The following is a 141,391-nucleotide window of genomic DNA, read 5'->3' as shown; positions in this document are numbered from 1 at the left end:
TTTTTCATATAATGAAATTATGTATACACATTTTCAGTACACAATTGGGTTTACAGATGATATACCAATATGTGATTGAGTGTTATTTTATCTTTAATTCAAAATCATACATTATTTGTATACCCAATTATATCTTCAAAAGTATGGACACATAGTTTTATTATTATATTTATTATCCAAACAAATTTAACTGTTGATTTTGAACTTCTTTGAGCAGCCTTAACACAATTTCAACACTCTACTCGATTCCCTACGGACTTGGTGCCGCAGTAAGGTTTGTTCTAAAGTCCAACTCTTATTATGTTTATAGTTGGATTGGATATGGAGCTACTCGAACTTGAATTTGAGTTCAAATTAGACAGTATAAGTTCAGGTCAAGGAATGAACTAAAATGAGTTCAGTTTGAATTGATTTGAATATTCAAATTTGAACTTATTCAAATTAAATTTAAAGTTAAATTATTTTCAAACCAATTTTGAGCCTCAGAGCATTTATATGAAGTTAGCTCCTTTGGATTTGAACTCCTCAACTTAGATAAAAGTCAAAGTTAAATTATTTTTTAATTAAGTTTGAGCCTTCGTTTGTCGGTCTCAAGCATACTCTTTCAGATATGAGCCAATTTTGAGCTACTTGAACTTGGATCGAATGAGAAATTTTTAAGCCAATGAATAGGCTCGTTTTCATAAAACAAGCCAAATCTGAGTTGTTTCGATCATTTGTTAATCAATTTGTTTGTGCAGTACTAGAGTTTCAAATGAATTGGGAGCTGGGAACCCCAAAAGGCTCGAGTAGCCGCATATGCAGTGCTATTTCTAGCAATCACAGAGGCAATTATAGTGAGTGCAAGTCTGTTCGCAAGTCGGCATGTTTTTGGATACGTTTTCAGCAATGAGAAAGAAGTTGTGGATTATGTCACCACCATGGCTCCTCTGGTTTGCCTATCTGTCATCATGGACTCCTTACAAGGAGTCCTTTCAGGTCAGTAATTAATTTCTTTTCCTTCCTTACAAATAGGTTTAAGTTTTGGTGTTTTGACTATGGTTACGAGTGTTCAAAATTATTTAATAATTGAACTAAATTAATATTCAAATTAAAAACTAAACCAAAAAATAAATTATTTGGAAAACTAGTTCAATAATATACCAAAACTGATTTTTTTCATTCTGTTATTGGTTTGTCTATTTTTGAAAATTGGTTAATCGAATTGAATTAGTTTTTAAATAAATGAATGAAAAAGTAATAATGTACCAAATTGATTTTCAGAAACTTGAAAAAAAAATAATTAATTCAAAACCAGTTGGCCAAAAATTCAGTTTAGTTAACTGATATTTTTTATTTGGTTTGAAATTGATTAATCTCTTGATCTGTTTGATTTTGGTTTATAATTATATTTTTAAATATAAATTTTGGTTCAATTCAAAATAATGTCAAACTGTTTTGAACACCCCTAGTTTTGATTTATATTGATCTTCCCCATATGTAGGGGTGGATCCAATCTAATATCGTTGAAACTGAATTAATGATTCAACTCAAACGAGTCAATTTGGAATCTTAGTTCTTGTTTGGTAGCTCTCCACGAGATTGAAGCATTTGTTCATTTTGTGACAATGTTCATCATCCTAGTAGCCCTCCGATAACATTGTGCACTAACTCGAATGAACTCAAAACTCGAGTTGGACATTATGACTTTGATCCGAGATTGAAATAGCCCCAACTCGGCTTTATTTGGATCGAATCCACCCTTATCTGTATCTAATTTCTGGTTTAATTTTAGGTGTTGCAAGAGGATGTGGGTGGCAGCATATAGGGGCATTTGTAAATCTTGGGGCCTTTTATCTGTGTGGAATTCCAATAGCTGCAACATTGGGTTTCTGGTTGAAATTGAGAGGAGTGGGACTATGGATTGGAGTACAAGCTGGTTCTTTTACTCAAACACTTCTGCTTTTTATCATAACAAGTTACACAAATTGGGAAAAACAGGTCACTTCGTTAACCAAATCTTCATATTCCAAAAGAGCAATATTATATACACTCAGTTTTGAATACTCAATGAGATATTCCGATGAAGTGTTATCATGAGATTAAGTGTCACATCATCTAAATTCCTTTTGGATATTTAAAATTAGTGCACATAATTTTATTGATTCGAAAATGTTTTTTTTGAAGGAGTTTTTTTATATGAAATGCAGGCACATAAAGCAAGGGAGAGAGCACTTGAGGGAAGATCTTTAGCATAAAATGGAGATGGAGCAATCTGAGTGAGCACTATGCTTTGAATATATAACTCTAAATAAGCAATATAGTGATGAAAACAAATTGGAGATATAAAAAAATTTTGAACTTCTGAATTTAATTCCCCGCTCTTTTTCTAGGGCTCTATTCGATCCAAACTGTCAAAACTCGAATTTGTTCTTAAATAGAATGAGCCGAATTCAAATTAATTTAAATATTCGAGTTTGAGTTGATTTAGATCGAATTCAGAATTAATTTATTTCCCAATAGAGTTTGAGTCTCAACTCGCCTTTTTTTTATTTGAGTAATATTTGTGGGCATTAAGGTGTGAACATACATAGTCTAAACAAGTAAAATGATGAGGAAAATAAATTGAAAATGAAAAAATTCAATTTGAAAAATTAATTTTCTGCTTTTTTCTAGGGTTGAATTTCATCTGAACGGTTGGTGTTTGAATTCGAGCTCAAATTGAATGAACTGAGTTCGAATTGATTCAAATATTCAAGTTTGAGTTTGCTTAAATCAAATTCAAAATTAATTTATTTTTAATTTGAGTTTAAACCTCAATTTATTGATCTCGAACCGACTTTTTTGGATGTAAATAATCTTTGTGAATATGTCAAGTTTAAACAAGTAATATGGAAGAAAACAAATTGGAAATAGAAAAAAATTCAGAAAATTCAATTTCTAAATTTAATTTTATGCACTTTTCTGATTCAATTTGAGTTATCGAAACTCAAATTCAAGTTTGGATCGAACAAGCCTAGTTTGAGTTGATTCAAAATATTCTAATTTGAGTTGGTTTAAACTAAATTTAAAGTTACATTATTTTTAAATCGAATTTGAGTTTTAATTTGTCAATTTTGAATTAACTTTTTAAATTTAAGTTGATTTTAAACTTAGTCATATTTGGACACAGCCGAAATCGATTCCATCTCAACACTTTTCTTTCATATACAGGAATTAAATTAGTTTTTATATATATTTTCCGTCATTCATTTTCCTCTTATCCAAACAAGAAAACAAAATAGAAAATAAAGAAAAAGAGAACTTATTTTTATTCAGATTCTCAAGAACGAACAAAACAATGGAAAGCCAAATAACTAAATTGATGATGCAAAATTGAACTGCCCTTATTAGGTAATAAAATTAAGCAGGAAACATGCTTAAAAGAGCTTCCTAATCAAATAGGCTAAATCCCATATCTTCATCACTCTCTTCCTGGGGCTCTTCCTGCAAATTTACCAAAAAATCATAAGCCTTTAATAATATAAAAAAGAAAAATCAATGTTAAAAATTACATAGTTAAGAAACCAAAAAAAAAAATAACCACAATTTCGGGAGCTCTTTTGATAATTAATCTCTCTAAATATTTTCACATATGTTTTTTCATAAGGATTTCCTGTCTCAAATCGAGATGTCGATTTGTTTTCCGTACCTAATGAGATGGGGGATTTGTAACCCACTATTTAGACTTTTGGCTCTAAAATCGTATTCGTTATACCCAAGTTTATCTCGTGTAGTGATTGTGGACTCGTACAACCTCAGTTCACCTATCTTATCTTTTGTAGCATGTATGCCTCCCATTTGTGTGACCACTTTGGGATAGAGTCTGGCCATCAAGCTAGTAAACAAACCTATTGTCGAGGTCTCCCACTTCAATAGACATATTAAAAGATATCATGCAATATATTTCGATGTATATATAATATATCGATGTCATGTTAAAAGAAAAGTAGAAATGCAATTTGGAAAAAAAAAAAAAACCCTGAATGGTGTTTGAATAATTCATTACCTTCTTCTTCTCCTGCGCTGGAGGGGCATTGGCTGCAGCACCAGCACCTGCCGCCGGGGCGGAAACAGCAGCGGCAGCACAAGCACCGCCACCAACAGACCCCATATTCACAATAATATCCTCAATGTTTCGCTTCGCGGCTAGTGAGGCAAACAAGCCAGGCCAATATGATTCGATCTCAACGTTGGCTGCTTTCACCAATTGCACAATCTTCTCTGCCTTTGAAAAATATTAAGAAAACACCCCAAAAAAAAAATTTGAAAACAAAATTTTCAACATATTTTTATTCCTATTTTTAATTGTTTCAATGTACAGTTATTAACATATACGTGATCATAACTAAAAATGTAACCCTAATTACGAATTTGTTTGGCTAAAAAAAGTGTGAGAAAAACTCGGAAAAACAAAATTTTTTCCATATTTTACATTATAATTTTTTTTTGTGATCTTAACAGGTGCCAATTCACGGCATTATTAGAAACTCAAGAAATATAGAACCCTAATGGAAGAAAGAATTTCGAAGCATTAAATCAAAGTGAAATGTAGAGTAAGGATACAGTGATGGGGATGCCATCATCATGGAGGATCAAGCAAGCATAACTGCAAGCAAGATCTGAAACCGACATCGTTTTTGGCAATAGTAAAAGAGTAAACAAGCACCAAAACTATAATCAGTATGATATTAATGAGGAAATGCTAGGGTTTGTGTGATGTGAGGTTTTAAAGAGACTTGAATTGGGCCTGGGCCTGGCCCAATTGGGCTTACAGTTTGTGGCCCAATTTATAATTATTCATATATAATAAAAATTATGAATGAGGAGTTTAAATTTTAAAAATACAAAATAAATTATCTAGTTGTTATTGTTTGATTGTTGCTAGACTTTATCTCCATCAAATTGTTTTTATCATGTCTAAACAGACCTTGTTAATCTATCAGACCATTCAGATGTCAAGTAAGACATAATTAAAATGTTAAGTCGAGTATACTAAATACATTTCTACGATAATGTTGAATAATAAATGTTATGGCCTATGCCTCCCTATATACAATATGGGTTTTGAGTTTGTTCGTCCTCAAATTTAAATAACTGATGTTAATGTTAGTATAATAGTTTGATTAAATTGATTCAATGGTTAAATTATAATTTACTCGATTTAACCTCATTAATTCAATCGAATGGTTAAAATAAGTTTTATTTGTAATATAAATTTGATTAACTACTAGTTTTCAGTCGAACTGATTGGCCTAGATTCGGTTTTAAAACATTGACTTATCAAAAAACAAAAATATGATGATAATAAATAATTTTTCATTTTTTTCCACATATTTTTATTTTTTATCCTCACTCATGCCATATAAGAAAAAAAAAACATTTTTTTATTAATGAAAAACCCTTATTTCAATTTTTCTTATCTTTTTATGTCTAATTGAGAGTTAGCTTTTCACTCTAATTAAACTTGAATCGACTATACCAAGCATGAAAAATTCTTAAATCCAGTAATTAATTCTATAACTATTATACTATGTAAGTTAAGAATTTAATCTTGATATAATTTCAACGAGTTTCAAATTCATACCCTATTTGTTGTTTGGGTAACCCAATTTTGTCATTCAAGTTATCCCTTAGTGTTCTTTAAAGATTGTAAGATTCAATCTAAAGTAGGTTGTGCATGGTTAAAATAGGAAAACTGGACTAAATCGTTTGAATTTCGTAGTTTGTTTTAGTTTGACTTAAAAATAGTACAACTTAGGTTAATTTTTTTTAAATAGTTTGGTTTGGAATTCAATTTAGACGATTTTTTTAAACCAAATATAGACAAGGTGAACATTACATAATAGTGACCTCGTATAATAGATGAGGTCACCGTGTGTAGGTGAGGTCGGGCCTTGACCTAGCCTACCTATTCTTTACATCACATTATCTTCAAATCATCCAAAATCAACCACATCACAACCAATATCAAACATAAACTATATATTTGTTTCCAACTGATATTTATAACAAGGAAGTTTCAAACTTTTCATATACCCAAACCCTAAATCTAACACAAAAATGCATGAATCATCAATCCACAATCCAAAACAGAAAGAAATACTCATTTGGCATGCCATTGCAATCCGAGTGTATTTATTTTTGGTTGGAGACAATCGCATCGACGTTAGCTTTTCTGGGTGCAGCCAAGTGCGTTGACATTAGTGGGTGAAGATGAGTGTCTTGGCGTCGGTGCAACAGTTTAAATCGTCGTCGTTGATGCAACAATTGCCGTCAGCATTGGCTATCTCCTCATAAAATTCGATCAAAGGCTGCTCACGTATGAAGGAAAAGAAAATATCGCCTACCCTGTTCTTTCACACGTGAACAGTTCTAGTTGTACGGATTCAAATCTATGGTCAAATGCAATTGTAATTTAGGAAATTTACAGTTTTGCGGTATAGATATTTTAAGAATAAAAATGTTGGTATATCTGTATAAATGGGGAGTTTAATTTGCCCGCAAGAAAAATGGGACTTTCTCCTTTGAAGCGGGGGACCGCTCGCACTATTGGCAGTATAATAATTAGGATTGTGTGCATTGGTTTGGCGTTTTCCCAATCAATATAATCAATATTTTTTAATATTTAATTAGATATTATTATATAATTAAATAATTTTAAATTAAAAATATAATAATATTTAATAATATAATAATATATTATAAAGGTATGTAAGACCTAATTTGAGAAAATTTTTAAACTAAATTAAAAAAATAGTTTTAAAAATTTTAAAATCAAACTAAATAAATACAGTTTGTTTTAGTTTGAATTACGGTTTAAATTTATTAAAATTATTTATTTTTAAATATATATTATTTAATAAAATTAATTGAATAATATTTTTTTAATATAATATAAACATATAAAATTTATATATACAATATAAAAGATAAAAAAAACTAAAATAAATGTAAAAATAACAAAAATAAGTTATTTATTTAATTATTTATAGAAAGTTTCTATTATATATATATATACAGAGAGTTTATGATTTGATTCAATTTAAAAATCGTTTAAACTATATTTCAAACTGAAAATTGTTTTTAAAAAATATATCAACTTAAACAAAATTATTTTATAAATAAAATTAAATCAAACTATAATTTTTAAATAATTTATTCTAATTTTATAAATTAAATTAAATTTTATATATTATTAATATATCGTATAAATATATAATTAAATACCCAATACCGTATACATAACGTTAACAATTCCTCAATTGGCGTTTTCTCAATAATGAAATCTCGTCTTCTTCAGCGCTTGTAGTGCACTTCTGACACAGACATTTATCGTTTTCCTTGGAACAAATTGCAATTAGTGTGCTGCCACATGCACGGCGGAGCGGGCACCCGGCTCTGCCACCTCACATGCAGTTGCAAAAATTATAAATAATACAGAAATTTACTAAACAGGGTTAGATTTGATCCCATCAAATCTAAATAAAATCCAGTCTAAGATTTGTTAAAAATCGACAAATTAAAGATTGAATTTACCTCGATAATTATTTTATTTTAAATTTAATAAAAATTAACTTAAACTTAAATATTTAAATCTATTAAAACTCATCTTTTTTAATAAAAATAAATTTAACTTTTAATTAAAACTCGATTCATTTGATCCATACCTAAATTTGAATTCGAATAGTTTGGATTAAATCAGACCCTATTAACATATTATTATTAAGAACATTAACATAATAAGAATAATAAAACTGTGTAATGAATATCAATTTAAATATTAATAATAATATATTATTATTAAATAGGTAATTTTAATTTTAAAAAAATAATATTTAACTATAAAATTATATATTATTATTAATAATTAAATAAATATTTATTATAAATGCACGTTTAACGTCACTATAAAAACAAAGCTCGACAATGATGCCTTGAGATTGTATCAACTTATAAAGAAGGAATATTACATCATATCATGTATCAAATCAATTATTAATCATTTGTCATATTAGATATTGTTCAAAACATTTGTCCGAAGAGAAGAAGAGACGTATTCGACTTTGATATATCCCTAATCTCAATATTTTTATGTTTGGCAAACAAATAAAAAAATAAAGGATTATTAAAAAGTGAAATTATTATTTTATTTATGTCATTGTATTTTTTAAAAATATCATATAATATTAAATTAATAACAATTAAAAATAAAATATTTAAATATTTTGATTATATAAGAACTCATTTGTTTCATTTTTCTTTCACTTTTACCTCCTCCTTCTTCTTCCTTTTTCAATTTTAGGCCATCATTGATTTCAGCCACTTCTTTTATGTTCCTTTGATCCTCTTCTTCCTCTCGATCAATTTTTTATTTAGTTCAATCAATGAATCGATCAATCGAAGATTATCATTAACAAAAATTCTCATCACCATAAAAGAGATAGTGGTAGGGGTTGACACTGAAAAGATTATGGTGATAGTGACGATTAAGGTTTCCAAAAGATTTCAAGATTTAAATTTTGAGTTTTAAAATTTTTTTAAGAGTTAAAGAGTTCGTTTAAAACATTAGGGTCTGATATGTAAAAGATTTATTTTTTATTTTTTAAAAAATTAATATATTATAAAATTATAATTTTAACCTTAAACTATTACTAAAGTCGGTACATTGTCTCTTGTCTCTAGCCTGTCATAATGGCCGCTAAATAACATAATGTTTCATAAATTTTCTACCAAAGCTCGTGTAAAGAGAGAAATTTGCACAGAGAAAAAATGGACAAGGGCTTGTTGGATAGAGAGGGAGAAGAAGAAAGAAGAGAAGCAATTTCAAGTCCTGGAAATGGAAGAAATAATATTGGAGTGGGTGAATATGTTGAAGAAGTGAAGAAGCTGAGCTGCATAGCAGGTCCCATGGTGGCTGTGAACTTGTCTCAGTACTTTCTGCAAGTCATCTCGTTGATGATGGTGGGACATCTCGGTGAGCTCTTCCTCTCCAGCACCGCCATAGCCATCTCCTTCTGCGCTGTCACCGGCTTCAGCCTCCTTGTAAGTCTAGTCCCTTTTGATTCATTTTCAGGGAAGAATAGTTGAATGATAGTTTTCAATAAGTAAAAATAGAGAGAGGACTTACATACGTTGAACCCCATCAAAGTTACAATCAACTTTAACTTTAACCTACAATGGCATGTCTACGTATAATTACTATAATTGTGTATTTGATTTCGATAATTTTTTCTTATAAAAAATAAAAAATTACTTTAAAAATATATTATATAAAAAAATTATATATAAATTAAAACTAATTATTATATGTAATAAAAAGTATACTAAAATATTAATTTATTTAAATGTTTCGAAGAATATTGGATGTAATTATATTAAGATTTTCTATTATATTATTTGTTATATTAATTAAATATTTTTGCCTTTAAAAAATAACAAATAAAAATAAAATTTAACAAAATCTAAGTTAATGTTAGTAGTAATAAAAGATAAAAAAATAGATTAGAAATAATAGAGTAAATTAAAGTTTTACTTTTGTAAACCGTTTTGATATTATTTAATTATTTAATTTAATTAAATTATAATTATAATTAATATTATTAGCTTTGATGATGATATTTTATTAACATTAGAGTTGAAAAATGATGGAATTTTTTCATGTGTGGAAACGGGGAACAGTTTGGAATGTCAACTGCAATGGAAACTATATGTGGGCAAGGATTTGGAGCTCAGCAATACAGAAAACTTGGGATCCAAACTCAGACTGCCATGTTTTGCCTGATTCTGGTTTGTTTCCCAGTGACTTTACTGTGGATTAACATGGGGAAACTTCTGGTTTTAATGGGACAGGACCCTCTAATTTCAGCTGAATCTGGTAAATTTACAGTGTGGCTTCTTCCTGCACTTTTTGGCTATGCAGTTCTTCAGCCTCTTGTTAGATACTTTCAAGTGCAAAGCTTGATCTCCCCCTTGTTCATGAGCTCTTGTGCCACCATTTGCTTCCACATTTTTATCTCTTGGGCTCTCATTTTAGAGCTTGAGATGAAGAACATTGGGGCTGCCATCGCGATTGGGATGTCATTTTGGTTTAATGTTTTGTTACTTGGATTGTACATGGTGTACTCTTCAAGCTGTGAGAAAACCAGGGTGCCTGTGTCAGTGGAGATGTTCAGAGGAATAGGAGAGTTCTTTCGCCTTGCCATTCCTTCTGCATTTATGGTCTGGTAAATTCTTGCCTCTTTCCATAGTTACCATTGCAATAAATCATACCCTTCAAATTTTAAGTATCTAATTAAGTATTCAAATAATATATTATTATATGATTAGATAATTTTGAATTAAATATAAAGTATCGATACTCATTGAATGCTCAAAATTAGTTACATATAACATTGCTCTTTGTAGGATAATTTGAAGACAGCAATTTGTAATTTTGATTCTGATGATTGCAGCCTTGAATGGTGGTCTTTTGAGTTTCTCACCTTGCTGTCAGGGCTTTTACCAAATCCAAAGCTTGAAAGTTCAGTCTTATCAGTGTGGTATGTTCTCAATTAGTGTTTCGAGATCAATGAAGCAAATAATTACAAAATAAAGAGAAAGAACACAGGATAATTTATCTTGGTTCACCCAAAATTGATCTATGTTCAACAGAGTCAAATATTATTTTAATATTCTATCTCTATCATTTTATTACTAAGCCAGCCTTTACCGAAATTATTGTTCCTTGAGAAATCTTGAAAACAGCTCTTGATGGGATAAACCCAAACCACTAATTAACAGGTAGCGACTAATCAACACTTAGTGGGTTGCAGGCTTAGGACTCTGCCTCCTGCACCCCGGCCCACTGACTGGACATCGAGACCCCAAAATGTGTCGCTGTAGTGACTGATAGTCGAAGTGGTCAACTCCATGGCCTAATAGTGGTGCAATCCATTGAGTTATCACGAGCCATCAGCTGTTTAAGAGTCTGAGCTTTTATTTTATGTGTATTGACGCTGATTTCATTTTTCTTTTATGGACAGTTTAGAAACAATCACAACACTTTTTACAATACCTGACGGGATCGGTATCGCAGCAAGGTTTGCTTAAACTCACCCTAATATGGATTATACATTACTGAATTACATATATTTGAGATTATAGGAATATTTGATGTGTCAAGCTTTCTGAATCCATAGAGTTCTTGAAATTTGTCTGAATATGGTGATTGGTACAACGTCTTTCAATGGATAAATTATTGCATTTTTGTCTAATTTTGGTTTTAGAGCCAAGATTGGATGATATATTATAGGGGTGTAATCAAGTCAAGTTAAATAATACTTGGACTCGAGTTAAACTCTATGACATTAAGGCAAAACTCGAGCTCTCTAAACTAGTTAAGTTCTTGGTTCAAGCTCGAGCTCAAAATGGTGAATAACTCGTGTTTGGCTAAAAAAATTATGTTTACACCCTATAAATTATATATTTATCTATTACTCCATATTCAAACTCATGTAGTAAGATTTTAGAGTTGCAAATAAAAAATTTAAAACATCTAAGATTTTATTGATATTTCACTTGAATCAAGCCGTGAGCTCGTAAGTTAACTGATAGTAAGTTTGAGTTTAGCTCATGATTTGGACAACTACTTAGTTATTTGACCATATGAAATGTCTAACGTACTCTAAAGCTCATATGATGTCGTCCACATCTAGATCATAAAACCCTTAAAGTGTATTAGATAGTCCTAATTGATCACATCAAACCCATATGTAAATTTTCAATCAGACAATTCATTTACATGGTTTTACAAAACTAAATAATTCTGAAGATGAGCTCATTGTTCCTGTGCAGCACCAGAGTTTCAAATGCATTAGGAGCTGGAAATCCAGAAGCAGCTCGCATTGCTGTGCGCACTGCAGTATTTCTTACAGTCTTAGAGACAGTCTTAGTAAGCTCAGTTCTGTATGCAAGCAAGCATATTGTTGGTTACCTTTTCAGCAATGACAAGGAAGTTGTGGAATATGTCACAACTATGTCTCCTCTGATATGTCTGTGTGTAATGTTAAACGGCTTCCAAGCAGTTCTTTCTGGTCAGTTCTTTCCCTTGATTTGTCTTTTGCTAGGGTTGGATTCAAATCGAACTAATTTAAACTAAAAAAACGTGTTTGATGTCGGGTCTGAAAGTTAAATATTTTTTAGTTTGAGTTTGAACTTGAGTTTTAGAGATGTCTGACTCACCAAACACACGAGTCTAAGAATTTTTTATATAAATTGATTAAAACAATATTGTTTTTACTAATACGAATCAAAACGACGTCATTTTAGTCATTTTTTGCTCGGCTACAGAATTGAGCTGAGTTCAAAGGTTAACTCAAACTCAAACTAAATTTAAGCTCGACTTCTCTCAAGTGAGCCAAACTCGAATAACCTTTTAGCAAGCTTAAGCTTGAGTTTGGGTCTACTCAAATAATCCAGCCCTACCTTCTACTGTCATGACATATATGTTCTTGAATTATATCCGAATTTTTTGGAGATTTGATGCTACGATCATTCCGATATGTAGGCATTGCCCGGGGCTGTGGGTGGCAGGACTTGGGGGCCTATGTCAACCTTATTGCATACTATCTTTGTGGGATCCCAGTTGCTGCAATTTTAGGCTTCTGGTTACAACTGAGAGGGCAAGGACTCTGGATTGGCATTCAAGTTGGAGCTTTTGTGCAGAGTGTTTTACTTGCTATCTTAACAAGCTGTCAAAATTGGAAAAAACAGGTCAGCCTCTCTCATCTTCAATTCACTGTTTTGAAAACCGGATTGGTCTGTTGGATCGGTCCAACCGAATCATGGGGGCAAAGCTATCCTGAGCTTGCCCCAAAACCTACTTTGCCAATTGGATTGGGCGAACCGCGGTCAAATTGTTGGAACCATCCAGTTTCATAGTTTGACCGTTAGGTTACTCGAATCCAACCCATCAGGTGATGTCAGCATGATGTCACACGCACACATAATTGAAGCATTTGGGGGTGCTTACATAGACAAATTGTTTTGCAGGATATATTTAGGGTTATCAATATATGAAGGTGTCGATCTATCATCTTTTATTGTTGAAGGGATCTAAATTTTTTCTTTATTGAAAATTAAACTCTCAATTTTTTTGGAATCGAACTTTCAGTATTTCTTATTCAAAGTATTCAACAAATACAATTAAAATTATTTGCTTTGTTTTATGTCGAAAACATGGTGATTAATTTGATATTTTTAATAAATAAGTGAAAGTTTTGTCTCATCAATAGAAAAAAAGCAAAAACTTGGCCCATTTTATAAGAAAAATAGAAAGTTTAATCTTTCAATAGATAAACAAATTTTATTCTATTGAAGAAAAACGGTGTTTCGATACTAACAAGTGTTGTTATCACATTAGTCGAACCACTGATTAAACGATCTAAAATCAATTGACCAGAATCAACGTTAATGACTGGCTTGAGTTTAAAAACATTGGTTCAATTCCTATCTAATCCTTTGATATTATTCTGACTTTAGAATATTAACTTTTTATGGTATTCTTGGTGCTTGATCATGCAGGCCATTAAAGCAAGAGAGAGGATATTTGAGGGAAGATCTTCTTCTTCAGCTGACAATGAACAATTTTATGTGAATTAGCAGACCATATAAGATATAAAATACCAATATAACCTCTAAAATTTTATATTTTTTAAAGTTTTGAACATATAAAATATCAGTGTAACTTCTAAAATTTTACATTGCCTTCTTAAATTTTATTATTTCTTATTGACCATTTATATTTTACTTTTATTCTACTTAACCTCCTATGTTTTATTTCTAGATCCACGACCTCTTATGTTTTATTTTTGGATCCACGACCACTCATATTGCAGGTGACTATGGAGAGGGAAAGGGTTTTTCATGGAAGATTTTCACCAGAAAATGGTTTAAACTTGACTGATTAAAGAAATTTGACAGACTGAATTGTTGTGCTATGCTTGATAGAGACAGATTACTCAAAACAAATAGCCTAGTATCTCTTTTGGCAACATAACTTCTCTAACCTGCAGAATTTTGTAACATTCACAAACTTAATTTACCAAGCATACGGTTATACACAGTTAGTTTCATCCACTCCAGAAAGATTGTTGAGTCTCAAGTTTGGCTAGATTTGATCCGGGTCAAGTCTGTACACGGCCCAACTCAAGAACAGCTCAAAATTGACAAACTAGGAATGAGAAGATCAACATCAAGAGGAGCTAAAAATTACGAGATCGGAGTTGGGGGGAAGTTGTTGGAAAGAAGATCAGCAGCAAAGAGATAAATCAAACATTGGTCTGTAGCTAAGACTTTTGTGACCTCTCACCTGGTTTTTATACTCGTGGAAAATTTTCACTTTGATCCTAAAACAATTCTATGAATGCTTTAGTAAGTGGCAGGTTCTAATGATGCTTCTACTAATGCAGACACCAGAGATCAAGACAATGAAATTTCCAGTTTGGGCGAATTAGGAAATGACTTATCACCCAAAGAGATGAAAGTAGTTGAACTGGCAATTGGTATTGTGTCTGAGACACTTGTTGTCGTCAAGGAACTAATCCGCATGATCACTGGTTTGCTGAAGCTGGAGAATCCAGACATTAATGGTAAGCTTGTGGATTCCTTGGAAAAATTATTGAAATAATGTCAAGGATTTGGAGTACAGATTGATGAACTTGGAGCTTGTCTTTACCCCCACAAGAGGTTTCAGCTATGAAGACTGTTGGAGAAAATATCTAGCTTTACTGACAAACTTCAGACAGAAGTAGAAAGTTTTAAGAGTTCTTTCTAAGTTTTTGTTCAGGTATGCAATGGTTCAAGGAATTCATTGAAACAAATGGACTCCAAACTAGATTGCTCAAGTACACCTGATTTAGAAGTTAAAATGCAGAATGTGTCTGAGCAAATTAGAGAGAGTGGGAGAGAAACAAGCCAATGGTTTCTATTGTAATTACCAGTTCTGACTCTTCTGAGTTTCGCTATATAGAACAGCTTCATTTTCTATAATATTAGATGCAAAAATTCAATCATGTTCAATAATGCTACAAATTAAATGCAAGATTGATGAGGATGATACCTTCCTTTCCTTCCATGTACTGTTGCATTTATATTACACCCTTCTGGTAATATGGTGGCATCTTGCATCTCAAATGTGCAAGCCACCAAATGTGCCTGCTTTCGCTAACAATACATGAATTCATACAGTCAATTTTCTCAACGTCCTGTAAGCTTAACCATCCATGCACCACCCAAATAAAGACCCAGAAGGGGTGTTGCAAGAAGCATCTGAGTAAGAGGATCTGTTGATGGTGTAAGGACAGCCGCTGCAACAACTGCACCAACAACAACATATCGCCAGATGGACAGCATTTGGTCCCCTGTAACTAACCCAACTTGTCCCAATAGAAGTTGTATGACTGGAACCTGTAGAATTACATCATCGGTTAAAATGGGTTCCTGTTGGCAGTCTGAGGTTGGAAAGAAGTTTGGATCTACTGGCGAAAGTAAATTATGGATAAATGCATCATCAAATTCCGTAGTGACCTAATTTTTATACAATCATCAAGAGTTGATTATTACTATTTTCTTCCTTTTTCCTATGGACCAGGATTTGTTGGTCATTAATTAAAATTATCACTCTAGAAGGATATATCAAGTATGATTGCTAATTAGTTGGCGTAAATGTTTCCTTTTTGAACAAAAGAATACACCTGTGAGGAGACACATTACCTGGAAAGACAATCCTGTGCTGAACATGAGCACAAGTACAAACTCGAAGTATTGATCAATTGACCACAAAGATTCCACAACCCCTTCAGCATAATTTACAAAGAAGTTTAAGGCTGCTGGAGTCAGAACCCAGTAAGAGAAGGCAATACCAGTATAGAAAAGTACTGAGGAACCTAAAACAATTGGCCCCAAGAACCTTCTCTCTGCACTCGTTAGACCTGGAAGAACAAAGGCTATTATCTCATAAAGAATAACAGGGCTTCCCAAAAGAAGGCCACAATATCCAGATACCTGCAACAAAAAACAAGGAAGATATGTTATTTTATGGGCAAATGGCATCAAATAATTTAAGCTCTAGATGCACCCTATGATATAATTCAAGTATTACAAACAAAAAATTATTAGACCCTTATGTCAATGCCCTTTTTATTGACCAATGCAACTGAATATGCCATGCAAGCTGTGGTTTACTACAATGATTCAAATTCCCAAAAGTACCATCTTAACCAAAAATTGATATCATTTCCTTGCAATGCGCTGTTTGTATTACGTTCCACAAAAACAACTTCACACAGTATAGTCGAACAAAAAGGGAAAATATATTGAGAAGGCATAAAGACAGAAAAATGGCTCTTTATTTTGATCAATAATCAAAGATAAAAGAAACTACAGCAATTATAGAAACATATCATTGTCCCACCCAAACCAAAGACATTGATTTTAAAATGTCACATAAAGAGATATGGAAAAAAAGTGGATGCAGGTTCAGTCTTTCATACATAATATAAATTATTTGGAGTGAGGAGATATTTTAGTCACACTAACCTTCAAAGTTGTGAAAAAAAACTCGCCAGGAGCTAGTTGCAAAAATCGTACACCCTGTGATTTAACAGGAGCTTCAAGAAATACTATCAGTTCTTTCGAAAATGCAAAGCATCCCAATATTGCAGCTCCAACTGCCAAAACTGACACAAATATTCTCTGACGCAGCTCTTCTAGGTGATCAAATATACTCATTTCTTTATCATCAGGAAGGAGCTCTTTATCTGGATAAAGAAAATTGTAAAGCGAACTTTCCCTGCCATCCTTGTTCAGATTTGCTACAGTTTCATCTCTTGCAATATCAGACACATCTAAGATGTCAATCATTAAAGTAATGTCAGAAGCTCATCTAAATCCCATAGTGATCTACTTCCACAACTCAGGATAATGAAAACTATATAAGAAAATTCACTTATATGTCGGAGTAGCCGAACTAGAAGTTCCAACTTGTTTCTATTCACACGGGGTACAAACAAAGCACTTATAATTGAGAGAAAATCTCTTGTTCCATTACATTTGCAGATTATTTTGTCAAGACCCTCCTCTGCTAAACTTTATTGTTATAATTTTACAATAAATCTTCATGCACCAACAATAGTTACATAATCATGTAAAATTTTTAAATAGAGATAAAATAATACTCATTCACATCAGCATTTCTACCTTTATCCATTATTAATGGATGTAGTATTACTCTTAATATTAAGACCGCCCACTCAAGCATATGGAAGCAAAACAATTGCATGTAAGGAATTAGTTTACAAAATAATATGATTTTTAAACATTTTTGTTGAATGCTTATAAGTAAAATTATAGCAAGTACATGGGGATAAATTTTCCAAAATTAAGAACATTGTTTTCAATGTGCAACGAAACAAGGACTCGAACTCAGAGCTAAGCTATACTAATAGCGTACCTGGAAGCACTTTTGACAGCATTTCGAACACTCAAATTAAAAAGCTTTAACCTTTACTTTGTAGCATATCTTAGAAGTTTAACATATCTATAAGTTTTGAAGAAACACTTGATAGATGCTTATTTAAAATCATTTTTAGATCAACGAAGCTTTACAAATTAAAAAAATAAAAAACCAAAAGTGTTTTCATATGCATTTGTAATAACACTTCTACTCAAAAGCCCTTTAAATCATACCAGGTCTGTCTTCAAGAGCTGAGCCAACTCCTCCGGTGCCGCTATTACTCGTACCTATCTCCGGCTGTTTCTCTCTCACATCATCACCGTCAAACGCCGCGAAACAATCGAATCTACTGAAATTCTTCCTGCGCCGCCACGCACCGAATCTCAGCCTCGAACTACAACAGTTGACTTTCACAGAACTCCGCACGGTTCTGATTGGCTCGTACCGTCCGGAAACGCAGCCGTAGCTCAGCCGCAAGTGTGCCATGAGTGCCGTGCTCGTGCTTCCCATTTTTTTGTTTCAGATTTTTTTTTTTCAATTTATTTATTTATATTTATTTGCATATATTTTTCAAAACTGACAAGTCTGAAACGGTACATCGGGGAACGGTTGGCTCTTATCGCATTTCATGATTTGGATTGCGATATTTCCATCCTGGCGTATTTTAGTAGGACATTGTGTGAAAATGCTATTGTATGTCGGTGGCGCATGCGGTATGTACGTGACGTCTGGTGCCTTTGTACCTCCCTCTTGTGTTGGAAAACTGACTTTGACACCCCCAATAGTAGAGCTGAATCCGAGCTGTTTGAGCTCGAATCGAATTAACCAAGTTTAAATTAAGAATTTTACTCTTTTCATAAAAGAGTTAAACTTAAGCTGATTCAAATATTTAAATTTGAACTTCACTTGAATCGAGCTTAAAGTTAAATTTATTTGAATGAGTTTGAGTTTTAATTTATCAATCTCTAACTAATTTTTAGTTTAAACCTTTTGAAGTCGTATCAATCTTAAGTTAGGTTTTCTTTAGCTTTGGCCTAAATCAAATTAATATTGTGTAAAACGTCTATTAATTTTCCACCCTCTCAAATTGGAAAATTAACTTTGCCACCCTTGACTAATAGGTTTTGATTCAATTTAAGTTACTTAATATTGAATTTCAGTTTAGATTGAATGAGCTTAATTTAAGCTAAAGATTGTTTGAAATCAACTTAAATCAAATATATGAATTAAAATAAATCTTAAGTTAGATTTTGTTCATGTTTGACTCATATCAAAGCAACTTATATCAAATAAAGATTGTGGAACATATAAAACATATACTAGATGTTCCGCAATTAAAAAAAAATTTAATTGATGATCAATTGATTATCAATTTTGGAAGGTGTTAATTATTTAAAAAAATAAATTTATAAATATAAACAAAATTTAACTGATATAATTATTTATTTTTTATTTTATTTTAAAATCATCAAAATACATATTAATATATTATTTTGTATGAATAAATTAGTAAGATTTATATATATATATATATATATATATATAATATTACACTAATTTGATACAAAATAACTAGCCATTAAACTAAAAAATTCAATAATTTCGCAAAAAGTGCCCATTATCTTGATAAATTTTATTTTATCACTTGGATCCATATCAAATTTATAAAAACATTATTCAACGGTAGAGTTGGAGTCAATCAAATTATTTGAGCCCGAATCGAAATTAAGATTAAATAAATTGAGTTTAAATTAAAGATTGAACTTATTTTTATAAATAAATTAAGTTTAAATTGTTAATAAAAATTAACAAAATTGATAAAATATTAAAATTTTCAAATTTAAATTCCAGTCTCTGTCGTATTTGAGAACTCATAATTTAAATTGCTTATCTTGTATTTGCATCAAATTTAAAGTTGAGCTTTGACATGGCCTGACTCATGGCCAATTTAGGCCCGGCCCAGTCCGCTGCCTCGTCTAAATGAGCTCAACCCGCTCCATTCTTCACTTATTTCCCGCCATATCTCTGTCATCTCAAGTCTCTGCTTCATCGCTCATCACCGAAAGCGCAAACTCGCAGATTCGAAATGGGAAGACAAAATCCAGGACCGCAGAAGGCGTTGAATCTCCTCCGGAGCAGACTCTGCAACTCTAATTTCATCTTCAAACCTTTCTGCGACTCTCCCGACAGCAATTACAGGTCCGATTTTCTCTTAATTTTTTAACTTTCCGTTGTGTTCGCGAGAAAATTCTAGGAAAGTCAATCGATGTACATTTTAATAATATTTAATATAATTTGCAGCAAGCTGAAGTTTTCAGTTTCGAGTTCTATTACCGAGGCTTGCAACAACTCGATTTTGCTGCTTGGCCCTCGCGGTTCTGGAAAAATGGCGGTAATTATTATTATTATTACTTTAATTAATTTTATGATGATTTCGCATTTTGTTATTATTTATTTTTTATTTTTGTCTGTGTTATGTTTTTAGGTGTTGGAGCTTGTTCTTAATGATTTATTGGTAGAATATCCTGATACATTATCTGTGGTATGGATTTTTATTTTTATTTTTGTTTTGAAGTGATGTGTTTGATACTGTCTTATTTTTACCATGATTCTGATTTTGCAGATTACGTTGAATGGGCTTTTGCACAGTGATGACAATTGTGCATTCAAGGTCAGATATATGAAAATGAGTCATTATTTTGATGATGATGATAAGGCTTTGATATATTTTGCTTCCATGAAGTTTGTTTCAAGGCAATGTATTGGCATGATGCAAGGATTTTGTTGTTAGCAATGTAAAAGTCCCCGTATAAAATAAAACAGAGTTTTATGAGAATCTATACCAAGTTGTTATAATGTCTTAATAGAGTAGAATCAAATTTCACTCACTTGAGAGTATAATGGCAAGGATTTATGGACTACAAAACAAATTTGCGCAATGATTGCCAGAAAATGAATTTTGTTAATGGGAAAGTTGTAAATTTCATTGCAATCCATTAGCACGATAAGACACTTATTGCCATACATTTTGGTACATATATGCAAGGGCAAATGTATATGCCTTTGTTTTACTGCTAATTTTGTAGACAATATCATTTTTGCTTTTATAAACAATTTGCTACATCTTGTTTTTTGTTGAGAGGAAAGTTTCAGGTCATATTTCAGAGAGAAATATCTGTCTCTTTTGACTTTTTTTTTTTCAATCTAATACTTGATTTCTCATGGTTGTTGATACTTTCAGGAAATTGCTAGACAGTTATGTATGGAGCATAATCTAATGTTTTCTAAAATGGTAACACACAGTAATTTTGAGGTCACTATGTTGCATCTGTTGCTAAATTATTGAGCTTTCTTGATGTTCTGAGATGACAATTTGTAGGCATCATTTGATGATAACTCTCAGTTCATGGTAGCCATGTTACGGTGGGTGCATTACATGTCCTCGATGTACTCATTTGAGCCTCTTATCAAATGCTTTTAGCATTCTAAAGAACTTTCTGTTTTGTGGCTTTCAGGGAATGCGGATTAGCTCATAAAACCATTATATTTGTACTTAATGAGTTTGACCTCTTTGCTCAGGTGTGAATTGGTAATTTTGTGCCCATACCTCTTTATAGTTACTGAAGCCTGTGGTCTGACATTACAGATTCTCTAGTTGTTGGTTGAAATTTAATTAATAAATAAGTGATGATGAATCATGACAGTGACCCCATTCATCAAGAAGAAATTTCAAGGTGTATAGTATTATTTGGAGTTTTGGAATCTTGGGTCATGACATTACCAGTTTCAAAGATATTGTTCTTTACAGGGGAAGCAACGGATACTCTATAGCCTGCTAGATGCAATGCAATCAGTAACATCTCAAGCTGTTGTTATTGGTGTTAGTTGCCGACTGGTATGGCCATTTAAAGTCTCTCTCTCTCTCTCTCTCCCTCTTTGTACTTTATACCAATCTAAATGCTCTCTTATTATCTTCAAGTTCTTGTAATATGAGACAAGTGGAGATCATGATGCATGGTTATTCTCATACTCAGCTCTGCAACTAGTCAGAAATAAAAATATATATATATATAGGAAATCAGAATCCTAAAATCTACTTGCTTTGAATATATGCAGATTCATACATTAAATAAGGACTAGTTACTTGTGAAGAGATCTTAAATCTGGCTGTATACCATGCAGGATGCTGACCAACTTTTGGAGAAAAGAGTAAGATCTCGTTTCTCACATAGAAAGCTGTTGTTTCTCCCTCCATCTAAGGAAGAACTGCAGAGGTAGTTTTTTGTTGTGTGACTTGGGCACTGTGTCTTTTGTTCAAGAAAGGAAAATTCTAGCTTTTATGAGATTTATTTTTTTCTATGCTATGCAGATTATTAGAGCACATTTTATCTTTGCCAATGGACTCTAGCCTCCCTCATGACTATGCTGTTGAATTTAACGCAAAGATTAAAGTATCCTCCCTTAAGGATGGCAGCATAATATAGCCATTTGAAAGGCATATTTTACATTCATCAGTGCATATGAGAACATAGAGATACAAGATCTCAAAATCATAAAAGCATATGCATACATTTCAATTATATATTTGGTAGAAAATTGTACTTAATCTGCATGTTATCAGAGACCTAATTGATTGAATACTTGTGGTTTATAAAACAAAACTGAAGACAGTAGCATGTTTCTGCACAATTCTGAGGTTCATCCTATTTTTTAACTCATGTAAGTTAATATGCTTTCTACAATAGCAAAGCTGCTAATGGAATGTGGAATTTCTTTCTTTTCTAATGCAAGAAATTTCCCTTAAGCCACCATATTTTCATTACTTTCAACCAGGTAAAAATATGAATAATAGTCTATTAATTGGTAAGGAAAATTCCTTGTGCATCAAATAACTAAGACACAATATCGTTTCTGTTCTTCTCAGTGAATTGGTTGTGCCAAAATTCCTTTACATTTTATAGAATATATTAACAGACGAGAAATTCAAAGAAATCATCAACAATTATTTGAACTCCGATTCCACTGTCAATCATTTTTTAAGGTTTCTGTAAGTTTCTCTCCTCATATCTATAAGTATGTTATATGAATGTACAGAATTAAGATTTTCTTGTGTGGTCTCCTGCTGAACTTATCACTTGTACTAGATTTCGAGCTGTTTCTTACATGGATTTGGAATTCGGCTTCCTATCCCTTGAGAATTTCAGAACTGCACTGCCAAATTTTCAGAGAAAGCCAAAGCTTGAATCTATAATCGGTACTCTTACTATGTTATCTGTGTGAATCTTGTGTCCTTGATGTCAAACTCAAGCTCTGAAAATTGGACAGACTAACCTGCCTACACAATACAAGACGTTCTAAAATATTGCTTCTGGTATCATGTAGTGCTCCAGCAAAATATAATTGATTGAATTTCTAAAATATTGCTTCTTCTTGCAGATTGCTCTATACTAGAACTCTACATTCTGGTATGCATGAAGAGGCTGGAAGTTAAAGAGCAAAACTCCTACAACTTTAATTCTGTTATGAAAGGTAAATACTAAATATCAGATATCTGACTCAATAGATTTCTATCACCTTTATCAAGTTGCTTAATAATCACATTTCTGTCATCTTTTGCAGAGTACAAAAGCATACATGATTCATTCAAGACATCTGATTATTATTCACAAAGTGTATGCTTGCGGGTATAGTACCTCCAAAAATGAATTCTGTATCTGTACGAAGAGATGTATTATATTACAATTTAAAGTGGCATCAGTCCTACCAGTCTGTTCCAGCACACATTTTGACTGTTCTTTGATCTCCAACTTCTGCAGGCCTTTGAGCATCTTCTACAACGCGAATTAATTTGTTTCACTGACAACAGAGGATCTAGTCACTCGATTGAGTTCCGTCCAGTGAAGCTTCTAATATCTTATGTCGAACTACATCAAGGATTGAAATCATATCGTTCTTGTCCTGTAAGTTACTATTATCAGAATTTTTTTTTCTTCAGTTTATGAACTTATTTGATTTTGTGTTTAATCTAGCTTCTTGGAGCTTGCCAGTGTACCATTTCATTCTTGTCACGATGAGTTGGCTTTCAAAACATGAACTTGATTGTTTTTGCAGGCTATTCTTCTTAAGTTAATGGAGCGTTAGAAATCGACATGGCTGAGGAGCTATGTTTTAGCAAATTAGCTGCGTCCTGCATTTGACTGGAGTTCTTGTGGATTCGATATTTGGTTGTTTGTGTTCAGAAACTATTCTAACCTTTTTTGGTTTCTTTTTTTTTTCAGAAAAGAATTTCATTTCAAGTAACTTGTGCTGCCAATTTAATTCGGATCGAAATATAAAATTAAATTTTTTTTAACTAAAGAATAGGCACACACTTGTTTACTTTATGTGCACCTTAATACAATTTATGTGTGCAAACCTTAGTTGACAAGCACCTGACATGTATGCTTGCCTGTCTCTTTGTCAGTTTCTAGTATGAAACCGGGAATAACTAAGCATCAACTCGGTATAGAAGACATCAACATCGATTTAGCAGCAACAAGTGGTAATTATTTTGAGTTTTTTTCCCCATTTGCCCCCTTCCACAGCAAGCATATTCCTTTTACGATGTGATCACTAGCCATATATAATAATTCTTATGTCATGGAGTTAAAAATTCAGATTAGAACGACCGGTTCGACCGAGATCAATGGGTTATCAAATTGGGGTGAACTATAAGTAAACCATTGAAACCATTTTAATTGGTAATTTGATTTTTGAGTTGCTTAGTCAAGCCTTTTCAGGGTTCGTTCAATGTTTTCCTTAGCCAAACCAATTCAGAGTCCATAAATAAATGAGTAACTCATTCTTAATTAATATAATTCAAAATTAACATTTAATTGATTAAATAAGTAAAATTATTTTAAATACTATTTTTAATATCTATGTAATTAACTCGGACCCACCCTTTGGAGTTTTAAAGGCGTTTCTCGTACTCGAATATATAATGAAGCAGATCATGCCTAGATTAAACCTTTGTTCAAAGACAAAAGCAGCCGCTTGTTTTGACTGGAGAATCATTTCCTTGAACTTGTCGTTTTTTTACTTGATACTATTCACAGCTTAACCTGGCAGAGAATTTATGCTCCAAAAACCAAGCTATATACAAATATAATTTTATATAAAAATAATAATATATTATTATATAATTAAACTTTATTTTATTTTTAATTTTTAATTATTTAATAATATAATAATATATTATTATTTATTAGTATCTATTATTTATTAAAAACCTAAACATTCATATATAAGTTATTAAAATGTTTTGTATGTATATATGAATGTTTCATAAATTATATTATTCGGTATTAACGTTGCCTCTGGCCAAAAACTTTCCCGGGAAAAATCAATGGGGAAGCTTCGGAACTTCTCGAGCATGCAAAAAACAGTGAGAAGAGCTAAGATGAAGAATCAACCTAACAAAATCTAATTCACGTAAAAGGAAGACCTTTTTCTTGTCCAATTACTCTCATCTAATTTATAATCAGAGTTCCCTTTGTTTCTTTTGCACCTAGGGGTATGCAAAATTGCCTGATAATAGAACAATCGATAATCTGAATGATTTGATATTTGACCTGAAAAAATGATATTAAAAAAACAAATTCAAATATCGATTTGATAGTATAACAAAAACCAATTTTGTAATATTTCAAAATGGGTTCATCAGATCGAATTAATTTTAAAAAATTGACTTAAAATAATAATAAAGTACGGTGATAATTTGAAATTTAGTTCAAAACTGAATAATTGAATATTCAGTTTATTTAATCAATATTTTTTGTTTGATTTAAAACCAATTAATTTTTAAACGGATTTGATACGAAAATTTGATTTGGTGCGAAATAATATATTTTGAACACCTCTATTTGCTCCCGCAACCCAACTCGTTATATTCTTCATTGTCTTGCTTTCTTCTTTGGCTTGTCTATCAAAACAAGATCCCTCCACCGCAATTTTCTGCTTCAAAACAACACCAACCCTCTAGATTTCATGCAACTTACAATATTTTCTTTGAAAAGACCGTCCGTTTTTCTCCTATTTAAGCCTTTGGCTGCCCATTTCTTAGTTCCAAATTTTCCACATCAACAGATGGCTGCTTTTTGTCCTATAGTTTCTTATCATGTTAACTGTTCTTGTTCTGGATATAAGCAGCAGCTGAGATATGGGGGGAGTCGGAGAATTGGTAAAGTTGATTTGTTGGGCAAAACGGCTAGAGTTGCAGGCACTTCAATGGCTTCTGTTTTTGCAGAAGAAAATTACAAGACAGAAGTTCAAGTTCGGCAGAATATTCCTACAGGGAAGAAGTTTGTGGATCATCATCGTCAAGGACGAATCGTTGATGAAGGAGTTGGATACAGACAAACTATTGTTATTCGATCTTATGAAGTTGGCCCTGATAAAACTGCAACTCTTGAGAGCCTCTTTAATCTTTTCCAGGTAATGAATGATGATAAACTATTTTGCAGTCTTTCATTCCCTCATGCAAACAAGGTTCAGGCTTTGATCAGTCCAACTGGCAATCAAACTAGTGATAGACTAAATAAACATTTACACCTCAAAACAATATTTAATTAAGTAGAATTTTGGTCTAGTGTCAACCAGTGGTTGATCCGAAAACATTAATGTAGACTAGATTAACCATTAGATTTTAGTCAAACTCGTTTTACTAAACAGTTTGGTCTAAGTTTTATAACATTTATTCTAAATTAGAATATTGTGCTTTCACATAAGAAAGACTCTTGACAAAGTGTAATGGATATGTAAATGATGCAAGTATATTCATCTCACCCATACATCAAAGAAAGTGTTAGGTCACTTAGGGTGGATTTGATCCGAACTAAGCCAAACTTAGGGTCAACTCAAGCTTGGATTAAAGTCACGTTCAATTCAAGTTCAAACTTGCTAACATGGATATACAATGTCATCGATAAATTGTTAATTAATTAATAGTATCATCAGATTGATAAATAATGTTATTGACAAAATTAATAGTATCGTTGACAGAATGAATAATGTCATTAGCTCAACTAACGAATCAATTTTGAGCCGTACTAAAACTCCTACTCAAATTTAACTCATTAGATCCTAACTATGAATTCGATCCAAATCTAATCTTAAAGCCGACTATCTAAATTTATGTTGGAAGTTGAGAAAATTTTAACTGAAGAGACTCTTATTTTCAGGATTCTGAGAAGATTTTGTTTATGCAGGAAACAGCATTGAATCATGTATGGATGTCAGGACTTCTAAGCAATGGATTTGGAGCTACACATGGGATGATGAGGAACAATCTCATATGGGTTGTCTCAAGAATGCAAGTTCAAGTTGACCATTATCCAGTTTGGTAAGTACTTTTTATAGAAACAGTTTATGAGCAGCACTACTGCCAAAAGTGCTTTTCCTGGCATCAAAGCACTAACAACATTCATGTCTTCAGGGGAGAGGTAGTAGAGATAGACACATGGGTTGGTGCATCCGGAAAGAATGGAATGCGTCGAGACTGGCTGATCCGAAGTCAAGCCACAGGACACATTTTCGCTCGTGCTACAAGGTATGCAACTTCCACTAAACACACTCCTGAACATCTGAATACCCAACTCATGATGATTTTTTTTTTATGACCAACTCGTCGATGATTTTGCTAACAACTTAAACATTAATTAGTACTTGGGTGATGATGAACGAGGACACAAGGCGCCTCTCGAAAATGCCAGAAGTGGTTCGAGCTGAGATCTCACCTTGGTTTATAGATAAGTGTGCAATCAAAGAAGATGTTCCTGAGAAAATCCTCAAGCTGGATGGTAACGCAAAACATGTAAACTCTGACTTGCAGGTAAAGTTTAGTATCATCACCAGCTAATTCCACAGCTAAATAAATGTACCGATTTACTGATGTCAAATCTTCCTTTGCAGCCTAAGAGAACTGATCTGGACATGAACAATCATGTCAACAATGTCAAGTATGTCCGATGGATGCTCGAGGTAAAACTCTGAAACCTGTTGAGTAATGAATCTACAGGACCGTCAGGGGTTCTTTTTTTGTCCTCAATATTTTAATTTAATTTGTTTCCATGGCAGACCATCCCAGACCAGTTCCAGGAGCTATCTGGTATTATACTAGAATATAGAAGGGAATGTGGAGGTTCAGATAAAGTTCAAGCTCTTTGCCAACCTGATGAAGATGGGGTTCTCAAAGAAGGGGTGAAACAAGACACTGGTATCACTCTACTAAATGGGTTTTCTCTGGCATCTGAAATCATCAACGGCGCTGGACTTATCGGATCCTTTGAAAAGGGGTCATTGACATATACACACCTTCTCCAGACTGAAAATGAAGAGATTGTTAGAGGAAGAACAACCTGGCAAAAGAAGCTGCCACCCATGCTATTTTCTACTTAGCATTTAATGAAAGAAATTACTACAAGGTATAGAGCAAGCACGGTTGTCCATAATGATGTGCCCTGAAATAATTTTATCTCTAAGGGCACAAATTGATTTGCCATCCAGAAATTTTTCAGGGTTCTGCTCCAGGTTCCTGGAAAGCTCAAGAAAGACTGAAATAAAGGTGCCAGAAGACAAGAACAGCCATGGATTGTCGCCAAAACAAGTGGGTCAAATATCTGCGGCGGTGATTGTGAGAAATGACTCTAAATGAGAAGTTCTAGCAGTTACCGTTGCTTCAGTGTCTGCAAGCTTGTATATCACAAAAATTATTTGTCGAAATAAGTCAAGCTCACGCAAAACTCTAAAGAAGTTTCCTACAGCAGTTAGCCTGATGAAATGTCTGTGAACATGAATAAAATGCGAACAAATAGGGACCATATTGGGTTCTTCATCAAGTATTCACAATGCATAACTTCAGAGAACATTATGATATCACAGTGCAACGTTGGCAAATGCACTGAATAAATTGAGATTGCAACAAACTAAGCTGGAATACATGTAAAATTCGAAATGGGAGCTCCATGATGCTAAGACTCGATAAAAATTTGCAATATTGGCAAACTACAACTCAAGAGCATGATGTTAAAAGCATTTCCCACCACCTAAAATGAAAGAATTAATATTCTCTGCTCAAGAAACTACGATCCGCTAACCTAAAGGAATAACCATTTACAACTTATAATGTGATAGGTATTTACAACAACCGATGAATACCCAAAAAGCATGAAGGAATCAAAGAATAATGTACCACATGGACGAAATCATCGTCGCTTTCTCTGTAAATTCTTGTATGACCACAAAATCAAGAATAATCCTAGGGCCACTCCAATGGAAGTCCAGAAGATTATCAACCAGATAGGCATAGACTTAGGATACAGACCTGTTAGAAATTACAATAAACAATTGAAGCATCAGTTCAACAATACCATAAAACTTGGTGAATTAAGATTGACTTGAAATCAAACTTCTCAGATGATAAAGAGGGAAAGCATACCATGTCCAAACTTGATGCAAATTAGAAGTTCAATAATGCATATAGCAAGTGAAAGCCAACAAAATGCTCCAACCTTCTTCACAGGTTTTCTGGAATTTGATAAAATTTCATCAATGTCAAATTAAATTTTATGTAATTCGAGTATCAAAATTGTCCACCAAAAGCATGGACGAGTGAACACAAATAGAGACACAGATACATACCTGTCTTGGAGGTATGTATTGTATTCACGAATTGTCGGTATTGCAATTAGCCACCACAAGATCAATCTATAAATGATCAGCGGGTTTCGAGGAGGAATCCAAAGACAAAACTTTAGGAAAAAGGTGTTAAGCTCAACCGTCAAGAAGACAATGCAAAGACTGAGAACTTGAATAAACCGCCATGGACCAAGCAATGGGTGCCATTCATCTTTGTCCCACTGTGCTGGTGTAAATTGTCCCAAAGTTCGCTTAAACTGATAAACGATCAATATAATCAATTATCTTCAAATAAACCAAGTAGTTAAGATGATATAACAATATGAAAATTGAACATTGAAAGAAGTGCTAGCACAGAAGTTAAAAAAAGGACAAATATGTGATTTAATTTTAAGGGAAAAAAGAGTTCAAGATAAATATAATGGGCACTAGCTTTGAGTTTTACACATAAGCCCCCATATATCAGGCATAGTAAAATGTTATTTCTCAGAACAGGTGCAGCAAAATAATCTTGTCAAATCATTTTGTAAGTGACACAAATGAAAAAAATGGGTTCTTAAATATGCCAAAATGATGTTACATTAGTAAAATACCAGCAATCATTGGGTTTACTTATCAACATTTATAAGCCACGTTTACAGAAAGACAAGGAAACCTGTTTAGTTTACAGTTCTGATTAAGTCCATGGTATTAATGGTACAGCCTGCAATGATGATACCACGTCTAGAAATAGAACTGGGCTCAATTCTCAAATATGCTATCATGGCACCATAATAATCACAGCCAAAATGTTGATGTTTCCCTTATAAGCCACGCATGATTTTAAAACAATAGTAATCCCACAAATAGGAGGTTCAAAGCATACCTTCCCAAAGATATTGGGCTGGCGGCTTATACCAACCCACTCATATGTTTTCCCATCAAAGTACCGAACAGTATGCATTCCGGCCCAGATGCCTGCAAAGTTTACCAAATGGAACTTGTAACTATTCATAGAAACAATGATTCAAAACTTTCCTAGGAATAAGTGGAAGTACATGATAAACCTATATCAAGCGATATAAACAATAAAAAAAGCTGTAGTAAGTAATACCGGCATTGTCAAGCAATCAGTGTATACATTGGCCTTTTACTCCAAATAAACTTTAAATGCATTACAGATAACTAAACCAAGACACAGGTTCTCACCCATCAAAAGATTGATAACTAAAAGCTATAGCACTTATAACAGCATGAAGTATGAACACCAGTGCTGATCACATAACTAAAACACAATTCTTTCCCCCATATGAAAGTTTATCAACATAAAAGTACAGAACATGCACATGCAAAATCAAAAATGACAATAATTTTCAATAGAAAAAGGTCAAAGCAATCTCACCAAACCAATTGCAGATCAAAATGTCTAGAACTATGCTGTCCCACCAGCACTCATTGAAGTTCGGTAACATGTGGCGGAAAGTAAACTGAAAAAAAGCCAACAAGAAAGATATTTTGACAAAATTAGCAACCTTAACTCAATAAATAGTGAACAAGCTTAGAGGGACACACAGAAGCAGAAAATCCATCCCATGTGTACAAGGGAATACCAAAATAAACAGTGAGTTTAGGTCAAGACACTAACCTCCATCAACTCAAATCCAATTGACAGAACCCATAGAAGTGGTTGATTACGGATCAATATAGCCTTTCCCCACCATCCAAAAATATGTGCTAGAACAAATTCATCAAAAAGTGTTTCCTACACAGAACCAATTAAATCAGAGGTCTAAAGTGTTCATATATTGCAATGAAAAACACCAATGCCTTAAAATCAGCTGAAAAAGGAAAATTTAGGGTAAACAGTGTGGAAAGAAGAATTCATACATAAACATTCTTAAACCTGCTTGTGGGGTTTTCAGGCACATAAATGCGACAATCAGCACCATATGACCTTTCTGGAAGTTCTGCATCAAGTCAAGCAACAAGAATATCTTATATACAACCAATAAGCCGAGCCAATGTGACAATATAAACTTTACTAAAGACTTGAAAATCATTCCAATTGTAATAATTAAAAGGGAAAAGCCATAAAAGTAGTGTTGTTAAGCTCCAAAGTATTACCAACACCAAGATCAGGATGGAGAAACTTCATGAACTGACGAGCATCATCACGCTTCTGCAAGAAAATGAAAGCTACTGTCAGTAATTACTGATTCAATTTCAAAATCAGGACCCTAGAAGGGATAAGGTGAACATAACTCATTCAGAGGTAAAAAATTTAATATATGACACAGTTTACGGAGGATGGCAAGAAAGAGAGAACATCCAGAATGTATGAAAAAGTGTACATTTATTAAGGCACCTGAGTTTATCCATTTTCATTAACATTTGAGATTACAAGAATGCCGAATAAACAAAAAATTTAAAAGTGCACAAAAAAGAATAATTCTAAAATAATCCTCAAGAGTTCAAACTTACAGACAAATGAAAATACTAACACATGAAAAAGGGCAGCTTTACAAACGACAAACCTGGAAAAGCAAAAAAGTGAGAGCTACAAGGTAAATGACAGCCATTCCATGAACTAAACGCCAAATAGCAGGATGTGGTCTAATTAAAACCCTGTAATCAAATATTGATTTCCACAAGTTAGAGCACATCACTAGTAGTAAGTAAAAAAACTCAAAAGCATCAGGTTTTCCAATTCTGCACTTGAGATAATATTTAAAAAATAATAGCATAATGATCAGTTAGAAATGGTTCTTAATGGCCACATAAAAAGAGCAGTCACTTCAAAGAACTAAGAAGCATTTAACATTTTCAATGATTTTTATAAGTTTCTATATTCGGACTTTCATGAAAATCAAATTTTATACAAACAAAACACTCTTAAAAGTACTAAAAAATTGGAGTGTCGACTAGTTTATTAGAAAAATCATAGTATTCCAGTTAACAACTTACGTAGAAGGTGCCTGCAACAAGCAGTAAGTAAGAAAAACTGCAATCATCGCCCATACACCCCTACAAGAAACAGCAACAACACACTTTTGAATTACTTCTATACATTTAAAAGATAAATTGCTCAAAGAAATAACTACAAACAGGTTACAGGAACAAACCTTTTGACAGATGTAACAAGATCTCCAGATGCAGTGCTTTCAGGATCAAGAGCTCCACTTGCCCAACTGATAATCAAATTCCAAACAAGCAATAAGAAAATAAATGTAATTAAAAGATATCAATAAAAAGATGTTAAGATCATACAAATAGTTAAAAATAAAAGTTTAGCTTTCTAATATTTGGCATAATTACTTGGGTGTGCTATGCACTTTGTCGAGAAACATAATAATAGTTATCATTTTTCATAATTACTAGATCCTATCATCTTTCAATGAGATATTATATCAAGCATCAGCAGTAACTCAAAGCAAAAGATAAAACTCTACCCATATCAGAATATATCAAAGTGGTATACCATCTATAAGTTAAAACCACCATGAATACTGTTAATCTAATAGAAAGAAATAAAAAAACTGCATCAAGGACCTAGCATATCTCAATATCATAAATAAGCTGTTTATTTTCGTCACACTTACATCAGAAAGCATGCACCAATAAGCAAGAATGAAATGGTACGAGGCTTGTATGCCCATGCTGTCCACGGGTCTAATTCATCACCAACGCTAGTTAAATCAGAATCACCATTTTCTTGGATATGATGATCTTTTCTCTCCAGTCTCCTGTGGCCATTAGGCTCGCTGAGCCCCATGTTTATAAGATGCAAATTGATCACTGTAAGTCAAGAAGATAATTAATATGTGTAATCTCTGTTATAAACAAAAGCCCTTCTAAACTTGCTAAGCAATAAGAAACCAAAGGTAATGCATGATCTAAAATGGAAAGTATTGTAAGCAAAAGTTTTAAAAAAAAAATTTCCTATACTAGTATGATACTTAATAAAGCAGTGCAGCTAATACCAACCATTTACGCCTCAAATCTCAAGAGTCATACATACAATCAACAAAAGGGATATTTCAATGTAGGATAGAGTTGTTTAGCTTTATCAGCACACCTATAATGTGAGATAGTCTAAATCTTAATAGAATGCCAGTAGACAAAAATAACAGTAGTAAAGGTAGGGACATGGTCTAAGTACCTTATAAATGAATTGCTACATCATGCTTTAAAGGTAATAATTTTATGTACAAGTATATCAGCACAGGCAGGTCCATTGCCGAAAATGAAATCTGTCAAATGAATAATTGTATGTACTTCTGTTCTGTGAAATTCTAAGACTGAGCCTGTACAATCATTAGAGTTGTGGTGATAAGTATGGGGACTCATCTCACAGCCCTTTCTTAATATTTAGGTCTTCCTTTAAATGCAATAGATTTTATCATAAAGACAATAGGTTCCCACAAGACATATAAACGCAATCAATATGTTTTGCATCAAAGTGTGTACACGCCAGAAGTTATCAATGAGATTACTTCTAGTACAGTTCAATCATTCACCACATTAACCAAAAAACAACACTACACATCTTAATAAATTAATGGACCCTACAGAATGCTTGACAAGAGAGACCGTTACTCCATACCACTTCATGTGATGTTACAATCCACTTCCTAAAGAATCCCAATCAGACATACACCATAATCTATCCACCACAAAACAAATTCTTCAAGTTTGAATAGCTAGAAATTAGCTTTCACTCATTAAATTAAAAGCAACTCCAACCTACACAACCCAACATATAGATCTAAACTTTGGCAAGCTTCAAAAGCATATCCGAAACCAAATAATATTTGACTGACATCAATAAATTAACTAAATTTTACTATAATTTGATTTAAAACTTGTTTGGGACATTTAACATCAAAAGATAAACTTAAAATACATTGAACTACTTAAATATATTAAAACCCCACATGCTTCCTCTAGCTTTAGCAGCCTGGCTAAACTTGCCACAGCTTTACCACGACAAAATGAAAGCTACATAGCTTTCAATGAGAGGAGATAAAACCAATCCTTAAAACTCACGGAACCCACTCACTTAACTCCAAATTCCGCGGTCTAAAATAACTGAAAATTCTATGCAAAAACGTGAACTAGAAAACCACCAATAATTCTAAAACTAAGAGTATAACAACTAATTAATTCCTTCTCAACGTAAATGACTACAAAGAAATGAAGCAATCCCAAAAGAATGAACTTACATCACATGCAAATCCAAAAAGTTATATAAAAATCAACACTTCATCATGTCACTACCAAACAGTGAAAACCCAGCACTACGTTAATGAAAACAAACAAAAATTTTGTAAGCAAAACACATTGCTTAAACTTGCTTTAGCTAATCTAAACACAAAATAAAAAACACACTAATTATCATAAAAAATACTAAATCTCAAGCCCTTCAAATTCAAAAATAATTCATTGATTGCATGTAAAGAAACCCCCAAAAAATATATTAAAAATACATTTTAAAAAACTAAAAAGCAACTGAACCGATTCGGAAACGGAGAAGATGAAGACAAACAAACACAATGAAGAGGCAAAAGCTAAAACCTATACACACCTGCATACAGATTACAGAACAGTAGTAGATATCACATACAGAAAAAAAAAAAAAAAGTGAAAAATGAGAGGGAAAAGAAGCGGATAAAAGGTGGCTTTAAAAGGCAAAAACTTACGTAGTCAAGAGATAGACTGAGTGATTGAGTGAGACGAGGCGAAGGCGTAGGCGTACGATCTTGGCCGTCGGATCAAAGAAAGAGAAGTTAAGAGAGAGTGATACTAGGAGTTATAATAATAATGAAAGAGAGAGCTGACGAAAAAGTTTCGAGCTTTAAAATCTTGAATGGATTGCCGAGTTTCAGAGAGACTAAGATTATGAATTTATATACAACAATGAGTTCTTCTTTTGAGCTTTACTTTTTTATCCAAACTTTTTCTCTTTCTCTCTCTTTTTTCTTTGTTTTTTGTTTTTTGTTTTTGGATGTGGGTTTGATGGCTGCTTGGGTTCTTTGCTTTCTGCTCTCTGCAGGAGCGGCGGGAAGGAGGAGTTTCAGAAAGGTAGAATGAGAGAGAGAGAGAGAGAGAGAGAGAGAGAGGGAGAGTGGTACGGCGGTCAAAGGGAGATTTGAAGGTGTTTTTCAGATACGTCTGCTTGGAAAGCACAGTGGAGATGAATGAAATGACGAAAATGCCCCTATGGGAGTTTCGTGAGAGGTGAGAGGAGAAGTTACTAATCTACCCCTTTGGTAGGTGGATTAGGGGTTCTCTAGGGTATGATTAGGGGATCTAATGAAAGGGAAGACGAAGAAGAAGCATAAAGAGGGAGATTTGATTTAGATTTTGGAATTGACTATCGGAGATTAAAGGCGTTGAAGATAAATCAACTTTTTTAACTTTATTCTTTAGATTTTTTTATAAAAATTAAAAAAAAAATTTAAGATTAGCGTACCATATCTTATATAATTGATTGATTAAAAAATGTTACGTTTTAGGTTGGACTTTAGAATGTTAGACTTAAATAAGTGAAACTCATTTAAAGTAGTCTTAGTTTGGGTTTGAATCGAGTCAATTTAAATTTAACGAGTTATTAAATAATTTATTTTTTTTAACAATTTTTTATTTTTTTTATTTTTTTTACTTTTTGTCTACCTATTGTTTTTTTGTTTTTGATTTTCGACAACCCTTCTTCTTATTCGTTGGTGATTTTCAATAGTTTCTTTGACAATTTCATTTTCAACTCAAATTCAAACTGTATATTCTGAATTCGAATTGAACTTGAGTCAATTTTGATTTAGACTCAATTCAGAATAACTTGAATCCATCACTATTAATACCATATTTTTAGATATAGGGTTTCAATCAATGTTGTAACAATTGATTTAGCAACACCGTCAAATAAAGCATGCTACACAAATAGGAATGATTGAAGTGATAGTGAAGGAATAATGTCACATGAATTTGTATACAAAAACTCCACTACAAAAGACTACTACTTGGTTGAAAAGGGAAAGTTAAGATAGATATTCCTTGTGGGTTTTTATCAAAATAAATCATTATAGAAAATAACACAATAAGACGAGGGATTTTGAAAGAAAATGATATTAACGGTTATCATAATTTAATGTATTATCATATAATTGAATGATTTAATTATTTATTTTATTTTTAATGTATAATCGTCAAATCAAACACTAAAACATCGACTATTAAGGTCTATTTTGTTAATATTTAGGGAGTGTTTAGTTTGGGTAATGTTTTATTACCAAAATAAAAAAATTACCTTGAAGATAGATTACTTAAAAGATTATTGGGTATAAATGATTACTATGTTTGATAAAATTTGATAGGTATAAATAATTATTATGTTTGGTTAAAGGTAATAAAAGATTACTAATAAATTATTTTACTTAAATACCCTTGAATATAATTATTTTAAAATATTTTTTATATTATTTGTCATATTAATTAAAAATAAATTTATTTTTATGTCAAAAAATTAATAAATAATAATATAATTATAATAAACTCAAGATTATCTCAGTAATTTTTAAATATCTAATATAAATGTGATAATCAGATTACTACCTATATTACCTGTCATGTCAGTATTAATAATAGAAGATTATTGTAATATTTTATTATTGACAAATCAAATAAGAGAATAAAAGATAGATTATTAAGATAATCTTAAAAACCCCTAACAAAACGCCTCATTAAAGCATTATTTGAAAGTATTTTCCTTTCCTATATGTATATATATATAAAAGAAAAAAGGAGAATATATGAGCATTAAATGGAAGCATTAATACAAAGAACAAAAATACAATAGAAGTACTAAAAGCAAGGGAAATAAAAGAATGGGTAAAGAAATCCCAAATTAAAAAAATAATTGTAAAAGTAATAAATAAGTTGGAAGTGAAAAGGCTAAAAGGGACAAGTCAAAAGGCATGGTGGGGGACAGAAGAGAATAAGAGAATGATAGGGGTACCCAAAAAGTTATTATAAATTTTGCACGAGATTAGAAAAATACAATAAATTTTAACTATTAAGTGATTGATGATGAGATGAGGTGTAAGGGACCACTTAACACCTAGTCAAGCGCCAAGCACAACTCATTCTTGTCTAGACGGGTGTACACAGTCTGATTTGATATGGTTCGAAAGTTTTTTAAAATTAAATTAAAAAATATTTTAAATTTTTATAAATTAAACTAAATTAAATTATTTTATATTTTAAACTAAACTGAAAAAATACAATTTAATGTAGTTTAAATCAATAAAAATAATTTATTTATAAATATATATTTTTGATACAATTAATTGAATTATAATTTTTTAGAACATAATATAAATATATATAATAAATAAGAAATATATATACAATATAAAAAGAGAATGATAAAATAAATATGAAAAACAACTTCTAACCAAATCAAACTGTAATTTTTAAGTTATTTAGTTCAGTTTTATGATTTAAACAAAATTATACACACCCCTACTTCTTTGGGTTTCTTCTTTAGAACATTCGGTTGGTTTGATTTGATTCGGTAATAAAAAATTAATTTGATCATTTATATTTTATTATTTCATATTAACTTATTTGATAAATAAAAAAAAAATTATGATAATGTTTTATTAACAAACAAATGTGATAAATAATACAAAATCATATCCTCTAAGAAAATAAAATTAATATTAATTTTGTTATAAATTTGCCCATAATTAATAAATTTAGTTCAAACAAAATAATATTTCAATATTATTTTATTACTACTAATAAAATAGAATAATTATTTATAATATTAAACATACTATTAATTTATACTATATTTGTGAAAATCTTCCAATTTTGGCAGCTTTAGTAGTAAAGGATTGTAATTCCAAAAGGCTTTAAATCTTATTTGATGATATTTTTAGAATAGATTTTTTATTTATTTGAGATAATAATTATTATATAAACAAATTTATATATCATTATGTGATTTAATAATTTTATTATTATATTTATTTATAATTTAAAATTATTTAATTACATCATCCCAGTGTTAATTTGTTATACACATATAGTCCTCTTCTCATGCAAACATTCTAAAATTTTTCATATTTAGTAAAAAAAAATTAATACAATGTTATGTATACTTAATTTTTATAGCAAATTGAGTATACAGATAATATATTACTATATGATTGAATATTACTTTATCTTTAATTCAAAATTATTCAGTCACATGATCACATATTATCCGTATACCTAAATTATATACTAAAAATATATACATATAATTTTATTAAAAAATTTAAGATGTTCTCATTGGAAAATTAAGTATATATGTTAGTATTTTCTTCCCTATTTAAATAAATATAATGACAATCTAATTTAAAAGGGTATCGACAAATTTATATTCTAAAAAATTTTCAAGTTTTATATGACCTAAATTTAGCTAAATAAATTAGGGTTCTATTATTTTTTAATTTTATGTGAAAAAGAAAAATAAATGAACATGACAAGTTAAAAGGCCAAAAAAAAAAGAAAAAAGACAATTGTGGATTTGAAGGGATTCTCTAAGGCACAGGCTTTTTTTTTTTTTTAAATGTAAATTTCTAATTTCCTATCAAGCAAGCAAATATCGAAGGATTTATCAATGAGTAATATTACAAACGATTAAATATTAAAAAATATAAATACAATAATTTATGATTATAAATACTTAATCGTATAATTAAACATCAATTTGTTTATACTTCTTAATATTAATACCCAGTTATTTATATATAAAATATTATTATTTGCTGGTTGTATATGATTGTATTAATATACCAATGTACGAGACTTATTTCTCACATAAGAAAGTGTAAACTAAAGACTTTTTGATGTAAACAATTAGTCTTGGGAGTGTGATTCTCTCAAGAGTATCATTTGGTATCAAAACCATTATCATGTCTTTCATTTATAATTGTATAATGCAGGTGATAACGTTAACATTGTAGTGTTTATTTGAGCTTATTACGCAATGTTTGCCTAAGACTAATTAGGAGCACGATGTCATATATAAGATATGAGATTTGAATTATACACAAAAAAAAAAAAAAGCTTTTAGTATAGAGTTTATATGATTTTAAACTTTTCGACCTTGAAAACTAGCTTTTGAATAAAGTTAGACTCAAATTGAGTTATTCGGTCTTAAAAGCTAACTTAGTTGCAATTCATTTAGGTCAAACTCAAGTCAAATAGATTTGCTAATTTATGAAACCAAATCGAATTTGAGTATGAGAGAGTTTGACTTAATTCAGTTCGAGCTTGGTTTATAACTCAATTTAACTTATATCAAACAATTATCCAAATAATATCATTTTATCTATTATTAGATAAAACGATATTGATTTGTTAATAAATTATAAATTTAAGCTACACATTCTAATCAAGTTTTGAACTTCGAACTTAGAGATTAAACCAAACTCAACTTTCGTAAACTTTGGTTTGATAAATTCAAACCAAATTCAAACTATCATACTTCTCATTTAAACTAAATTCAAACCAGAGAATATTCGAGTTTTAGCTAAGTTCGCATCTATCGCTACTTTTGAGGTATAGTTTATATCATCATGCTTCAATTCAAGACCTATTGCTACTTTATGAATAGGTAAGATCTTTGACCAATTATGAGGCAAAATTTATCATCATAATCTTTATCATTAAGGATCTTATCCTAATACTATTCAATCTACTAATCAATCATTAATCCTCGAATAATCTTTGCTTAGAACTTATGATTAAGTTTGAACTTCTTTATGTTTAAGTCATAATTTTGGTCAAAAAGAATAAAGTAAACAATCTTTCAAAACCCTTTTTTTAAGGCTATTTTGGCTAAAATTTTAATCGAGGTGATGAAAAGATAAAAATACTGTAATAGAAATGATAATTGAAACAAATTAATCATATGCCGTCAGTTTGATATAATTAAAGCTCTCAAATGAGATCGATTTAACTTGACGATTGAATCACAATTTAACATTATTTATCCTATTTAATCTTCTTTGAAATATCAATTTATAATTTAATTGATCGACTAAATCAATGTTATTAGTATAACATAATTAATATGATATTCAGATCGATTTGAAAACTCAATATTAATTATTCGATTCAACTTTAGATTAATATGGTCAAATAATTAAAACGTGTTGCACTTATAACCTTGACCCAGATTGAATTTAGCACCATATTCGATTGGGTAATGATAAAGGTAGACACCTTTATGTGATTTAAAGGCAGCAAAAAAATACAAGCCACGCTCACCAAGGAAAGATAAAAGAGAGAGAAATAGGCAAAGAAAAGACAATAGCATAGAGACAATATTTGTCAACCCATGAAATCTAAACCTCAATAAATAAATAAAATTGAATTAAAAGACGTTTGGTTTGGATAATATTTTATTATCAAAATAAAAAATTATTTTAAAGATAGATTACTTAGAAGATTATTAGATATAAATTATTACTATATTTATAAAATTTAGTAAGTATAAATAATTATTGTGTTTGGTTAAAGGTAATAAAAGATTACTAGTAAATTATTTTACTTAAATACCTTTGAATATAATTATTTTTAAATGTTTTTTATATTATTTATCATATTAATTAAAAATAAATTTATTTTTGTCTCAAAAAATTAATAAATAATAATATAATTATAATAAAATCAATATTACATTAATAATCTTTAAATACCTAAGGTGAATGTGGTAATCAGATTATCACATAAATTACCTGCCACGTCAACCTTAGTAATAGAAAATTACTGTAATATTTTATTACTGATAAACCAAACGAGGAAATAAAAGATAGATTATCAAGATAATCTTCAAAAACTAGAATCAGACGGCCCCTAAGAGTAATATTATGGGTCATATTTTGAATATGTAAGTAAATATATAATTATATATATTATTATTTAATTAAATATTATTTTATTATTAATTTAAAATCATTTAATTATATGATAATATATATAAATATATACATATTTGTATATCCGAAATAAGTATATATAGTTTTATTGGTTGTATTAATATGTAAATAACTTTTCATCAAGTTGGCAATTTCTCTTTTATTATAATTTATCTACTTATAAAAAGCTTTTTTAATATACATATTATATGCGCGTTTAATTAGAGTTGAATTCAATGCGGATCAACTATAAATAAAAAAAAATTTAAGTTCAATTCAATTCAAAGTCGACTAAAAAATAATTTAACTTTAAAAATAATATAAATCGGATCAAATTCAACCTATTAAATTTGAGTTTAAATTCAATTTGAATAATTCAGATCAAATCTATCTCTTTGCTCAAAAATACATGTACGTAACATACCCTTATTATTATTGTGACGTATCTTTATTAATATATTATGCATTACATTCATTGAACAAAAATACCCACATTCAATTAATCAATACGTATTTTACTCATTGTCATGTGACATTCTTGGTTCTGATTTTATACACATTGCTTAGGAATAAAAAATAATATCTCATTGTAGGCATAAATATAAAATATATCACAAATAAACAAATTACAGTTCACCGAAATTCTATCTAATTTCATAATTTAATAAACATTGTTATTAACTGATTAAGAAATTAGAAAAACTTGTTTATACTATCTTGATAATCTAAAGAAGATTGATTATTAATCTACGGTGCAAAGTCTTCCTCCCCAAGTTTATTTCTTAGAATGCATGTTTGCAGGGAATGGATGTATGTCAAATAACTTATGCACTTTTTATATATTGGGGAGGGGACCTTGTCTGTTTTAGTTTATTATCAAAGGGTAAAATGGTCAATTAGGTTTTTCCGTAAAAAAACCTAATAATCTTTATATCATCCCGTACTTATAACCCGAAATTAATGAATATAACATGAAGTGTATTGACCTATTTCTGAATAATCACATCGGACTTATGAAATAAAATCTTTCTAGATTACATATTTACTCGGTTTATTAAATAATAAAACAATATTTAATTAATAAGGATTCCTATATGTCATAGTCCCTTGCATATGAGTGAATTTTATTAATTTATATACTAATAATGATATGTCATTACAAGATTAAAATATTAAATTATTTTTAATTTAAAATACCCTAATCATATAGTGTTTAGGTGGTTCTTCCCAACTTATCTAAAGGTTGAGACCAACTATTGCAAGAAAAAAAAAAAAAAACTTTTACTTAGACATCAACATAAAGATTTTACTAGAATAAACCATTAGTCAAAACGTTGAAAACTGATTTTAGGGCAAATCTAATCTGATCATTATGATTTTTAAAAGAGTAATATTATGTATATTTAGTTTTAAATATTTAATTAAATATATTGGTGATGTGTTATTATATAATTGAATATTATTTTTTAATTTAAAATAATTTAATTATATAATAATATATTATCTGAATATTTAATTAAATATGTAAAATTAGATGTTGATAATTTTATTGTTTTCAAAATAATGGCTTTTTTTCCCCCAAAAATGGATAATTAATCAACCAACCAAGTAATTTAACTTTGTTTCTCTTTCCACAATCTGTCTATTGGGAACAGTACTCACATGGAGTTCTGATTTAATGCTTGTTTGTAGGGCTTGAAACCTGAATAAATGTGTGAGAAAAAAAAAATTAGGGGGTGGTGGGGATATGAAAATTTTGAGTTGTTTTTATGTCTAAGTGTGACCAATAATTATGAACCAAGGGCTCCACCCTTGAGCTCCTTGTTTGGGCATGTGGCTCCACACTTGGGTCACCTTCTTTGCGTCCAAACTCAAGTTGATTAAGGTTTTTGCATGTTAGGCTAATTTTTTATCCTATTTCATCATCTCATCCTTTTTCCTACTTTAATTTAAATTACCATCATCTCTTCAATTATTTGAGTTGATGCTACTAACTAGCATATTGATTAATAAGTGCATTTATACACTGTTTTCGATAACAATCTTGATAATGTTATTACACCAAATGAATCGATGGTCGTCGAATCAATGTGGTCAATGATTGTGATGTAATTTGATGTTTCAGGAGAGGATAATGCTTTCTTTTTTCAACAGGAAAAATGGGAATATGGGTATTTTGATTAAGATTTTTTTAGAGTATGATAGATTTGAGTTGAATTAAGTTAAAACAAAGATCATCTTGAGTTTAGCTCAAATTTAAAATTGCTAACTCAAGTTTGAATCAATTAGAATGGAGCACAATGACATCCAAAAGAAGAAGAGTCTAGGAACAAAAAGAAGAATTGCTTGAAAATAAAAAGAGTTGTTGAAGAAAAAGAAAAAAAGTGGTCTAAGAAGAAGATGAAGAGTTTTGATCCAACCAAGTTGATAAGCCCTCAAACTTGAGCCAAACTTTTAGTTGAAATTTTAGTTTGAATTTAACTTGTTTGAGCTAATTGTTAATTTAAGTCTAAATTAGCTCGATTTGAATTCACCCTCTATTTTAAGAGATTAACACCAAAGAACAAAAAAACGAGACAAAAAATTCACTATTTGGCATTGTTGGATGGATTGAAAGTGGAATAAGCTTTGATTTGAACCAATCAAAGATTTAATAGTGATTCAACGCATCACATCTAATTGTTTCATCTCTTGAACACAAAATCCCATTTGCCTTCAATCAAAATTTCCTAACAAAACATGACTACCCCAACTTTTATTTGTTGGCCTATCAACTTGTCATGTGAATTCTCAAATTTGTGGCCCAAAGGGGTTCCTCCTTCTTTTGCAAAATACCAAATAATCCACACGTTAAACCTCAAAAAAAGATCAACGGGGTCCCCTAGCACTAGTGCCAATTCCAATTGAGCATGTCCACTTTAACTTTGGTCAATTCCATCCATCCATCCATCCGATCCAACACCCCGGCAATGGTGCAATGTCACAGCGACAGAGTCCTCATCTGTCGCTGTGCCACGGTTGGCCTCACATTGTGTCATCAACACTTGATTCAGTCTTAATCTCATAGGAAAAGTTGTTACTAACAAGTACAATTTTTATTGAATGAAGAAAGATGATGGGATTCCTTAAAATAATACCTAATGGTTTCGTATTTCTGACTTCATATTCTTCTAAAATACCCAACAATAAATCTTAAAGATTCAATTTTTTTTTTTATATATATATTTTTGTTTATTTATGAGGAATCCAATCTAGACATGAAAGGAACATACTTTCCCACCCAGCCTGTCTTGTGCCCATTTGGTCAGATTCCACTCTTTTCAAAATAATTTTTACCTAATGAATTTGGACTAAACCCGTCACCCAAATCGATGTTGCATCAAGTTTATGCTGTTAATATGCAAAAGATAATTGGTCACATGACAAAGATATTTATACGGCCTAAGGGAGAGAACGGTGGAAACTATAGGTAGAGTTGGACTTGTGACTTGATTTGAACAAATTAATTTCAAAATAAAATTCTATCTTGATAACTCAATTCAATCGATTTGTTTGTCTATTTAATAATATTTACACTTATGATGATATTATACATTAACACAAATAGATATTATGAGTTCATTCTGAAACTTGATTCAGAATAAATCCATTTTTGAATGGAGACTTAGAGATGGATTTCTTTTATGGTAATTGAAGGAGGCAATTTTTGCGATGGGACATAGAGAGAGAGAGATTTGTTATATCATATGTACAAAATTCGATGCCGTTACTAGAGGAGGATAAAAAATTTTATATTCGAAAAGAAATCCGTATACAAACAATTGGAAATTTGATCTTTCCACCAATTTTAATATTTACATTCACATGCCTTAGTCACGGATTTCCTTCAACCCATCTACCTTTCTCTATTTTTAATAGACTTGCTTCCAGGTAATATTGGATTTAATCCGAACCAAACTTGAATAAAACCTAACTCAAAATTGATTTGAATATAAAAGAAACAATCCAAAATCAATGTGTAAAAGTTTGAACTAGAATAAAAAACAGTTTAACTTTAAATTTGATACAAACTAGATCCAAATTTTAACTTAATTTCATTTGTTCAATCTAAACTCGAACAGTTTAGATATGTCAAATGGGTCAATCCAACTTAGAACACCAGGCAGAAACCCGGATAGGGTTTGAAAAGAGAACTGAATTCGATCCATTTAACATATCTGATTGAAATTTAATCCGACCAAGTGGAGCCCAATAACCCACTGGTATCGGCACCTTTTTAAAGAAATTGGGCTGACTAAGGCCCGATCCAGTCAAATGCATTGCCGAAATGTACGCATGCTGATTAGAGCACATCATTTTCGGTCACTTTCTTTTAATCCAGGCAGCTTCGTATTGAACTTTACCTCATGAGATATCATTAATGGAACCACCAAATCCTATTTGACTTCAAGCATTTCAATATGAAAGAGTAGCGACTGACCATAGTCAAGCTGAAAAATACCAAAATAATGGCTGGCTTGTTATTCCAGTAACAGGCCAGCGCACGCCACTTGCCAACCAGCAGTGAAAATCCTGCATACAATAGAGCTAATTTACAAGAGGAATTTCTCTAGCTCCCTAAGCCATATAGCCATATTACATTAATAAGAATTCCATCCGAAAATCAAACACACACTTCATGAGGATTGTTCGTTGTTGGATGCTTCCAAATGTAACTTGCCTCCAGATGATTTTCAAGTTATTGTGGTATTCAAAGTATGAAAACCACGATAAAATGCGAGCGCAAAAATTGTCTACCTCCCTAAAATCACGTGCAGAGTAGTATTTTTGTCAGGCAGCAAATCATCAGCCCTGAAAGAAAAAAATATGGGAGGAAAAACTAGGTTAATCCAAGTTACCTTTAACTTCCGGTGAGAAGGAAGACCATGTCCACATGCTGGTAGTTGAAGTCAATCACAAAATCTTGCCTGAGCAACGTCGATCATTTTAAAATGGAGCTGAAAACATTTGTCGAGACAAATTGAACTCCTCAAGTGAAAATGCTGTCAACGAACTAATTTTCTTCTTTGGAAAGTGCAAAGAGGAGGTGAAGCCGAGTGGTTATAAGCATTCCATTGTTTTTTGGTCAATTGGAGGACTGTTAGCTATGAACTTGAGGGTGGTGCTGATTCAGAAGTGATCCTTCTTGCTTTCTTCAGTAACAGTGACATTTGATTTATACATTCAAGGCTTGTCTGGGTCCCTCCCATTAGCCACTGCAGTGCCTCAGCTGCGGCATCCTTCTCTGCGCTCTTCTTATTGTTGCAAGGCCGACCCATAATTTGAATTCCATTGAACTCCACTGTAGCCAAGAACTGGTTGTTCTTCAATTGTCTTGATTTGTAGCTGGGGGCAGCATATCCTGCCCTGGTGAGCAATGTTTGGAGCTGACTCTTAGGATTATCGCCCCCAGGTCCGCTCTCTGTCCGTGGAATCAAAGCTGGCTGTAATGGCACAGGTGAAGACTTAAGCGACTTAAGCACCTGGCGACCAAATACAAATCTTCCCTCGCAACGATCTTCTGAAACAAGCAATCGAACTGCAGATAGGAGATCACGATACATGTGCATTTCCATTCTGGGATTGAGTAACTGCCCATAAATAAGGACAATTAAAGACAATTCTCAAATTTATATTGATCAGCATGATTGGCACATATCAACAAAATGGAACTATTTTTAACAAGTGATGGAATCCAACCAGGTCATCAAATGTCCATTCAAGGATTCACACACCTTATTCTGAATCAGCTCATCAAGTTCTCTCCTTAAACATTGATACATATCAGAAAGTGCAGGTTCCATGAAGAATTCTAAATATCCTCCCATCATTTTCAAGTGTCCCCCATCCTGTTAAGAAAACATGTGACTCAAGAACATAATAATTGAAAATAAACAATATGAAGATACAAATGAAGTCATGAGATTAAGTTACTAGACGGCAAAGAAATACTTACAGTGTTTCCTTGAGAGATGCTACCACCAAACAGGAGCAACACTGAATCACAGATAGCTGTTGAATCCCTTAGAAAAATAGAGTTCACTTTTATCTTCTCATTGAAAACCAGCCATGGGTATGGAATTTCAGGTTGCCGAGCATTGATAGAATTCTAGGAAAATAAAATGGACAAGCTATTAAAAAAAGACATAACCCTGACTAATATAACAGTGAATTTTATCCAGAAGTTAATATCAGTAGGAAAACAAAGCAAAAATTTGGATGGGAAGGCTTACAGAGTATAGAAGCACATGGCCGTCTTCCATAGTTTTCAGTGAAAAGGACTTCACATTGTTCTGCATATGCGCTTACAGTAGCATTAAGATATCATAAAAGCAAACTAATCATAGTTGATTTGTCAGTTGAGAAGAAAAAAGCAAAAAAAAAAAGAGTAAATTAAACCTAAGAAGTGAAACAATGGTCACAACTACCTTTAATTCCTGTTCACTTTCTATTCCCGCTATTAAAAAAATAATCTTCTATGAACTTGTATAGTATAAAAAGGTTTTTCATATATTTGATCTATATTGGTACAGAAATATATAACTATACAACAAGCTAAATCTGGTAAGAATCCTAGAGAATAAAAAATAATTGACAGCTTTCATTGACAACTATTCATTAGCTATTTTAGGAAACTAAAATACAAACAAATCACACTAATTCAGCCTAATTAACCCGTGAATCTTGCAACACTCCCCCTCAAGCTGGCTTGAAGATGTCTTCCATAGCTAGCTTGCTAACTAGAAGTTCAAACTGTCCCTTGTGCAGCCCTTTGGTGAGTATGTCTGCTATTTGATCTGTAGTTGGTACATAGGAGAGACAAATTAACCCACTTTCAATCTTCTCTTTGATGAAGTGCTTGTCAACCTCAATGTGTTTCGTTCTATCGTGTAAAACCGGGTTGTGAGCGATTGAAATGGCTGCCTTGTTATCACAATATACTTTCATAGGATAAGACACCGAGATCTTCAAGTCTTCAAACAATCTTTTCAACCAAATTGCCTCGCTAATCCCATGAGCAAGAGACCTGAACTCAGCCTCAGCACTACTTCGAGCCACAACATTTTGTTTTTTACTCCGCCATGTAACAAGATTTCCTCCAATAAAGGTGCAGTAGCCTGAAGTAGAACGTCTGTCAATAGTACAACCGGCCCAATCTGCATCAGTGTAGACTTCTATTTGTAGGTTGTTATTCTTCCGAAACATAAGGCCCTTTCCAGGAGTTCCTTTTAGGTATCTTAGTATTCTATAGGCTGCATTAAAATGTTCTTGTCCAGGTGAGTGCATATATTGGCTAACCATACTCACAGCAAAAGCAATATCAGGACGGGTATGTGACAGATAGATTAACTTCCCTACAAGCCTTTGAAATTTTTCCTTATCAGTCACATCTTCAGCTTTAGCTGGATCAAGTTTCAAATTAGCGTCAAGTGGAGTATCAGCAGCTTTACAACCTAGGAGACCTGTTTCACTAAGAAGATCAAGGATATATTTCCTTTGGTTTACAAAGATACCCTTTCTTGATCTAGCGAACTCCATACCAAGGAAATATTTTAATAATCCTAGATCTTTCATCTCAAAATCTCGTGCCAACTTCTTCTTTAAGTCTGCTAATTCTTCAGAATCATCACCTGTCAAAATTATATCATCCACATAGACGATTAGGATAGAGATTTTACCTTTCTCCGATCGCTTATAAAACATTGTGTGGTCAGCCTGGCTTTGATGATAACCATGGCTTTTCACGGCTTTTCCAAAACGTTCAAACCAAGCTCTCGGAGACTGTTTAAGGCCATATAAGGATTTTTTAAGTCTGCAGACTTTATCTTGTCCCATCATCTCAAATCCTGGAGGTAGGCTCATAAACACCTCTTCTTCTAAATCCCCATTCAAGAACGCATTTTTGACATCTAACTGGTGTAATGGCCAATCATAATTAGCAGCTAAAGACAATAATACCCGGATGGAATTGATTTTTGCAACAGGGGCGAAGGTTTCCTGATAATCAATTCCGTATGTTTGAGTAAACCCTTTAGCAACTAATCTCGCCTTGTATCTCTCAATACTTCCATCTGCCTTACATTTCACTGTAAACACCCATTTACACCCGACAATTTTTTTATGTTTGGGTAAATCAACAACTTCCCACGTTCCACTTTTCTTCAGAGCATTAATCTCTTCCATTACTGCTGATTTCCAGTCAGGATCATCGAGTGCTTCCTGTATGTTTCTTGGGATAAATAAGTTAGATATTTTAGATATAAAGGCATTGTGTTTCTTTGAGAGTTTAGCATAGGAAAGATATCGGGATGTAGGATGAGAGGTATGTTTAGCTTTCCTAATAGCTATAGGAATATCTAGATCACTAGACTCAGTATTAGGTACTGGATAAGAAATAGAATCATCATTTGGGTCATTAGGAACATGAGTATGAATAAGAGGAATGTTACCTGGAGTAGTTTCAGGTTCTGTTCTCGGAGCAGCTGATTGAACTGGTGCTAAAGGAACCATGACCCTTTTTTTATAACCTTTCTTCCTTGAATAAGTTAGGAGCTCTTTACCATGTTCTGTGAGAACTATGGGTAGTATTTCTCCCCCTGTTGAGGATTCAGAAATGTTTGGCAAAACAGATTTAGGATCACTTGTTTCCTTAGTATTATTAATTTTTCCTTTATTTAAAAGTTTATTTTTAGATGTGGGACCAGGTATAAAACCAGTAATAGGATCAGTAGAATCAATGATTTTAGGTAAAGGAATGGTAGAAATATCCCAAAAATTTCCTTCTTCTCCTATCTCCCCCTGAAGAGAAATTTTTTGAAAGAAAGGTTGACTTTCAAGAAATGTAACATCCATAGAAACAACTATTTTTTTAGTTTGTGGATTAAAACACTTGTATCCTTTTTTGTTTGGAGCATACCCAATAAAAATACATTTTTCTGCCCTCGGATCAAGTTTAGATCTTCCTTTACTATTTATGTGGACATATGCTGTGCACCCAAATATTTTAATAGGAAGATTTGAAGGTATTCTTGATTCAGGAAAAAAAAATTTTAAACAATCAAGCGGAGTAATATAATTCAAAACACGAGTAGGCATTCTATTAATAAGATAAGATGCAGTTAAGACAGCTTCTCCCCATAAATATTTAGGAACATTCATTGAAAACATAATAGCTCGAGAAACTTCAAGAAGATGTTTATTTTTGCGCTCAGCAATACCATTTTGTTGAGGTGTATTGACACAACTAGTTTGATGATGAATCCCTTTTTCAGTGAAAAAACTTCCAAGAATTCCTTTAAAGTATTCAGTTCCATTATCTGTGTGAAGAATCCCAATTTTGGTTTCAAAATGGTTTTCAATCATTGAGTAAAACATTTTAAATAGTTTTTCAACCTCAGATTTTTCTGACATTAGGTAAACCCAACATAAACGGGTATGATCATCAATAAACGTTACAAACCATTTTTTATTTGAGGGTGTATTAATCCTTGACGGACCCCAAATGTCACTATGGATTAAGTAAAATGGTTTTGAAGCTTGATAAGTTTTAGGATGATAAACAGTCTTATGACTCTTAGATAAAATGCAATTCTCACAATATAGTTTAGAACAATCGAAACCTTTAAATAAACTAGGAAATAGTTTTTTAAGATAAGGAAAACTAGGATGCCCTAGTCTATAATGCCAAAGCATAATTTTATCCTTAACTAGAGTAGAACTAATACCACTTAAGCCTTGAGCTTCTTTATTCTTGGAATCTTGATCTTCAAAATAATAGAGGCCATTGATTAATTTAGCACTGCCAATCATCTTCTCCGAGTTCAGTTCCTGGAAAACACAATATGATTCAAAGAAAGTAACACGACAGTTAGAGTCTCTGGATAATTTGCTAACCGATAGTAGATTACAAGTAAGTTTAGGAACATGTAAGACGTTCTTTAAGGAAATATTTTTTGAAAGATTTACCAAACCTTTGCCGGCTATAGAAGAATAAGATCCATCTGCTATACGAATTTTTTCATGGCCAGAACAAGGATAGTAAGAATGAAACAAGCTAGACAAACTCGTCATATGATCAGAGGCTCCCGAATCTATGATCCAAGGAGTAGAATAATTTAGTGAGTGACAAGATAATGCCTTAAAATCATTACCTGCTTGAGCCACTGAAGCATTAGGAGCATTAGATGAACCTGAGTTGAACTTCAGCAATTTCAGGATTTGATCAATTTGCTCTTTGTTGAAGGAGGTCGAATCAGCCTCATGTGCAGTAGGAGTCTTATTAAATCGTCCTTCATGAGAGCCCTTCCAATTTGCTGGCTTTCCATGAAGTTTCCAGCATGTCTCACGTGTATGACGTGGTTTGTCGCAATAGTCACACCAAACACGAGGCTTGTCATTGGATTTCTTGTTAGTATTTCGGCTAGCATTCACCCCAGCCGCAAGAGCAGAGTTTTCAATAGGACTGCCAGGGTTTTTCTTGCCGAGCATAACAAGACGGCGACTCTCCTCACGGCGGACTTCAGAGAACACTTCACCGATAGATGGAAGTGGTTGTCTACCGATGATCCTGCCTCTAACTTCATCAAACTCCATATTAAGTCCAATAAGAAACTTAAAAATACGATTATCCTCCACCATTTTTTTATAATGGTTACAATCATGAGTACATTTCCATTCATAATCATTGAAGAGGTCCAAGTCTTGCCAAAGACGTTTTAAGGAATTAAAATACCTAGTGACAGTATCCTCACCTTGGCGAATTTCTTCCAACTTCAAAGTCAACTCATATACCTGAGATTGATTTCCCAAGTCTGAGTACATTTGGTTGACATTGTCCCAAAGCTCCTTCGCCGTATGATAGCACATATAGTTGGAGCTTATGTCTTCCTTCATCGAATTCACCAACCATGTCATCACCATCGAGTTCTCCGCGTCCCACGTAGCATAGCTAGAATCATCAGATGCAGGTTCCTTCTTTTCTCCAGTCAAATATCCCATCTTGCCCCTACCACGGATATACATGCACACGGATTGAGACCAGCGCAAGAAATTCTCTCCATTTAGTTTAATCGTGGTAATTTGAATAGAGTGGGATTCCGAGGTGGGAACCTGAGTAGTAGTCGTGGATGTAGGCAGGTCTGTAGTGTTGGTTGTCTCTGAAATCTCAGACATGATGATGAAAAAGATTAGAGAGGAAGGAGATAGGCTGATACAGATGAAGGCTAGGAATTCAGGAAATAGAGTTCCTGCTCTGATACCATATGAACTTGTATGGTATAAAAAGGTTTTTCATATATTTGATCTATATTGGTACAGAAATATATAACTATACAACAAGCTAAATCTGGTAAGAATCCTAGAGAATAAAAAATAATTGACAGCTTTCATTGACAACTATTCATTAGCTATTTTAGGAAACTAAAATACAAACAAATCACACTAATTCAGCCTAATTAACCCGTGAATCTTGCAACATCTTCCCATTCAATTAGGATGACCAGGCTCTTTTTAACACAAAGCATAATGACTCCGTGAGATGAAAAGAGGATACTAACAAGATTAGAGAATAAGTAGATTCCAAGATGAGGAGAAAAAGGATGAAATGTTGGCAGACATGAAAAACAAATAACTCACCACAACGGAGCAAATTCCAGGGTAAAGACCATAACAAATAACTGCTCGAACAAGATGATCATCATAGCTCCATGCATTGCAAATGGTTGTGTTGCAATCAACAAGACCAGTATCCCTGAGCAAAGAGAAGAACTCATCCCGAAGAGAATCGATAGCTTTCATTGATTGAAATGAGAGAAAGTTTTTCCAACAGTATTCGTATCCAGCAAGGTCTCTTTCAGCATCTTTCCATCCCTCGTAAGCCCGTACAAGTGCAAGATGGTCACTATGATCACAGGAAAACTGAGACTTTGCAGCCTCAGCAAGCTACAAGTTGAAGAAAAGATTCACTTAATGCAGTTATTACTCAACCATTATAAGCAGGAATTTATATCCATATGAGCAAGAAATTTAACCAGAAAACAACTTCTTTTAAAGTTTTCTGATTTAACACTAATATTTGGGATTGTACCCACAAACTGTTTTGAAACTTTCAACCAAATGAATTTTCATAAAAAATTTGTATCCTTTATTTTCAAAACGAAGATTTTTATTAAATTCTCTATCAAACAGGTTCTAAATCTCTCTCCCTAACCTGACCCAGCCATACATCTTGTGGCCTTCATCTGAAAGTGTTAGATTAGAAGATCACTTACATCCTTTTTGTCCACTGGTGCTAAGAAAGGATCTCTGACATTAAGGCCAGCAACAATTGTTAATACTGGTTCCAGACATTTGAAGATGGCACCTAATATTAGCATCTTTCCAAGTTTGGGTTCCATTGGAAGCATGGTCAAGTACCGCCCTGTCATATGACACTCAAGACTTTATGACACAATATACTCTAGAAACATAGCAGCACCAATTCAGATCAGTATCCCTTACCTAAGACAGTCAAGTCTTCATTCTGGTCCAAGGCCCCAGTGATTTTTAAATATTCAATAGCATTTTGGACCTATAGGCAATTTTAATAAAAGAGAGAGTTTAGGAATGAGATAGACATGCAAAAGATTCCACACGCAAAACAAAAACTAAATTTATCTCAACTGAGAAACTGTAACATCCATGTAAGAAAGAAAGAAAATAATATCAATGTTAACCCTTACAGCTAGCAACTCAGGTGACTGCAGAGCCCTGGATAAGAACTCAGAAATACTCCCAAGTTTTAAACTTTTAATTTGCAAGCATAGAGACTGCAAAGGTGTCCTTAAAATTTCAGGAAGCTGATATTCTGCAAAAGCATCATACACAGACCTAGGATACAGATGGTAACATTCTCCTGGTTGAACACGGCCAGCCCTTCCTCTTCTCTAGATAACATATAAACCATGCAGAAATAACACCGATTAAATGAATGGAACCGATTGAAAATCACTAGTATATAGGTCAAATCATAGAAAACAAATTTAAAAAATATGTTAATTGTGAGCTCTTGGTATTAGTTAAATTGCAGCAGTCTTTATCAAACAGAATGAATAAATATAATCATATAGATGAAAGTAGACACCTATATACAAACAAACTATAAATCCCTAAAGTAAATGGGATGAATTAGATTGCAAGATGAAAAATATCAAACATTTGAACATAATAAGGGCCTTACTTGTTGAGCAGAAACCTTGGAAATCCAGGAAGGAAGCAGACAAGAAGTGTTATTCAGTGCATCATAAGATGTCTCCTTTGCTTTCCCACAGTCAATGACAAAAACAACATCATTAATGGTGATACTAGTCTCAGCTATGTTAGTAGTAAGCACTATTTTCCTCACTCCACCTTCAGGCTCGTCAAATATTAAACTCTGTTCACATTTTAAATCCTTCTTTAAAATGGGATTCGGTGGACAAAAGCCAAGTAAAAAATCTATTGAAAATGTCTATGCAATCTGCACATGGACCACATAATCAAACGCAGATCTGAGTATTATACAGCTCTACAGCCCAATTAATTAATGAATACGAAAATGAAAATTGAGTTGAATAACAAGATCACCTGCTCTGAACTAGCCATAGAACCATGGCAGGTAAGTAACAATACTCGGCTTGAATCTCCTAATATAGGATGAGCTTGTAGTTTATCCTTAAGAGAATTTATGTCATCCCAACCAGTCATAAAGACTAGAACAGCACCAGGTCTTTCCTTCTCACAAATATGACATAGGAGGTATTCAATGAGATTAAAACCAATACAATCAGGATTCCAACATGACAATGACTCCTTAGTCTGGGGGCTATACTCCTTGAAATTGGCCACTCTAAGTGCATCCTGATTGCATGATTCCGAACAGGAAAAAAAGAATCAAATGAGGAATTTACACAGCATTAAAGTTTTAGTAGTTGCATTATAATCTTTGCATACCTCAACTAAAGATGCAATTTGGCTCTTCCTTTTTCTTGGTGCTTGTTTGCTCATTTTCCACATTTTTTCTTCGCCATAATCATCAATTTGATTAAATGGGGTCAATCTGTAACCCGTCACTTCCAATATATTTTCCAGAAAATGAGTTCTGACAGGGTATGTGAAACCCTGAATTAGACCAAAAACCAGAAATCAGCACACCAGATTTTGCAATCTGATACATATTCCACAACAGCATTGAACTAAACTTTTTGTCTTTCTTTCTTTTTTGTTTTTATTTTTTTGGATAGGAAACAACAGAATTAAAGGATAAGTAATGCATCCCACATAAAAAAATAGAGTTGAAAGATTAAAAAAGGTTAAACGATATCTATAGATATCTTGGATTAAAAAAGCTTTTCACAATCATTGTAGGAACCTAATCCAAGACCTATCCTGATGAACTTAAGATGATTGACCGAGTAGGATCTATATACCACAATTGAAACCTTTTCTCTCCTAATTTTTTTACCTCTCTCTTCAAGGAACACCTCAGACTATTCTGAAAGCTTAAGTTATATTAGTTTTAAGAGAAACCAGTTATCATCTGCAATGCCCATAAAAGAAAAACAAAAATACAAGGTTTATTCTGCAAACTCATTTGAAACTCTCTTCTGGGCAAAAAATGTAAGTGGCTATCAGATCCAACCCAACCAACACCAGGTAGCCAGATTGGTGAACACTTGTCAATTGGTCTCATTGAAACCTATGTGACTCAGAGTTCTGGTAGTTCAAAAGGTTGAACAATTAACTATAGAGTTACTCTATCTTGACCTAAACCTGAGAGTACAAAAATTGTCCCAGTAAGCTAAAAGGCTACAATGACTTTAGGATATTTCTATTAATTTTACCCCATTTACAGAATAGAAACAATACTTCAGACACATAATATTTGCTAAAAAGTTAACAATCTTATAAACGTTAACAAATAAAATTGTTCTAAAACTTCCAAAAAGAACTCAATCAGGTTTACACAGGCAGGTTTGGTAAGTATGATACGAACTATGATTGTCATCCTATATTCTTAAACAAAATTCTTGTAAAGGAAGAGCATCCAAGATTCCACCAACAGATAATATCCTCAAAAGAATATCTTCTAGGGATCTTACCTACAGATTATGTAGACCACCAACTACCCATTCAAGACGACTGCAATATATAGGGATGGGGGATCTTTTAACCTAAAATTTGACTTAAATCCCAGATATTATTCATCTATTGATTCAGAATCCAAGGGTTAAAATTAAAAGTTGAAAAGTCACATTGAATGTTGACAATCAAATCTCTAAGCACTAAGATTAAAATAGTGAATGGGAATTTTTTAAGTCCTTTACTTAAATTAATTAAGTTAAAGTATCCATATATAGGCACTCAATGGAACATTTTCACTGATGTAGCATCTGCTGATCACAGGCATTAACTTTACCGGAATGTGAATTATCATAGCTCCACCAAAGTAGGACAAAAAAAGCTCTGCATCTAGTTTTGCACTCATCAGAATCAGCTTCAATTCAGGCCGGCGAGGGAGGAGATCTTTAAGGACAATAAGCAGAAAATCTGGCATCAAATGTGTATCACTGTGAGAAATTAAAGTCCATCAAACCCAAATAAGAACCTCAAATTTGTTGACACTTTACCCTCATTCATTCCACGCTCATGAATCTCATCAACAATAACATGAGTTACACCTTTCAAATTTCTATCAACCAGTAATCTTCTCAACAAAATGCCTGTGGTGCAGAAGAGAAGATGGGTATCCTTCCCTTTCACGCCCTCCAGCCGAACTTTATACCCAACCTTACCCAACAGAAACAGAAAAAAATTACTTCAAATATTTTGGCAATATTTGTTAATAAGGACAATAATTTGGTCAACTATTAGGTGATTTGTTATTAAGTTGGCTAAATATCAGTTGATTTCTCAATACTTTAGTTGTCAGGTGATAGCACTTCAAACAGGAACTTACAGATTCACCCAATGTCTCCCCTCTCTCTGAAGCAACTCTCTCAGAAACAGAAATTGCAGATATTCTTCTTGGTTGTGTACAAATAACACTACAAACAGCTCCACGAACAGATTCTATTTCGGACTCAAATATGAACTGAGGAATTTGTGTGGTCTTGCCACAGCCAGTTTCACCTGATATAATTATGACCTGTAAAAATTTAAAATATCATCAGACAGGAATTAGAAGAAACAAAAATTCCTATCATAAATAGAAACATTCCAACGAATTTTGGCATGAAACAACAATAAGAAAATTCTGACACACCTGATTTTGTGAAATGGCTGTCAGAATAGCGTCCTTCTCCTTATAAGCAGGGAGACTTCTTCGAAATTCAAGCATTTTTCTACCATCTGGAGATTCCTATAATGCATTAAAACATAAGATAATTCAGGTCACCATACATCAATATGACACTGTGACTCTAAGTATGTTTTACAAACTAAAAATAATTAAATTAAATGATTATGATTCTTCATTAATCATAATTTTAGTATCATAGTAAAGTAACATACAATAATAAGAATCACAACCAATTCAAAATCCACCCAGAGAAATCATTTAATCCCCATTTATCTTTAATAGACCATGCTTTGGTGACCCCTCCCAAAACCAAAGAAAATAAAACTGGCATTAGTTGTTCTATATAAAGTACACCATACTACAACAGATAACCAAAGATCACCAAAAACCTTTAAAAAAAATTAAACAAAAAAAGACAAAAGTAAAACACTGAACAGCAGCTGTCTGACAAATTTCACAAGCAATACTTCATGCAAAGTAACCACTCACATAATGCTTAATTCTAAATTGTTAAACTAAAAATTGAATAATTAATGTTAATAATAATATAATATAACATAACACGTTTTTGAAGAACAGAAATGGGGAACTGTTCCAGAAAAATTGTATAGGAAAGATGAACCTGCCAAGCTTGCTGCTGATCACGCAGTTGTAAACTTCGTCGCTGCAAAATTTTATCCATGACAGAATTACTGGATACTGATTGATCTGGTTGTTCAAAAAGACCTTCTTCAGTAGCAAGACTACTACTACTGCTAGACCTTGAGACGGATAGATCCACAAAACTTCCCTTATTCCTATACTTTTGAGAGAAGTATTCTCCAAGATAGTAATCAATTCGTCTGAGCAACCCAAGGGATAAGGTCACCTGTCAATGCTTGAAAGCTTCAATAGTGCATTACAGCATGTAAGTAAATGAAATAAAACTTGGAAACTTCAAAATTATCTCATAATGTGGATCAAACTAACAGTAAAACGAGAATAAATAAATAGATATTATGAAGAAAAGTGCGGAGGAAGAACTTATCCTTCTGAGATAAATTCATAACTTCACTGTTAAGCGTAAAGCAAAACTATATTTGAAGAACAAAGTTGGGATTAAATGAAAAGAAATATCAAAGATACCTCCCTCTGTGGCCGCCTATCATCTAAATCAAATCTGTAGTTTGGCAGTGGGACCTTACTAAAGACAACAACTTTTGCGTACAGATGACTGTCACAAGTAAAACAAAATCAAAATCCCATATCAAAGCAAAAGTCAGCATACTGTTCAATATTATAATGTGATAAAGCAAAAAAATACCTATACAAACCCATGCCACTAGCCAGAGCTGACAGTTGCTCAAAATCACATCTATCCTTTTTCTCCCTTGAGATCAACTCTTGCTTTGACTTGTCACATAAAAACGCAGTCAACTTCCTTCTCCACTCCTCCACATTATCAGAGGGGTAAGCACCCTAAACAACACAAAAAAAAAAAATAATAATAATAATAATAACCATGAAACATACAAGCCACCACTAGTAACACAAAGAAAACTTAGTTGTGCTGCTAGATTGAACATAATTGACTAGAATAAAAAGAGCGCCTTGCAATAAAGAATTACATCACAAATGAAAAAAATATATATATATATATACTTGCCAGGTTACATAACAAATGCTGATCACTTTTTACTTCACAAGAAATTGCATTATTTGAAAAAGTAATATAACATGTACAAATAGTGGGTACTAAAAGGTATGAGAAATATGATATGTCATCATGTGATTGGGTAATTTAATTATTTACTTTATCTCTAATTCAAAATCACTCAATTACACAATAACATGTCAATTTGTTTGTACCTGTTAATACTTGTATTTGAAAAGTTAAACTACATTATCGTGTGAATGTAATATAACATAAATAAAATTACTTGTATAAACAAATTTTATTAATTTATTTGTATAAACTAAGAAGACAACATGTGATTGAGTGATGTGATTTTTTCTTTTAATCTCAATACAAATCACCAAATCATATGCTACCACATCAAATCGTATGAATAAATTCGTAAAATTTATCTATACATTTATATCACTCATACAACATTGTTAGTGAGCAATGATATATGCAGTTATAATAAGTATCAAATTAGTACCATTGATGATATATCACCTTGTGATTAGTCTTATTTTATTTTTAATTTAAAATTATCTAATCAAGAAATGACAAATCATCACTAGTACCCAATTTAGCAAACATTTTAAATTCACATAGTTTTATTGCATTGCTAGTACCACAACTATAATCGAAATGTTAGTGCAAACAACAAATAGAATGAAGATAAAGAACAATTCGCACAAACCAAAACATTCAAGTGAACTTTCTAGTTACAATACTGCAAGAGTCAATAGCAAAGCTGTCTAAGGTGATGTTATCCGGATCGAAAGCTGCATTGTTCATTCTAAGGTAATGTTACAGCACTTTTGAAGCTCCAATCATCATCACAACAATGACGAAAAAAAAAAACTTAGAATCGAACACAAAATCAGTTAACATCATCCTCTTCTTCTTTTTTTTTAATTTGTCGTTTTTAATCTAGTTTCTCCAACAAACCAGTAGAAACCGTCGAATTTTGAAGGGAAAACGACACAAAATGAATCATCAACACACAATCACACTCACCGGTAGCAGCCACGTATCCAGCTCCCGATCAGAGCCTTCCTCGGATACTCCACTGTACGCTGAACCTGAGTTATACTTCAGTCTCTTTTTATTATCATCATTAATATTTTTATTATGATTATTACTGAAATTATTATTATTTTGTTGTTGTAGTGCTGGTAAGTGAGGAAGCGAAGGAATTGAGGCGCGACTGGCGATGACCGAGCGGAGACGTTGGTGAGGAGGAACGTAAACGGCGCCGTAGGACGGGGGAGGCCGATCCTTCATGATGAGTTTGGGAGGGATTTGAAAAAGTGGAGAGAGAAGGGGCATGCGACGTCGGGGAGAAGGAGTAACGGTGTCGTTTTGAAAGATTCTGCTGGGTGTTTAGATTCGGGAAGCTGAAGTTTTGAGTTCTTGAGTTTTGAGTGTCAGTGAATCGGTGGGAGTTTGAAGGGATCGCTTGCGTTCACGCGCGTCTGTTTTTGTTATTTCTTTAAATTGCTTTTAAGTTTTAAAAAAAAATTATCAAATTCTAAAATTTAGAATTTCTTTTTTTTTTTTTTTAAGAAAAACGCATATGGCCACATTTGAAGTTAAAAAATGAAATGACATTTTTCCAAACGGCCAAAGCACTATTTCCCACCCAAGGTATGCGTTTTCTGTAAATTCCTACCCGTTAACTTTGAAAAACTCATTTACCTACCTATGACTGTTAAAAAAAGTCAGGTTAACGGATTCAAGGGCAAAATTATCATTTTATCTATAATATTAAAAATAAACGTAAATTTAATCCCCCAAACTCTAAAAACTAACATTTTCCCCTCCACCCAAGTTTTTAAAAACTACATTTCCCCTCTAGGGTTTCCAAACTTTCGAATTGAATTTTTCGGTAATGACCAACGATCTATAGGTGACGTCTCTTCTTCTCCGGCGTCTCCTCTTTCCAATAGTGTGTCGTTCGATGATCGTAGGCGTTGTTGTTGACGAAGACGACGCGTCTTTGTCGGCGTCTTTGTCGACGTCTTCGTCTCTGACAAAGACAAATTGTCTTCGTTCATCGACGAAGACGACGTCTTCGTTGACGACAAAAACTCTTCGATTTGTCTTCGTTTAGACAAAGATGCATCGTCTCCGTCGATGACGACGCCTAGGAGTATTGGACAACGCACAGTTGGAAAGAGGGGTCGTCGGATAGGGAGAGTAGGTGCTTGGAGATCGCTAGTCATCATCAAAAAATTTGGATCTGAAGTTTAGAAATCCTGGGGGGGAAAATATAGTTTTTAAAAACTTGGGTTGGGGAGAAAGTGTTAGTTTTTAGGGTTTGGAGGGGAAAATGATATAACTAACGGACTCAGTTAAGTTTAATAGCTCATAGGTGGATAAATGGTATTTTCAAAGTTAACAGAGAGAACTTTGAGAATTTAACATAGTTTGGGTGGAAAATAGTCCTTTGGCCTTTCCCAAACTTCCATTAGTTATTGTTAGAAAATACTTTAATTTTTAGAAGCCCAATAACTTATTCTCAATCAAAGTTTAACGTATTTTAAAATTTTTATATATAAAATTTGAAAAAATTTAAATATTTATTTATAAATTATAAAGTTAATAAAATTTGTTAATTATAAAAGTAAAATTGTTATTTAACTAATGATATTAAAAAAAAATAAAACTTTATCTTATTTTTTCTTTAAACTTTAAAAACTAACAATATCTTCTTAAAATTAAAATTTAAAAAATTACAAAAAAAAAAGTCTATAAAATAGGAGAAAGAGGGTTGAGGGGTGTTGGTTGCCACAGAGAGAGAAAATCTGTCAGAAAATTGAAACCCTATAGGAGGAAACACAACTTTTTTAAATTAAATCTTAGAAAAAGATTGTTAGTTTTAAAGTTTAGGAGAAAAAATTGTATATATATAAACTACCAAAAATACTATTCAACTTTTAACTAAGGTAAAAAAATATCAATTTTGGACTTGAAAGATGATAATTTATCTATACGGGCATAGTTTGGATGGAAAATACAATTCTCTCTTTTTCTTATTTTGTAGATAGAAAGACTTAAAAATATCAACCTTAGGTAAGATACTTCACATGCTAATCAAGAATGAAAGATGACCAAACTTGTTAATAAAAATATGATGTATATCTTAATGTCCATACAAGAGGATATGAGAATATGCAATTTTTCTATAACTCTTAGACATGTATTATGATTCTTACTCTAATGATAATCTTAGCCGTCCATTTAGATGAACTTGTATAATAATTTTCGTGTTCTTTGAGAATTGTGATTTTTTTTAAATCTCGAATTTCTTTTAAAGTTTTCCATCCAATGAGTGTATCAACCACAAACAAAGCTCTTTTTGGTGGTTTCAAATTAAATCAAATCCAAATAAAAATTAACTCGATTTTAACTTTGAATTTAGATTGACTAGCTCAAGTTCGATTCACTTGAGCTAGCGATAAGTTTTTAGATAAGTCACTAAAAAAGTGTCAAAAAAGAGTTGCCAGAAAAATAAAAGAAAATTATCAAAGTCAGGAAAAATTTGTCGAAAAAAAAGCAAGAGAACAAAAAAAGTCGCTATACAAGATGAATTTGTCTACGATTTTCTATCGACTCAATCTCGAACTAAGACTATTTTTATTCAAACTCAACTCATTTTAGCAAAACATCTAGTTGAGGCCCGAGCCCTCTTGATCCACCCCTATTATGAACTTAGAACAAAAAGAAATCGTTTATAACAAATGCCAAAAAGAAACCATTCAAAACTCAGCAAATCTCAATAACATTAAACTTAAAATTTGTAGAAATACATGGAAACATGCTTTTAACAGCCCCTTGCTTCGTCTCCTGGGCTACAGTTTGTGTAAAATTTCATTATGCTCACAGGTATTATTCAAGCTCTCTAACCTTGAGAAAAATCAACTTAAAAACCTTATGTCTGATAATTTTTAAGTCTTCTCATAACATCAAAATAGCTAACAAGAAAAATTAAAAAAGAAGTGCATATCTATGCAAGACCAAGAGGCACCGGTTGTCTCAACTTTTGGCTTAGTAGGTGTAGCCCTTAACAAACATTCCTTTCTTGGCTTCTTCACTTTCACCTTCCCCGGAGTACTTTCCAAGTTGAGCCAGAGAGTTTGCTTTTGCGCGAACCAACAGTGCCTTCTGGGCAGCTTCAACGTTCTCAGGGCGACCTTGCCATGTTTTAAGGACAGTGTTCTGCAGTGCTCGTGCATATGAGAAGGACACATGCCATGGGTTGGGGGCTTGGTTCATTGCGTTCAAATTCAGAGTTGCTTCCACTTCGGATTGTCCTCCTGACAAAAACTGAGAATTGGGCATAACAAAGAAAAAGTTACCAGTTAGTTCCTGCAAATAACACTTCCGTGAGAAAGACATGATGGAGCAAATTTTGAGATGTTTGTACCATGATTCCAGGAACTGCTGGGGGGACTCTTCTCTTAAGCATTGTTAACGTGAATTTAGCAATGGTCTCAGGGGAAGCCTTTTCCTTGTGTTCAGCTCCCGGTGTGACCATGCTGGGCTTAAGGAGGATTCCCTCAAAAATGACATTGTTTTCGGCCAAGTAGAAAAAGACCTCTGACCAGACCTTCTCTGCCACTTCAAGGGTCCTCTCAATTGGGTGGTCTCCATCAAGAAGAATCTCAGGTTCCACTATCGGCACAAGACCGTTGTCCTGCATAACATCAGATTAAGAAAACATAAAATGCATTAATGAGTTACTCCGATAAATAATTTGACAAGGACAAATGAAAGGGCTTTAAGATTTAAGTATACCTGAGAGATGGCAGCATATCGTGCAAGTCCCCATGCAGCTTCCTTAACAGCAAGAGCAGAAGGACCACATGGGATGCTAACAACTGTCCTCCTGTACATTTCCACACAATCAGATTCAGATGCCATCCCAGAAATTTGTAGTAAATCAACTAATAAACTGGCTAACTTACCCAAAATTCCATTTAATCTTTGTAAGATGGAAACAGATAAGAGATTATAATTGACTTACCACTTGGCAAATCGAGCACCTTGCTTGTAGTATTCAGCAGATCTTGACGCCAATCCATCCAAACCTTGGCACCAAGATTCATTGTTTGATCCTGGTAGAGGAACCAAACCCTGAAAAACAGAAAGTAGAGAACTCAATAAATATGCACAATAGAAAGAAACGAGATTTTTTCAACCAAGAAACTATATAACATAAATTTCTCAAGTTACCAAACTTGCACGTTCTACCCAAAACACACCTTGTCGACTTTAATACCAGGCATGATATTCTCCTCGCGCAAGCAATCCACGAACTTCTTTCCATCTGTAGTTGATTGGTAAAGTGTTTCCTCAAAAAGAATGGCACCAGAGATATGCTCACCAAGACCAGGAGTAGTCAGCAAAAGTTGTCTGTAAGCCTGTCTGTTGGCCTCAGTGTTGTCCAACCCAATTGAGGACAATCTCTTTCCACAAGTTGCATTCGACTCATCAATAGCAAGAATACCACGACCAGGCGATGCAACAGTTTTCTACACCCAGCAACAACAAAAATATCAACATTTTTGGAAAGATCTCAGAACCTCTCAGACCAACAACAGATATTTTACAAGTAGCATAAGCATGATTTCTTCTCCACATATATTTGATGCATCGGTCAAACAACAGTACTACCCCATTAACATTACAAGACAGATATTTTTGACAATGTGTAACAATATTTTATTTCATAATATTAAATAAGAATCAATTTACAATGACTAAAAATTGTCGAAAAATGGTTTGGTAAAGTTAGCAATTACGATACCATAGCAAACGACTAGAGTCATTACTTGAAAGATGACAGATAACCAAGGACTGTAAAAATCAACTTTAACTTCAGAATTTTTTAATCAAAGCCTAACCAGGATCCTTTGACTTCTAAATTCTGACTTGCAGGCCAAGATAAAAACTCAACTGTTCATCTAATTCAACCAACGGTTACAATTCAGTCACAAAAAATAGTTACTTATATAATTTTTGAACTCTGCAATTATATAATCAGCTGATAGTAAATACATAATAATGCAATCAAATTACTTTTCTAACAGCAAAAAGATGAAATTTTTATCCCGAAAACAATCACAATTCAAAAAGATAAAAGAGTAACAATCAACACGTGCAATTTAAAATCAAAACAAGAACGATTAGTTTTAAAGCCTTAAAAAAAGAGTATAAAGACGAAGAGTAGAGAACTGACGGCAGTCTTGACGAGTTCATCGGTGTAAGAACTGGCGCGGATCGGGAGGGAAACTCGGCGAGTTGCGAAACGAGTCGAGGCAGACGATCCGGAGCGTTGCGTGAAGGATTGTTGGCCGATCCATTGAGACGACGCGGCGTTTAGCTTGGCGAAGCTTGCACAGGCCATGGCTGATACGGGACAACGACTTTTCGGGGATTTATCGGGTTTCGGTTTCGGGCTTTGTCTCGCTCTTTTATAAATCTTTATGATAGTGAGGCAAGACAGTGTTTTTCTCGGAGAATCCGCAGTGGGCGATTTTTCTTATAGTGAGGCAATAAACGTGCGACAATACCAAACAGACCTTAGTTGGCATTTGTAGAATTACCAATAGCCCCTCTGTAATGACCGTTTTACCCTTTTTTGGATTTTAGTATCAAAATAATTAGCACTAACTCGATTATTTATTAATTTGTATTTATTGATTTATCATGTAATATTTAATGGAAGAAATATATGATTTGTTTGTTTATATTTTAAAAATTGAAATTAATTTAGTTTATATTTTAAAGATATTTCACAATTTTTCCTGAATTGAACATAAATTTACTAAATTTTTTTTGTTATTTTAAATTAAAGTTAGATTCAAATTAGAAAGGGCTAAATAAGTCCTAGTTCTAAATTTACGAACTAATATTTGAATTTGATTAGAAAATAATTTTATTTTAAATTTTATTTTAGTTGATTCGAATTTAAATATTCTAATTGATTAGAATTTGGTTTGTTTTCTAAAACATGCCTAATTTATTATTTGAACCCAATTTATTGATTTGTGTTTGAATTCGAATTCAAACTACTCAAATGAATTTAACCTATTTTAAGATGTTATGTAGGTCAACAGATTCAATATATTTCATGATTTATGTCGATTTTATGCATAAAATAAAATCGAAAACTTGAAATTTCTTAATTCCAACTGAATTTACTCAGCTTCTTATCCTTGTATGAAGATTTTTACGCATTTTAAAATCAATTAAACACCTTTCTTATGTAATCATATATAACAAAATTGTAATTGGAGAAAACAATTAGGGGCCATTTGGTCTTTTTAATATAATTTATGGTACCCTTGTAATCATCAGTGTCAAGTTGTTTGGATTGTTGAAAGTCTGACGATGCCAAGGAGAAGATTAGGTGAATTGACCACTTGCGCCCGCACCTATTAATTGCCAACCACCTTTTAGATCCACTGCCTCTCTCTTTCAAAGGGACTTTTGGACTTCTGCCCAACAAGCACTTCTTCAATTTCAACATCCATCAACTTCACGACAAAAGCATTATTTTGAAAGCCCAACACTTCTTTGAAAGCCCACTTCATGGGTATATATTTCTAATACTGAATCCGAATCGAATTAAATTAATTTAAAATTATTTGTTAGTTTAATTTAAACGAGTTTAAAAAGAGTTTAGTTTCGTTGAGTTTGAGCCCAAAAGTTTTGCCTTCTTCAAGGCTTGTTGCAACAATTTGATGTTTGTCTTTTGCACTTGTGCCCACACCTCAGGCTTTGTGTTGTTCCTCCGCACTTGCTTCTACACGCCCCACTTGTGTGCCTACTCGGACACTTATTCAGTGTCACTTTGCATGTCTTTGATTGACTTTGCTCCCTACTAAACATTTCAAATGACATTCCATGTAGCTTTTGTCACTCCTTGGATCCTCAGTTGCCTTAGCTTGCAATAATTCCTACACAGTGATGCCCACTCATGCCACTCCTGTTGTCGAGTCCAGCCTGTCAACCCGAAGCACCTGATCACCTTTGATCATTAGGGGTGTGACATGTTACCAGAAATTTTAAATTATTCTCATGTTCATAGATGTGCAATTCGTCATTGTGGTCGCCACTGACATGGAGCTAGAGCCACAACTTCTGCTTGGTGGGTCAACTTACTATTATGGTGCACAACGTATCTCTCTCATATTTCTTGTCTCTGAAAAAAAGTGCTACAGATCTAGCATTTTGCTTTCTCTAGGTGTCAGTTCCTCTTGGTCAAAAATACATACGGTTGCTGATTTTATGGAATTGCATAGCGTAAAATTAGATTGGGGCTACAGAAATTTAGATTGCTTTCTTGTTTAATTCAGCTGGTTAGTGGAATGAAAAGAATTAAACTTTGGTTCTGCATGCTCATAAAATCAGCTGTACCTTATGTAATGCATCAAGCTTGTGCTTGGAGGCGAAAATGGGGCTATGCTGGCTCTGCCTGGAAGTGCACGACTCCAAATCACTTGCCAGTTCACAGTTTAGGCACAAAAATCCAACACATGATCTAGCATGGAAGTACAAATAAATATTTAGTAAGCTAAAAAGTAGAAAATCCCTTCGTAATAGGAAATGTCGGATAACAGCTGGTCTCGTCTGACCATCTGATCTGCAGGCAATTTTCCACTAAGTAGTGTTGGACTTGAATCCAACCATGACGGGTCGGCTTGACCCACATTATGATTAACTGTAACGACAGTTATGGGAGGTAGTTAACAGTTGGACAGTTGACTTAACAGTTTGACTCATGTAATGTTTCAAAAACTGCCGCTTGGAAATTTTGTGGTACTTTCCATGTTTGAAATTTGTTGAGTTTTGTGAGATGTGCATTATATTGCATCTGTGTCACCCTATGGATGGAGCAATAAATGTAAAATTTTTGGCTGATGCTGGTGTGCAGAACGCCAGTGCGAGAAGAGAGAAAGGCAAAGTGGAATGGAGAAAAATAATTCATGTTTTATTTTTCCCTTTAGATTTAATTAAATTTTATTGTTACGTTCAGAAATAATAGGCGAGCATTAAGATAATCAAATTAACTCAAATTAAATCTAATTTGATCTAACAAACATGCTTTAAGAAGAGATCGAACGATAAATAAAATGTTTTTAGTATTTCTTTTAAAGAACTATCTTTTCTATCAAGAAAAATACAAAGTTGAATGAATCTAGAGGTATTTCCCTGTGGGCAATGGCCCGGTTTGCTCGCACTCCCTGATAATACCTGAGACAAAACCCTTGAAAAAAGCTTCAATCAATCGAGTTTGGTTTGAGCTGATTCAAATATTCGAATTTAAGTTTGTTAGAATTGAATTTAAATTTAAATTATTTTTTAATTGAATTCAAACTTCAACTTGTCAATCACAAATTTTCTCTTTTAGATTTGAATTGACCGTGAGTTGGGTTTTGTTCTAAATCAACTAGTACTTGATCGAATCCAGCCATAGGTAAAATCCTGGGATAAAAATGGAATTCTCTGTAGATTATGAAATGGTTGATGAGAAAAAATATCAGAAGCAAAAGGCCTTTTGCATTTGTTTTTTACCAGCTTTTGCCTGAGTAAGCACATGCAACAAGAAAACAAAACAAAAGCAAATGAGACTCCATGTACAATAGTGAACATGCCTCCCTTATGTATCTCACAACCCTTTCGTGGAGACTTTCACTAGGTAGATCAATAACATTATTTGGACCATTGCTTGGTTATAGTCTGTAGAGGACAGTTTTTTTCATACTAAAAGCATATGTTCGGAATGAGATTGTAAGAACACGAAACTCATTCCGATCATTAACTTGATGCAATATAACATGTTACATACTCAACTAACACATTGTGCTAGCATCGAGCGTAGCCAAGAATTTTAGTTGTCGCAATAACGGTGTTTATACCTTATTGGAGATCTTTGTTAGAAAATGAGTAAAAAAAGAAATTAGAAATCGAGATCCATCACATAGAATAAAACAAATTTACGTGGTTTGGCTAATTATATTCCCTTACCAAGATCCTATACGTTTATAAGCACAATAAAATTTAAGTATAATATTCAATTTCCGTTTTTGATATGTAAAGTTAGAGGTTTTATTTTGGAAAAGTTTTATTTAAAAATTATTATAAAAATAATCTTTTTTAAAGTGTCAGAAATATATTGAGTCTATAAATATAGAGATCAAAACTTATATTACACAAAATCAATTGGTTTGTATTAAGATTCAATCTACTACACTTATATACTACTCACTTATATTGTTTTTATTATCTGTGAGACTTTAGTCTTTAATATGAAGAATATTCAATAGATCAAAGAAACGAAGATAAGAGATTTGTTTTTACTAGCAAATTATAATTAAAAAATATATTTAAAGTTTAATAAAAATAACGAAGATATAAATCATTTTTCACCAATCTAAAATGGGGAATTTCACTAATTAATATTGCATATACAAATGGTGATATTAATAAATACAAATAAATTAATGTGAAATCATATGATCGAAAGATTTACAACAGGTTTTAGTCATGACTTCACGTTGAATTCAAAATGATAGTAGGACCTAATGATTGAAATGTGGTTTAATACCATCAATATTCACTTGAATTATAGGTCAATTCATTTTAATGATTACATCGAATTTTAGCGATAGTTTGAATTGGATTTGATATCAATTATTGATCTGATCGATTAGATCGACCGATCTAAAGCTAGCGATTCCAAATGGATATAGAAATTACAAGAAGAAGCTGGCAGTTAATATAAACAAATAAAAAAAAAATTGGAGGCAATAAGCCTTGCATGCAAGCATGCATGAAAATTGCTTAATTATCTAATTTAATACAAACAAGTTGCAAAATTGAAAATTTTCTAGTAGTGATCAAGAACATTGTCGGTGATACGAAGATCTTTATGGACGTTCCAGATTGCATCATATGATAAATCCAAATTAATTAGAATATTAATCACCGAAGATCATGGACAAAATCTCTCCTGATCAGAAATTGTCCATGTGTTTCTCATATTAATTAATTTTGTCCAATCTCCCACCGTCCAACATGACTTTTCATTGTTATTAATTAATTTTAATTAATGATTTTATTAGTTCTTTATCTCACATGTATGCTGGAGATTCTTGTGACAATTTTATCTTCTTCTATTTCAACATTATCACTTCTATATTTTTTTCTGGGATCCCATTTGGCAGAGCCTGGCTATCCCTTTGTCGCGGAGCTGACCACCAAACCGATAGACTTTGAAAAGAATAACCCAATAACTCATTGGTAGGATCTCTTACTTCAATAGAGACACTTAAATCCATTAATTTTTTTTTAATACTTATAGTGAATTTAAAAAAAAAAAAAGACAAAATTTCCTTAGAGACATTACGATAACATTGTGTTTGACGATGTTAGGTGCTCATGGTAGTAGAGGCGTAAATTGAGCTAAATTTAAATTTAAATTTAAGGATGGTAAGATTTGTAAGTTTATAACTCGAAGAACAATAGTGAACATGTCCATATGATGTAGGTTAAGTGTCTTTTGTATATCTCACAAAACTTTCATAGAGACTTACTAAATTGGTCAATAACATTATACCATTGCTTGGTAATAGTTGGTAGAGGACAATTTTTTTTTTCTAAATGCATACATTCGGTATGAGATTGTAAAAACACGAAACCCATTATGATTATTAACTTGATGCAACATAACATGTTATATGTTCAACTAACACATTATGTTGGCGTAGCCAAGAATTTTAGTTAATGGGGCAAAATATTAAATTATGATCCACCGTAGACGATATGAATGAACAATATGGAAGTTAAAATTCTAAGCTCAAATTTTATGGTGCGACTCGATATCACTTCTCACTTTTATATTTTGTTTATTCGTATCTCTTTTAATAAATATCAAATATGATTTCTATTTAATAATTTTTAGTAAGTAGGTCAAGTGACCCCTTTGGTTATCCTACATCTATGCCTTACTTTTATTTGATCATTTATTTTAAAAGATAAAACGTCCTTCCTAGCCATCGGTTAGCCTTCCCTCATTTCTTCTCCTTCAGTCAGTTGCCTCTTTCTTCCATCCTTCATTAGAGAGAGAATGTCATCTTCTTCTTAAACGAAGATAGAACGTCTTTATTTTTTATGAAGGCAAAATCAAAATAAGGAGATAGACCGACCGAGGGAGAAGAAAGAGGGAAGGTTGGCTAACGACCAGAGAGAGTGAGTTGCTAGAGAAGGAGAAAAAACCGAAGAGGAAATAACCATTTTTTAAACTTTGAAGGAAATTTTAGAGGGGAAATTGTGAGTTTTCAAATTGAGGGGAGAAATGTGATAAAAATTTAGTTTTTTAAATTTTTTATAAATGACGATTTTACTTTTAATCCTAACTGAGATTTTTAATCGAAATTGACTTATGAGTTGGTGTTTGAGTTTTTAAAAGTTGAAAGGTGAAATTTTGAAATTTCACTATATCTTAGGTGGAAACAAGTCTTTTGGCCTTAAATGAATTTGTATAAGGAATAGGCTAGGCAAAGATGAAAGAAGCACACGCTTTGTTTCCTCTCTTTGTGGTTTTGCTTTTACAATGTGAAAAAGGTTAAGAGTTCACAATGTGTTAAGCATTTTGTTTTGTCATAGACAAGACTTCAATTAGGTGGCAGAGTACTAAGAAATTGATATTTTGATTATTATTCCATTGATATCCACCAATACCAAACTTGAATTGTTCAATGCCAACATGCACGTAAGTTTGATTTGATTGAAATTTCCACAGATATCTTGCCAACTTTCTATATTTAGAACTTTTTAGTATAAAAAATCATCATGAGTTGCCCCAAAGAGGTGACTTGGCTGGAAAAGGGATGTGAATTCAATGTGAAGAGTTTAGGTTCAAGTCTCGCATATTAAGATTATATTTTTCACTTACTTAATCTACTGATAATGGATTCGATCACTAAATCTGAGATTTTATCGATTTGGTGTGATTAGTTTAGAATTATAGGTTCGATCACTAAACTTGAGATTTTATTTATTTGGTATGATTAATTTGACTGTAAAGAGATGATATGCCAAAAGTAAGGTTCCTTATTACAAAAAAGAAAAAAAATCATGAATGATGATTTTGGGTTGTTAGGCTTATCTCAATAGAGTCTATTAATTTAGTGGTCGATTTCTGTTAAGTGAGATTCTTCTTTAAAAAAAAAAAATTGGCTTGATGGTTTAATTCTATTAAATGAGTTGCTCGTTAAAAAAAAAAATATTCATGAATAAAATAAAATAATGTTAGAATATCGATTATCACACTGTGGTTAAATAACTTTAAAAAACGAGCCCTTTTTTGGTTTGTTATCTCCAATGCAATAAAAATTAATCAATTTTTATAAAAAGATAAAACCTAAAGGAAGCATTTAGTTTGAGGTAATATTTGATTACCTTATCTCTAACAGATAATTTAAGTGATAAACGAGAATGTTTTATATATAAAAAAGTACAAGTTTAAGTTTTCTCTAATAATATATCAAGATTACATTTTTAACTTATTTGATTTAATGATTATGAGACCAATTATTTAATCTTAGATTTGATTTACTCGATGTGATTGATTCCATCTTAAAAGGGAAGTGGGTTCCTCTTTATTAAAAAAAATGATTACATTAACAATTTATGAATATCATAGATAAAATATATTGAGATAATAACTTGAAAAAATAATTTAATTAATTAATTATATAATTACATAACATAAACAAAATTCTAATGTATTATTTTCATGATGAATATTATAGAAAATACATAAATTAAATACTTTAACATAAGATATATTAATTTAACTAAATAAATAATACTAATATATATCCAATAATGTATTAAGAGTATTTAAATAAAATAATATATTAATATTATTTTATTACAGTTAGTAAAAATACAACAATTATTTACATATATTAAATCTAATAATTTGTATATTTGAAATATTTTATTTTTCTAATAATATTTTATTTTTAGTAATTCAGGCTAAACATACTAAAAAAAGTAAAACTTATGTAAGTGATATCCAAAGTGTCCTTACAAATGATGTTTTAATTAAACACTAATAATATAAATATTTTTTGAATAATTCATTCTATTTTATATTTAATTTAAAATCAATCGATAAATTAATAATGTATTATAATAATTACTCAAATTTATACTCATTATAAATATATAGAGTTTTATTATAAATATTTATTGCATAAACTTTAATGTTGATGATAAATAATGTTTGACAACAGGTAAAATAATAATAAAAAAGCAATTACACATGTATAAAAAGGTAATAACAAGTATGAAAAAATTATTATATTATTATATAATTGAATAATATAAAATTTATTTTATTTTAATATCAAAATAATAAAACTAAATGTACTTATAATGGATATTAATATGGATAAATATGTAATTGAATAATTTTAAATTAAAAATAAAATGACACTTATTTACGTGTTGATATATTGATATTCATTATAAGTATACATAATATACGTTAATTCAAAATCAATTAAATTGGTGATATAATAATTTACTTATATCTATTAATATTTGATCGTTTGTAATAAAGTATTATTTAAAAAAAAAAAAAGCAATATATGTACATTTAAGAATGTTTAAAATTATTCAGTAACCGAACTGAATCAATATCTTAATAAAAAAATAAACTAAAAATAGGTTATATAGAAAATTGGTTAAAAAATATAACAAAAACAATTCTGCAATTCAATTATCTGTTTGTCTATTTTTTTGAAACTAGTTAATCAAACCACTTAAAAAAAAAAGGTTAACAAAAAAATCATTTAAGTACCAAAACAATAATAAAAAATTAGAACAAAGAACGAACTAGAGTGACTCTAAAATTCAGTTCAAATCGATTAACAAAAGATTGGGTTTGGTTAACAAATTTTTTATCCAGTTCAAAATTAATTCAGTTTTAATTTATGATTTTCTTCAAATTAAAAATTTTGTTACGTTTACAATAATGTAAAACTTATTCGATTAATTAATTTTAAATACCTGTATATATATATATTTATAATGAACATTAATTTGATATAGATAATAATATACTATTATATAGTTATTGTTGTTTTAAAATTATTTAATCGTATTTTAATATATACTTAAACCAATACTTATTTATATATATTATTATTGAAATAATAATAAAATTATATAAATAAATAATATATATAAATTTATATATAAATAATAATATATTATTATATAATAAAATATTTAAATTAAATATAAAATAATACCAATTCCATTGAAACGTATGATCATTGTATATAAATTATTTGTGTAGGCTGTGGAAATAGACACCTAGGCCTTATCCAACTAAAAAAGGTAAAGAGGAGCTCATAATCTCTTCCTATTTAACGATTCTCTTCCTTCCTTGTCCCACCATACATGGCCTTGGCTTCCTCTAAACTCTCCCTCGCTTCTCCTCCTTCTTCCCTTATAAGTTTCACTCTTTCTTCAACAAAAAATATTATATAACTCTATTTAATCGAGCTTTTTTCTTCATCGTAATCATGGGTTTACATCAACACTGGACCGACTTCGCTGCTGATTCCTTCCCCATGTTATTGCTGGCACTAATCGCCAACTGCATCGCCACCGCCTGGTCCCTCTTGAACGGTTTTTTCCACTCCCTCGGGCTGACCCGTCTCCACCGCGACGGTATCGACGCGGGTGTGTCGGGGCTGATCATTCTGACGGAGCAATTGAACATAAACGGTCGGTTCTCTTATGAGTATTCTTGCGAAGGTGGCGTCGGCGGTGGGAGGAAGGAGTGTGTGGTATGTTTGTGTACGCTGAGAGATGGGGAACGGGTAAGGAAGCTGGATTGCTGCCACGTGTTTCATAAGGATTGCTTCGATGGGTGGCTCAATCACCGGAATTTCAATTGCCCTCTCTGCAGATCACCGCTCCGTTCAAATACTTCCCACCAGCGCGTGTGCTCCACGCACAGGCGCGTGGCGGAGGATTTTGTTGAATGGCTCTCCTCCGCTTTGCGTAGATGAGACTGATTTTGTGGTGCATGTGCATCATCCATGATGCTGTGATTGTGATCATCAAAGATTATATATCTTGTGATTCTTAGAAATTTTTTTTTTCAAATTTTAATTTTTAGAGGGTTGGTGGCAGTTTTGACCATAAACTTTCTTTTTCATTTTTACTTTTTTAGGAATTTTAATTTTAATTTTAATTTTGGGGTTTTTTTGAGGGCCGCTGTAGCATATGGTTTTTTTTTTTTTTAATTGTTGTATATGTATCACGTTTTTTTTTTTTCCGAATTTATAATAAGTGGGTTCTCTTGAATAAACATTCTTTTTACATTTATAATATGTTTTGTATTTAGGAGTAAAAATTAAATTATTTGTGTATAGGGAAATTAAATATTATTATTATAATGAAAAATGAAATTAACATTTTTCATAAAGTGCCTAAAGTGATGAATTAAATGGAATATGTATTTATAAAAAATTGCAAAAAGGCATTATTCCAAATTAAAAAGAGAGATTCTGATAGTGAGTTGTTGGGTTACTTTATCTAGAGTTTAATGATTTAATAGTCATGCAAGATAAGCATGGTAATGGGTCATGTTAAATTGAATCCAATGTAATTTATCTGTGTTAATAGATTGTGTTATATCATGACTCACCAATTAATAGACTTTGTGGGTCGTAATGGGCATGACCATTAACCCTTTGGGTCACATACTTTCGCAGGTTAGTTTGCCATTATATATTTTTACGTTTTAATTTTTTTTTTAATTTTTAAAATTTTTATTGCTTTTCTTCGGCTAAACCTTACGACTCTCAATATAACTTACAAAATTCATGAATATGGTACAATTTACAACTTTGCATGTTGTACAAAAATTGAGAGAACAAGGGCAACCCTTCACCATATGAGATTTCTTGTAAAAAATTTAAAAAAAAAAAGTGCAATTATGTAAAAATGTGATAACTTAATTAATGTATGGGTGGTTTACCAAATTCTACCGAAAATTGTCCGTCACCCAGATGGAAAATTTACTGTTTTAACATACTTTAGATGGTTAAAAAAAAAAGAAAAAGAAAATTCTGCATCATATTTAATTTGAAAATTTTGATTTTAAAATTGGGTTTTATTTATTTATTTATTGTTTTTCCTTTTCTTTTCGGGGTCGAAGAAATAGAAAGGTGTACGTTATCATTGGCACATGTAGTTTGGATACAAAATGGAATAGCCCTAGGGGCCACTGAGAGTATTGTTGTTGTCAATAGTTGAAGATGTACCATCAGTTGCTTTCAGGACAGTTTTGATGCAGCTAATTACAACTTTGTTATTATCAACAAGCAATTTCGTCTTACCAAATTAAAATTGTTATCCCTTCTTTGACTTTGACACCTTTATCCAGAAATAATTTCAATAATTTGGCTAACTTCTTTGTGGCATTGTGAATAGGGATGAATTTGAGTCGAATTAAAATTAAACTTGAACTAATTTGATTCAACTTAAAAGTGTTGAGCTTGCTTCAAACCAATTTGAGCTCGGTTAAATTGAGGGGAGTTGAGCTCGAACTGAGCTCGGTTTTAAACTATAAGCAAGCCAAAATCGGTCAAAATGATTTTGTATTATTATGTATTAATTAAAATAACGTTGTTTTGATATATTTGAATTAAACTTTTCTAAAATCATGAGCTTAACAAGCTGAGTATTGCCAAAGCTCGAGTTTGGCAGTACAAAATCCTTAGGCTTGAGGTTGAGCTCTCCCAAGTTGAGCTCATTTCGAGTTTATTTGAGTCAAACTAACAATTGAGGTCATGCTAACTCGGCTTGAAACTACCTTCAATTGGGAACATCTCATTTTAATTTTGTAATATTGTCAACTCAAATATGGATTATTAATACTATTTCATTTACAAACGGTTGAATATTAATAAGTACAAACAAAATGAAGTTTAATAAAATGATTTGTATTAAAAATAAAGTAAAAAAAAAAAATTATCTAATTATATGATAACGCATTAATTTATGATTCTTTAGTATTTTTATTCTCTTTTTCTCTAGTATTTTTATGATTCTTTTTCTCCAACAATTCATTCTCTTTTTCTCTAGCACCATTGTTTACTAAATGATTGAGCCAAACTTGAGTTTAAGTTAACTATTTTAAATTAGAGTCAAGCTTATGTTAATCTTTACGTAGACTTGCCTTGACTTGAGCCTACCTTGATAATCACTCTTTGGCTTCATCCAATATTGCAAATTATTCTAGAGTTTACCTATCAAACGAAGTTGAGTAGGGTATCTTCTGATTATCAAAAAAAAAAAAAAAAAAAACACTTGCCTTTAACTGTTAAAAGTTTGAATGATTTCCATGAAATAATACTATATACACTTAATTTTAAGTATCTGATTAGGTATTTAAATAATGTATCATCATATAAGTATTATTTTATTTTTAATTTTAAATGATTTAATCATATGATAATACATCATCTGAATATTTAATTGAATATTTGAAATTAGATATACACAATTTTATTATTTTAGATTTTCTACTTGAGATAGGGAAAATACGAGTATAAAGATTTAAGAAGGGGGCGATTAAAAAATGGGCTTCTGGGAAAGATTGATTAGCCGAGACATTGCCCAAAACCAAAAGCTTTTGGTCAATCATCAACATCAAGCCCCACAAAATTTTAAATTTCCCATGAGTTGGAAATTATAAACGGCCTCTCTCAAGTCATAAGAGTTACTGTGTCATACGGCCGTCTCAGGCATTGGGGTAAGGCCTCTACCCATTAAAAAATAATAAAAAATATAAAATTTTGTGAGCAACTCGTTAAAAGCCGGTGAAGTAATGACCCGGGCAATGGGCCTTTATACGTCAAAGGGCCAGTTTAGCCTTTTAGGTTCACCAATTGATAGGCCTAACTACAGCTCAAACCTTAAACATGATGGATTATTAAAAAATTGTTTTTCTGAAACCACAAAAGTCAAAGTCTTCTACCGACTCTGGGTCGTCCATTAGCTGATGTTCAAACACGGTGGTGCAGAAGACTGTCGAACAAGCATTTTCAATTTCTCCAATCCATCGAAATTAGAAGTACGAGGAGGAACCATGAAGGGGAAAGAAGCATCAGCTCTCTCAACCCATCTGTTTTCTGTGTTGATCTTTCTGTTCATCACTGAAATACAGGCTAGAAAGCTTGAAGAAGTGTGTTCTTCTTCATGTGGAGACATAAAGAACATAAGCTACCCTTTTCGCCTGAAGGGCGATCCAGTTGGCTGTGGCGACCTAGACTTTGAACTTTCCTGTCAAAACAACAAAACCATCCTGCAACTCTATTCAGGGCAGTATTATGTGAAGAAAATTTCCTACAATGATCAGGTAATCACTGTTGTTGATGTTAACTTAGCCAATGGAAGCTGCAGCCTGCCCAACAAATTTCTGCGACAAAATATTTTCAGAGACATATTCAACTATGATAATGGCTTTCAAGGATTCCAGGTAGCTGATCGATACACCTTTGCAAATTATATAAACTGCTCTGGAAATGTCAGGGACTCGAATTATCAAAGAGTTCCTTGTCTGAGTACAAATCAGTCTCAGATTTATGTCAATTATGGGGGAAGAAGTTTATCTGATCTGCCAGATTTATGCTCTTTCATTACAGTGGTTCCTATCCTTGGAACGGGTGTGCAGTTTTCTTCTTATGAAAAAATCATGGAGTTGCTTGAATCAGGCTTTGAACTTCACTGGTCAGTTGAGTGCAGGAATTGTGTTGATGCTGGTAGCTTTTGCTTTTTGAATTTAGAAACTTTGACCTGCCCAGTAAGCACCCGTAAGCTTCTCTTTCTCCTTATGCAATGGCTTTATTGTTTGAGGTTTGGTTAAGTTATTGAATTAGAGATGCACAATGAAATAAGAGAAAATTTTGGGCAAACAAAGTAAAAAATGTAACAAGACGCACAAATTTATGTGGTTTGCAATATATGTGTGCCTACGGAGCTGCCGGTCTTTTTATTGAACTGAAGAAAATCCTTTTAACATCTCCATAACTTAAAAGAGGGTTTCCCCAACCCAGAATCACAATAATGTCTTGATTAAACTTCTCCAGACCGGCCGATGAAATGGGCGTTTCATGGATGGAACACCCGTTTCACACACAACCCTGGTCGTTCTTCATGAAATGAGCTTGTTCTGCCTTCCCGTTTTGCTTTCCACAATTTTCGAATGACTTGATGTACTTCTGGAAAGAGCAAGACTAAATTTTTAGAATGACTGCTCCTGTCTTGGAATGACCCTGTTCTTCTACTATGTCGTCTGTAATGCCTGTTCCAAGTTAACGCATTTTTGCAATATGAGCTACCATTGTCTAACATTGTTTGTAATTTCACATAGTGTATAGAAACAGTACTAATTGGCATTTTGTTTCTGGATTACTTGTGCAGAATTTTATCTGACGCAGAATTTATATTTCGTTGTGGCAAGTTCTCTCTTCGGTATACTTTCCTCCCTGGAATTTTTCTTCTTTGATATTGTGTTGGATACCACTAAATCCTTCAATTAACAACTTTTTTTTTTACCTGCAGACCTTGCAGTGGTTCTGTATCTTATTGCTAGATTTCTCATTGCTCCACTAGTTCTATTTGCATTCCTGATCCACAAATGTAAATCAACCAGGAAGACAGTTGATAATGTGGAGAAATTTCTGCACAAACAGCAATCCTGGATGCCTAAAAGGTACTCATATTCTGAACTAATGGCAGTCACAAACAACTGCAGAGACAAATTAGGACAAGGGGGCTTTGGATCAGTTTACAAAGGACAGCTTCATACAGGCTCCCTGATTGCTGTTAAGTTGCTGGAAAACACTAAGTTCAGTGGTGAAGAATTCATTAATGAAGTTTCTACAATTGGTCGAATTCACCATGTTAATGTGGTACAGTTGGTAGGATTCTGTTCGGAAGGATCGAAACGAGCGCTTGTATACGAGTTTATGCCTAATGGATCTCTTGATAGGTATATATTTCTAAAAGAAAGTAAAGTTCAAGCATTCAGCTGGGAGAAACTCCATGAAATTGCTTCAGGAATAGCTCGGGGTATCGAGTATTTACATGGAGGCTGCGATGTGTGCATTCTGCATTTCGACATTAAGCCTCACAATATCTTGTTAGATGAATTTTTCATTCCGAAAGTCTCAGATTTCGGCCTTGCAAAGTTTTATCCAAAAGAGAATGATTTTGTGTCTGTAAGCACAACAAGAGGAACAATAGGCTACATAGCTCCTGAGTTAATTTCGAGAAATTTTGGAGCTGTGTCTTCCAAGTCAGATGTTTATAGCTTCGGGATGTTGTTGTTGGAAATGGTTGGGGGGAGAAGGAATTCTATGATGAAGGCAACTCATTCAAGCAGAGCATATTTTCCATCATGGGTATATGACAGAATAATTAAAGGGGAAGACTTAGAGCTTCCGAATGTTTCTGAAATTGAACATCTCATGGCAAAAAGGCTGTGTATAATTGGGTTATGGTGCATTCAAGTGAGGCCAGCAGATCGTCCCTCCATGGCCAAAGTTATGGAAATGTTAGAAGGAAACATCGACAACTTGCAGATGCCTCCCAAGCCTTTCTTTTCTTCTTCTTCCTCTCATCATAACACTGGAGGGGAGACTCAATGTGATCATTCTTCAACCGAATTGTTAGACTTAGACTCCGATTCAATAGTGGAGGAATACTCATGTTATGATAGCAATGTTTAGCTTTGTCAATGCTTTCGTTTGTTAATCTAGTCTAACATAGCGAGCCTGAGCTGTGGACTGGATATACAACTTTGTGAAGATGCGAATAACTATTACAAGTGCAGTTAGGGTTTGTAAATATAAGATGTATTAAAGTGCATGTAAAATAAGTGAGAGCGTGTGACGCAAAATAGTGTGAGCTAATCTTTTTCATTCATAATAAAATTTTTTCTAACTTTGTCCATGGTTTTTCCGTATTGAATTTTTCAAATAAAACACTCTTAACACCAATCGACCTATTTAGAAGTCCTGCCTCACCGTTTCATATTTTAGAGTCTAACTTATTTGTATGGAGTATATAGTTGATATTAGTTATATTAGTAGCTGACTAAAAAAGCTTGTTATCTATATGAACCATAAAGAGAAGCAAAGTGTTATGTTGTGCCGAAATCAAACAAGAATAAAATGCAAAGTGACCCGTGACTCTTAAAAATTTTTGCCCATACAAGTTCTCTTGTGCACATTTGACTTAGCCCATGCCCTATCCACATATCTGTGTTTTAAATCTATTCTTTAGTTTATCACTTTATTAGATGTTGATCTATGAGTTCGGTTAAAGACAAGTTTTATCACATAACAATAAAATTTATGTTATTCTCGTTGATAAGGTGCATAGGGATATTATAATAATGATATATAAATTAAATATTTTTATAAATTCATACATATTGAAAAATCTAGAACATGAGAAAATGAAGAGATGCCCAAACTTCATGCTATGAATTTTTGTCCAAATGACTATTTCACACTCAAGTTTTAGTGAAATAACAAATTCCTATGTTTTAAATTCGAAAAATCAAAATTTACCAATAATATATTTTTATTAGTGAATTTTACTATGTGAAAGAATAAAAAAGGTCATTTAACACAAACAAAAAAAATAAAAAAAATATTTAATTTTCTTCTAATCACAATATTTAAATATTTATCTTTTTAAAATTTTCTCATTTTTTTCATTATTCTCTCTTCCTTTTCTCTTTTATTTCTTTTCAATAAAAGTCAATCTCTATTTACCTCTTCTTTCTCCCACTTATTTTCCATTATCGGCTCTCCTATTTTTGTCTCCTACTCATTTCTTCTCAATAAATGTTAATCAATCACTTTCTCTTCTTTCTTATACTCATCTTTTTTCCCACTCATTTCTTTTCAATAAATGTCAATCTATATCTTCTTCTTTCTTTTCAATTCAAGTAAATATAAATTTAGAGTTATTAGGAGATTTTCTTAAAAAATTGAAAAATAGAAGAGTGATGGGGAAGATAATGGAAGGAGAAGTATGATCGATAGTGAAAATGATTAGAGTAGAAGGATGACTAATGGTGTTGAAGATGAAGATAACTGAAGGAGAGGAATAATCGATGATGGTGTTGTTAGTGAAGATAACTGAAGGAGAGGAATGACCGATGATGGTGTTGTTGGTAAAGACGAAAGAGAGGAGAAAGAGGATAGTTTATAGATGGTGGTATAATGACGAGAGAAGCAATAAAAAAATTATGCAAACATTTTTTTAGAAAACAAAAAGTAATAAGTTATAATTATTGAAGGATAAATTGGTAGTTTAAATATTATTAGAGAATAAATTGGTCAATTAAATTTCCATTTTGATAGAATATTTTTGTAATTTAAATAAAATTAAACATATGGATAATTGAAATATATAAAAATTGGTGAGGGCGATTTTGTCTTTATATTAACAAAAGATAAAATAATAAACTACACTGTGTTCTCATCTTTCTCTCTTTCACTATGTTCCATGTACTAAGAATAGTTACCTTCCTTCTTCCACCTTACTCAGGAGCAGAGAATCGTGAAGAATTTTGTCCACCAACAAGATGCAGCCCAAACGGACCAGAAATTAGATATTCTTTCCTACTCAAAGCTCAACCCACTCTTCTGTGCCCATGAAGATTTTGAATTGTCTTGCTCAAATAACAAGACATTGTTGCACATTCCTTCTTCTAGCGATTACTATGTACAACAATTGAATATTCTACCGGCTGGAATACAATTGTAGATGTGCAGGAAAGTGCAAGCTCAATACAAAGTCTTCTAGCCTCTAACCTCAAAAACTCCAGATTCTATGTTCCCTATTCGGAAGAATGCACAATATTCAACTGCTCTAAACAAGATTCAAATCACCAGTAGTTATTGCCTCAGTTATGATAGAAATTTTATGTAACACGTCCGTACGAATTTTCAGAAGAAATTCTGCCGTTAAATTATAGTAAATATAAAACGGTTGAAAGTTTCATTGTTTGGATGACAACGACTGGAGGGACTTCGACAAATCCAAGAATCGAAATAAGATGGAAACCTCATAAAGAATGCGATAACTGCAAAGCTTCAAGAGACTATTGCGGGTTCAATACTACAAGCAATTCTGTAATGTGTTGCAAACACGACAATCCAAAATTCTGTTACAAGTAGGAGCACCACCATAAGTTATCATTTAGAAATTTTGAAGCACCATGAATTTTCGGATCGTTTAATCTTGTCACCTCCTTTATGAAGCTTTACTCTAATGTTCTAGCTGAATGATGGCTCATGGCCGAGGAAGGAAGCCTGAAAAGCTTTTGAGCTTGCAAAATTGATGATATATGAGCTAACATTTTTCATTTTGAGATGCAGATTCTCCAATAAATAAAATTTTAGTGTTCATAGCTGTAAGTATTGCAGGCAGGACATCACTTGTGTTGGTGATATTGATTGTTTACAAATCATGGAAATCCGAGATGAAAAACATGCTCAACTTAAAGTGGACAAGTTCCTGGAAGACTACAATGACTCTTGATCCAGCCAGATATTCTTACAATGACCATAAGAAAATTACGGGTAAATTTAAGTAGGGACTCAACCAAGGAGGTTATGGAAGTGTCTTTAGGGGAAAATTTTCCAATGGAATTTCAGTTGTGGTTAAGATGTTGGTGCAAGGTTTATTTTATATGAACTAAATGAAATTGATTTAATATTAATACTACAAGATCTACGCATATATTATAAAATATTAAATTAAATATTTTATGATTATATGAATATGTTAAACGCCATGCAACTTAATCCATTGACCTCCCAAAATTACTTGTATTGGAGTGATTGGTTTGTCGCTCCTAAAACCTTCTTGAATGACAATTTTTAATGGGTAAAACTATACTACATGCTTGGTTTCGGAGTGAAAACCTAACCAATATATAGTATGTTAATAAAACGCCATCAAAAGTCTAATATACCTTAAGACTCACATTAATGTTATCTATCCGGATTATTACCTTTAAGTGTATTAGGTTTATCTTTTTTGATCATTTAAGCCTATTTAGAAACTATTATTGGACTATTCAATTATCAATTTTATTAAATCAAAATTCTACTTAATGTTAGGTCACATCAATAAATTTTCTAACTGTTGGAACATTCAAAAGAAAATGGAGGAGAGTTCATCAATGAAGTGGCTACTATAGGTAGGATACACCATTTTAAAATTGTTCGTCTTCTTGGATTCTGCTCAGAAGGAACACGATGTGCTCTTATTTATGAATTTATATGCCAAATGGGTCCCTTGAGAAGTTTCTATTCTTGAGGGAAAACGAGTCAGCTTAACGCCCATTGAGTTGGGACAAGCTGCAAAACATTACAATTGGCGTTGCTCGTGGAGTAGAGTACTTGCACCAAGGATGCAACCAAAGAATCCTTCACTTTGACATCAAGCCTCGAAACAAATTATTTGACCATAATTTTTGGCCAAAAGATTTCAAATTTCGGTCTTGCAAAGCTTTGCTCAAACGAACAAAGTGTTATTAACAACGACCCCAGAAGAACTGCTAGCTATATTGCTCCAGATCTTTTCTCTAGGAATTTCGGAGACGTTTCTTATTATTCAGATGTGTTTAGTTATGGAATGATATTGTCAGAGATGGTTGGTTGTCGAAAGAACATTGATCTCACAATTGAAAATCAGAGCCAAATTTACTTTCTAGTGGGGATTTACAACAAACTGAGCCAAGTAAAAGGATTTAATCTTGAAATTGTGGAAGACGAAGATGAGGAAATTGCCAAGAAGCTCGCAATAATGGGACTCTGCTGCATTCAACGGAATGCAGTAGAGAGGCCTTCCATGCTAATGGTATTATAGATGCTTGAAGGTGACTTACAAAGCTTAGAGATGCCTCCAAAGCCTTATGTTTCTTCTGATGTTGAAATTGGTGCAAAATCATTAAATTACTGAAGAATGTATTTAGAGTGAGCGATACTATTTGTTTCTTCTGGTTTGGAAATGGAGCTAGCCTATTTGATGTATCAAATACAAAATGGAAAGAGAGTTCTTGTTTCAAATATGTACATGTATGTATAATATAAGAATCATTCTAAAATTCGAATACTTGAGTGGTTATTGATTTTTCGAAATATGCAGCATTATGTTTATGCAATCACGTTTAATGATTGCAGAATGCATAGCTAGTTAGAAAGTCCATGCAACTGTAGTTATTCACTTAACTTTCATGGTCTGTCTATGATGCTTGTAAGGGTAAAGGACTGTTCAACATTTACTGAAAACTTATAAAGAAAGATGAAGCTGGTGACTTTTTATAGATCCCTTCATCTGCCATCTTTTTGTGAATTGATGTAATGCAAAATAGCAGTTCTCTTTGAATTTGTATATGAATTGAAAGTTGAACTTCTCTACAATTTTTCTCCCCTGTAGTAGAGTTCTCTCTCCTGTGGCACTCTTTCACTCATTTTTTTTCCTCCTAGCATATTTTGCATTGACTATATTGATTGATCAAGTCTACATGTTTATTTTGATAATTTTATTAGGTATTAGCTTCCTTCTGCAGACTACTTGCAACTTTTGTGCTTGTGAGTCACCTGCTTTAAATTAATTAAGGCGTTAAACCACTTTAAGATTAATGAAAGTTACAGTTGTTTTGATATTTCATCTAATTTTCAATATGACAAATATTTGAGGAGCCTTTACATTTATGCTCAGTAGATTGTACTAAAATATTTAAAGAAGCTGCTACACTATGGTAATGTATAACACATCACCGACTTTCTCATCATAGGTGTTGTAGGAAACACATGCTAATCTCTTTAGAAATTACCTCGCAAGGCACAATAGCTAACATCATAAATCTCTACGAAACCATTTATCTAGCATATCATCGATTCTGATCTTCCATCCATGATCCAGTTAAAAGAACTAGCTGTTTCCAATTAGTATGTTAGCTCTGTTGGAGAACATCTGCCCTCTTTGGATGGCTATGCCATGGTATCTATTCAGCTAAACAGCGCTAATCTCTGGTATGAGTGTCCTACAAAGTAAGAATATCACATATGGGAAACGAGGTGCCTTAAGATTTTTAGTGGTTTACTTTAGCATTCTGGTAGGCCAAATGAGGAGGATGGTAGAATAAGCTCGTTGGTTTCATTTTTTTAGCTGAGTTCGTCATCAAGAGGTAGGCTGCTCAGTCTCAGATTAAAGGTTGAGCTAACAAAGTAATATGGATAGGGGCTTTTCTGTGTTTGAGTTACTGAATTATCTATACATACAATAATCAATGAATGTATTGGATTTATTTTGAGTTTGTTTTTCTGCCTGCTGTACCTAGCATTCCTTCTTCGGTTTCCAATAAATTTTGACTTCATCGTGGCTCAAAAATTTGTTGTTTCAGGTTGTTTATGGTGATGTTTACATGCTGGATGATGAGATGAAGTGGGAAGTCTTGCCCCCAATGCCAAAGCCAGATTCCCATATTGAGTTTGCTTGGGTGCTCGTCAACAACTCTATTGTCATTGTTGGAGAAACAACAGAGAAGCATCCTGTAACCAAAAAGATGGTTCTTGTAGGGGAAGTGTTTCAGTTAAACTTGAATACATTGGCATAAAGTTGAATACATTTATGTTGGAGGCACAACATGAATGCATCCTTTATTTTTTAAATATTGTCCTCAATTTGTTACATATTCGTTATATATTGTGGACAAAAAATTGTCTCCAATTCATATATAATTAAAGACAAAAAATTGTCCTTGATTTATTACATATTCAAGGACGAAAAATGTTGTCCCTAATTTATTACACATTTAAAGATAAAAAAAATTATCTCTAATTTAATGTATACTCAGAGATGAAAACGTTTGTACTCAATTTATTATATATTCAAGGATGAAAAAATTATTTTAAATTTATTGTATAATCAAGGACAAGAAATTTTGTTCATAAATGTGATCTTTTTGGGACAAATTAGGGTTATTTAGGATGAAATTTATTTTATTTATGGACAAAATATTTTGTCCCAAAATGTGTATCTTTTTATGACGGAACACTATTTCGTTCACAATGACTAGTTATTAAGGATGATCTCATTTTTCAAGGGCATTACCAATTGCTAACACGTCTTTTTTGATGATTTGACCTTTCATCAAAAATAACTTTTTAAGACAAAATTTTGACTTTTTAAGACGAATATTTGCATCTTTGAATTGAATATTTGTTGTAGTGTATATATTCTTATTCGATATGAGTATGATTTATTATATATTATTTATTCTATTTCATAAGATTATATATGATCCCTTTTTATAATACATTGTAATACTTTATATTTAACAATATTTCATCAATAATAATCATTTAATTCACAACATAAATTAGAATTCTTCAACTAATCGTGTTGTCACAACATAATTCATAATCCTTCAACTAAACAGTATTGTTAGTTGGTATTCAAAATGCATTGCTTTTGGTTTCTACTTCAACAAAAGCAAAATACTATAGATTCTTTTTTCCCAATGTATTGGGCCGAATATAATTTTCTTTCTCTCAAATAATAGCAAACCTTTTGGTGAATCTTGAGTATCGTTATGTTTTCTCTTGTAAAATTAGTCGAAATGACTACAATTGCCGGGTTGTATCAATTGAAACTCTATATATAAAAAAATATATAAGTTTGTTGATTATATTAAGAAGTTTGTTATAGATTGATTAAAATCCTGTTTCGGTTTCTTGTTAATCTTTCTTTAATTGCAATTATACATATTCAAAAGCTTTAGAAGAAGGCCAAATGACTCTTTCCCACCCAAGGTTGGATGCAAATGCAATTGCCTACCCGCTAACTATTAAAAATCTAAATATTCATCTATCTATTAAATTTTGCTGTTACTATGAGGGATAAAATTGTCATATATCAAAATGTTTAAAAAACTAAAAAATTATCATATTTCCCCCCATAAGTTTAAAAATCTAACAAATTTCCCCTCACCTAAATTTGAAAAATCAACATTTTTCCCTAGGGCTTTTTCAGCCACCACTGCCAATGGTTGGAGATGGTGATGATGAGATTCTCCCTCCCTTTCGACTTCTCTCTTAGTCTCACTTTATTTTCGACCATCACCAACTTATGAAATTGACCAATAAGACATCTTTGTCGGTCAGGGATGGCCAAAAATCAAGCAAGACTGAGAGAGAAGTTGAGGGAGAGGGAGAATGCCACCATCGTGGTCTCCAATCACTGATAGTGATAATTGAAAAAACTTTAAGAAAAAATGTTGATTTTTCAAACTTTGGATGAGAGAAATTTGTTAGATTTTTTAACTTAGTGGGGAAAATGAGATAAATTTATAAATTTTAAAATATTTTGATAAATGATAATTTTACTTCTGACAATAATAACAAAATTTAACATACGAGTAGATATTAGAATTTTGAATAGTTAGTGGGTGGAAAGTGGCTTTACATCAAACCCTTGGTGGGACATAGTCATTTGGCCTTAGAATTTATAAGTATGTTCATTATTCTGTCTTTACCTGTACAGATGAATTACCTATGAATTTTCTCCAAATCTTATTATTAACAAAGCCGCGTCCTACGCATCGAATTGACTTGGAAGAGTCAAGCAATTATCAACAGAGACTTGAACTATTAAGCCTGCACACTTCAATGTGATTTAACCCTATGAAAAGCAAGTTTGTTTCCACATTGCAACTGGTTTGACTAGTTTGGCGAATAAGTTTCACTTAGCCTCTCGTCTTGTGCGTGCAATGGACGCACAGTGGTGGGTCTAAGGTGTTATGTTCTTCTGATGTAGTTTCAGGGCCATCATGTCTATCTTTATGGACTTTTAGCATTATGGACGACAAACTGACTTGAAATTTCATTATTCACAACTAATATATCCAAGTTGTGCTCCATTTCTGCGGACTCTGTGTTTCTCCAAATCACGCCATTGCCGAGTCTATGTCCTTTCTTAGTAGGCTTGATAATTGAGAAGAAATTTCCTCTCTCAGGTAAGTCATTTTCCAAGAAATTTCATACTGACTAACATGGATGATATTGAGTAGCAAAAAGTGATTTACATTTTTCATAACCATGCTGCATGCAGGTTTAGATAAATATTTAAATAAGTCAATTTATAGATTTATATTAAAGATTACTTTTAATAGAAATTAATATTATAAATTAGATTTTTATTATTAAAATAATTAAAATTTTAAATGTGTGAGACCCAGAAATAATTAATATGGAAAATGTGTCATCGTCCTCTCCATTTCTTCTTCAACGAAAGATTGAAAAATTAAATGACGGTGAAAAAGACGATACGACATGGCAGACCGCATCTCTAGAATCTGTGACTCTCTTTTTTTTTATGTACAAATCTCCATCTTCAATTTCATTTCTTCTTCCAGCTTCTTCTTCTTCTTGTTGATCTTCTTTCCTAAATCTGACTATGTATATATAGTTTCATCATCATCATCGTCATCATTAGCGCCAGCGTTAGAGAGCTTCATCTTCTTCCAAGAAAACAACTTTAGTTATTGTAAACTTATCTATCCCCGATTCTCTCAATCATTCAATTCTTGAACTGATTGGGAATTAGGAAGAAAACCTTTTCAATCTTGTCTCAGTCTCTCAATATATACATTGAAGAGATATTTACTCATTCATTTATCACCAAAGATTCAACAAAAGTCAGTGGATGCTTATACGATTCCATTCATATTTTGTATTAAATTCATTTTTGATGTTAATTTATGGGTTCTGTAGTTTTCCTTTAAAAAAAATTAAAAGGAAGGTCTGAAGTTTACTATTTTTCAAAACTGAATTAATTCTGGGTCTCATAAATTTATAGTAGTAATTTTAAGTTCATGATTATAAATCAAATTTTAATACAGATGCTTACAAATGATTAATCAGTACTTTATAATTAAACTAATAGAAAATGTTAATAAAATTAGATGATATGTGCATATTTGAATTTGTCGAAGTTAATGGGTTAGACTTTATCAATGGATTAAATGTTGGGTTGGAATAAGTCTTTAATTGTTAAGATAATAATAGCAATAAAATTACGTGCACCAATTTTAGGTATACAAATATATACACATTTATATGTGTTATTATACGATTGAGTGATTTTGAATTAAGGATAAAACAATATCTAATCATGTGAAAACATATAAATGTGTACATATTTATATACCCAAAATGAATATACATAATATTGCCCTATTAATAGTTTACCATATCTTTTTACCCAAACTGGCAGTATTTGGGAGAAACCATGGGAAGAAGGGAATCATCAAATTCATCAAACATAATGTTTTCTGTGTTGTTCTTTCTATTTATTGGTGTACAACAAGCTGCATGTTCTTCTTCATGTGGAAACATCAAAGATATACGATCCCCCTTCCGGTTAAAGGCCAATCCATCGGACTTCGGTGATTCGGTATTCGATCTTAGTTGCGAGAGCAACAAAACCATCCTACAATACGGTTCTGGAAAATACTATGTGAACAACATTTCTTATGATGATCAGCTAATTAATGTTGTTGATGTTCACTTAGCCAATCCAAGCTGTGGCGCCCTTCCCTCTCAACCTCTTTCAATCTCAAAAACTGGTGGCGTTAATGTCAACAGAACAGGAATTCAATTCATATTAAGACCTGATGACTGGACAAGTAGGGGACACATTAAGCACTACGGAGAAGCCCAGTTTTTGAATTGCTCTTGGAATTTCGGTCATCCCTCGTACATAAAAGTTCCTTGTTTGAGTGGAAACCAGTTTCATGTTTATGTCTTCTTTAATGATAGCTTAGAAACAACCAATCGTCACAATTCATGCTCCATCATTTCAAGTATTCCTATACGTCTTCCTCTTCAGACAAATCCTGGCTATGAAACCATCCAGAAATTTCTTCAGTTAGGGTTTGATCTTCTGTGGGTAGAATCGAATTGTTTTCCACAGAATGAAATATTCTACCAATTTGAGTTTATCGGATCTGTAGTTGAACTCTATTGCTCTAAAAGTAAGCTTATTTTTTCTGTATACATAAGTGTTAAGGTTGGGTTGAATATTTTTTAATTGATTTATATTTTCTCATTTTTTGTGAATTATCTGTCCTGGCTCAATTTTTATTTCTTGCACGTTTATGCAGAGAGTTTTGCTGCCTATCTGTCATTTTTACTGGCTTTATTGCTTCAACCCTTACTCGCAGTATTTAACTTACCTGGTATCGTTGCCATGACCGAATTATTGTTCTTATTGCGTCCTATATTTATTGACCAATTGTTGCCCTCTTTGTATGGTTTCTATCAGCAATTTCCTAAACAAGTAATTTTCTTAGCTTTGCTTCCGGTGTGATTCTGCAGGCATTGTTGTTGGTCCTGATTCGGTTATTATGTGGGTCTATAGAGAAATTGATGCACTCTTTGGAAGCTTTCTGTTGGGTAATTAAAATCTTGCTCTATGGAATTTCTTGTTTTCTATGGCATGAACTCTTAGGTAAAAGCATTGAGACAGTGAGTTAACTTTTTTTTAACGGTTGCAGGTTCTCTTATCGTCAGATTAATCCTTGCTCCGGCGGTTTTACTTGTGTATATTTTCATCAAGTATAAGAAAACACGGAAAACGGTGGATACCGTAGAAAAATTTCTTCACAATCAACAATCCTGGATGCCTAAAAGGCATTCCTATTGTGAGATAATTGCAATGACAAACGGTTTCAGCTATGAATTAGGCCAAGGTGGTTTCGGATCGGTTTACAGGGGGCAGCTTCATAATGGTTGTTTCATTGCTGTTAAGGTGTTAAAGAATTCCAAATTTAGTGCAGAAGAATTCATCAATGAAGTCTCCACAATCGGTAGAATTCACCATGTCAATATTGTGCAATTATTGGGATTTTGTTCAGAAGGACCAAATCGTGCTCTTGTGTACGAGTATATGCCTAATGGATCTCTTGATAAGCACATTTTCTCAAAGGGAGGTAAAGGAAAGTCATTTACTTGGAAGAAACTCCATGAAATAGCTATAGGAACAGCTCGAGGGATTGAATATCTACATGGAGGATGTGATGTTTGTATTCTTCATTTCGATATTAAGCCTCATAATATCTTGCTTGACCACAATTTCATTCCAAAAGTTTCTGATTTTGGCCTTGCAAAATTTCATCCAAAGGAAAATGATTTTGTGTCCATTAGCGTTACAAGAGGAACAATAGGATATATAGCTCCTGAGTTAATTTCAAGAAATTTTGGGGTTATTTCTTGTAAGTCAGATGTTTATAGTTTTGGAATGTTATTGTTAGAATTGGTTGGAGGGAGAAGGAATTCTTTTTCAATGGAAACTCGTTCAAGCAAAGCGTACTTCCCATCTTGGGTATATGACCAACTACAAAAGGGAGGAGATTTAGAGCTCCAAGATGTGGCTGAAAATGAAACTGGGATTGCAAGAAAATTGTGCATAATTGGGTTGTGGTGCATACAAGTGAATGCAGCAAGTCGTCCAGCAATTACTAAAGTAAGAGAAATGTTAGATGGAAGCATTGAGGATTTACAGATGCCTCCTAAACCTTTCTTTTCTTCTTCTCAACATGGCTCTGTGAAGGATGAGATTTTAATTGAATTAGATTCAACAAGTTCATCAGAGCTATTGCTGTTAGAATCAATGGAGGGAAGCTTGTATATTGATGGCAATGTTTAGTTTAATTTCCAAATTGAAAGTGTAAATTTGAAATAAAAATGCAATCACTAGTGGTTTTTATATTAATGTATTCAATATTTGAAAAATGGCTTTTATGGTGTAAGTAAAATATCAATAAAATCCTTGATGTCGTCATTCTTATTCCTTGAATTTCTATATTTTATTATTACATAAAAGGATAAAAATGTCATTTTCACACAAGATAAAAAACAACAATTGTAAAAATATTTAAAATGTATAATTTTCTCATATAGGTAATATTTATACATTTAACCTTTTCTGTTTCTTCCTTTCTCATTATTGTCTCTTCCTTTTCTTCCCGCATTTGTTATTTTGCATAAATGTCAGTCTCTATTTTCATTTTTCTTCTCCTACTCCTTTTCCATTATTGTATAGTCCTTCTTCTTTTTCTACTAATTTCATTCAACAAATGTCAATCTATTTGTTCTTTTTTGTTCCTACCAAGAAAAATTGATATTGGGTAAAACTTTTAGCTCACTTGTATTATAATATTATTTAAGAATATATACAACCAAGATACATGACAATAAGAAAAGAAAATATATAATAAAATAATCAAACAGTTAGACAAAGTTCTTAATTAGAATATGTCAATCCATGTCAATCATATCAATTTATATTAACTTAAATATTTGATCATATCAATTTATATAATGAGAGTATCAAATATGCTAAGTTTAGTTTAGGCTTTAATCATCTATGTGACATGCTTATGCATTTAGTATGTAGATTAATTTGTTTAGTGAAACGACAAATTCTTACTATTTGTGTTAGAAATGCATTTCATTTGTTTTTAGTGTAATTTATTGTTTTATCATTTGTTAATATAATGGAAAAATCACTCTCACCAATTAATAAAAATTTTAATTATCAATGTGATTAATTTTATTAAAATTACAAAGATAGCCCTATTAAAATACAAATTTAATTGATCAATTTATCCTCTAATAATATTTAAATTACCAATTTATCCTCCAATAACTATAGTTTACTATTTTCTTTTTTAAAAAAAAAATGTTCGCTTATTTTTTATTGGTTCTCCTATTATCTTCACCACCAACTATTAATAAAATACCTAAATATAATACTTTTCTTCAAATACATTCCTCTATATAAAATATGATCTAAAAATACGTGTATCAAAGTGCTTGCATGATATTAAATAGTTAACTTTAAAATGCTACGACAAAGTCTAAACTAAACTTAACATATTTGATGCCCTCTTGATATGGATTACTATGGTCAAATATTCTAGTTAGTATGGATTGATATGATCAAAAATTTTTGTTACCTTCTATACACAATAAGACCCTTGTCTAATTGTTCAATTATTTTGTTGTATATTTTCTTTCATTGTTGACATGTATCGTGATTTTATATATTATTAGATAATATTAAAATACAAGTGCATTGGAGGTTTTACCTAATATCAATTTTTCTCGGTAAGGAGAAAAAAAGAACAAATAAATTGACATTTATTGAATGAAATTAGTGGAAAAAGAAGAAGGAATATACGATAATGGAAAATGAGTAGGAGAAGAAAAGGAAAAATAGAGATTAACATTTATTGAAAATAAATAAATGCAAGATGAAGAAGAACAGACAATAATGAGAAATGAAAAAAAATAGAAAAGGATAAATATATAAATATTATCAATATGAGAAAATTATACATTTTAAATATTTTTTCAATTGTTGTTTTTTATTTTGTGTGAAAAATGACATTTTTATCCTTTTACATAACAATAAAATATAGGAATTCAAAGAATAACAATGATGTGTAAAAGTTCAATAAAACATCAAGGATTTTATTGATATTTTACTTATACCATATAAAAAAATTTTCAAATATTGACCACATAAAAATAAAAATCACTAATGAGTGCATGTTTATTTCAAATTTACACTTTCTATTTGGAAATCTTAGTAAATGATCCAACCTCTAGGACCGCAATAATTTTTCGAAAGGCCGTTTGAATTTTTCCCATGATGAGTGGGCACCTTGAATTTTTTCCAAATATAATCACAAACAATGCCGTGTCCGACACATCGAATTGACTTGGAAGAGTGAAGCAATTATAAATCGACAGAGAGAGTATAGTTATATTACGCCTTCAAACTTTAATGTGATTTAACCCTATCAAAAGCGAGTTTGTTCCCATATGGCTACTGGTCTGACCAGTTTGGCTAATAAGTTTCTCTTGGCCACTCATCTTGACTATAAGTTCCTCACGCTTATCTTGATTGCATATTCCCCTTCTAATGTGCGTACAGTGGACGCATAGTGGTGGGTCTGAGGTGTTATGTTCTTCTGAGGTAGTCTCAGGACCATCATTTTCATCTTTATAGACATTTGGTTCGAATCCGGCCTTTGTGTTTACTACTTTAATGGAATCCAAAAAAAAAGCCTTCCATGCCAATAGTATTACAGACACTTGAAGGTGATTTACAAAGCTTGGAGATGCCTCCAAAGCCCGTTGTTTCTTCAGATATTGAAATTATTGCAAACTGATTGAGTACTGAAAAATGTAATCTAGAGTAAACGATACCATCTGTTTCTTCTGAATTGGAAATGAAGCTACCCTATTTGGTGTATCAAATGCAAAATGGAAAGCAAGTTCTTGTTTCAAATATGTCCATGTATGTATAAATAAGATTCATTCTAAAATTCCAACGCTTGAGTGGTTATTGATTTACCGAAATATGCAGCTTTTGAATTTCTTTTTTGGAACACAAACATATCCTTGCTTTTACCATACATGTTCCTTACTGTCAGAGTAAAATTGAGTTGAGTGATAAAGGCAGGTGCCAGGTGTGCATAGACGAAACGCACCGTTTCAATAATGAAGAAAAATGAACAGGTTAGTGTCGAGACTTTCTCAGTCTCTTGAAGGAAAGTTCACGCAGTGTGTATGTTTCCGCAAGACTGTAGTTGCTGGTTCCACGTGAAAGAGCATGGTTCTGGTGCTGATGTAGTTGTGACAGCTGGCGACAACTGGCGTATAATTGCTGTAAAATCATATAAATAATTGGTGATTGTATTTTTTTTTTTTGTGTGGAAAATATAAAGAGAATTTCTAGATTGTTCTTGTGTGTGTGTATTCTCTTGAATAGTTAGTATTCTTGTCATGTTATCAGAGTATGAGTCAAATGGTAAATTTAAAAGTCTAAGTGCTCTTGGATACAAATGATAATACACCTAACCACAAACCTAATATTTGGTTATATAGTAGTCAGTTCTCTCTAGTAATATTTTTATTCCAGTGGAGAGCATTAAACCTCTACAGTTAATACTGATCTTCGTCTGGTGGCTTTTTCGTTTTTCTTTTTCTTTTCTTTTCTCTTTTATTGTAAATGCTGTTACATCTTAATAAATGATCCAACCTCCAGGACCGCAATTATATACCGTGTCCTACACATCGAATTGACTCGGAAGAGTCAAACAATTATACATCCACAAGGAGAGTTGAAATATATTAGGCCTTCACACTTTAATGTGACTTAGCCTTATCAAAAGCAAGTTTGTTTTCATATTGCAACTGGTCTGACTAGTGTGGTTAATAAGTTTCACTTAGCCTCTCATCTTTGACTACAAGGATTCTTGTTGCTATTTATCAAGAGGGTGGGTCCCCATCTGGTGCGTGCAGTGGACGGATTTTATTTCAGGGCCGTCATGTCCATCTTTATAGACTTTTAGTATTATAGACGACAAACTGACTGGAAATTTCATTATTCACAATTAATATATCCAATTTCAGTTCCATTTCTGTGGACTGTGTTTCTCCAAATCACGTCATAACCGAGTCTATGTCCTCTCTTAGTAGACTTGATAATTGAGTAGAAATTTCCTCTCTCAGTAAGTCATTTTCGAAGAAATTTCATACCAACTAACATGGATGATATTGAGTAGCGAGAGGTAATTTACAGTTTTCATTACCGTACTGCATGCAAGTTTCCAATTTTCATTACATTATACTGCCTATGCAAATTGCAGGAGGGGAGGAACTATGTCAAGGGAAAAGTCGTCAAATTTTGAAAGATCTTTCTCAAAAAATATGTTTAAATGATCACTGCGATTAGAAAAATCACCAAATATGAGTTCAAACCAATCACATTACAAGAGAAAATTAATTTTAAAACATGGAAATAAGGTGATTAAAGATAAAATAGTATCCATTAGGTACTTAAAAATTATGTGCATATGGTTTTATTCTGTTATTCTCACTCAAAGTTTAATTCATTGATAAAGTTTCATCCACTAATTTTAAAAAATATAACTACTCACTCATCTCCGGTAGAGTTAATGAATTTCATTGGAGATACTGGTAAATAAGACAATTTATAACTTTCAATATAAATTATATTATTAATTAGATTTTTATCATTAATTAATGTGAAAAATTGTTTCATCATCCTTTCGATTCCTTCTTCAACGAAAGATTGGAAATTTAAATGATGGTGAAGAAAATGATAAGACATGGCAAGCCCTGTCTCCAGGATCCCCGGCTTTTTTTTTTTTTTTTTGTACGTACAACTCTTCATCATTAATCCCATTTCTTCTTTTGAGTTAAACCTGCTTCTTCTTCTTCTTGATCTTCTTTCCTAAATCTGACTATGTATATACAGTTTCATCATTATCATCATCATTGGCGCTTGCATTAGAGAGCTTCATCCCCAATAAAACAACTTTAGTTATTGTAAGAAAACAACTAAAGTCATTGTAAACTTCTTTCAATAAAACAACTTTAGTTATTGTAAACATATCCATCCCGAATTCTCTCAATCTTTCAATTCTTGAATTGATTGGGAATTAGGAAGAAACCCTTTTCAATCTTGTCTCAATGTCTCTCAATATATATATTGAAGAGATATTTGCTTGTTCATTTATCGCCACAGATTCAACAAAAGTCCGTGGATGCTTATATGATTCCATTTATATCTGTATTAAATTCATTTTTACTGGTAATTTTATGGGTTCTGCAGGGAAGGTTTTAAGTTTACGGTTCCACAAATTTATATAATAGTAATTTTAAGTTTATCATTATAAATCAAATTTTAATATAGATACTTTAAAAAAAAAGATAAATGAGTACTTTACCATTAATAAATGAACAAAAAATGTTAACATTATTGAATAACATGTGAGTATTTGGATTTTCTAGATTATGCAGGTTGGACTTTTTCAATGGACTAAAGCTTGGGTGGAAATAATTCTTTTGAGCTTTTATTGTTTTAGAGACTATGACTTGAGGGATGATAATAGTTTTACTCCTCTTCCAGTTTCAACTATAAATTAAGCCAAGGTGGCTTTGGATTTTTTTACAAAGGGTAGCTTCATAATGGTTGTTTCGTTGCTGTAAATTAAAAAACTCCAAATTTAGTGATGAGGAATTCATCAATGAAGTCTCTATTCGGTATAATTCACCATGTCAATATTTTGAAATTACTGAGATTTTGTTCAGAAGGACCAAATCATGCTCTTGTGTAATAGTATATGCCAAATGGATCACTTGATAAGCACATATTCTTCAAGGGAGGTAAAAGGAAAGTTATTTACTTGGAAGAAACTCCATGAAATAGCTATAAGAATAGCTCGGGGGATTGAATATCTTCATGAAGGATGTGATGTTTGTATTCTTCATTTTGATATTAAACCTCATAATATCTTGGTTGCCCACAATTTTGGCTTTGCAAAATTTTATCCAAAGAAAAATGATTTTTGGTCTATCAATATTACAAGAGAAATAATAAGATATATAGCTTTGAAGTTGATTTTCAAGAATTTTGGAGTGATTTTTTGTAAGTTAGATGTTTATAATTTTGTAATGTTGTTGTTAGAAATGGTTGGAGTGAGGAGTTTTCTTTCAATGGAAACTCGTTCAAGCAAAATATACTTCCTATCATGGGCATATGACCAAATACTAAAGGGAGTAGATTTAGAAATCCAAGATGAGATTGAAAGTGAAATTGGGATTACTAGAAAATTGTCATAATTAAGTTGTGATACATATGAGTGAATGCAACAAATTATCCATCAATTACCAAAGTAAGAGAAACGTTAGAAGGAAGCATTGACTATTTGTATATGCCTCTTAAACCTTTCGTTTCCTCTTCTCAACATGGCTCAATAAATGATGAGATTTTAATTGAATTAGATTTTGCAGATGCGTCGAAACTATTGTTATTAGAGACAATAAAGGGAAGCTTGTATATTGATTGCAATGTTTGGTTTAATCTCCCAATAGAATGTGTAAATTTGAAATAAACCAACATTTACTAGTGGTTTCATATGAATGTGGTCAATATTTGGAAATTTGTTTATATGGTAAGTCTAAAATATCAGTAAAATCCTTAATGTTTTGTTGACTTTGTTATTTAATTGTTATTCCTTGAAAATTGAAATCTTATATTTTATTGTTACGTAGAAGATATTTTATTGTTATGTACAATGACAAAAATATCATTTTAATATAAATAAAAAACAACAATAAAAAAAATATCCAAATTATATAATTTTCTTCTTTCCATAATATTTATACATTTATCATTTTCTATTTCCTCTCACTCATTTTGCATTACTATATTTTTTTAAGTAATTAATTTCAAGGTTTCAAGGACTTCTCTCTAAAAATCTAATAATTCACTAATTTTACTAATATTCCTCCTTATTTCACTAATTTCATTTCAATAAATATCAATTTATTTGTTTATTGTCTTTAACCTATCCATATCTTATCAATAAATGTGAGTTTTTCTCTTATTTTTCTTTCTCTCACTTATTTGTTTTCAACAAATGTGAATTTATCTTTTCTTCACCTTTTTTTCCAATTTCTTCTCTCCTTTTTCCATTTTTTTTTAAATCTTAATTCAATTAAATGTAAACCTATAGTTGATGGCGAAGATGACCGAAGAAGCAATAGAAGATGAAAAAAAAAAGCAATTTTTTTTAGAAAAAGAAAAGATATTTATCGGACCAATCTTGACTGGAAGCAGCGGATCTAGTAGTTCCAAGCCACAAAAAAAAGGTATTTGCTTAACAATATTGCACCTTTGTTCCCTGTTTTCATCTTTCTTTCTCTCTCTATGTTCCTTGTACTGAGTATAGTCCTCTTCCTTCTCCCACCTTACTCAGGAGCCGAGAATCTTGATGAATTCTGTCCACCAAAAAGATGCAGCCCAAAAGGACCAGTAATTAGATACCCCTTCCGACTCAAAACTCAACCACTCTTCTGTGCCCATGAAGGATTTGAATTGTCTTGCTCAAATAACAAGACATTGTTGCACCTTCCTTCCTCTGGCGATTACTATGTGCAGAAAATTAATTATTCTTCCCGCTCGATTACAATTATGGATGTGCAGGAGACCGCATGCCCAATACAAAGTCTTCTAGCCCCTAACCTCAATAACTATAGATTCTATGTTCCCTATCCAGAAGAACTCACAATATTCAACTGCACCAACAGGATTCAAAACATCAGTAGTTATTACAGTGTAGTTGGACCTATTAGTTGCCTCAGTTATGATAGAAATTTTGTTTATGTAATGAGTTCATTCGAATATTCAGATGAAATTCTGCCCTTAAATTGTAGAAAATATAAAGCGGTTGAAAGTACTATAGTTTGGACTTCGGCGGATGCTACTGGAGGGACTTCCACAAATCCAGCAATCGAAATAGGATGGAAACCTCATAAAGAATGTGATAAATGCGAAGGTTCAGGAGACTACTGCGGGTTCAATACTAAAGCAATTCTGTAATGTGTTGCAAACATGACAATCCAAAATTCTGTTTCAACTACGACCGCCATCGTAAGTTCTCTTTAAGAAATTTTGATGCAAATGCTTTTTCGGATCGTTTGATTTTATCCCCTCTTTTTATAAAGCTTTATACCTTAATGTTTAGTTGAATGATCGCTCGATCATGGGAGGAAGGAAGCCTGAAAGGCTTTTGAGCTTACAAAATTGATGATAATTGAGCTAACATTTTTCCATTTGAGATGCCGATTCTCCAATAAAAAAAATTGTATTGTCCATAGCCGTAAGTATTGGAGGGAGTACATTACTTGCGTTGGTGATACTGATTGTTTACAAATCATGGAAATCTGAGAATGAAAAAGAGGCTCAGCTTAAAGTGGACAAGTTCCTGGAAGACTACAAGACTCTTAATCCAGCCAGACATTCTTACAGTGACCTTAAGAAAATTACGGGTAAATTCAAACAGAGACTCGGCCAAGGGGGTTAAGGAAGTGTCTTCAGAGGAAAATTTTCCAATGGAATTCCAGTTGCGGTTAAGATGTTGGAACATTCAAAAGAAAATGGAGAAGAGTTCATCAATGAAGTGGCCACTATAGGAAGGATACACCATTTTAACATTGTTCGTCTTCTAGGATTTTGCTCAGAAGGAACACGACGTGCTCTTATTTATGAATTTATGCCAAATGGATCGCTTGAGAAGTTTCTATTCTCAAGGGAAAACGAGTCAGCTCAGCGTCCATTAAGTTGGGAAAAGCTGCAAAACATTGCAATTGGCATTGCCCGTGGAGTAGAGTACTTGCACCAAGGATGCAACAAAAGGATCCTTCACTTTGACATCAAGCCTCACAACGTATTACTTGACCATAATTTTAGGCCAAAGATTTCAGAATTTGGTCTTGCCAAGCTATGCTCAAAGGAACAAAGTGTTATAACAATGACTGCGGCTAGAGGAACTGCTGGCTACATTGCTCCGGAACTTTTCTCAAAGAATTTCGGAGATGTTTCTTACAAGTCAGATGTGTTTAGTTATGGAATGATGTTGTTAGAGATGGTTGGCTGTTGAAAGAATATTGACCTTACGATTGAAAATCAGAGCCAAATTTACTTTCCAGAGTGGATATACAACAAATTGAGCCAAGGAAAAGAACTTAATCTTGAATTTGTTGAAGATGAAGATGAGGAAATTGCCAAGAAGCTTGCAATAGTGGGACTCTGGTGCATTCAATCGAATCCAATAGAGAGACCTTCCATGCCAATGGTATTACAGATGCTTGAAGGTGATTTACAAAGCTTGGAGATGCCTCCAAAGCCCTTTGTTTCTTCAAATGTTGAAATTGGTGCAAACTGATTGAATTATTGAAGATTGTATCTACAGTGAACTATACCATCTGTTTATTATGATTTGGAAATGGAGCCAATGTGATGTATCAAATACAAAATGGAAAGCAAGTTCTTGCTTCAAATATGCCCATGTATAATAAATAAGACTCATACTTTTGTGGAATTGAAGTTCAAACACTTGAGTGTTTATTGATTTAGTGAAATATGCAGCTTTAAAATTTCATTTTTTTATTAAGAACATTTACATATCCTTTCTCTTAAAATACACATTCCCTAAATTTTATATATAGTGATACACCACTGGTTTTATTTTTTCTCTTCTGAATTATCCGTTCTTATCCTAAATTGTGACAGAAAAAACTTGAGGTTTTTGTCTAATATTCAAGATCCTAACTTTTAAAATACTAGGAAGTACTCTCCCTGAAACTAACAATCCATAATCAAATCCTAATTCCATTAAAACAATTTTTACATAAAGATGAGTAAATTACTTGTGAGTACTATTACATATATAAACGTTTCTTATTAATTATCCATATAAACCGATATGAAAATATTTGATTAGATGATTTTAAAATTAAAAAATAGTAAATAATCATATCACTGAATCACATACTGTAATGTCAGTTTGAATGGATGAGTTGTTTATTCTAAAAACACTCAAAAAAATATGTCCTGAACGATTTGTTTGATTCAAGTTATATTAATTTTTTGGTTATATGGTCAGTTTTCCGTTTAAACAATGTTATTCACAGTAGCTTTTCTGTTTTCTTTAGACTAATATTTTATTCAACAGTGAAAAACAGTAAATCTCTGTTGTATAATATTGTCTATGGGTGGGTATTTAAGTTTTTGAATTATCTCGGATATATTTTTGAAATTAAGTTAAAACTTGAGTAGAAAACAATCCTTTGCCCTTTTGAAAAAGTACAATTTTGATTATGATAATGGGAAGTTTAATGCAATTTGATATGAATTATACTCAAAATGGTGTAATTTTGATCATTTCACACATTTTTAACGCAATTCAATTAGATCACACCTCTTAAGATGTGATTCTAGTTGCTGGCCAAATAACACTTTTGCACGTGTGACCAACGATTGCCTTTAACATTTTTTTTTTCAAAATTTTAAGAATTTGTGATTTCAGAGTTAGTGAATGAAAAGTATAATTTTTCCTGAAGAAGAAGAAAGAATAATTCACTTTAGAAATTGTTGTTAGGAGGATAGGAAGATGACACTGGGCTGTTTGGTTGGGATAAATTTTTGATTACTTTGTTAATTTACTTTTTTATTATTAATATTATTTTATTTGATTTAATATATAATAAAAATTTTTGATAATATTATATTATTAAAGGTTATATATAATATTTTCTCCTTCATTCTTATTATTAATAGATTATTAAAATAATTTTAATTTTATTATAATTTTTTTAATTAATTTTGTTACCACCTCTACAGTAGCCTTATGCAGCAACTGGTCAAAATAATTTGGTTCAAGTTTTCAAGGAGCATTGAACACGAAATCTCAGCCATCCCAACTACATAGCAGTTTCTCTTACCCTATCATCTTGACTATAAATTCCTCGCAATTTTTCTTGACTTGATGAAGATTCTTATTGCTATTGAATCAAGAGGGTCCCCATCTGGTGCGTGCAGTGGACACAAAGCGGTGGGCTTGAGGTGTTATGTTATTCTAATGTTGACTATAAATGCCATAACCAAGTCTATGTCCTTTCTCGTAGACTTGATAATTGAGTGGAAATTTCATCTCATGTAAGTCATTTTTGAAGAAATTTCATACAAAGGACTAACATGGATGAAATTGAGTAGCAAAAAGAAATTTTGTAAAGTGCATGTCTCCATCTAGTTTTTCATAACCATATTGTACGCAAGTTTCCAATTTACATTACATTGTATATTGTCCATCCAAATCAGGAGAGGAAGAACTACGACAAGAGAAAAGTCACCAATTTTTTTAACTTCCCTATTTTCCCTGTTGATCTTTCTCTGGATTTGTGAAACACATGGGAAAAATGCGTCATAAAACATGTTTAATTAATCATTTTGATTAGAAAAATCACAAATATAAGTTTTTAATATTAGAGACCCAATAGTGTAACAAATTAAGATAACTTCTGGATGCAAGTGCCTTTTAATTTTGTCTAATAAATATAGGAGGTAAGGAATAATAATGAGATTAATATTTTACTTATACCATAAAAACAAATTTTCAAATATTGACCATATTAATATAAAAATCACTAGTGAGTGCATGTTTATTTCAAATTTACACTTTCCTTTTGGAAATCTTAGTAAATGATTCAAACTCTAGGACCGCAATAATTTTTCAAAAGGCCGTTTGAATTTTCGTTATGTTGAGTGGGCACCTTGAATTTTCTCCAAATCTAATCACTAACAAAGCCGTGTGCTACACATCAAATTGACTTGGAAGAGTCAAGCAATTATAAATCGACAGACGGTAGAATTATATTAAGCTTTCAAACTTTAATGTGATTTAACCCTATCAAAAGCAAGTTTGTTCCCAGATGGCTACTGGTCCCTTTTAATTTTGTCCAGTAAATGTTACATATTTTCACTTTCCAACATATTTTTATATCCAAATTGGTAGAACTTGGGAGAAACCATGGGAAGAAGGGAATCATCAAATTCATCAAACATTACGTTTTCTGTGTTGTTCTTTCTATTCATGGGTGTACAACAAGCTGCATGTTCTTCTTCATGTGGAGACATCGAAGATATACGATTCCCATTCTGGTTAAAGGTCAATTCATCGGACATCGGTCATTCTGACTTCAAACTTACTTGCGAGAGCAACAAAACCATCCTACATTACCGTTCTGGAAAATACTATGTGAATGAAATTTTTTATGATGATCAGACAGTTAATGTTGTTGATGTTGAATTCGCCAATCGAAACTGTGGCGCCCTTCCATCTCAGCCTCTTTCAATCTCTGAAATTTCCGACGGTTATGACTTCAGAAAGAGAATTTCATTAGAATTCTCGTCTTCCACGTACATAGGACGACAATTGAAGCACTACACAGAAGCTCAGTTTTTGAAGTGCCCTATGAATTTCAGTCATCCCTCGTACATAAGAGTTCCTTGTTTGAGCGGAAACCAATCTCATGTTTATGTCTACTGTGATAGTAGCTCAAAAACAGCCTATCATCACGATTCACGTTCGTTCATTTCAAGTATTCCTATGCTTCTTCCTCTTCAGACAAATCTTTCCTATCAAACCATCCAGCATTTTCTGCAGTTAGGGTTTGATCTTTGGTGGTACGAAGTGGATCAAAGTAAGCTTATTTATCTGTATACATACGTGTTGAGGTTGTGTTGAATATTTTTAACTGATTTATCTTTTCTCAATTTTTGTGAATTATCTGTCCGGGCTTAATTTTTATTTCTCGCACGTTTATGCAGGGAGTGCTGGTTACTACCTGTTACTTTTATGGGAATACATGCTTGAACCCTTACGCGAAGTAATTGAATTCTTTGGTATCGGTTCCATGACCAAATTTTTGTTCTTATTGCTCCTATATATACTGACCAATTGTAGCACTCTTTGTATGGTTTCTGTCAAAATTATTATTCTTAGCTTTACTTCCGGTGTGATTCCGCAGGTACTATTGATTCAAATGTGGGCATGTTGACGTATGTTATAGGTGCTGATCTCTTTGCATACTTTCTGTTGGGTAATTAAAATCTTGCTCTAGAATTTCTGTTCCCTATGGCATGAACTCTTAGCTTAAAGCACTGAGACACTGAGTTAAACTTTCTTTTTTCACGGTTGCAGTTGTTCTTATCGTCAGATTTATCTTTGCTCCGATGGTTTTACTTGTGTATAATTTCATCAAGTATAAAAAAACATGGAAAACAGTGGATACCGTAGAGAAATTTCTTCACAGTCAACAACCCTGGATGCCTAAAAGGTATTCCTACTGTGAGATAATTGCAATGACAAACGGTTTCAGCTATGAATTAGGCCAAGGAGGCTTCGGATCCGTTTATAAAGGGCAGCTTCATAATGGTTGTTTCATTGCTGTTAAGGTGTTAAAAAACTCCAAATTTAGTGCAGAAGAATTCATCAATGAAATCTCTACAATCGGTAGAATTCATCATGTCAATATTGTGAAATTATTGAGATTTTGTTCAGAAGGACAAAATCATGCTCTTGTGTATGAGTATATGCCTAATGGATCTCTTGATAAACACATCTTTTCAAAGGGATGCAAAGGAAAGTCATTTACTTGGAAGAAACTCCATGAAATAGCTATAGGAACAGCTCGGGGGATTGAATATCTACATGGAGGATGTGATGTTTGCATTCTTCATTTCGATATTAAGCCTCATAACATTTTGCTTGACCACAATTTATGCCAAAAGTCTCCGATTTTGGCCTTGCAAAATTCTATCCAAAGGAAAATGATTTTGTGTCCATTAGTATTACAAGAGGAACAATAGGATACATAGCTCCTGAGTTGATTTCGAGGAATTTTGGGATGATTTCTTCTAGATAAGATGTTTATAGTTTTGGAATGTTATTATTATATTTGGTTGGAGGGAGAAGGAATTCTTTTTCAATGGAAACTCCTTCAAGAAAAGAATACTTCCTGTCATGGGCATATGACCAAATACTGAGGGGAGGAGATTTAGAAATTCAAGATGTGGCTGAAAATGAAATTGGGATTGCTAGAAAACTATGCATAATTGGGTTGTGGTGCATACAAGTGAATGCATCAGATCGTCCAACAATTTCCAAAGTAAGGGAAATGTTAGAAGGAAGCATTGACAACTTGGATATGCCTCCTAAACCTTTCTTTTCTTCTTCTCAACATTGCTCTATAAAGGATGAGATTTTAATGGAATTAGATTCTATAGGTTCATCAGAGCTATTGTTATCAGAATCAATGGAGGGAAGCTTGTATATTGATGGCAATGTTTAGTTTAATTTCCAAATAAAATGTGTAAATTTTAAATAAACCTGCATTCACTAGTAGTTTTATATTATTGTGGTCAATATTTGGAAAAATTTTTATATGGTATAGGTAAAATATTAATAAAATCCTTGATATTTTATTGACCTTGATGTTTTGTTGTTATTCCCTGAATTCCTGTATTTTAATTTATTGTAATAAAACTATGCTATCCACTTTGAACATATAAATAGATACATATTTTATGTGAATTTTCAAGTGATTTTACGATTTTAAATTAAAGATAAATATCAATTATATAATGACACATCATATGTGTATTTATTTAAAAATGAATACGCATAATATTACTCATTTTATTGCTATGTGGACGGATAAAAATTTCAATTTAACACAAAATAAAAGCAATAATTGGAAAATTATTTAAATTGTATAATTTTCTCCTCTCCATAATATTTATACATTTATCATCTTCCTCTTCTTCTCTCATTTATTTATTTTAAATAAATGGCAATCTCTCTGTATCTTATTTTTCTCCCACTCATTTTCCATTGCCACATTTTTTTCCTATTTCATTAATTTCATTTCAATAAATGTCAATCTCTTTGTTCTTCTTTTTTTTCCACTTATTTCTTTACAATGAATGTGAGTCTGGCTCTTACTCTTCTTTCTTCTACTAATTTATTTTTTATAAATGTAAATTTATTTTTTCATCTCGTTTCTCTGTTTTTTATCTTAATTAAACTAAATGTAAATCTATGGTTTATGGCGAAGATGACCGGAGGAGCAATAAAACAAGACAAAAAAACAATTCTTTTTTGTAGAAAAACAAAAAATAAAACATTTATCAGACCAGTCTTTACTAAAATGAGTGGTTCTGGTAGTTCTAAGTACTAAACAACATTAAAGAAGTAATTAGCTTAACAATTATTGGACCTTTGCCTGCTGTTGTCATCTTTCTCTCTCTTTCTCTATGTTCCTTGTATTGAGTATAGTCCTCTTCCTTCTCCCACCTTGCCCAGCCGAGAATCCTGATGAATTCTGTCCACCAACAAGATGCAGCCCAAACAGACCAGAAATTAGATATCACTTCCGACTCCAGAGTCAACCACTCTTTTGTGCCCATAAAGAGATTGAATTCTCTTGCTCAAATAACAAGACATTGTTGCACCTTCCTTCCTCAGGCGATTACTATGTGCAAGAAATTGAATATTCTGTCGGCCAGATTACCATTATGGATGTGCAGGCAAAGTCTTCTAGCCCCTAACCTCACTAAGTTCAGATTCTATGTTCCCGGTTCGGAAGAATGTATAATATTCAACTGTACTAACAGGATTCCAATCACCAATAATGGTTACAGTGTAATTGGACCTATAAATTGCCTCAGTTATGATAGAAATTTTAATACGTTCAGAAGAATTTTCAGAAGAAATTCTGCCGTTAAATTGTAGAAAATATAAAACAGTTACATTTTTTCGTTGGATTTCGCGTGATGCTACTCAAGGGCCTTCGACAAATAGAGGAATCGGAATAAACTGGAAACCTCATAAAGAATGCGATAACTGTGAAGCTTCAGGAGACTACTGCGGGGTCAATACTACAAGCAATTCTGTAATGTGTTGCAAACACGACAATCCAAAAGTCTGTTCCCTTCATCCTATGTTATCATTCAGAAATTTTGTAGCTACTAGCTTCATGAATGAATTTGCGCATCTTTAATTTTATCACAAGATCTATACTCTATCACATCATTAAATTTCTTTTCAACTGAATAAATATTCAATAAAGCCTACTCATTTTATGTGCTCCCACTTCGTTATACATAGTAGACGAGAAGAATCATACTGAAAAGTTTAGATAATTACTATGCTGTATTCATTCCCGGCTGAGCTCAAGATTGGCTTGAGATTGATAAATTGAGGTTTGAATTCAACTGAAAAACAATTAAACTTTGGATTTGATCTGAACTAGCTTGAACTCAACTATTAAAATTGACTTGGCTAGTTTGGACTGAATCCAACCTTTGTTATTTCTGCTTTGATGGATTTAAGTGCAATACTATATTTGATTTGAAAGAAGAAAACTCGGAAATTATAACTAAACCACTCTTATTCTAGTTGAATGGCTCATGGCCGGGGAGGGAAGCCTGAAATCCTTTTGAGCTAACAAAACTGATGATAATATAGCTAACATTTCTCATTTTGAAATGCAGATTCTCCAATAAAAAATAATTTTAGTGTCCATAGCTGCAGGTATTGGAGGCAGTGCATTACTTGTGCTGGTGATACTGATTGTTTACAAATCATGGAAATCTGATCATGAAAAAGAGCCTCAACTTAAAGTAGACAAGTTCCTGGAAGACCATGTTAGGTCTCGCATACACTCTTCTCACAAGAAGAAAACCCAAAGAAGAGAGACACATGGCAGCAGCAGAATGAAGCAACTATAGACACGTGGCAACTTGGGACTGGAAGAAATGACAGACTCACAACAGAATCAGGAGACAAGAGTGATAAAATGGCAAGCAAGGATGGGCCCATCAGAGAGGAGGAAAAGAAGGATATAAACCTGGAAGATTAGAGAGAGGAGGCAGAGTGAAAATTAAAGGGAAAAGAGAAAGTGGGAGAGATTCCAACCTCTCGAATGCTGGAGAAACTTGGCTATTGATATGTTGTTGTTTTTCATTATTACTGTGATTTTTAGTTTTTGTAGAAGGAGTGAACAGAGTGAATCAAGTACTTGTATTTCCATTTTTTAAAAATATTGCTCAATATAAAAATATTTTCAGATTACATTTGTCTACAACACTGATACATTGTTCTATCCCTGTGTGTTTTGGTTGTTCCTTGAGTTTGGTCCTTCCTTGCATCTGGATTGTTGAGAGTATGTACCACCTCTCTTCAGAAGTATATCTCTAGTGGTAATTATCTCAAAAAGACGTGTTACGCACAAATAAATATTTAAATTAAAACACTTATTAATTGTAGCTGAAATAGTAATACCATATATTTATTATAATTAAATCAACATACCAAAAGATGTTCTGAGAAAGAGTTTAAGAATTTCAAATAAATTTATTATTCCCAATGTGCATAATTTCATAAAAATATTAATTAAGACAATGAGATAGCTATAGCCAAAATTGTTGTTCAGTGTGCCGATCGACTTGGCTCCCCGTTTGCCCTGCCGTCTCTACTACCTGCTATGGTATTACAGATGCTTGAAGGTGATTTACAAAGCTTGGAGATGCCTCCAAAGACCTTTGTTTCTTCAAATGTTGAAATTGGTGCCAACCATAGAATTACTGAAGAACGTATACAGAGTGAACTGTACCATTTGTTTCTCATGATTTGGAAATAGAGCCAATGTGATGTATCAAAATACAAATTGAAAAGCAAGTTCATGTTTCAAATATGCCCATGTATAAATAAGACTCATACTTTCTCTGGTATTGAAGTTCAAACATTAAGTGTTTATCGACTTACTGAAATATGCAGCTTTAAAATTTCTTTTTTTGGGCGAACACATGCATATCCTTACTCTTAAAATACATGTTCCCTAAATTTTATATATAATGATACTCCACTGGTTTCATTGTTTCTCTTCTCAATTGTCCTTTTTTTTTTTTTTTTTGTCTAATATTCAAGACACTAACTTTTAAAATACTAGGAAATACTCTCCCTGAAACTAACAATGCATAATCAAATCCTAATTTCATTAATACATTTTTTACATAAAGATGAGTAAATTACATGTGAGTAATATTATATACACAAATATTTCTTACTAATTATTTGTAAAAATAGACATGATAATATAACATTAAGTGATTTTAAAATAAGAAATGAATAAATAATCATATCATCAAATCCTATATTGTCGAGTTAATTTGAAAACTCCAAAAAAACAAAAAAGGGCATAAACAATTTGTTTTGTTTGATTCAAGTTATATTAATTTTTTGGTTATATAGTCAGTTTTCGTTTAAACAATACTATTCACAGTACATTTTCTATTTTCTCTAGACTAATAGTTTAATTCATTGCAGAGCAATAAATCTCTACTGTATTACACTGTTCTTCATCTAATGGCTTTTTCTTTTTTCTGTAAATGCTATTACATCTTAGTAAATGATCCGACCTTCAAGACCACAATTGTTTTCCAAAAGGTCGTTTTAAGTGAGTGGGCAACTTGAATTTTCTCAAAAGCTTATCATAAATAACTATGCCGTGTTCTACACATCGAAATTGACTTGGGAGAGTCAAGCAAAACTATCGACAAAGAGTGTTGAATTGTATTAAGCCTTCAGTCTTTACTATATTTATTCTTGCTATATATTCTATATCAAGCGTTAATGTGGACCACCATATATGCCATTGGAATCTGTATGTTACAACTCAATCTGAGCTGCTGGTGTTGCTGAATCTTGGCCTTTTAGAGTGCTTGAACAGAAACAAAACAGAAATCAATGTAATTATCAGCAAATATTGTGGATTTTTCTTTGGGAAATTAAAATTGTTACCCTTTTTTTTACTGTATATACATATATACCACTCATTTTAAAGTTTAAACAAAACTTTCACAACAGTATAACATTTTTCTAAAATACCCTTATTAATGTAACTCATACAGAAAGAGAGAATATCATATCTTTTTTTTTTCTTTAGCCTTCCAGTGATGAAGAAATCTCTGTAGTATAGAAAAAAAATTCTTCAACAAAGAAAACATGTGATTGAACAATAAAACTTATATGTTATATATTTTCTTTATAAACAATTGAAAATCAAATAATGTATGATAGATTCATATTCATAAGTTCATGTAAAATTTAATTTTGTTGTGATTTTATGTTAGATTATTTAATACTGTTATTTCATATTGTTTTTATTGTTTAAAGTTGTTATAATATTATATTAATGGTTATAAAATGCAAAATTTTAAATCTGAAAAATTTTTAGACGAAGAACGGGTTGGCGTCGCCAACCCTTTGCGTTAACGCCAACACCCACTGGCTTATGTTTTTTTAAAATTTAGTTTACTGCATGGAAGATTCAGTTCACGCCAATATCTATACAATGGGTCCTATTGAATTTAACGATTTTTGGATTCTCTTTTATACAATGGGGTCCATTGCATTTGAAATTTCTATATTCTCTTTCGTAGAAATAATATTTTAACTTATATGACCCTACCACATAAACAAGAATCCAAAAAATCATAACAATAAAATAAAAGGGTCCACTGCAATGCCCATGCCAACCCTTTTTTAATTAAATGGTTGGCCAACGTCAACCCTTTTTAATTCAACTCTAACTTTTTTTTAAATTTTTTCGTAATTGTTTTTTTTAATTAAACGTGAACTCTTTTTATTTTTAGTTAAATTCTATCGAATAATTTTTTTTACTCATCATAGTACAATTCTAAGGTTATAGAAAAAAAAAAAAAAAGAGGATTTCTTTGCATGAGTCCTCACTTGAAAGTTGAGGAAGAAGAGAGAACAAATTTTCAAAGAAAAAAAAGAATCTCTATATGAGTTATTTAAAGAAGAATATTTTAAGAAAGTAGATTACTGTTGTGATATATTTGTTTAAGTTTTAAAATGAATGATATATATGTATACACGAATTAAAATAAGGTTAAAAATTTTAATTTCCCTTTTTTTTTTGTTTTTTGTGAGTGTGATTTGAGGGCGACGCTCAACTTTTAGAGCAGAGGACATAGTCAATTGAGAATGTCTAGTAAGTCCCCGTGTTTAAGGCGCTTAATGTTAATTAGCAAGTTAAATATTGAAAATTTACACAAATACCTTTATTTGATGTTTAAATCACAATCTACTGACATACAAGTACAACGCCAAGAAGGCACTGACAATCACGGATTAATGACAGCGTCGGTGACCAAGCAGGGGCATAAATGTGCTTGAATGTCACATGGCATGTCAGTTTGCTGAAGGCTCCTAATTTTAATAGATGGTTTTGGTGTTTAGTTGTGTTTAAAAAATAGGGCCAAAGTACTTCTTTCCACCCAAGGTTTAGTACAAACTTAAACTCTCACCAATCAATTTTTAAAAATCTAAATACCCCCCTTCCCTACCCTCCAAATTAATATGAAAGATGGAGAAATGTCGTCTAGATAGGCAACACTTTTAGTGAAGTGTTGTTCAGATTGATGACGCTTTGATCTAGAGACGATGCTTTATCTAGACAATAAAGCATCATCTTTCAGCATCTGAAAGATGGACAACACTTTGTTGTCCAAACACCGTTCTACTATTATTTCGGCCATCGATGACTTGCTAGATTTGTTGGCTGAAAAAGATTTTCAAACCTTAAGGAGGAAATGGTGAATTTTTGAAACTTAATTCTATGACAAAAATTTTAATTTTTTAAACTATAGGGATAAAATGATATAATTTTTTAAAGATTAGTGACAAAATAACGATTTTACTCTTATTTTTAATGAAAAATTTTAACAGAAATTAATCCATAGATAAGTATTTGAGTTTTTGAACTGTCCTGAGTATCCTTTTAAGATTAACTTAAAACTTGGATGGAAAATAATCCTTTGCCCTATTGAAAAAGTACGATTTTGATTATCATAATGTTAAGTTTAATGCAATTCGATATGAATTGTTCTCAAAATGACGTAACTCTATTCATATCACTCATTTTTAATGCAATTCAATACACCTTTCAAGATGTAATTTTAGTTGTTGGCCAGATAACACTCTTGCACGTGTAGCCATCGATTGCCTCTAACAATTTTTTTTTCAAAAATTTAAGAATTTGTGATTTCAAAATTTGTGAGTGAAAAGTATAATTTTCCTGAAGAAGAAGAAAGAATAATTCACTTTAGAAATTGTTGTTAGGAGGATAGGAAGGTGACATTGGGCTATTTGGCTGGGATAAATCTTTGATTACTTTGCTAATTCATATTTTATTATTAATATTATTTTATTTGATTTAATAAATAATAAAAGATTTTTATAATATTATAATATTAAAGGTCATTTATAATATATGAGAAAATTTTATTATCACTTTTATTCTAATTTTTAATGGGTTATTAAACTAATTTTAATTTTATTATAATTTATTTTTATTAATTTTGTTATCACCCCCATGGTAGCCTTATGTAGTAGTTGGTCTGAATAATATCATATATATCTATTTTAAATATATAAATATTTACATATTTATATATATTATCATAAAATTAAACGTTATTTTATCTTTAATTCAAAATTATCTAATCATGTAATGATATATATAAGTGTATATATATTTATGTATTTAAAATAGATACACATAATTTTATTATTTTGTAAAGTGCATGTCTCTATCCAGTTTTTCATAACCATATTGTACGCAAGTTTCCAATTTACATTGCATTATATATTGACTATCCAAATCAGGAGAGGAAGAACTATGACAAGGGAAAAGTCGTGGACTAGTTCAAATTTCCTATTTTCTTTGTTGATCTTTCTCGCGATTTGTTTACTGGTCCTTTTAATTTTGTCTGGTAAATGTTACATGTTTTCAATTTCCAACATATTTTTATATCCAAATTGGTAGTACCTGGGAGAAACCGTGGGAAGAAGGGAATCGACAAATTCATCAAACATTATGTTTTCTGTGTTGTTCTTTCTATTCATTGGTCTACAACAGGCTGCATGTTCTTCTTCATGTGGAGACATCAAAGATATACGATACCCATTCTGGTTAAAGGTCAATTCATCGGACATCGGTAATTCTGAATTTGAACTCACATGCAAGGGCAACAAACCAATCCTACAATACCGTTCTGGAAAATACTATGTGAATGAAATTTTTTATGATGATCAGATAATTAATGTTGTTGATGTTGAATTCGCCAATCGAGACTGTGGTGCCCTTCCATCTCAACCTCTTTCAATCTCTGAAACTTCCGACGATTATGACAACAGAAAGGGAATTTCATTGGAATTCGCATCTTCCACGTATATAGGACGACAATTGAAGCACTACACAGAAGCTCAGTTTTTGAAGTGCTCTATGAACTTCAGTCATCCCTCGTACATAAGAGTTCCTTGTTACAGCGGAAACCAATCTCATGTTTATGTCTACTATGATAGTAGCTCAAAAGCAGCCTATCATCAAGATTCATGCTCGTTCATTTCAAGTATTCCTATGCTTCTTCCTCTTCAGACAAATCTTTCCTATCAAACCATCCAGCATTTTCTGCAGTTAGGGTTTGATCTTTGGTGGTACGAAGTGGATAAAAGTAAGCTTATTTATCTGTACACATACGTGTTGAGGTTGTGTTGAATATTTTTAATTGATTTATCTTTTCTCAATTTTTGTGAATTATCTGTCCGGGCTTAATTTTTATTTCTTGCAAGTTTATGCAGGGAGTGCTGGTTACTACCTGTTTCTTTTATGGGAATGCATGCTTGAACCCTTACGCGAGGTAATTGAATTCTTTGGTATCGTTTCCATGACCAAATTGCTGTTCTTATTGCTCCTATATATATTGACCAATTGTAGCACTCTTTGTATGGTTTCTGTCAAAATTATTTTTCTTAGCTTTACTTCCGGTGTTGTTCTGCAGGTACTACTGATTCAGATGTGAGCGTGTGGACATATGGTATATGTGCTTTTCTCTTTCCATGCTCTCTGTTGGGTAATTAAAATCTTGCTATGTAGAATTTCTGTTCTCTATGGCATGAACTCTTAGCTTAAAGCATTGAGACACTGAGTTAACGTTCTTTTTTCACGGTTGCAGTTGTTCTTATCGTCAGATTGATCTTAGCTACGATGGTTTTACATGTGTATATTTTCATCTAGTATAAAAAAACATGGAAAACAGTGGATACCGTAGAGAAATTTCTTCACAGTCAACAATCCTGGATGCCTAAAAGTTATTCCTGCTGTGAGATAATTGCAATGACAAACGGTTTCAGCTGTGAATTAGGCCAAGGTGGCTTCGGATCCGTTTACAAAGGGCAGCTTCATAATGGTTGTTTCATTGCTGTTAAGGTGTTAAAAAAACTCCAAATTTAGTGTAGAAGAATTCATCAATGAAGTCTCTACAATTGGTAGAATTCATTATGTCAATATTATGCAATTATTAGGATTTTATTTAAAAGGACAAAATCGTGCTCTTGTGTATGAGTATATGTCTAATGGATCTCTTGATAAGCACATCTTCTCAAAGGGACATAAAGAAAAGTCATTTACTTGAAAGAAACTCCATGAAATAGCTATTGAAACAGCTCGGGAGATTGAATATCTATACGGAGGATGTAATGTTTGCATTTTTCATTTCAGTATTAAGCCTCATAACATCTTGGTTGACCACAATTTCATGCCAAAAGTCTCTGATTTTGGCCTTGCAAAATTTTAGCCAAAGGAAAATGATTTTGTGTCTATTAGTATTACAAGAGGAACAATAGAATATATAGCTCCTAAGTTGACTTCAAGGAATTTTGGGATAATTTCTTGTAAGTTAGATATTTATAGTTTTGGAATGTTATTGATAGAATTGGTTGGAGGGAGAAGGAATTCTTTTCCCATGGAAACTCGATCAAGCAAAGCATATTTTCCATCATGGGCATATAATCAAATGCTGAGAGGAGAAGATTTAGAAATCCAAGATGAGGCTAAAAATGAAATTGGTAGACATGTTAATTGGGTCGGGTCGAATAGAGGTCGGACATGAAGCACGAAAAAAAAATACGACACGAGAAAACTTGGCCTGGTACTGTAGCATGTCGGGTTAGGCCTATGGGCCTATTGGGCCAGACATCGGGCTTTAATATTAAGCCCATGGGTTAGCCTGACCTAACCCGACCCTATTTAAAAATAATTTTTTTTCTTATTTTTGTTGGCAGAAGCAGGGCTTTTGCGTTGTGTATCCTTTTGCCGCAAGGCTTCTGCCGCAGAAGCCTTGACCTTCATTTTTTAAAAAAAATTTTTAATTAGTTAATTTTTTTTTTTTTTTATATAAACCCATTCAATTTTTCTTCATTTTCACTTTCATTTACAAATCTCTCAATCTCAATTATTTCATTATATTTTCAATCTCATTTTCTCTCATCAATTCTCTTTCAGAAAATATCTGAATTCACAAATAATAATTCTCTATGTTTATAATTTTATTTTTATTTTTATTTTATCATTATAAAATATTATAAATGGATCAAGTATCAAATGAATTCAATCTATTTGAATATTATCATAGTATATATTTATTTATGTTTTATAATTTATATAGTATGTAAATTAATTTATTTATACTATGTTACAATTTATAATATTTTTCATCATGTAATTACGGTATTCCTCCATCATAAGTGAAAGATTATAAATAAAATATTCTGAGTACTGTCCTCGGTTTTAATAATTAAAAAATAATTTGTGTTTAAAAATTTTAAATAATTTCTTTAAAATATTGATTAAATGGGTCGGATCGACCCATTTAAAGCCCGACTCGCCTGACCTATTTTTATATAGGTCGGGCCTTTATATATTAATGGGTCGACCCGATCAGAAAGCCCATTACTGTTTGAGCTTCAGACCTGGTCCATTAGCACGATGGGCCGAGCCTGAGTCAGCTTAGCCCAACCCATCGACACCTTTAGAAATTGGGATTGCTAGAAAACTGTGCATACCTGGGTTGTGGTGCATACAAGTGAATGCAGTAGATCGTCCAACAACTACCAAAGTAAGAGAAATGTTAGAAGAAATTATTTAAAAATTTTAGTTAAAGTTACATTTTAAGAATGCCCTAAAGTTTTGAAATTTTATTTATGCCCTCTAACTTTATATTTTCCAAGTTTAAAAACTGATTCTGCCACCCCCCCACCTCCCCCACGTTATGGTTCCAATCTCCCATCTTTTTCCTATATGTAGTCACCCCCTTCCTGTTGAAAAATAATAGTTTCACCCCCTCTTCAACATGACTTTGTAGATCGGTTCTAATATCGTTCTCCTTCTGTCTCCAACATCCTCCTCTATTGAGACTTAGCCTCCGTTGCATCCTCCCTTCATTGGTTCCCACTTCTCTCTTATTTGGTGTAAAATGTGACCGAAATTAAGAGATAGATCTCACTCAATTTTGACCCAATTTGTATCAATGCTAATGTAGCTGGGAGGAAAGTGGTCTGTTCTCATCATATCAGTGTCGATACCTTGAGGCTCGCTTTCATTTGGAAAAATAGCTTCATCGTTGATCGCTTGAAAAAATGAATCGTTGGTATATAAATATTTTCCAAACAAATCATCAGTCTCTAGACAGAGATTGGAACAGCTTCTCGTCAGCTGAGAATGGAATGAGATTGACAAAGAAGCCAAGAGGAAGAGAGGAGAAGGTCATCGTCGTCTTCAATCACTAATGATGTGGTTGGAAAAACTCTGGGGGAAAATGTTTATTTTTTAAACTTTGGGTAGGGGAATTTATTAGATTTTTAAACTTAAGACGAAAATATGATAAACTTTTAGTTTTTTAAAATAGTTTTGTTAAATGACAATTTTCCTTTGATAATAAAACAAAATTTAACAGACGGATATGTATTTAGATTTTTAAAAGTAAATGGATATAAATTGGATTTGCACTAAACCTTGGGTGGGAATATGTCTTTTGGCGATTATATTATTCCAAAGAACTAAATATACTGACTAGGAGGAAGAATGCTTAGGGGCCAAATCGGGGAAATAAATATAAATACGCCCACATGATATTCCAAAGTACTATTAACATTCAAAAAAAAAACCCACGTACTCACCTTCAAATGCAGAAGCTTTTATTAGTTGACAGCGCAATCTTCATTGAAATATGAAAACTGTTTCAATGTGTATTGTGCAATTTTTTTGTTTTATCAAATTTATGATTTTCGGGTTTTATGATTTCAAGTTTGTTTGTGACCGAGCTAGACTTTTGTGATGTGTAATTTTCAAATTTGATATTTTTAATTACGATGTGCTTTTTTAGACATGTTTTATGATGTAATTACGAAATTTTTGATTAATTTTTCAGTTTTATCATTCATAAGCTATTTGAACGTGTAGTTTTCGAAATTCAGATTTGCTTTTTATATTTTCAAATAATTTTTTGATTATTGACATTATAAGGTATTTCAATATATCTATTTATTCATAACATGTTATTTTCAATATAGTTTTCACGAATTGATTTTTTTAGATTCGAATTCAGAAATACGAATTTTTTCTTTTTGAACGAACCCGTAATAATTGATATTAAATAAAAATGAAAGTGAAAGTGAGTATTTAAGTGATATAAGAAATGTATGTAATGAGAGTGAGAGTGAGGGAGTTTATATACATGTGATGAAGGGTAATTTTGGTATTTAAAAAAAATTAGGGTGTTTTTGCTTAGGAATATGAAATTTGGGTATTTTTACTTAGAAAGAGTGAAATTGGGCATTTTTACTTAATGGAGGGGTAATTTGGTCATTTATTACAATTTTCCTTATTATTATATCTTTATTTAACATCACTAGAAACCCCGTCTGAGGATAATATAAGAGAAAATTAATTAATTTAGATAAATTAAAATGATTTTCATGATTTTAATCAATACCGCAAAGATTATGTAGTCATAATCAAGAAAATAAAATAATGATAAATACAAGTATGCCTTCAATATAGCTTTAATTAATAACTAATTTCAACATAAAAAATTCACATTCATAAACAAAATTTTGTAAACTTAAACTGAAATTTAAAGAAAGGACAAGGATAATATAGGGTAAGGGACGAATAATAAATCCCTTAAAAAAATACAAAAGCCTTGAGTAGATATTTTTAGAAAGTTGGATCTCAAGAACAGAATGATGACATTCAGGGTGTGATTTGAATCTGATAGAAGATCTTATGGAACCGATTATGAATATCACTTAAAAAACAAAAAAAAAAAAGCTTTAGTGGGAAAAAATTAATGGGGAGGTAAGTATCTCATCGTTAAAATTAATATTTTAATAATTTTAACTCTCAATTATATATATTCTTCTAAAAACTGAACAAATTTATATTTTTAATGAGAGATTTTTAATTTTCTTACAAGAAATATTTACAAACTTTTTGTTATAGCTCTTATAAGTATAAAGAAAACCAGAGATGTTTATGAACTAAACTAAACCCAAACATTCCTTATTTCATTTTTAAACATTCATATATTTTTCTAGCCAACAAAAACTCGAAGGAACTAATTAAGTTATTATTATTTATTAAGTTTCTTTAGTTCACCATGTTAATAGGAAAATAAAATATAATAAAAATAATAAAAAATAAATAATCCTGCGAGTCCAAACCATCCATCTTTAGGTTCTTCGTCAATCTTCTCATTAAAATTTCTGATTTCACTCTCTCGAATCATGTCCAGGTCATCACCTTCCACCGTCTCCTTCTGTGCCACCACCAACATCATGCTCGCCATTGTCAAGAAGAAGACGTCTTCAATTGACCTCTAGCATCCCTTGCGCAACTTCATTTCCCTCACTTACTTTGAGCATGAAGTGATCAATCTCGAGGATGATCTCCTCATGCTAAAACAACTCGCTCCCACATCCAGCGCGTATTGGACCCCACGCTCTCCATGCGCCACAATCTCCATAAATTACTTCAAGGCCTTCTGCCTCGTGGAGACGCTCTTTCCTATCTCCCCTGACAAGGACCACATCAATACGATTACGTTTTTGTGGTGTGATGCGTTTAAGACCAAGCAGAAGGCCAGTCAACAGAACATTCATCTAGAGAAGGCGGCAGTGCTGTTTAAATTGGGGCAGATTGGGTTGTTGTTTGATCGCGCCACCGTGGAGGGGCGGCAGGAGGCATCGCACACGTTCATTGCGGTGGCCGGAGCGTTTGCTTATTTGAGAGATAATGCGTCCACGAAGGTGAGTAAGGGGAGCTCCACGACGGTGGATGTCAGCCTCAAGGGTGCCGGAATGTTGGAGAAGTTGATGCTGGCCCAAACTCAAGAGTCTGTGTTTGAGAATACGATTGCTAAAAGGAGTACGCGTGGTGTTTGCGCTAAAATTTCTAGACATGTTAGTGCTTTTTTTTTAAGCTTCAGTAAATGTTTTCATATATTGAATTGTGATGAATTGAAAAACTGTTTAACATAAGTTTAGATTATGTAAGTATATAGATTTTACAGTGCTTAACTTTTAGGATTTTAAACATGAAAAGATTGCATATATATTTGGATATTGTAGTGCATGATTTGTGAGGTTTAAGGTTATGTTATCTTATCGATTTGTTTCTTTTAATATTAAAATTCGAGCAATATTAGTAATGTAAGTTTCGGTTGAACTGTGATTAGTATGGTTGTGAAGGTGGCTTGAGTTTTGATGTTGAGTTTGTTGATTTAAGAATGAAATTTTTTTAGGAAGGGTGAGGGATAGTGTTGTTGGGTTTTTCTGGTGTGATTTTGATGTAAAAGCCTTTTTTTTTTTTGTTGTAGTGTTCGTCGCCGACATCTCTGGCATTTTTCTTGTTGGTAAGTAGTTCCTCTTCCCGATTTGTTTTTTATATGCAATTCTTACCAAGATCGCAGTCATCTGTCTTAATCTTGAAAAAATGATTAAGTTGCTTCATTCTGATGTTTTATCAGCCTACTAACTCTTATAATTGCAGAGTGCGCTTTAATATACTTGGATCCCGATTCAAGTCGTGCTGTTGTTGGATGGGCTGCAAAAACTTTTTCAACAGCAGTGTTTTTCTTATATGAGCAGGTTATATGCCTTTTCAAAAGTGGAAGCTGATTTTTGTAGTTTCATCTTCTTTATTAACGTCCTTCACAGTTTTTTTCCTTTATAAATTTATGATGTTTTTAGGTTTAATTTATCTTAGAGTATAACTATACGTGTAATATGTTTTGTTGTGGTTCTTCAACAGATCCTCCCAGATGATGCTTTTGTGCAGCAAATGATCAAATTTTTGTAGTTGTTTGATGCTGATGCTTAATAAGAATCAAATTTGTTATTGTTGATTTCTTGTGTGTACTCTTATTTTTATAATTCTATTTGATGCTCCAGAGTGCTGTTGCCTGGGACATGCTGAAAGTTTATAGCAATTTTGTTGATGTTCAAGAGAGACAAAGGTATGCTCTTTATGTATTTTAAAAACTGTTTGCACCAATATGATTCCAGAGGCCTTGATATGTGTAATGAGCTTTAGACAGTAATAACTGTTTGTTTTGCAATACTATTTGACGCCATAGCTAAATTCTTTTTCTTGTTTTACTTATTGTGCATAATTTTTATAAAAACTTTGTCCCTACATGTTATATGCTTAAAATATGTGCTGTTTTCTTGTTTGGTTTATGTATATATTTTAATAAGTTCAGTAATTCATTTTCAGGTTTAGCTTTAATTGTTCGTCAATTTTGTTGGACCAGAAACAAATCCATGATTGTTATCGTCTTAGTAATTTTGTAAATTTATTTTGAAGTTTTTGTGTTTTCTTATCTATATGATTGAACAAAAAAAGTATTGGCAAGCATTTTCTTGAGTCAGGGTTTTGGTTTCGTAATTGAATCTCAAATCATATCATCCTTTGGTCTGCATATCATTGTAATCTGTCTATTAAACTACTGCAGTTTCAAAGCTGATAAAATCAGTTTTTGAAATTGTTGTTTTAATGATTATGTTTAAATCGCAAGGGTGATCTGATTAAGGAAGGCATCCTCATGCAGGCATATGCTTAACAGTTTGTGCTTGCAAGTCAGTTACTAATTGTGGTATGGTTTTAACACATTGTTCTGGGTTTAGCAATATGTGTGCCAGAGTTAGATCACGTCAATTTTTTGAATCAGTGTATAATTTTATGCTTAGATGTTTTTGGCTGTTGAGTAAATTTTAAATGAGAACTTCATAATTTCTTGGCTGGCCTGCAGGAGGCCTGGGGCCTTGTATGTGCGTGTACCACTGCTACTTTTAAAGATTCTGTCTTTACTGGATAGGAGAATCCATGGGCTGTGTTGTTAGGAAGTCTTCTTTTTATGGTTCTGCTGAATTATATATAGGATATAAAGTGTAGTAATTTCCCTCACTTTTTTTCTATATGCTTTTTGTTGGGAAGCTTGCCAATTTTTCTGAAATATTCTAGGAAGAATTTCATCTGTGATTTCTGGTTTTTAGGATTGAACGGCTAGAATTGTTTGATGAATTTGAGGAGTGGCATATGATGCAGGCAAGTAAGAATCTTTCATTCCTGTTTTGAAACTCAACCAATATTGCTCTTAGTTAATAACATGATCTGATTTCGTCATTTGTGGGCCTGCACCAAATAGAGTTGCCTAAATGTCCTGCTTGGAACTTGGGAGGCTGGCTCACTGTTCATATGGACTATGGAATAGTGGTTGCATTTCCATACAAGCTCTTTTAATTTATAGATCTATCAATGATGCCATGGTAAGTCCATTGCCATAAAATAAAATTTTAGGTATTGGCTAAAGGAATATAAACAATCTTCCCTGCGGCATACGTCATTTCATTTGTCTGATCCACTTGTAAAAGCTCTTTAGCTTTAATTTTAGCTATTTTATTTAGTGGGATTAATACAAATGTTAGCTTTCACCTGAAATAAAGTACCCTGAACATCTAATAGCTGAAATTATTGAAGCATACACCATTTCGTTTGTCATAAAATTGTATGTTTACAAAGAGTTTACATGTCAAAATTGTCACAGTTCATAATATGAACTGCAATTTTGTAAACTGCAAGATCAGAAAGATTATTCAAGATCTCGGGTTCTCAAATTCCCATAACCTTTTGTAAATTAGAAATGAACTCTCCACTCATCTCCACTTCCGCTTTGTGACAATCAATTTGCTCTTACATGATTGTCAATTAAGTATTTTATACTTGCACTCAATATATTGACATTGATCTATATTTCATTCATAAATTGGTTGCTCGTGGGGCTCTTTAACATTTTCCTATGATCTCTTAGCTTGTTGATATATTTACCAAAGGATTGTCTTGTGAGTGCTTTCTCTTCTTATGTCTTCAATTGCAACTCCATGAGCTCCCATTGCAATTGTGACAGAGTGTTAAATAAAATGTATATTCTTATTTGATTTGATTATAATTTAATATGTTTTGATATGATTATAATTTATTGTATATTATTTTTTATATTTCATATGAGCATAATCCCACTTCAGACTATATTATAATACTATATATTTAAGAGCATTTTGTTAATAATATTTATTTAATTCAAAACATAATTCTTAATTCTTTAACTAAACAGTGTTGTTAGTTGGTGTTCAAAATGCACCACTTTTGGTTTCTCCTTCTATAAAAGCAAAACACTATCCATTCTTTTTCCCCGAATGTAATGGACCAAATATATTTTTGTTTCTTTCTCTCAAATAACAGCAAACCTTACGGTGAATCTTGAGTATTTTTGTGTTTTTCTCTTGTAAAATTAGTCGAAATGACTAGGATTGCCGAGCTGTATCAATTGAAACTTTATGTATAAAAAAGTATATAAGTTTGTTGAGTATGTTGAAAAAGTTTGTTATAGATTGATTAAAACCTTGTTTCGGTTTCTTAATCTTCCTTCCTTTCTTCGCAATTATACAAATTCAAAAGCTTTAGAAGAATTTATAAATATGTTGATTATTTTGCCTTTACCTGTACAGATGAATTACTTATGAATTTTCTCCAAATCTAATCACAAACAAAGCCGTGTCCTACACATCGAATTTGACCTGGAAGAGTCAAGTAATTATATATGGACAAAGTGAGTTGAATTATATTAACCTTCACACTTTAATGTGATTTAACCCTATCAAAAGCAAGTTTGTTTTCATATGGCAACTGGTCTGACTAGTTTGGATAATAAGTTTCACTTAAGCCTCTCATCTTGACTATAAGGATTCTTGTCGCAATTTATCAAGAGGGTCCCCATCTGGTGCGTGCAGTGGACGCATGGTGGTGGGTCTGAGGCCTTATGTTCTTCTGATGTGGTTTCAGGGCCATCATGCCCATCTTTATGGACTTTTAGTATTACAGACGATAAATTGTCTTGAAATATCTTTATTTACAATTAATACATCCAAGTTCAGCTCCATTTCTGTGGACTGTGTTTCTCCAAATCACGCCATAACTGAGTCTATGTCCTTTCTTGGTAGACTTGATAATTGAGTAGAAATTTCATCTCTCAGGTAAGTCATTTTCGAAGAAATTTCAGGCTAAGGACTGACATGGATGAAATTGAGTAGCAAATAGTAATAAACATTTTTTCATAACCATACTGCATGCAACTTTTCAATTTTCATTACATTATATCGTCTATCAAATTGCCGGAGAGGAGGAACCATGACAAGGGAAAAGTCATCAACTTTTTCAAGATCTTTTTCAAAAAATATGTTTAAATGATCATTGTCATTAGAAAAATAACCAAATATAATCTCAAACCAATCACGTCACAAGCGAAGAATAATTTTAAAACTTAGAAATAAAGTAATTAAAAATAAAATAATACCTATTAAATACTAAAAACTATGTATAAATAATTTTATTGTGGTTAAAAGACTTATTCTCACTCAAGGTTTGATCAAGTGACAAACTTTAACTTTAAAAATCCAAATACCTATCATCTATATTTAGGGGACGTTTGATTTTGAGAATGTTTTATTACTAAAATTAAAAAAGTATTTTAAAAATAGATTATCTGGAGGATTATTGACTATAAATTATTATTATATTAAATAAAATTTGATAAAAATAGGTAGGTATAAATAATTATATTGTTTGGTTAGATGAAAAATAAAAGAATAATAATATATTATTTTATTTAAATATTCTTTAATATAATTATTTTAAAATATTTTTTTTTATATAATTTGTTATATTAATTGAAAATAATATTATTTTTCTCTAAAAAATTAATAAATAATAATATAATTATAATAAAATTAAAATTACCTTAGTAATCTTTTAATACTTAAGATAGATGTGATAATCAAATTATTTTTTATATTATTTATTATATCACTATTGATAATAAAAAATTATTAAAATATTATATTACTTATAAATCAAATAAAATAATATAAATAATAAAAATAAATTATCAAAAATAATCTTTATCGTTCCTTTATTAAATAGCCCTTGGAGTTTATAAATTCTAACCAAAGAACAGTAAAGAAGACAATTTATGCGTTCATAAATTTGATTCGTATTATTAAAATAATTAATTTTTTAAATGTGTGAAACCCATAATTGATTAGTACGGAAAAATGTGTCATCATCCTTTCCATATTGGAAATTTAAATGGTGGTGAAAAAGATAATAAGACATGGCAGACCCCATCTCTTGGATCTCTGACTCTCTTTTTTTGATATGCAACTCTCCATCATCAATCCCATTTCTTCTTTTGATTTAAGCCAGCTTCTTCTTCTTGATCTTCTTTCCTAAATCTGACTATGTATATATAGTTTCATCATCATCATCATTGGCGCCAGCGTTAGAGCGCTTCATCTTCTTCCAAGAAGACAACTTTAGTTATTGTAAACTTATCTATCCCCAATTCTCTCAATCTTTCAATTCTTGAACCAATTGCGAATTAGGAAGAAACCTTTTCAATCTTGTCTTAGTCTCTGAACATATACATTGAATAGATATTTACTCATTCATTTATCACCAAAGATTCATCAAAAGTCTGTGGATGCTTATAATGATTCCATTTTTATCTGTATTAGATTCATTCTCAATGTTAATTTTATGGGTCCTCCAGTTTACCTTTAAAAAAATTAAAAGGTTTTAAGTTCACCTTTTTTGCAGAATTAAAATAATTCTGGGTCCCATAGAATTATAATAGTAATTTTAAATTTATCAATATAAGTCAAAATTTTACTTTATCATTAAACTAATAGAAAATGTTATGTTAATAGTATTGGATAACAGGTACCTATTTGAATTTTCTAGTTAGTAGGTTAAACTTTGTCAATAGACTAAACGGTAATAAGTTCTTTGGCTTTTTATTGTTTAAGAGACTATGACTAGCGGGGTTTTACATATTTCGCATTTCCAACATATTTTTATATTGTAGTATTTGGGAGAAACCATGGGAAGAATCATCAAATCTTAGTAAATGATCCATTTGGAAATCTTAGTAAATGATCCAACCTCTAGGACCGCAATAATTTTTTGAAAGGTCGTTTGAATTCTTGCTTGATGAGTGGGCACCTTGAATTTTCTCCAAATCTAATCACACACAAAGCCGTGTCCTACACATCGAATTGACTTGGAAGAGTCAAGCAATTATAAATCGACAAAGAGAATAGAATTGTATTAAGCCTTCAAACTTTAAGGTGATTTGACCCTATCAAAAGCAAGTTTGTTCCCATACGGTTACTGGTCTGAATAGTTTGGCTAATAAGTGTCTCTTAGCCACTCATCTTGACTATAAGTTCCTCACGTTTATCTTGATTGTATATTCTCCTTCTGATGTGCGTACAGTGGACGCATAGTGGTGGGTCTGAGGTGTTATATTCTTCTGGTGTAGTCTCAGGACTATCATTTTCATTACAGACGCTTGAAGGTGATTTACAAAGCTTGGAGATGCCTCCAAAGCCTTTTGTTTCTTCAGATGTTGAAATTATTGCAAACTAATTGAGTACTGGAAAATGTAACCTAGAGTGAACGATACCATTTGTTTCTTCTGAATTGGAAATGGAGCTACCCTATTTGCTGTATCAAATACAAAATGGAAAGCAAGTTCTTGTTTCAAATTGTCCATGTATGTATAAATAAGATTCATTCTAAAATTCCAACGCTTGAGTGGTTAATGATTTACCGAAATATGCAGCTTTCGAATTTCATTTTTGTAACACATACATATCCTTGCTTTTACCATACACGTTCCTTACCATACATTTTATTGTTCTTCTTCTAAACCATGAGAGAAAGACTTAATCGAGTTTCATGTCAATTGGTGCAAATGAATTGAAGCACTGAAGAATGTAATCTAGAGTAAATTGGTTCATATTGTAAAAATAAAAACTGATGATGTTTTATTCTTCTCGAGGAATGAAAACAGGTGTTACTAAACGGTGCCGTTAGTTGGTGTTCAAAATGCACCGCTTTTGCTTTCGGTTTCTTGTTAATCTTTCTTCCTTTCTTTGCAATTATACATAATCAAAAACTTTAGAAGAATTTATAAATATGTTCATTATTCTGTCTTTACCTGTACAGATGAATTACCTATGTTTTTGCCTTTACAAGTGTCAACGTGTAAAATTAGGGGTTTATATTTCCTAGTAGTTTAAATTGCAAGATTTGGAAATAGTAACCACAACCTTGTGGCCGGGGTAACCATATATATGTAACAAAAATTGTGCAAAGGAAGTGGCTTCCAGACTCCATATTTTTTCATCTTTAGCCCTATCTTCTCCATTAGTAGGAGGTATAATAGTATAACAATGGTTCAAAAAGTTGAGAAGAATTTATAAAATTGTTTAATCCTTCTGTTTTATAAAGTTGTTTAACTCCAAAAACACTCCATAAAATAACATAAACAACTTGTTTGATTCAAGTTATAGTAATTTTTTGGTTATATAGCAGTCAATTCTCTCTAGTAATATTTTTATTTATAAGTGAAGAGCATTAAATCTCTACAGTTAATACTGATCTTTATCTGGTAGCTTTTTCATTTATCTTTCTCTTTTTCTTTTCTCTTTTTCTGTGAATGCCATTACATCTTAGTAAATGATCCAACCTCCAGGACCGCAATTATTTTTCAAAAGGCCGTTTGAATTTTTGCCATGTTTAGTAGGCACCTTGAATTTTCTCCAAATCTGAGGACAAATAAAGCCGTGTCCTATACATCGAATTGACTTGGAAGAGTCAAATAATTATATACCGTGTCCTACACATCTAATTGACTCGGAAGAGTCAAGCAATTATATATCCACAAGGAGAGTTGAATTATATTAAGCCTTCACACCCATAGGGGGTGGTGTTATATAGAAAAAGAAAAAGTTTTTTTTTTTGCAATATGTTTTCAAAAGTTTTTTTAAGTGAACAGTGGCAGACATGGCAAGAGCTGCAAAATTATCGAGTCGTGCTCTTGAGGGTTGAGCTAAATGAAGTGGGCTTGGGTCGAATTGAGGGTTGGCCCGATCTCTTAACTCTTTTAATCATATCAACTCAATATGTCAATTGTTTTATATTCTCAACACCTATATTTTTTTTTGGGATATTAATTAAAATAAGCATATTTTTTTCCGTTTATACCTTTTTAGGCACACGCACAGTTCTTTGACTTTTATAAGCAAATGCATTTTTAATCTCAAAAATACCATTCGGCCCTGTAGGTGTCAGCGTAGCCTAGCGCGGGAAGTTTTTGAATAAGTTTATGGGATGCTCAGTACGTATAGGGTGCGTGCGAAGTGCGCGCGGTGCGTGCACAGTGCGCGGAGTGCGTTCGCAGTGCGCGGAGTGCGCGCGGTGCGTGCGGTGCGCGGAGTGCGCGCGGTGCGTTGGCGGTGCGCGGAGTGCGCGCGATGCGTGCGGTGCGCGGAGTGCGCGCGGTGCGCTCCGAGTGCGCACGATGCGTGCGTAGTGCGTGCGGAGTGCGTGAACTGCATAACTAAAAAATTGATTATTGTTAATCAACTACAAACAAATTTAAAAATAAAAATTGATTTGGATAATTAACGCATTAAATTGTTAGCTTGAAGGTAGATGAAGATATTTACTCCGCAAACACAGTTTCACCTTTTCATTCTTTATTTCACTTTTATCAGTTGACTTTCTCCGATTCATCTTTGTCTCATTTCACTTGTTTCAATTGATATTCCATCTGGTTAATTGAAAATTTTGATAAAGATGATATTCATGCTTGGATTTGGCGGGCAATGGCATAAAGAAGGTAATCATGATTTAAAATATATTGGTGGAGTTCAATCGTTAGTTTCAGTAAGTAGAAAAATCGATTACAATAGATTTATTGAAGCAGTATCTTCTCGTTTAAATATCGATACAAGTTCTTTTGAAGTAAAAATTTATATGCCAAATCCAACCGAATATAGTGATTTGCCATATTTATTAAAAGATGATTATGATATTAAGATGATGATGAAGTTGTCTAGCTCACAGAGAAAGTCTTCTGTATTTCTTGAAGTGGTAGCAAACCAAATTGAGCAACATGTAGAAGATATACAAGCTAACAATCAACAACAACATCCAGAAACAGAAGGATGTGATCAAATAGGCGACGTTAATCGTGATGATATTGAGGTTGGTGTTAGTTGGAATCCTTATCAAGATTGGACACATGACGAAAGAGATACAGCTGAAGGATGTTATCAAATGGGCGACTTACCAACAAATGATTTTCGTTCTGGCGGAGAAGATGAATATCATGCTCATGACGATGGTGGTATCGATTATAATTGTGTCAATAATATTGATGGTCCCGAAGAAGGTGTCGATAACACAGGGATTGGTCCATCAGGGTTAGTGCATGAAACTTCAACACATCATGGTTCAAATCCTTTTTTTGGTGTTCCAGAGCCATATAGAGATATAGAAAATGAAGTAAGTCAAATTCATTCAGTTGCACCACGTGATGGCAGATTCAAAATCACAGATCAATTCGCTTCTAAACAAGTTTTAATTGACACCATATGTAGGGATGCATTGGAAAATGGTTATCAATTCAAAGTATCAAGTTCTAATAAAAAGAGATGGGATATAAAGTGTTTGCATGAAGGGTGCAAATGGAAAGCAGGAGCTGGGAAGTTAAGTAACAGTGATGTTTTTGTGTTAAAGAAGTTTGGAACACACACTTGTCCTCGTGATATAATTAGACCTCATCATAGACAAGCGGGTAAAAGGGCAATGGGAAAAATATTACAGTCATTGTTTACTGCAGGTGACCGTGTATATAGGCCAAAAGATATTATCACGGATATAACAGATAGATATCGAATTGATATCTCTTATACGCAGGCTTGACGTGCTAAGAATTGGGCTTTAAATGAGATAAGAGGTTCGCCAGAGGAGTCATTCAGACTATTACCGATATTCTGTCATAACCTTGAACAACGAAACCCTGACACCATTACACAAATAGACACGGATGAAGATCATAGATTTCATTTTGTCTTTATGGCTTTAGGATGTTCAATTAGGGCATTTCGTGATTTTTGTCGTCCGGTCATCTGTATTGATGGAGCATTCTTGAAAGGTCGATATTGGGGTACACTTTTTATTGCAGTGGGTAAGGATGGAAATAATCAAATTTTTCCATTAGCGTTTGGCATAGGAGGAAAAGAGGAAACAATAACTTGGAGCCCGTTCCTTCGAGTTTTATATCGGTGTATTGGAGATATCCCTAATTTAGCAATTATTTCAGATAGACATAATGCTATAATTCGTTGTGTGAGAGAAGTATTTCCGAATGCACATCATGGGTGGTGCAACCATCATATCAAAGGAAATATGCGAAGTCGGTATAAACAAACAAAACATATCGAAGGATTATTTTGGCGAGCTGCGAAAGCATATCGAATAGAAGATTTTCAGGAGGCTTTGCGGATGATCAGAGCTGAAAATCCAACTGCAGCAGCTTATCTGGAAGGTATTGACTATCAACGATGGGCTCGTGCATACTTTCCTGGCATTCGATATAATATCATGACTACAAATATTGCTGAGTCGTTTAATGCCTTGGCACGACAAGCGCGAAAATTGCCAGTGATGATGCTTCTGGAATTTTTACGCTCAACTTTACAAAAATGGTTTTATACTCGACGCAATATGGCAGGTTGGAATAATTTTTTTCAATTATTTCATACTTTTCATAATTTATAAATGAGTAACATTCTGTATTCGTTTAATTATGCAGGTGCTTGTACTCATTCTCTAACTCCATGGGCTGAAGAGAAGATGGCCAGTCATATCCAAAAGTCAGCTAATATGGTTGTCAAGCCGATAACAATTGATCGATATGAAGTACATGCTCCGAGTAAACCTGTTGCTATAGTTGATCTTGCTAAAAAGGAGTGTACATGCAGAAAATTTCAACTATCACAAATAGCATGTACACACGTTGCAGCAATCGCCAGATTTCAAAAACTTTCGCACTGTTATCCATGGGTGAATAAGTATTACTCAGCTGAATATTGGCAAGCAGTATATAGAGAAAGTGTTGAACCATTGGGTGATCCATCAGAATGGGTGCAATCAGAAGAAATACGTATAGTCCACCCACCTCAGATGGGATATCGACGTTCTGGTCGACCTTCCGAACACAATAGAAGGCCATCGCAAGGAGAGGAAACCCGTCAAGTTGAATGTAGTCGGTGTCATGAAAAAGGACATACGCGATTAGTTTGCACAAATCCTTTATCAGGTGTCGGGTCTGCAAGAGGGGTGTAAATTCAAATCTCCTATTTCTTCTATGTTTTGTTATTTATCTTTCTACTTTTGTAATATAATTAGCCCCTTGTTGACGGTAAAAAGGGATATGGTAAGCTGAACAAAAGGGATATGATAAACTGAACAAGCGAAGAATTGCATTGACTGATAACTCAATTGTCCAGTTTGTATTGTTTATTGTTACTTTCGATGTTATTCTTTATTGTTACTTGTGAGCAATCTGTTTGGAGGGTTGCGCATTGTTTATTTATGTGATAGGCTTATATTCATTTCTTCAGAAGGGTTGTTTTGATTGTATTGGTTTGTTTGATTGAGTGAGCAGGCTGGCTAAGACATTGCTTAGCGCCATCACGGGGCTGAAAAGGTGCGGTGCGCGCGGAGTGCGCGGAGTGCGCGTGCGGTGCGCGCAGTGCGCGTGCGGTGCGCGGAGTGCGCGCGCGGTGCGGGAGTGCGCTGTGTGCATTTGCGGTGCGCGGTTCCTTTTACATCATTTGGCCAAAAGTATTTGCTTAATCGATTTTTGCTTTAAATTATTTCTGTTTATATAAATCAAAAAAATGATTGTTTTATGTTTCAATTAGAAGGAATTGATTTTTCTTGTTAAATCGAATGAAAATGAAATGCAAACCAAAGTTATAACTTTCAGTTAATTACTCCAAAATTACGCAAAATTAGAATGAAGAATCCAAATTTTCCCAAGGCATTTTAATGCCTTTACATAACCATTTGGCCAAACTCATGAATAAATCAATCATGTCATTATCTTTTTACAATAAAATTTTGGTAGCATTTCCCCTGTTTATTTAATATTTCCCAACCTGTTATCAAATTAAAACACATCAATATATCGCAATCAAACACTTCAATATCAATATTTACGCCACCGATACTTCAATTGCTTTCATCTAACCATCAACTAATATCACTTCATCCAACCATTAACCAACCAAATATATAGTAATAAAATGACAAAAATCAATCACAATACAACAGAAACAACTAATAAAATGATAAACATAATATAAATAAAATAACACTGATAAACCATAACATATAATCATAATTCAATCAATCACTCGTATGCATCAGGATATGAGTTCCCTCCGTGTTTCCATATCTTGGAGGCAACTTTACATCGCATGGAAGATGCATTAGCGGCAGTAAAAAACAAATCACGTCCGGTTGCAAGATATTCCAATATATAAATAGTAAATATCCCACAATCACCGGAGGCTGTACCCTGTTGCGGTACATCCGTTCGTCTTCTGATTGTCAAGGGCTCTGTCCGAGGCTCAACACCCTTAACTTGCCAATAACTCGTTGTATTAATAATGGTTGGAAGATAAGAATAACGTGTCATCGCCCGAGAGAAGCTATCCGTAGAGTCAAAGAAAGTCGATGATGAGTCATAAACGGTTAGAATCCATTCATTTAGATCCAACTCACCACATGCCCAATGCTGACATTCAAAATTAATTGGAATATAAACCTGACAAAATAACAATAAGTAAATCAAACAACCCTAAACCAATCAAAAGTAAATCAAACAATCCTAAAATTGATTTATTAGTCAATAACATTAAAATATGACAAACCTTATCCACATAAGCCCATGGGATATAACCACGATCTAAAATTGGATCATTTATTCCTTCAATCGGGTCTAGAAATAACCGTGGCCACTGGTAATTATCAGGTCCAACTTCTTCCCGATTCTTGATCTCACGTGCCAACCACCCATCGAAAGATGTCTCAAGACAAGTCCATTTAGCCGATGGAAATGCATGTCGCAACACCACCAAATAAGAATCGATATGCTATATCATCAGATATATAAATATATAGTAAAATCATTACAATAACATAATAATAGATATATAAACAAATAATCAGTGAATATAATTACGAACCTGATCCGTCAACCACTGATTATCTTCACATAATGTTTTCCACCAGTTAATTTTTCTACAAAGCCCAAACAAAAAAGTGTTCGCTGCAACTTCAGGACTTTCCTCGTACCATTTTAAATAGTCTATCATATTATAGCTTTCTCCTTTCGGGTGTGAGGGTTTGAATACTTCTCGTGCACGACGCTGTCTCAATGGATCAGTGTATGGACTCCGAAGCGACCGACCCTTTTTTACAATCCTTCCTCGTAAAGTCTTACGAGTATTGGATCGTTGTTGAATTGGTGTTTCAACCAAACCGTCAGTTGATTGCGGAAGTTCCATTTCGTCCTGTCCGGAAAACTGAATCTCCATTTCAGCATCATCCTAAAATTTCAAAGGAAATATTATCAACAATCAAAAAAATATAATCACAAATTTTGAATAATGAATAATATGGAGAAAAATTTACCTGAATGAAAGGGACTGCGTTATACGTATGTTGCAACTCAGATAACTTGGCTTCTATTGACGCTTGACGTGCTTTAAGATTGGTTTGCCGTTCGTCAATATTTCCAAATCGCTCATCAACTTTTTGCATAAACCCTTCAATGAGATGCTGAAGTTGATTTAATTTATCTTCAATATTCGAAGTAGGACCAGGGGTAGTGACATGGGGGGTTGTTTCTATAGTCGGCTGAAATGATGTCATGATGGGGCTATGCATAGATGGAGCTGATATGATAGGACTGCAGATAGGTGTGCTTCGATGCCTATGTTGCTCTGAAAGTGGAGATTGGATTCCAGGAGAAGAGCTTATAGGAACACGGGCATTATCATGCTCTTCGTTTTCACCGACATACTCTATAACATCATTGTAGCATGATAACTGTTGCTCGGTTGTGGATGGAATCAAAATAGGAGTCACAACATCCTACAAAATATAATAAATTGGTTAGTCACAAAATTTTAAAAAATAGATATTTAATAAATAGATATATAGGATAATAACATACTTCCGAAGCTTCAAATATTCGATAAACATTCTCCCAACTTGGACCTTCCAAACTCTTCCATTTTAACATTCGAGGAATACTGTCTCTACTCTTACAAACTACGAAACGCCCTAAATTATGTAACGTTTCGTATATCCAAATCTACAATATTAACAATATCATATTAAATATATATCTTTAATATAAATATATATTTAACATAAAAATAAAATAAACAATAACATTGTATTACCTGAAAAGCCCCTACATATCCCATTATCGCATATGATACAGTTGGGATATCTTCTGAAAAAGGTGGATATGCATCACAAATTTCCTCGTATTTTTTCTGTAGATTTCGACTCATTGATTGTGTAGTCATCTTCCAAATAGGTATCGCCCATGGATATCTATTAAAAGCATCCCAATCATCAATGATACTTAATGTATGTTCTGAAATGGCCTTCCTATTATCTGCTCCCATTAACCCATAGTGAAGCAAATATAAAGCAGCTATTTTTACAGCATCCTCATCATTATTTCCCCATGCTTTTTCTTTAAAAACTTTGACCAAATGACTATAGGTTACATGCTTAACCCCTGAAAAATACTTATTCCTTAACTCTAAATCTCCTATTATTCTATCATTTGTATCCATTTCTTCACCAAATTTTAATCCTGTTATCAGAGCAAATTCAACAGGACTAAATCTACAATCAACTCCATTCAACCGAAACCAAAACTCTTCACCTAATACTCCCTTATTAATCTGTCGGAATAATACAGAATGAATAAGAGGAGAACTATATTTAAGAATTTCTAAATTCAAAAATTGCCCCAAACAACATTCTTTAAACATTCGTTTTTGCCGAGGAGTAAGTGAAACTCTGATATGCTTTACTGTTTCAACATGGCTTCTAACTTTGATTATAGCAGTAAAATTATACGCATCATTGAAACGCCGTTCACCCGGCTCATTATTAACTGAAATTGCCTGAACAGAATCCTGAAAAAACAGAAAATTTGCAATATAGGTATAAGTGCGTATGGGGTGCGTATGGGTGCGCGCGGTGCGTATGGAGTGCGCGCGGTGCGTACGGGGTGCGCGCGGTGCGCGGTGAGAAATCCAGTGCGTTTTCCTCTCCGTCGCCGGCAACACAAAAAGAATAAAATCCAGCCAAAATAGTAAACTCAAACTAAAAGCATGCATCCAGAGATCCACTTACCTCAGACGAATCCGACGACATTCTCGATCCACGATCTCACAATGCCGATCTCAGTAAAGCCAGCCAAAATAGATAGCAGAAGATGGGTGGGTTTTTTAGTGTGTTTTGGAGGTTGGGAACCAAATGGGCTGAATAACGCACCACGCACTTTACGCACGCACTTTACGCACCCTGTAACAGATATCCGATTTTTAAAGTTTTTTTTCTTTTAATTAAACAGGAGTAAGCTGAGGGGTATTTTGGGAATTAAAAATGCATTTGCTTATTAAAGTCAAAGAACTGTGCGTGTGCCTAAAATGGTATAAACGGAAAAAAATATGCTTATTTTAATTAATATCCCTTTTTTTTTAGTAACGCCTACTCATTTATTTTTAGTAAATGCTAATCTTTCTCTTACTCAGTAGCAGGGTTGTGCCCTTGAGAGTTGGGCTAAGTGAAGGAAGTTTGGGTTGAGCTGACGGCTGATCCGACCGTATATTTTCAACACTTACTTTTTTTTTTGTAAGTAACACCTCATCATTTATTTTTAATAAATGTTAATATTTCTCTTTCTCTTCTTTTTTCCATTCGTCTTTTTCGTTATAAATGTCAAATCATCTTTTTCTCTTCATTTTGTATTTATTTTTTTAGAAAAACGAAATTAAAAAAAAGAGATTTATCAACCCAATCTTGACTAGAAGCAGTGGTTCTAGTGGTTCAAAGTTCTAAGCCACATAAAAAAAGTAATTAGCTTAACAATTATTGGACTTTTGCTTCTAGTTCCTATCTTTCTTTCTCTCTCTCTATGTTCCTTGTACTGAGTATGATCCTCTTCCTTCTCCCACCTTACTCAGGAGCTGAGAATGGTGATGAATTCTGTCCGCCAACAAGTTGCAGCCCAGACGGACCAGAAATTAGATATCCCTTCCGACTCAAAACTCAACCACTCTTTTGTGGCGATGAAGGGTTTGAATTGTCTTGCTTAAAGAACAAGACATTGTTGCGCCTTCCTTCCTCAGGCGATTACTATGTGCAAGAAATTGGATATGATTTTGGCTCAATTACCATTGTGGATGTGCAGGAGACCGCATGCACAATCCACAGTCTTCTAGCCCCTAACCTCAGAAACTCCAGATTCCATGTTTCCTCTCTAAATCAAGAATGCACAATATTCAACTGCACCAACAGGATTCAAAACACCAGTAGTTTTTACAGGGTAGTTGGACCTATTAGTTGCCTCAATTATGATAGAAATTTTGTTTATGTAATGCGTTCATTTGTATATTCAGATGAAATTCTGCCCTTAAATTGTAGAAAATATAAAACGGTTGAAAGTTTTATAGATTGGTTTTTGGCGGATGCTACTGGAGGGACTTCCACAAATCCAGCAATGGAAATAGGATGGAAACCTCATAAAGAATGCCACAAATGCGAAGGTTCAGGACACTACTGCTGGTTCAATACTACAAGCAATTCTGTAATGTGTTGCAAACATGACAATCCAAAATTCTGTTTCAACTACGACCGCCATCGTAAGTTCTCTTTAAGAAATTTTGATGCAAATGCTTTTTCGGATCGTTTAATTTTATCCCCTCTTTTTATGAAGCTTTATACTTTAATGTTTAGTTGAATGATCGCTTTCTCATGGAAGGAAGGAAGCCTGAAAAGATTTTGAGCTTACAAAATTGATGATAATTGAGCTAACATTTTTCCATTTGAGATGCAGATTCTCCAGTAAAAAAAATTGTATTGTATATAGCCGTAAGTATTGGAGGGAGTACATTACTTGCGTTGGTGATACTGATTGTTTACAAATCATGGAAATCTGAGAATGAAAAAGAGGCTCAACTTAAAGTGGACAAGTTCCTGGAAGACTACAAGACTCTTAATCCAGCCAGATATTCTTACAGTGACCTTAAGAAAATTACGGGTAAATTTAAACAGAGACTCGGCCAAGGGGGTTATGGAAGTGTCTTCAGAGGAAAATTTTCCAATGGAATTCCGGTTGCGGTTAAGATGTTGGAACATTCAAAAGAAAATGGAGAAGAGTTCATCAATGAAGTGGCCACTATAGGAAGGATACACCATTTTAACATTGTTCGTCTTCTAGGATTTTGCTCAGAAGGAACACGACGTGCTCTTATCTATGAATTTATGCCAAATGGATCGCTTGAGAAGTTTCTATTCTCAAGGGAAAACGAGTCAGCTCAGCGTCCATTAAGTTGGGAAAAGCTGCAAAACATTGCAATTGGCATTGCCCGTGGAGTAGAGTACTTGCACCAAGGATGCAACCAAAGGATCCTTCACTTTGACATCAAGCCTCACAACATATTACTTGACCACAATTTTAGGCCAAAGATTTCAGATTTCGGTCTTGCCAAGCTCTGCTCAAAGGAACAAAGTGTTATAACAATGACCGCGGCTAGAGGAACTGCTGGCTACATTGCTCCGGAGCTTTTCTCGAGAAATTTTGGAGATGTTTCTTACAAATCAGATGTGTTTAGTTATGGAATGATGTTGTTAGAGATGGTTGGCTGTCGGAAGAATATTGATCTTACAATTGAAAATCAGAGCCAAATTTACTTTCCAGAGTGGATATTCAACAAATTGAGCCAAGGAAAAGAACTTCATCTTGAATTTGTTGAAGATGAAGATGAGGAAATTGCCAAGAAGCTTGCAATAGTGGGACTCTGGTGCATTCAATGGAATCCAATAGAGAGACCTTCCATGCCAAAGGTATTACAGATGCTTGAAGGTGATTTACAAAGCTTGGAGATGCCTCCAAAGCCCTTTGTTTCTTCAAATGTTGAAATTGGTGCAAACTGATTGAATTGTTGAAGATTGTATCTAGAGTGAACTATACCATCTGTTTATTATGATTTGGAAATGGAGCCAATGTGATGTATCGAATACAAATGGAAAGCAAGTTCTAGCTCCAAATATGCCCATGTATAATAAATAAGACTCATACTTTTGTGGAATTGAAGTTCGAACACTTGAGTGTTTATCGATTTAGTGAAATATGCAGCTTTAAAATTTCTTTTTTTTATTAAGAACATGTACATATCCTTACTCTTAAAATACATGTTCCCTAAATTTTATATATAGTGATACACCACTGGTTTCATTTGTCCTCTTCTGAATTATCTTTTCTTATCCTAAATCGTGACAGAAAAAACTTAATACACCCTGAGGTTTTTGTCTTATATTCAAGATCCTAACTTTTAAAATACTAGGAAGTACTCTCCCTGAAACTAACAATCCATAATCAAATCCTAATTCCATTAAAACAATTTTTCCATAAGGATGAGTAAATTACTTGTAAGTAATATTATGCACAAACATTTTTTATTAATTATTCATATAAACCAAAGTAATATTATTTAATTAAATGATTTTAAAATAAAAAAATATATAATTATATCACTTAATCACATACTATAGTGTTAGTTTGAATGGATGAGTTGTTAATGGAAAACACTCCAAAAATTATGTCATAAACAATTTGTTTGATTCAAGTTATATTGATTTTTTGGTGATATAGTCAATTTTCCGTTTAAACAATGATATTCACAGTAGCTTTTCTGTTTTCTCTAGATGAATATTTTATTCAGTAGTGAAGAGCAATAAATCTCTGCTGTATAATATTGTTTATAGATGAGAATAAAGTTTTTGAACTGTTTCGAATATCTTTTTGAGATTGAGTTAAAATTTCAGTGGGTAATAATCCTTTACCCTTTCGAAAAAGTATGATTTTGATTATCATAATAGTAAGTTTAATGTAATTCAATATGAATTATACTCAAAATGGTGTAATTTTGATTATATGACACATTTTAACGCAATTCAATTAGATCAGACCTCTCAAAATGTGATTCTAGTTGCTGGCTAGATAACACGTTTGCACGTGCGACCAATGATTGCCTCTAACATTTCTTTTTCAAATTTTTAAGAATTTGTGATTTCAGAATTAGTGAATGAAAAGTATAATTTTTCCTGAAGAAGAAATTAAGAATAATTCACTTTAGAAATTGTTGTTAGGAGGATAGGAAGGTGACATTGGGCTATTTGGTTGGGATAAATCTTTGACTACTTTGTTAATTTACTTTTTATTATTAATATTATTTTGTTTGATTTAATATATAATAAAATATTTTGATAATATTATATTATTAAAGGTTATGTATAATATTTTCTTATTCATTCTAGTTATTAATAGATTAATAAAATAATTTTAATTTTATTATAAATTTTTTTAATTAATTTTGCTATCACCTCCACGGTAGCCTTATGCAGCAGCTGGCCTGAATAATTTGGTTTAAGTTTTCAAGGGGCATTGAACGCGAAAACTCACCCATCCCAACTACATAGCAGTTTCTCTCACCCTATCATCTTGACCATAAATTCCTCACGGTTTTTCTTGATTTGATGAAGATTCTGATTGCTATTGAATCAAGAGGGTCCCCATCTGGTGCGTGCAGTTGACGCATGGTTGTGGGCCTAAGGTGTTATGATATTCTAATGTTGACTATAAATGTCATAACCGAGCCTACGACCTTTCTTGTAGACTTGATAATTGAGTGGAAATTTCATCTCAGGTAAGTCATTTACGAAGAAATTTCATACAAAGGACTAACATGGATGAAATTGAGTAGCAAAAAGAAATTTTGTAAAGTGCATGTCTCCATCTAGTTTTTCATAACCATTTTATACGCAAGTTTTCAATTCACATTACATTGTATATTGTCCATCCAAATCTGGAGAGGAAGAATTACGACAAGAGAAAAGTCGTCAATTTTTTTAACTTCCCTATTTTCCCTGTTGATCTTTCTC

The 141,391-nt window shown here is 32.5% G+C and overlaps 15 protein-coding genes and 1 pseudogene across 28 annotated transcripts in view; 11 read left to right on the top strand and 5 right to left on the bottom strand.

The window, feature by feature from the left end:
- LOC123213758 (protein DETOXIFICATION 12-like) overlaps positions 1 to 2,353 on the top strand; it is a 4,827-nt gene extending 2,474 nt beyond the window's left edge. Inside the window, 5 exon segments of the mRNA XM_044633290.1 lie at positions 218 to 274; positions 741 to 778; positions 781 to 978; positions 1,775 to 1,980; positions 2,190 to 2,353. Coding sequence (XP_044489225.1) covers positions 218 to 274; positions 741 to 778; positions 781 to 978; positions 1,775 to 1,980; positions 2,190 to 2,237 — 547 coding nt within the window. The 3' untranslated portion in view covers positions 2,238 to 2,353.
- Positions 2,354 to 3,268: 915 nt separating this feature from the next.
- On the bottom strand, positions 3,269 to 4,706 carry LOC123215148 (60S acidic ribosomal protein P1-like). The gene is made up of 3 exons (XM_044635219.1): positions 4,585 to 4,706; positions 4,028 to 4,246; positions 3,269 to 3,465 (listed from the first exon to the last, which is right to left on the bottom strand). The coding sequence occupies exons 1-3, from the start codon at positions 4,651 to 4,653 to the stop codon at positions 3,412 to 3,414; spliced, it is 342 nt and encodes a 113-aa protein (XP_044491154.1). The 5' UTR covers positions 4,654 to 4,706; the 3' UTR covers positions 3,269 to 3,411.
- Positions 4,707 to 8,325: 3,619 nt separating this feature from the next.
- LOC123213871 (protein DETOXIFICATION 14-like) lies at positions 8,326 to 15,070 on the top strand. 2 transcript variants are annotated; one of them, XR_006501768.1, is made up of 8 exons: positions 8,326 to 9,063; positions 9,700 to 10,244; positions 10,473 to 10,559; positions 11,043 to 11,099; positions 11,854 to 12,092; positions 12,566 to 12,771; positions 13,582 to 14,337; positions 14,469 to 15,070. XR_006501768.1 is itself a non-coding variant. In XM_044633496.1 (7 exons), the coding sequence occupies exons 1-7, from the start codon at positions 8,791 to 8,793 to the stop codon at positions 13,657 to 13,659; spliced, it is 1,485 nt and encodes a 494-aa protein (XP_044489431.1). In that variant the 5' UTR covers positions 8,326 to 8,790; the 3' UTR covers positions 13,660 to 15,070. The 2 variants fall into 2 exon arrangements, 1 of the variants encoding a protein (XP_044489431.1); XM_044633496.1 differs by having other exon boundaries at positions 13,582 to 15,070.
- Positions 13,344 to 18,094, bottom strand: LOC123213872 (sec-independent protein translocase protein TATC, chloroplastic). 2 transcript variants are annotated; one of them, XR_006501769.1, is made up of 5 exons: positions 17,746 to 18,094; positions 16,597 to 16,904; positions 15,772 to 16,062; positions 15,119 to 15,465; positions 13,344 to 13,630 (listed from the first exon to the last, which is right to left on the bottom strand). XR_006501769.1 is itself a non-coding variant. In XM_044633497.1 (4 exons), exons 1-4 carry the CDS (start codon positions 18,020 to 18,022, stop codon positions 15,256 to 15,258), a joined length of 1,086 nt encoding a protein of 361 aa, XP_044489432.1. In that variant the 5' UTR covers positions 18,023 to 18,094; the 3' UTR covers positions 15,103 to 15,255. The 2 variants fall into 2 exon arrangements, 1 of the variants encoding a protein (XP_044489432.1); XM_044633497.1 differs by lacking the exon at positions 13,344 to 13,630 and having other exon boundaries at positions 15,103 to 15,465.
- Positions 18,095 to 19,523: 1,429 nt separating this feature from the next.
- Positions 19,524 to 23,890, top strand: LOC123214754 (origin of replication complex subunit 4). 2 transcript variants are annotated; one of them, XM_044634726.1, is made up of 16 exons: positions 19,524 to 19,711; positions 19,814 to 19,904; positions 19,998 to 20,054; positions 20,136 to 20,183; positions 20,754 to 20,804; positions 20,892 to 20,935; positions 21,028 to 21,091; positions 21,321 to 21,407; positions 21,695 to 21,786; positions 21,882 to 21,963; positions 22,474 to 22,553; positions 22,657 to 22,766; positions 22,949 to 23,041; positions 23,132 to 23,196; positions 23,329 to 23,472; positions 23,624 to 23,890. In XM_044634726.1, the coding sequence occupies exons 1-16, from the start codon at positions 19,599 to 19,601 to the stop codon at positions 23,651 to 23,653; spliced, it is 1,251 nt and encodes a 416-aa protein (XP_044490661.1). In that variant the 5' UTR covers positions 19,524 to 19,598; the 3' UTR covers positions 23,654 to 23,890. The 2 variants fall into 2 exon arrangements, with proteins under 2 accessions (XP_044490661.1, XP_044490660.1); XM_044634725.1 differs by having other exon boundaries at positions 22,474 to 22,559.
- Positions 23,891 to 25,444: 1,554 nt separating this feature from the next.
- Positions 25,445 to 28,392, top strand: LOC123214569 (palmitoyl-acyl carrier protein thioesterase, chloroplastic-like). Its single transcript, XM_044634420.1, has 6 exons — positions 25,445 to 25,987; positions 26,761 to 26,894; positions 26,988 to 27,101; positions 27,215 to 27,383; positions 27,464 to 27,532; positions 27,629 to 28,392. The coding sequence occupies exons 1-6, from the start codon at positions 25,541 to 25,543 to the stop codon at positions 27,947 to 27,949; spliced, it is 1,254 nt and encodes a 417-aa protein (XP_044490355.1). The 5' UTR covers positions 25,445 to 25,540; the 3' UTR covers positions 27,950 to 28,392.
- Positions 28,103 to 35,543, bottom strand: LOC123214568 (CDP-diacylglycerol--serine O-phosphatidyltransferase 1). Of its 4 annotated transcripts, none has more exons than XM_044634419.1 (14): positions 34,867 to 35,543; positions 32,767 to 32,962; positions 32,290 to 32,355; positions 32,132 to 32,191; positions 31,702 to 31,792; positions 31,292 to 31,346; positions 31,055 to 31,134; positions 30,813 to 30,929; positions 30,570 to 30,654; positions 30,054 to 30,145; positions 29,192 to 29,445; positions 28,989 to 29,077; positions 28,743 to 28,874; positions 28,103 to 28,236 (listed from the first exon to the last, which is right to left on the bottom strand). In XM_044634419.1, the coding sequence occupies exons 2-13, from the start codon at positions 32,937 to 32,939 to the stop codon at positions 28,756 to 28,758; spliced, it is 1,281 nt and encodes a 426-aa protein (XP_044490354.1). In that variant the 5' UTR covers positions 32,940 to 32,962; positions 34,867 to 35,543; the 3' UTR covers positions 28,103 to 28,236; positions 28,743 to 28,755. The 4 variants fall into 4 exon arrangements, with proteins under 4 accessions (XP_044490354.1, XP_044490353.1, XP_044490351.1 ...); XM_044634418.1 differs by having other exon boundaries at positions 28,106 to 28,243; XM_044634416.1 differs by lacking the exon at positions 28,103 to 28,236 and having other exon boundaries at positions 28,374 to 28,874; positions 34,867 to 35,542.
- A 10,010-nt stretch (positions 35,544 to 45,553) lies between these two features.
- On the bottom strand, positions 45,554 to 60,622 carry LOC123214052 (DExH-box ATP-dependent RNA helicase DExH5, mitochondrial). Of its 3 annotated transcripts, none has more exons than XR_006501803.1 (20): positions 60,162 to 60,622; positions 58,794 to 58,948; positions 58,616 to 58,703; positions 58,113 to 58,358; positions 57,455 to 57,550; positions 57,149 to 57,337; positions 56,820 to 56,979; positions 56,609 to 56,739; positions 55,144 to 55,311; positions 54,778 to 55,050; positions 54,392 to 54,586; positions 53,895 to 54,098; positions 53,674 to 53,743; positions 53,445 to 53,593; positions 52,810 to 53,115; positions 47,409 to 47,468; positions 47,132 to 47,284; positions 46,911 to 47,024; positions 46,035 to 46,766; positions 45,554 to 45,937 (listed from the first exon to the last, which is right to left on the bottom strand). XR_006501803.1 is itself a non-coding variant. In XM_044633749.1 (19 exons), exons 1-19 carry the CDS (start codon positions 60,471 to 60,473, stop codon positions 46,281 to 46,283), a joined length of 3,555 nt encoding a protein of 1,184 aa, XP_044489684.1. In that variant the 5' UTR covers positions 60,474 to 60,622; the 3' UTR covers positions 45,554 to 46,280. The 3 variants fall into 3 exon arrangements, 1 of the variants encoding a protein (XP_044489684.1); XR_006501804.1 differs by having other exon boundaries at positions 45,554 to 45,708; XM_044633749.1 differs by having other exon boundaries at positions 45,554 to 46,766.
- A 2,290-nt stretch (positions 60,623 to 62,912) lies between these two features.
- Positions 62,913 to 65,683, bottom strand: LOC123214442 (fructose-bisphosphate aldolase 3, chloroplastic). The gene is made up of 6 exons (XM_044634208.1): positions 65,389 to 65,683; positions 64,412 to 64,681; positions 64,174 to 64,283; positions 63,945 to 64,035; positions 63,574 to 63,843; positions 62,913 to 63,473 (listed from the first exon to the last, which is right to left on the bottom strand). Exons 1-6 carry the CDS (start codon positions 65,554 to 65,556, stop codon positions 63,195 to 63,197), a joined length of 1,188 nt encoding a protein of 395 aa, XP_044490143.1. The 5' UTR covers positions 65,557 to 65,683; the 3' UTR covers positions 62,913 to 63,194.
- An 8,927-nt stretch (positions 65,684 to 74,610) lies between these two features.
- LOC123213095 (E3 ubiquitin-protein ligase RHA2B) lies at positions 74,611 to 75,565 on the top strand. Its single transcript, XM_044632454.1, has one exon. The coding sequence runs from the start codon at positions 74,759 to 74,761 to the stop codon at positions 75,248 to 75,250; it is 492 nt and encodes a 163-aa protein (XP_044488389.1). The 5' UTR covers positions 74,611 to 74,758; the 3' UTR covers positions 75,251 to 75,565.
- Positions 75,566 to 78,191: 2,626 nt separating this feature from the next.
- LOC123214928 (rust resistance kinase Lr10-like) lies at positions 78,192 to 81,206 on the top strand. Of its 2 annotated transcripts, XM_044634957.1 has the most exons (4): positions 78,589 to 78,729; positions 78,896 to 79,063; positions 79,674 to 79,724; positions 79,815 to 81,206. In XM_044634957.1, the coding sequence occupies exons 2-4, from the start codon at positions 78,946 to 78,948 to the stop codon at positions 80,981 to 80,983; spliced, it is 1,338 nt and encodes a 445-aa protein (XP_044490892.1). In that variant the 5' UTR covers positions 78,589 to 78,729; positions 78,896 to 78,945; the 3' UTR covers positions 80,984 to 81,206. The 2 variants fall into 2 exon arrangements, with proteins under 2 accessions (XP_044490891.1, XP_044490892.1); XM_044634956.1 differs by having other exon boundaries at positions 78,192 to 79,063.
- Positions 81,207 to 90,560: 9,354 nt separating this feature from the next.
- Positions 90,561 to 93,134, top strand: LOC123213455 (LEAF RUST 10 DISEASE-RESISTANCE LOCUS RECEPTOR-LIKE PROTEIN KINASE-like 2.1). The gene is made up of 4 exons (XM_044632891.1): positions 90,561 to 91,320; positions 91,450 to 91,524; positions 91,664 to 91,741; positions 91,843 to 93,134. Exons 1-4 carry the CDS (start codon positions 90,576 to 90,578, stop codon positions 92,991 to 92,993), a joined length of 2,049 nt encoding a protein of 682 aa, XP_044488826.1. The 5' UTR covers positions 90,561 to 90,575; the 3' UTR covers positions 92,994 to 93,134.
- A 6,908-nt stretch (positions 93,135 to 100,042) lies between these two features.
- Positions 100,043 to 102,270, top strand: LOC123214068 (rust resistance kinase Lr10-like). Its single transcript, XM_044633776.1, is given in 2 exon segments — positions 100,043 to 100,820; positions 100,915 to 102,270. A coding segment is annotated over 1 exon segment (810 nt). The 5' UTR covers positions 100,043 to 100,820; positions 100,915 to 101,304; the 3' UTR covers positions 102,115 to 102,270.
- Positions 102,271 to 104,629: 2,359 nt separating this feature from the next.
- LOC123214067 lies at positions 104,630 to 107,117 on the top strand (annotated as a pseudogene).
- Positions 107,118 to 120,376: 13,259 nt separating this feature from the next.
- Positions 120,377 to 124,152, top strand: LOC123214065 (vacuolar-sorting protein BRO1-like). Of its 5 annotated transcripts, XR_006501809.1 has the most exons (6): positions 120,377 to 121,116; positions 121,533 to 121,568; positions 121,706 to 121,803; positions 122,107 to 122,171; positions 123,211 to 123,266; positions 123,363 to 124,152. XR_006501809.1 is itself a non-coding variant. In XM_044633772.1 (4 exons), the coding sequence occupies exons 1-3, from the start codon at positions 120,610 to 120,612 to the stop codon at positions 121,715 to 121,717; spliced, it is 555 nt and encodes a 184-aa protein (XP_044489707.1). In that variant the 5' UTR covers positions 120,377 to 120,609; the 3' UTR covers positions 121,718 to 122,171; positions 123,211 to 124,152. The 5 variants fall into 5 exon arrangements, 2 of the variants coding, with proteins under 2 accessions (XP_044489707.1, XP_044489708.1); XR_006501807.1 differs by having other exon boundaries at positions 123,211 to 124,152; XR_006501808.1 differs by having other exon boundaries at positions 122,967 to 124,152.
- Positions 124,153 to 137,291: 13,139 nt separating this feature from the next.
- LOC123214064 (rust resistance kinase Lr10-like) lies at positions 137,292 to 139,539 on the top strand. The gene is made up of 2 exons (XM_044633771.1): positions 137,292 to 138,090; positions 138,285 to 139,539. Exons 1-2 carry the CDS (start codon positions 137,364 to 137,366, stop codon positions 139,382 to 139,384), a joined length of 1,827 nt encoding a protein of 608 aa, XP_044489706.1. The 5' UTR covers positions 137,292 to 137,363; the 3' UTR covers positions 139,385 to 139,539.
- Positions 139,540 to 141,391: the final 1,852 nt, after the last annotated feature.

Source organism: Mangifera indica, chromosome 4 (genome assembly GCF_011075055.1).
Source record: "Mangifera indica cultivar Alphonso chromosome 4, CATAS_Mindica_2.1, whole genome shotgun sequence".
NCBI classification, from domain to species: domain Eukaryota; kingdom Viridiplantae; phylum Streptophyta; class Magnoliopsida; order Sapindales; family Anacardiaceae; genus Mangifera; species Mangifera indica.
This window is presented reverse-complemented; position numbering and strand designations above follow the sequence as displayed.

What these genes read in the sequence shown, in the direction of transcription:
- LOC123214754 (XM_044634725.1), top strand. Translation starts at nt 19,599, where the DNA reads ATGGGAAGACAAAATCCAGGACCGCAGAAGGCGTTGAATCTCCTCCGG. An exon ending in ATGACAATTGTGCATTCAAG is followed by an intron (nt 20,184 to 20,753) that starts GTCAGATATATG and finishes TGATACTTTCAG; the next exon opens with GAAATTGCTAGACAGTTATG. An exon ending in AAAGCTTGAATCTATAATCG is followed by an intron (nt 22,767 to 22,948) that starts GTACTCTTACTA and finishes TTCTTCTTGCAG; the next exon opens with ATTGCTCTATACTAGAACTC.
- LOC123214928 (XM_044634956.1), top strand. Translation starts at nt 78,253, where the DNA reads ATGTTCAAACACGGTGGTGCAGAAGACTGTCGAACAAGCATTTTCAAT. An exon ending in GACCTGCCCAGTAAGCACCC is followed by an intron (nt 79,064 to 79,673) that starts GTAAGCTTCTCT and finishes TTACTTGTGCAG; the next exon opens with AATTTTATCTGACGCAGAAT. An exon ending in TGTGGCAAGTTCTCTCTTCG is followed by an intron (nt 79,725 to 79,814) that starts GTATACTTTCCT and finishes TTTTACCTGCAG; the next exon opens with ACCTTGCAGTGGTTCTGTAT.
- LOC123214052 (XM_044633749.1), bottom strand. Translation starts at nt 60,473, where the DNA reads ATGCCCCTTCTCTCTCCACTTTTTCAAATCCCTCCCAAACTCATCATG. An exon ending in TGAAGACTTGACTGTCTTAG is followed by an intron (nt 53,594 to 53,673) that starts GTAAGGGATACT and finishes GTCATATGACAG; the next exon opens with GGCGGTACTTGACCATGCTT. An exon ending in GCCATGTGCTTCTATACTCT is followed by an intron (nt 47,285 to 47,408) that starts GTAAGCCTTCCC and finishes TTATTTTCCTAG; the next exon opens with AATTCTATCAATGCTCGGCA.
- LOC123215148 (XM_044635219.1), bottom strand. Translation starts at nt 4,653, where the DNA reads ATGTCGGTTTCAGATCTTGCTTGCAGTTATGCTTGCTTGATCCTCCAT. An exon ending in ATGATGGCATCCCCATCACT is followed by an intron (nt 4,247 to 4,584) that starts GTATCCTTACTC and finishes TATTTTTCAAAG; the next exon opens with GCAGAGAAGATTGTGCAATT. An exon ending in CAGCGCAGGAGAAGAAGAAG is followed by an intron (nt 3,466 to 4,027) that starts GTAATGAATTAT and finishes GTAAATTTGCAG; the next exon opens with GAAGAGCCCCAGGAAGAGAG.
- LOC123214065 (XM_044633772.1), top strand. Translation starts at nt 120,610, where the DNA reads ATGCTAAAACAACTCGCTCCCACATCCAGCGCGTATTGGACCCCACGC. An exon ending in GCGCTAAAATTTCTAGACAT is followed by an intron (nt 121,117 to 121,532) that starts GTTAGTGCTTTT and finishes TTTTTGTTGTAG; the next exon opens with TGTTCGTCGCCGACATCTCT.
- LOC123214568 (XM_044634419.1), bottom strand. Translation starts at nt 32,939, where the DNA reads ATGGGGCTCAGCGAGCCTAATGGCCACAGGAGACTGGAGAGAAAAGAT. An exon ending in TTTGATCTGCAATTGGTTTG is followed by an intron (nt 30,146 to 30,569) that starts GTGAGATTGCTT and finishes TAAACTTTGCAG; the next exon opens with GCATCTGGGCCGGAATGCAT. An exon ending in AGCCCAATATCTTTGGGAAG is followed by an intron (nt 29,446 to 30,053) that starts GTATGCTTTGAA and finishes ATCGTTTATCAG; the next exon opens with TTTAAGCGAACTTTGGGACA.
- LOC123214569 (XM_044634420.1), top strand. Translation starts at nt 25,541, where the DNA reads ATGCAACTTACAATATTTTCTTTGAAAAGACCGTCCGTTTTTCTCCTA. An exon ending in GTTGACCATTATCCAGTTTG is followed by an intron (nt 26,895 to 26,987) that starts GTAAGTACTTTT and finishes TCATGTCTTCAG; the next exon opens with GGGAGAGGTAGTAGAGATAG. An exon ending in ATGTCCGATGGATGCTCGAG is followed by an intron (nt 27,533 to 27,628) that starts GTAAAACTCTGA and finishes TTTCCATGGCAG; the next exon opens with ACCATCCCAGACCAGTTCCA.
- LOC123213871 (XM_044633496.1), top strand. Translation starts at nt 8,791, where the DNA reads ATGGACAAGGGCTTGTTGGATAGAGAGGGAGAAGAAGAAAGAAGAGAA. An exon ending in TCACCGGCTTCAGCCTCCTT is followed by an intron (nt 9,064 to 9,699) that starts GTAAGTCTAGTC and finishes AACGGGGAACAG; the next exon opens with TTTGGAATGTCAACTGCAAT. An exon ending in GGGATCGGTATCGCAGCAAG is followed by an intron (nt 11,100 to 11,853) that starts GTTTGCTTAAAC and finishes GTTCCTGTGCAG; the next exon opens with CACCAGAGTTTCAAATGCAT.
- LOC123214442 (XM_044634208.1), bottom strand. Translation starts at nt 65,556, where the DNA reads ATGGCCTGTGCAAGCTTCGCCAAGCTAAACGCCGCGTCGTCTCAATGG. An exon ending in CTGGTATTAAAGTCGACAAG is followed by an intron (nt 64,284 to 64,411) that starts GTGTGTTTTGGG and finishes TCTGTTTTTCAG; the next exon opens with GGTTTGGTTCCTCTACCAGG. An exon ending in GATATGCTGCCATCTCTCAG is followed by an intron (nt 63,844 to 63,944) that starts GTATACTTAAAT and finishes GATGTTATGCAG; the next exon opens with GACAACGGTCTTGTGCCGAT.
- LOC123213872 (XM_044633497.1), bottom strand. Translation starts at nt 18,022, where the DNA reads ATGGGAAGCACGAGCACGGCACTCATGGCACACTTGCGGCTGAGCTAC. An exon ending in AGCTCTTGAAGACAGACCTG is followed by an intron (nt 16,905 to 17,745) that starts GTATGATTTAAA and finishes TTGACATCTTAG; the next exon opens with ATGTGTCTGATATTGCAAGA. An exon ending in GCACAGGATTGTCTTTCCAG is followed by an intron (nt 15,466 to 15,771) that starts GTAATGTGTCTC and finishes GTAATTCTACAG; the next exon opens with GTTCCAGTCATACAACTTCT.
- LOC123213095 (XM_044632454.1), top strand. Translation starts at nt 74,759, where the DNA reads ATGGGTTTACATCAACACTGGACCGACTTCGCTGCTGATTCCTTCCCC.
- LOC123214064 (XM_044633771.1), top strand. Translation starts at nt 137,364, where the DNA reads ATGTTCCTTGTACTGAGTATGATCCTCTTCCTTCTCCCACCTTACTCA. An exon ending in TTTCAACTACGACCGCCATC is followed by an intron (nt 138,091 to 138,284) that starts GTAAGTTCTCTT and finishes TTTGAGATGCAG; the next exon opens with ATTCTCCAGTAAAAAAAATT.
- LOC123213455 (XM_044632891.1), top strand. Translation starts at nt 90,576, where the DNA reads ATGGGAAGAAGGGAATCATCAAATTCATCAAACATAATGTTTTCTGTG. An exon ending in CGCAGTATTTAACTTACCTG is followed by an intron (nt 91,525 to 91,663) that starts GTATCGTTGCCA and finishes GTGATTCTGCAG; the next exon opens with GCATTGTTGTTGGTCCTGAT. An exon ending in CTTTGGAAGCTTTCTGTTGG is followed by an intron (nt 91,742 to 91,842) that starts GTAATTAAAATC and finishes TAACGGTTGCAG; the next exon opens with GTTCTCTTATCGTCAGATTA.